Below are 128,290 nucleotides of genomic sequence, written 5' to 3'. Positions count from 1 at the left end.
CATTATTCGTTTCACGTTGTAGTTTGCATTAAAATAGAGGTTCCTCTGACTAAACAGGGTTGGGGGATTACAGGATACTATCATGTCCAGGATTTAAAAAAAAACTGAACAAGAGTTAGTTTGTGGCTGCACTATGGTTAAAAAAAAAAAAAGCTGTCTTAAAAGGGAGTCTAAAAACTTTTTGAGGCGACCGCAGAAGCTTGTCAGAGATGTTTTGTCATCAAAAAAGTTGTTTTTGTCTGGTTATTAACTTCACATCCTTTTAACACCAAAACATCCCCGGCGTCCATTAGAGAGGACATGTTATAAAATTATACATTAAAATAAAATGAACAAAAACTAAATGCTAAGGTGTTCATTTACCTCCAAGTAAAGAGAAAATCACAATATAAAAAAAAAAATATTGCAATACACTTTTTTTCTTCGGGTCCCAGGAGGATATAATGCACACGTATCAAAATCATTCAATAACATCCAATTATACAAATCCCTGCCATTTCTCTCAGAATATAAAAATATACATTTTTGTACACCAAGCACCCCTAGAAACTCTCCACTTCAAAGTTTCCACCTGGAACTAATAGAAGTCGTGCGAGGTTTGCCAGAGCGCTTTTGGCAGACACCACCTGGAAGACGCCGCCGCCAAAGCCACCCCGAGTCGCCCGCCGCCATCGGTAAGATATACACTTGTAGCTCCACATTTCTCTGTTTTTGGTATTCAAGACTTGCTCATTACCCACAGTCTGTGCTTTACAGTGTGACCGATCGACTCCAGCGTGGTGCTCCCAACCTCAGACAACCTACCACCAACCTCCCGACCCAAAACATTCGCCAACAAAATATAATAAAAATGTCCATACATATATATATATATATATATATATATATATATATATATATATATATATATATATATATACACACACATACAACTTTCACTTTACAAACAACTTTCACTTTAATGAAAGTTGTTTAAAATGACCTTGACAGGGATCCCACTGTCACACACGCTTACATCACAAATTAGGAAGACGTTTGGAAATGCAACAACAACTTCCGTCAAACTTTGCAGTAAGTCTGATAAAATCTAAGAAAAATTTGAAAATGTCCCAGTTTTCTTCATCTCCATTTCACTGTAGTGTTCCGATATGTTCGAATAATCAACAATTAAAACCATCCCTCAGTTTTCATCATTTCCCCACTGACGCACAACTCCGAGTGCACTGGGTACATGTGATTAGAAGAGATGAGGCACCAAACTCCAGATGATTCCAAACAGCACATACGTCTGCAGTCTTCATTTTACTATTGATCGCATTTACATCAGCGGGTTTGATCACAGTCGGTCGGTGAGCTCACTGTCGGAAATTCCACCGGAAGTCGTCATCGCATGTTTCCAAACGTCTTCCCGGTTTGTGACGTAAGCGTGAAGAGAGCCTACTGTCCCGTGGGAGCGTGGGTGATGCACAGAATCTTACAGTAAGGAGAGTTTGAATAGGCCCTGGGAGAAATCGCTAAATTACTGAAACCTCTTCAGGCATGTTTTTGATGCGGGAACAATGACATGGTAGAAAACTAAGCGATTTTGCATAATTAAAACGTCACAGGGGACTGGTAAAGGTTGCAGATTTCCTCAGAATCAATTAGTGACACACTCATCAGTCATTTTGTATGTAAATGATGGGTGAGTAATGAGCTCCTTGTTTCACATGCGTCACCAAAACAAACAAATCTGACTCACGATCATGTTTGGTTCTGATATCCCTCTGTACACAAGAAATCACAGAGAGAACATTCTGGATTTGCCAGGCACGTTGAGAATTATTATCAAAAATAAAAATGCAATGTCAGGATATTAATATAGACATACAAACTTTTCTATTAAGGGAACATGAGTAAAATACATTTTTATGAGCTTTTAACTACCGTATTTTTCGGAGGTTCATGAGATTATAATGCGCAATATCAATGTTGAATTCTCTCGTCTGTTTTCATACAAAAGGTGCACCGGATTAAAAGGCTCATTAAGCAAAACAAAACAGTCAGAGTCAAACTTTATTCAGCTCATTCACAATAACTCTCAGCATAAAATACGAAACTATACACTCACTTTTTCAGTTCGTTCCTCTTCCACAAATCCATCAAATTCTTCATCTTCAGTGTCTGAGTTTAACAGTTGGGCGATTTCGGTATCAAGCCTGAATCCTTCTCGTCATTATCAGAGTCAGACTCATCGCTGTTACTTAGCGGTTCTGTGATGATTCGGGCCTTCGTGAAAGCTCGGTCCACGATCCATCGGCAGATCGTGGAGTAACTCGCCCGGCATTGCCTCCCTGTCTTGGATCCTGACTACAGTAGCCGTAAAGCTTCGACAATCCAATAAGCGGTGCGGCTTCAAAGCTTACCAAAGTCGTACTAAAACATTTGGACAGATTTTTGAGCACCATGTACCACATAAAATTAGCCAGGCTGGCACCACTTAGTGCCTCCGCCCAATTTCATTTCTCTAGGTGAGGAATCAGAATACACTAGACCAGGGGTGTCCAAACTTTTTTCATCAAGGGTCACATATCTAAACACAGACGAAGCAGAGGACTGATCGAGGGTCGTAGACTGGAGCTCAGTACAGTGAATAATTGAAATATGTGCATGTTTAACACGTTAGAATGAACCATCAGTCTTTATTCATGCTAATACCATTAAAAGCCTGTCTGTGTCCCTTTTGTGGAACAGCACAACAGTAAACAAAGCGTCGAGATGGATGTAGACGAAGACAGACATTCTGTGTTGGCAACGATTCCCCAGATGGTAAATGGTCACATTTTTCTATAGCGCTTTTCTACCTTCAAGGCACTCAAAGCACTTTACAACAAGAAACCACTCACCTATTCATGCACACACTCACACACCAGTGTACGCAGACACTGGGGGCGAGGTGGGTTAAGTGTCTTGCCCAAGGACACGACAGCATTCATCTGTGGGCGCTGGTTTAGACTTGGTTTAGTCCTAGTTTAGTTCTGGTTAAGTCCGTATGTGGCGCAAAAGGCACCAAAATGGGAAACAACCGTTATCTGTATTTTCCATTATTTATTTTGGTTTGGAAGATAAATAATGAAGGAAAATTGTTGTTTTTTTGTTTTCTCATTTAATAATAAGCGCTTTGTGTTGCATTTTTTGTCTGAAAAGCGCTCTATAAATAAAGTTTGATTTGATTCGATTGATTTTGGTTCCGAAGTATAGTTTTATCTTTTTATTTGTAACTTCTGTTTAATTGGAGTTACATTTTGATGGATTCAAGTATGTTTGAGTGCTGTCCTGGAAGGGTTCAGAAATAGTTTTTTTTTCCACCCATCCCCCACAAGCTGAACACCGACTGCTCACTTTACAACAACAACACCTCCGTGCCCATCCTGACACTCAGTCCTGGTTCAGTTCTGGTTTAGTCCTGGTTTAGACCTGGTTTAGACCTGGTGTAGACTTGGTTTAGACTTGGTTTAGTCCTGGTTTAGTCCTGGTTTAGACTTGGTTTAATTTTGGTTTAGACTTGGTGAAGTCCTGGTTTAATCCTGTCTTAGCCCTGGTTTAGACTTGGTTTAATTTTGGTTTAGATTTAGTGAAGTCCTGGTTTAGTCCTGGTTTAGACTTAATTTAGTCCTGGTTTACTCTTGGTTCATTCCTGGTTTAGTCCGTTATCCGTTTTTTTCCAAGAAAATGAAAAAAAAAAAAAAGAATCTTTATTCATTTTTTTCATTTTGGTTTTGAAGATAAATAATGAAGGAAAATTGTTGTTTTTCATTTTCTCATTTATAATAAGCGCTTTGTGTTGCTTTTTTTTTTGTATGAAAAGCGCTATATAAGGTTTCAGAAAAAGATTTTTTTCCACTGCTCACTTTACAACAACAACAACATTATATCATAGATCGGACGTAGTGTAATATCAACCCCTTTTTTTTTTTTTTGTATTTCTTGTGGGTGTTGCTTTATGTTTTTGTCTTTGTTTTATGCTGAATATTGTAATTGTTAAATGCTGATTGTTGTTTTATTTTTTAAATAAAATAAATAAATAAAAAAAACACTTGTAATTGAATAAATGTAAAATCAACCTGTTTAATGTCATACTGTGGAACATTCCAGGCAGAGGAATGACATCTCCACCAGAAAAGCTACACAACGCACTTTTCTGAAAGAATAAAAGACCTATTTTTAACAAAAAAACAAAAAATATCGACCCTTTAAGTCATGTCCTCATTTTGTCAGTATCAGATTACGTTTGCGAGATGAAATCGGTTGAAGCACTCTCCGTATGCCGTCTTTACCAGGCACCTCCACGGGCGCTCGCATCGCCGCCGCCACACCAGACGACTTCATTTTATTCTCGCGTGAATGATACATCACACCGTTTTACCCCGTGTCCCTCTTCATCTGCTCTCTCCACCTGTTTGCGCTCTCACAGACACTTGTCCATTCTCCCCTCTCCACACGCGCCCTCCATGTTCGTTCATTAGCATATAAATAAGTCATCCAAACACCCAAACACACCGGCGGGCTGCGGCCTCGTAGCACCGCCGCTGCCTCCTCTGGCCTGGAAAGGTCTCCGGCGTCGGCACGGAACTGCATTAGCGAGCCGTGGTCCCGCATTGTCCGCGCAAGAATGCTTTTAGGCTAATTACACGCGACGCTGCTATCTATGACGCGGTGAATTCTAATCTACGCTGTCCGTTCTCATGCAGATTTTGACTCTGGCGGTGTTGTGTGGAGCGGTAGCTGTCGGGGGGAGATGGAAAAGAAAGATAGTGGAGGCTGAAATGAGAAGTCTATTTAAGAATTTCAGGGTACACGATGTTTTACGTTGCAAAATAATATTACGCAAGTGGAAGTATGAGACAATGGTCCAAGAAGTGACTCAAGTAAGAGTGAAAAAATATTTGGGAAAAGTAGTACCCACGTCAGTTCACCCAATGAGTTAAACCCTACTCTGTTCAATTTTGATGAAACTTGGTATATAGGTAAATCATAGCTGGAATAGACAAAATTTTAAACCGTTTTTTAAACCGAGATATCGCAATTTCATATTTTCACTTTTTTGCGTGGTCGCTGAATTTCAAATTTAATTTACTCAGCAACTACTGGTCCAATATCAAAAAACAAGGTGTCTGGGGAAAAGTGAAATCCTAACGAATCCAAATGGCATTGGCATTTATTTTTGCATTTATTTTGTAAATGCCATTTGAAATTCGGCGTCCATGCAAAAAAAGTGAAAAAATGAAATTGCGATATCTCAGCAAACGTTACTCCGATCATGCTAAGATTTGAGATTTTGGCTTTCTTGGCTATGGCTTACCCATACATCATTTTTCTTTGCAACTGGACAATGTGAAGGTTCAAATTGCAATTTTTTGGGGTGAATTGTGGTGGAATAATAGCCTGATTCATTAGTCGGTTTCACTTCGTAGAAACCGTCTGACCTCGCAGTGTTAGAATTCGTTCGCTCGTTGGTAGGTGGGTACTTTTTATCATGTAACCAGTTGCTGCTATTTGGTCGTTACGTATGTACGCTAACGGTGCTAACTGGTAAATTAAACTTTTCCCAAATCCTGTAGGAAGAAGGACAATAACGTCTTTCCCCTTGATAAAATTCACCAAACATTCTCTTTATTCCGGCTTTAAATCTTCGATCTCGGGAATCGTTGACAACACAGAATATATGGCTCTTCGCTGATTGGCTGGTGCTCAAACTTGCACTTCAGGGGATTTTGCGAACTGTCTAGTGTATTTTGATTCCTGACCTAGTCGCTGGAGAGAAATGAAATTGAGCTGAGACACTAGGTGGCGCCAGCCTGACTAGTGGAATGACCCGATAGAGCGTGGAAACCTGACCGAAGTCCGACAGGTTCAGATAAAGATTTAGAACTTATGTTTGGGCTCAGGTCAGACTCAGACACATCAGCGCGTCAACTGCTTCCTGTCTATAGTAAAACCAGTCACTTTGAGACTCTTAAGTGTTCAAAGATCAGAGCTCTGCACTTCTAGTTTAGATACAAGTAGGGATGGGCGACATCACGATATATTTAAATATATCTCGATTTAAAAAAACATTTTTTTTTAAAGTTTCTGTTAAACGTAAACACATGATGATCTTACATGGGCTGATGTGGCTCTAGAGTCATTATGGTTTAGATGTTGTAAAGTTTATTTATGCAGAAGATGTTAATGAATAATTTGCTGCAGTGTAACTTGTACAAAAGTGTTTGGAAACGTTGGGTTTGATCTGCAGTGGATTGTGGGAAACCTCAGAGCTCCTGATGCTGGTCAGGAACATGGATCTGTTAAAATAAGGAAACTCCCAATCTTCCTGTGCTGAAGGAGCTCATGGTTATAGTTATTGTGTGGATGACAGAGTTAATGCAAAGATGAGTTTGAGCAGAGTTGTTTTATTTATGAATAAAAAGAAGAAAATATGTATTATTTCTTTTATTTTACAGTTAAATTATTATTTATGTAATTAGGGATTTTTCATAATCTTAAAAGTGGCAGAAGCACTTTGTTCCTACATGAACTGCCGACCTCTTGCACTTCAATAAAAAAAGACATTGTGGAATTTGACATATTTGTTTTGGCAGTTTTCAGTTTTAGGGGGTTATTTATTCCTGTACAGATATCGAGATATATTTTTTCATCCATATCGCCCAGCCCTAGATACAAATCAAAACTGTGTTATTATTTCTGAAATGTGGTGCAAAACTTCAGAGACATGATTTTTAAAGCATAAAAGACTGGAAGAAAGTCCACAGGAAGTAGAGTCACTATTGCAACTCTGCAGTTTCATCTCGACCTGAGCGACGTGTGGATGTAAACACACACACACATGAACTACTTTTTACTTTTACCTTCCTAACGCCTTAAATTTTGTGGATTGTGTGTCATTATTTGCAGATGCTGCACTTTAAATTTACTTTATGACAGATGACGCGTCTCTGAGCAAGACACTTCCCCCAGCTTGATTGTATTGCACTAAATAGTACACAAATTATAATTTTTTTAAATTTTTTTTTATTCACTTTAATTCTAGTATTCTAGTTCTTGCGTGTGGCATGTCACTTTCATACGACGGAGTATAAGGGTCAGATAAAAAAAAAAAAAAAAAAAAAGATGCTGGTGCTACGAGAATAAAGTCATAACATTTTGACATTAAAGTTGTAATATTATGAGAATAAAGTCGAAGCCAGAAAAAGTCGGAATTTTACGAGAATAAAGTCATAATTTTACAGGAATAAAGTCGAAGTTAAAATAAAGTCGTAATATTATGAGAATAAAGTTATAATATTACGAGAATGAAGTTGTAATAAAATCAAAGTCAAAGTGAAAAATGCAGCAGAAGAAGAACCTTGTTTTTCAATATAAAACCAAAAATAAGAAAACGAACAACAATTTTCTTCATTATTTGCGCCTCCGGACTGAACCAGGACTGAACCAGGACTGAAACCAGGACTAAACCAGGACTAAACCAGGACTAAACCAGGACTAAACGAGGTCCGTGACCAGACCGGGACTGAGACCGGGATTGAGACCGGGACCAGACCAGGACCAAACCCTGATACCGGGACCAGACCGGAACTGAGACCGGGACCAGACCAGGACTGAAAACGGTTTAGTCCTGGTTTAGTCCTGATTCAGTCCTGGTTTAGTCCTGGTTCAGTCCTGGTTCAGTCCGTATGCGGCGCAATAGTCCCGCATCACATTTTAAAGTCACGGAAACGCCATTTCCCATTTTCGTGACTTAAACCAGGACTAAACTAGGACTAAACCGTTTTCAGTCCTGGTCTGGTCCCAGCCTCAGTCCTGGTCTGGTCCTGGTCTCAATCCTGGTCTTTCTGGTTTGGTTCCGGACCTGATTTAGTCCTGATTCAGTCCTTGTTCAGTCGAATGAACAAATGATACACGGATTCTTCTCCTTTACAAAATGCTCCAAATTCTCCTTTATTTTGACTACGACTTTATTCTCATAAAATTACGACTTTATTCTCATAGCTTTTTTATCTGACCCTTATACTCCGTCGTACTTTCACTTAGAATAACTGGACGAGAACAACTGCTAATTCCCTGTCCTTGGGCAAGACACTTCCCGATAGTACATAAATATAGCCTTTTTTTAAAAATTCACTTTAATTCTAGTATGTCATCAAAATCATTTAAATATTACACGTCTTCTTAAGTATCACTTGGTCTTTCACTTTCAGTTTCACTTGAACAACTGGATTAAACTTCTCCACCTGAACTCATATCGTGTCTTTTTTTTTTTTTTGTAGGGACACACCGATCGTCACTGATACTGTAAAATTTGCTCGATCAGATATCAGCTTCTACCGCATCCGCTTTTAGGCTAATTACACGCAATGCAGTTATCTACGTCGCAATGAATTCTAATCTACGCCGTCTTTTCTCATGCAGATTTTGACTCCGGCGGTGTTATACGGAGCACTTCAACGGGCTGCAGCTGTCGGGGGGAGATGGAAAAGAAAGATGGAGGATGCCGAAATGAGAAGTCTATTGAAGAATTTCGGGAGACAATAGGTACACGGTGTCTTGCGGGTGAATGGGCAGACTGCGGAGGCGCGTTTCAATAGGCCAGCGCTGATTTTCATTTGGTTCGAAATGAGCGACAGAAGTACACAGCCTCGACAGACACAGTATGTCAGCGGAAATGTGGCGTCTGTGTGGTTTTGCCTTATTGTTGCTCCTCCATACAAGCTTGTCTGATTGTATGTACGCAGGCGTCGCAAAACACTTCATCTACTTGTTACTCGACTCGGTTCGAAACTCGTCTGACTGTATACTGATGTTGTTGGGTCCCTGGGCAAGACACTTCACCCGTATGTATTGTGTTTGCTCCAAATTGTACATAAATATAGCAGTGCTGGGAGTAACAGATTACATGTACCGGAGTTATGTGATCAGAGTACAAATTATGAGTAGCTGTATTCGGTTACAGTTACTGTTTCCAAGAGTGGTAATTGGATTACAGTTACTTTGTTGAAATAAATAAATGGATTACACGGCGGTATTTTCCTGTTTTCCTTGTTTTCACATTTTGGGCTATATCCCTTTTTTTTTTTTTTTTTTTTTTTGGTAATTCCACTCATTGTCGGAAAATAAACCAGGTCTAAACTAGATCTAAACCAGGTCTAAACCAGGACTAAAACCAGGTCTAAACCAGGTCTAAACCAGGACTAAAACCAGGTCTAAACTAGATCTAAACCAGGTCTAAGTGAGGTCTAAAACCAGGTCTAAACTAGATCTAAACCAGGTCTAAATGAGGTCTAAACCAGGACTAAAACCAGGTCTAAACTAGATCTAAACTAGATCTAAACCAGGTCTAAATGAGGTCTAAGCCAGGACTAAAACCAGGTCTAAACTAGATCTAAACCAGGTCTAAGTGAGGTCTAAAACCAGGTCTAAACTAGATCTAAACCAGGTCTAAATGAGGTCTAAAACCAGGTCTAAACTAGATCTAAACCAGGTCTAATGAGGTCTAAAACCAGGACTAAAACAGGTCTAAACTAGATCTAAAACCAGGTCTAAATGAGGTAAACCAGGACTAAACCAGGACTAAAACCAGGTCTAAAACTAGATCTAAACTAAGATCTAAACTAGATCTAAACCAGGTCTAAACCAGGACTAAAACCGGGTCTAAACCAGGACTAAACCAGGACTAAAACCAGGTCTAAACTAGATCTAAACTAGATCTAAACCAGATCTAAACCAGGTCTAAAACCAGGACTAAACCAGGACTAAACCAGGTCTAAACCAGGTCTAAACCAGGACTAAACCAGGACTAAACCAGGACTAAACCAGGTCTAAACCAGGTCTAAACCAGGTCTAAAACATGATCTATCAGGACTAAATCATGCTGTGTGGACGTGTCTCCTCCTCTTCTATCAATAATATTTTTAATACGGTTAAGTAAAGTCTGGGCTTTTTATTTTCTTTACGTTACTCACCTTAAGTAACTTAATGGATTACGTTACAAACTACATTTTGGGGTATGTAATCTGTAATCTGTAGGGGAATACATTTTAAAAGTCCCCTTCCCAACACTACCTGTATATTTTTATAGTAGTCTGTAGAATAGTTTGCATGGAAACTGTGTTAAGTACCATTTGATCTTTCACGTCGAACAACTGGATTCGGTGTCAAAATCTGCGGACTCTATGATGGCTGTGTTTATATGACGATGGTCTGAACAAAAGACGCAAAAGTGATGTTACTTCTTCGCTTTTTATTCTGTGTTGAGAAAAGCGTTTTCGGGAAAAATCTACGTGCATACGGTGACGCAAAAGTGTGAGGAATTGGATTGTGTATGCATGCCAGGCGGCTCGGTGGTGACGCAAGGTGGTGATGTATGTGACGTAAACAGTTAAGATATTTACATCAAAACATTCTATAAAATACAAAAACAGTTTGACCATATTACAAAAAACATCTGTGAGTGAGGAGGAGCTAAAGTCTTGTTGTGAATCCAGAAATGTTCTCTTTTTCACAGGAGCATTTCTAGATTCCCGCCTTGAAATGCTGGCAATCATTTTGTGTACTGTGGTCCAAAGCAAGAAAAATATCTGATGAAAACTTTATTTTGAAAATAAAAAAGCTTTTGGACATCGGCCATCTGAGTGTGCTATACATTTTTTCACTTCTGTCTTGCTGCTCCTTGCATTTGCAGCTCTGCAGGAATTTTGGTGTGCGTTTTCTGTTTCTTTAGATATGCTTGTACTTAAGGCAACAAGGACATCTTTGGACATAGGGAAGTTTTCACGCCACTCATTTTCATCAGCTACTCCTTCTACAAAGTTGTCTCACCATCGACTGGTTCTCTGGCTCACCTGCGATGAACTGGTACATCCAGAATTTGACAGAGGTGATTGCAGATCCTTCTCTGGTCACTAATAGTATCCCCGCAGATTCTGAACATTTGCTGCCTCCTGTAAGTTTATTAGATCGAAGGTGTGACGCCTGGAAATGATCCGACATGTTTGCTTTTGTGTACTGTATGTATGTGACGTAAACGTGTATGCGACGTGAGCAGATCTGACCAGAGTTTTGCGTCTTGGACAGTGTAGACGGAAACGCTACAGTGGAGTGTATTCAACTTTTTTTTGCATTTTTAAGCCCCAAAAACGCCATCACCGCCTAAACGAAAGGCACTTCTGATAAAATATTTGATCATTTTTACCTGCAAACGTTCTCGTGTAAGTTTAAAAACACATTGGAGCACTGAACTGGACACTTAAAACTATAGTATCGAAAGTTATCCAAAGTGAAAAAGCTGGGTCGGAGCCTCCCTAGCATTTTGACGTGCCAAATTGATGCAAGTGAGTCTTTTTGTATGATTTAATTGTTACCTATTGTTATTAAAATATGGAAATTGGCTTCTTGAGTGGCATTTCCCCTCTTTAATTAGATTGGATGAGGTGGTTTGAACTTTACCTGATCGCTCGAGGCATACTGATGTTTCAATAAGTCATTTTCTCAGCATTCAGTTAAAAAACGGACAATGAAGCTTTTCCTGGTGAAGAGTCCTGTTTGTTTCGTGGAGATCTTCTTTCTTTGCCCTGAATGTTCCACAGTACGGCATTAAAAGTATATATTATCATGCTTTTCTTCGGTTACAGTATTTTCTCGTGCTCAAAAATGCCTCGATAAACGGATTAGTTCTGCGAGTGGGTTCCCCTCTCCAAAGATCTGACCTGTAAACTGGCCTGGTATCGCCGTTTTCTTTCGCTTCATGAGTTTGAACTCTTTCCCCCATGAAGACGACATTTGACGACCCCCTTGTTTCCTTAATGACGTGTTTTGACACCTCCGCTGTATCACTAAAGATGTGATTTGACGACCATTAGAAACGACTCGGTTTTTCACATGTAAACAGAGGCTGTGATAGGTGGGGGCCACTACAACCCACACTAGGCTGACCAATAGGATTCAAGGATGTGTTTTTGCAGATTTTTTCCAAAGTTAATCGAAGTAGTGACGATTGTAGCTTACGGAAAAACACAACACAAAACACATGCAATGGAAAGATTGCGGCACACAGTTTTAGAAATAATAAGGAGTGGATGTATTTTATGGATAAGTTTAGAGAAAGTGACTTTTATAGATTTCAAAGTGATGATGAAGTTGATTATAAAGTGGAAAACAGCGATAGCGACGGACTTTCAGAGAGTGAATCTTACGAAGGTGAGAATACTGCTGATGTGTCTGTGTGGAGTCCTGCGATATCCAAACAAACTATCGGGCTTTATACTCGATTATGAACCAAAATTGCCCCAAAATCTGGATGTTACTCAGACGAGTCCTTTGAAATATTTCCGTCTTTTTTTCCAAGATGCGATGTATGACAGAATTGCTACAGAAACAAACACTTATGTGGAGCTCTGCACAAGAGAAAGTAACCAAGATGACAAATACTGGACACACACTGACGGGGAAGAGTTTTATTATTATATTATTATATTATAATAAGATAAATGAGTTGAAATAAGTTAAGTGGAAAAAAAGAATTAGGTGCACACAGGTGAACAACAGGTAAAAACAGGTGCACACTTGGCTCTACTGTATCTGGTGATATGAAATCTGTTTAAATACTTTGACAAATATATATTTTTTTACATTTTTTTATGAATATAGTACTCAGAACATGCAGATATCAGATGCTGAATGTAGTTTTTTTGTTTTCGATTTTGCACCTGACCAGGTAAACTCTCATTTTCAGTGAGCTGTTATAAACCTGTAAATGAGTTGAATCACATTTAAACATCCATAAATGAAGAGTTCAGAGTCTAAAGTTTCCAGAGATACAAATATGTCTGTGTTTCAATTAAGTTCATGAGTGTGAAAATCATTTTATAATCACTTGTGGAAGTCTGTTTTCTTTTATGCAGTTATGCTCTATGGGCAGATCTAGTCATGTATGTACAGTGTTGGGAAGGTGACATTTAAAATGTATTCCCCTACAGATTACAGATTACATACCCCAAAATGTAGTTTGTAACGTAATCCATTAAATTATTTAAAGTGAGTAACGTAATCTGAATACTTTGGATTACTTGATATTGTCATGTTTTTTAAAACGACATGAATGAAACAACCATGTCCTGAAAATTCTTGTTTGTCTTCAAATTGTCTCCATGAATAAGCAACTGTTTGTTGTAGAGAAGCAAAGACCAGGAAATCTTAACATAAGAAGTTTTGTTTTATCTGCTAAAAGAAAATAAAAAGTGCAGTCTTTACTTAAGCATATACAAATATTATTGATAGAGAAATGATTTCTATATGAGACACTGCTGCCTTCAATTATGTCCATCTGCTGTTAGTGTCATAATGTTTAATCCTGCTTTTAGTCCTGGTTTTAGTCCTGGTTTACCCCAAAATGTGAAAACAGGAAAATACCGCCATGTAATCCATTTATTTCAACAAAGTAACTGTAATCCAATTACCACTCATGGAAACAGTAACTGTAACTGAATACAGTTACTCATAATTTGTACTCGGATTACGTAATCCCGGTACATGTAATCTGTTACTCCCCAACACTGTGGGTTGTTCCTAGTAGGAGTCCAAGGGGGAAAGAGTTAATGCCATACTGTGGAACATCTTGGGCAAATGCAAGAATCTATGATTGTTTTTTGATAACAGAACTTCATTAAAATAAAGAAAAATCAAACAAACCACATCAAAGTTGTTGTTTTTTGTAACAGAAGTCCACAAAAAAAAAAAAAAAAAAAAAAAAAAAAAGAATAAAGAACAAGACCACATGTCAGTTTATTTCATTTATTTAATATTTTGTCTAGTTTTTTCTCTTTCATTTTTGTAACCAAAGTAAAATGAATCTCATAATAATTGGTCTAATATTTATTTATTTTTATTTATTATTATTTTTTTTTTTTGTAACAGAAGTACATAAACAATAAAGAAAAATGACACAAACCACACACACAACAGTTTCTTTCAGGTCTAATATTATGTCATTTTGTTCTGTCTACCAGAGCATTTAATTGCATAGTTCCAGTATCTTTGAGTAAATGTTTCTAGCTCCCCTGGCCATATCGGTTAAACGTCTGTCCAATTGAATTAAATCTGCACCAATTTGTCCTGTCCCCTGGAAAATCAAGCTCCCATCGACAGCCCCACACTCACTCTTATGGGAAGAAATGACCTGCGCTAGAATATATATGACAGAGGAGAGCGCGGTGTTTGAGCTCCCCCATCAGGACAAACGCACAACTGCAAGAAGAGGAGGAGGCAGTTTTCTCACGCTGTTCATAGTCAGAGGTGGTAGAGAAGCCAAAAATTGTACTTGAGTATAAGTAACGTTGCTTTAAAATAATATTACTAAAGTAGAAGTACAAAGTAGAGATCTAAGAAATGAGTCAAGTAAGAGTAAAATCATGTTTGGGAAAAGTCTGATTTGTAATTTAAAGTTAAAAACATGACTTTTTTTTTTTAAAATATATTTTTACATTTATATACAATGGAACACACATAACATAAGTGAAATTATAATAGAAATGAAAATAACACAAAAAAATAACAACAAAAAAATTAACTATTATTATTACTATTTTGCCCAAAAAGGAGTGGGAAGAAGAAAATGTATTTAATCTCACCCCGACTCTTCATAATCTAACACAATGATCTTATTTTGTGTTTTTCAGACATTTTAAATTAAACTATATGAACTATTTACAAGTGCAGACAAAGAGTCACTGTTATAACATAAGTGAACCAACAGTGGTAAAGTTAAGGATACAGACAATGGTAAGAAACACCAGATACAAGTCGTGTAACAGACACCACGTACCAGCAATGGTAAGAAAACAACAAATATAAAGCAGCGCTACAGAGGTAGTGTTGTTCTAATATTATGACCCACTCTCCATATACTGTGACCAAACCATATGTTTATATAACAACTTGAATTTATGGATATTTTGGCCGTTGCTTGAGACGTGTATCCAGACTGTTCCAGAGTTTTACACCACATACAGACACACAGAAACTTTTACAGGTAAACATAATGAAGGATAGACACAAAAATGACTAAAACGACATGATTTCTGAAGGAGCGCTGCAAGAAACATAAATGTTTTAGGTCTAAACCAGGTCTAATCCAGGTCTAAACCAGGTCTAATCCAGGTCTAAACCAGGTCTAAACCAGGTCTAAACCAGGTCTAAAACAGGATCTAACAAGATTTAACAGGACTAAATCATGCTGCGTGGACGTGTGTCCTCGTCTTCTATCAATAATATTTTTAATACGGTTAAGTAAAGTCTTGGCTTTTTATTTTCTTTTATCAGACAAAACATCTTAAGTTATGATTTCCTCGTCTTTGTTTCTCTACAGCAAATCAAGTAATCCAAAGTATTCAGATTACGTTACTCACATTAATTAAGTTAATGGATTCCGTTACAAACTACATTTTGGTGTATGTAATCTGTAATCTGTAGGGGAATACATTTTAAAAGTCACCTTCCCAACACTACCTGTACATGTTTTATAGTAGTCTATAGAATAGTTTGCATGGAAAATGGGTGTCTGGGGTGAAGGAAGTCTGGGAGTCCCTGCTTAGGCTGCTGCCCCCGCGACCCAGCCCCAGATAAGCGGAAGAAAATGGATGGATGGAAAATGTGTTAAGTACCATTTGGTCTTTCACTTTGAACAACTGGATTAGGCGTCAAAATCTGCTGACTCAGGCTGCGTTTATATGACGATGGTCTGAACAGGAAAGACGCAAAAGTGGTGTTGCTTCTCCACTTTTTATTCTGTGTTGAGAAGAGCGTTTTATGTCACAGATGATGAGGACATCTACAGTGTGTCAGGATGTATGTTCACACTCACATGCTCATGTGCAGGTTTGGTGCCTGTACAGTGGAAGTGAAAAAGACACGTTTTAAAGTGTGCTGTAGTACATTATATACGGCCCACCTGTATACAGTCCCTGACAAAAGTCTTGTCTCTTATCCATTTTGTAGAAACAAAAGCTTATAACCTGACTTTAAATTAATCGATTGGTTTTAGAAATGTCTCATATGAAGCTAAAACCCTCCCAAATTATGCTCAATATACTAAAATAAATTTGCTTCACTGAAGAAAGATTGATCATTTAATGAACACAGAAAGGTCAGATTTAAATTGAAATAATTTACTTCAAATACAAAAATATGTTGCATAACGTCAGTGAATGAAGTAGTGGTGCTGTGAGATCCAGATTTAATATCTTGTATGACTCCATGAGCTTGAAGGACACATCCATGCGGTTAAACAATGATTCATACAATTTGTTGATGAAGTCATCAGGAATAGCAAAGAAAGCGTCTTACATGCCTCCCAGAGTTCATCAAGATTCTTTGGTTTTGCCTTCCATGCTTCCTCTTTCATTCTACCCCAGACATGCTCAATGATGTTCATGTCTGGTGACTGGGCTGGCCAGTCCTGGAGCACCTTGATCTTCTTCACCTTGACAAACTTTGATGTAGAGATAGAAGTATGCGATGGAGCACCATCCTGCTGCAAAATTTGACCCTTTTATGGTTGGGAATGTAAGAGGAGCTAATACTTCTTGATATTTTAGGTTATTGATATTTGCCTTCCACCCTGCAAATGTCTCACACACCCCCAGACTGGATGGAACCCCAGACCAAACTTAACTGTTTTCTGTATGAATCTTGGATCCATGCGGCTCCAGTAGGTCTCCTGTAATATTTGTGGCGGCTGTGATGTAATTCAACCGAGGATTCATCTGAGAAATCCACCTTCTGCCACTTTTCCAGTGTCCATCCTTTTATCAGGCTGTGGGCCTTGGCAAATGCCACATGGTTTTTAATTGCCTTTTGTTTAGTGCTGGTTTCTGTGCACTGATTCGACCCATGGAGGCCATTTCCGAGACAGAATTCTACAAACTGTTGTGGTTGACACAGGGACTTGAGGTGACCAGGCCTGGTGGAGTCTGCTGCAGTGGAAAAGGGGCCTTGGATTTTCGAATCAACAAACGGTCCTCCCGAGCAGTTGTCTTGCGGGCGTCTGCTGGACCTGGGCTTGTCAAAAACATCTCCAGTCATTTCAGATCTTTTTCTTATTCTTTGTACTTGACGCTGAGACACATTGAAGGTGTCACCACCTCAGCAGTGGATCTGGTCTTCAGCCTCTTGATAATTAACGCTTTGGTCTCAGGGTGGGATCTTAGGCATGTTGTCAGAGGTCAAGTTGCAGTTGATGTGAAGGTCTGGTGTGCTGGGTTCTTTTTATACACACCCACTAATTGATTGATCAGTAACTGATCACAGGTGAGGCTGTAATCTAGGATTGGGTGCATCATATGACAAGACGACAAAACTTTTGTCTTGCCAAAATCTGACCTTTCTGTGTTCATTAAATGATCAATCTTTCTTCAGTGAAGCTAATTTATATTGTATATTGTATATATTGTATATTGAGCATAATTTGGGAGGGTTTTAACTTTCATATGAGATATTTCTAAAAACCAATCGATTCATTTAAAGTCAGGTTATAAGCTTTTGTTTCTACAAAATGGATAAGCGACAAGACTTTTGTCAGGGACTGTAGAATGCAGATACACACTCACTGTGGTGTATAACGACTGCCTAAGGATTTTATTGAAAAGGTAAAGATGGGAAAGTGCATGTGACCTGTTTTTGTCAGCAGTAGGCCTGTAACGATAATCAATAAATCGATTAATCGTACGATAACTTTTAACGAGCTCGATAACTTTTCCAGCCACGATAAATTCTATTTGCAGCTCTCTCTCGCTCTCAAAGAGACTGAATGTTAGAAGGCTTCTCTCGCTCTCTGATTCCTCTCGTTTAACAAGTGTAATGACGCTTGAACCAGCATCCACTGTGTTTATCAACACACTTACATTGGAAGTGTTTATCAACACAGCGGATGCGTGCGTAGTCTGCGCCGCTGTCTGTGCGGTGCGCTAGCAACACAAGCTAGCGCCGCTGTCAGACTAACAAATCAGTTCATCGCCGAGCGCCAAAACAAGTCATGATTTCGCATCAACTCTGGTGAGCGGGACACGTCTCAACAGCCATGTGCGTCAAATGTAGCACAAACGGCGAGAAGAAATGTCTCAAACCCCAACAGCTGATATAAATATAAACCCAAACCCCATCGACAGAACTACCTAGTGCCCGGGAGAACCCGAAATCCCAAAACCGAACCGACACAATACCAGACAGAACAGTGACTCCCTCAAATAGTTAAATAGGATCCTGTGTCGCGGGTTCATACAAACACTTCAAGACCAAAATGACGAGTCTCACAGCAGCAGCCACAGAGAGACAAGACACAATATTCCAATGTAAGTCAGTGACTAAAATCACTTTTAAGGACAATTTTGTTACAGACACTTAATAATCCATTTTATTTTATGCTTTGGTTGTGTTTGGTTCAGCAGTGGTTTATTCAAGTGCATTTTTGTGAACAAGTCCTTGCTGTAAGTCAGACACTTTAGGCTGTTCCTGTGTTAAGTCTTTTTATTTAGGTCTATTGTTTTTGTTTGTCTTACAGTTCTTGTGTTAAATGTTCTTTACAAAGTCAAGTTTATTGATCTTTGAGACGATGTATTTGCATTTTTATTCCATGGTCATTATAATAGTTGAAACTCGTCTCAAAATGTCAATATTATCATTTATCGCAATAAATTCTTGGTCAATTAATCATCCAGCAAAATGTGTTATCGTTACAGGCCTAGTCAGCAGGCATCAGAACTTTTCAGGCAAATTAGCTCTGTTTACTGCACAGATTCATCTGTTGTCTTAATGACTGTGAGAACAGTTTTATCATGAGTCTGACTCATGACAAACTCAGTACCACGAGATACCAGTTTGATCTGTGGAGACATGGATACAGCAGTTTGCAGTGAATATTGTGTTTCTGAGTGTGTTTTTTGTTTGACCAAGAGTCCCATATGTTGAAAAAAATTGAAAAAAATATAAGAATTTACCAGTGTCTTTGTAGTAAATCTTTATATAAGGTTAATATTCAACTATTTTATGAAAAACTAGTAAAGATGAAGTGAACATTTTGCATGACATTTACAGGTAATGTGCATGATCAACTACATTTTCTTTGTATGTTCCATGTAATGTTTGTGTTCTTTAATTATATGTTGCAGTTAAAAAAATAAAAAATAAATCTGAGTCAGATGGGGGATTTGAACCCAGGTCACCCATATGAAAGTCCAGTGACTCACCAATTGAACTAACCAGCTGCGACATGCAAAGAGAACAATAGCACATGTTGAGGACAGTTACAAGTATCTTTGTATCCTACAAGTAAATGGTCGTCTCAAAGAGGCAACAAGGAAAACAGCTACAGGATTTTGTAGAGTAAAAGTCTTTTCACAGCCTGATGTTTGTTCACTGTGACATCAGTGGAAGAGTGTGTGTCTTATGTTCTTTAAGGTTGTAAAGCAATATTTACATTACTGTGTTTATTCCCATACTCCCACACACACACAACACACACACAAACACACACACACACACAAACACACACACACACACACACACACACACACACACACACACACACACACACACACACACAACAACACACACACACACAAAACACACACAAACACACACAAACACACAAACACACAAACACACACAACACACACACATACACACACACGCACAGACACACACACACACACACACAAACACACACAAACACACAAACACACACAGACACACACACATACACACACACACACACACAAAACACACACAAACACACACACACACACAGACACACACAGACACACACACACACATACACACACACACACACACACACACACACAGTGGAAGAGTGTGTGTCTTATGTTCTTTAAGGTTGTAAAGCAATATTTACATTACTGTGTTTATTCCCATACTGCCCAACACACACACACACACAACACACAAACACACACACGCACACACAAACACACATTCAAACACACATACAAACATACACACACACAAAACCACACACGCACGCACGCGCACACACCCCAACACATACAAATACACAAACACACACACACGCACACAAACACACACACACACACAAAAACACACACAAACACACACACACACAGACACACATACATACAAACACACACAAACACACATACACAAAAACACACACACAAAAACACACTCGCACGCTCACACACACACCCCAACACATACAAACACACATACACACACACATACACACACTTACAAACACACACACCTACAAACACACACACACAAACACACACACACACACACACATTCAAACACAAACACGCACAGACACGCACACACACACACATTGTGATAATTTTCTTTCTCACTCTCACACACACACAACACAGCACTTGAGTTTAAAGAAATAATCATCATTTCACTTGTTTTTCTCTGATTCTGTGGTAAAAATGACCTTTGTCCAACACTTGTGAGGACATTGTATGTGGGATCAGTGTCATATTCAGCCCTTGCAGGTTACAAAGTTTGATATGTTTCATGCTGCACATATTTACCAAAGATCTTGTAACTGTTTTCACTTCTGTTGTCATATACAAATCTTTTAGGATTCAGATAAAACATGTTCAAATGGTGTAGGATTTGTCTGTACCTTTTCCGTATGGGGTCTGTAATACAGTTTGATGATGATGATTTCATAGACTGGAAAAAAAACAAAACAATGTCTAACAAATTTAAAATGACTTAAATCAAGAACATTTTGCTTTATTTGAGTAGATTCAACTTGACAGTTAAAATGATCGACCAAAGGAATAGGAGTGTTTTTCTTAATTCAAGTAACAGTAGCTTTTGTTTCTTATTTTAACTGCAAAAAGTTGTTGTTTTTCTTATTTTAAAGACGTATTTAGATGCATTTTCTTACTTTAAGCATAAAAAGTCTTGTTCCACTGGCAGATATTTTTATTTTGTGAAATTGAAAGTGAAATTTACTCAAATCATAAAAAACTTTCTTAATTCAAGTCGTCTTAACTTGGCTAGATTTTGTGTTTTTGCAGTGTATTGTCAACATAAAGCTTTTGTCACTTGAAGACTTACTCACAGCTGAAAGAGTAACCACAACTTTTACTCAAGTAAGAGTACTGTGAGACTGTCAAAAAGTATGCTGCTAGAAAAGTACACTGAAGTTTACAGTTTCTTTAAAAAGAGTAGTACCCACCTCTGTTGATGGTGGACAAACAATAAATGTGTAAATGTTGTGGCTTACAAAACTTTCCAGTAACTTAACAGGAAATACTGTTCATTTATATAAATTATACATATGGCATTACCTGCTGCGAGACAAGGATGATGCCACTTTACAGGTCAAATCTGTGGAGAGGTGAACCAAGCACTAGTATTTTTATTTTTACCAATGGAAACACCTGTATTTGAATAAATGATGCATGAGTTCAGTCTAATGCCTTCGTGTGGTGAGTCAAAACCACCTCCACAGAGACAAGCAGCTGACAGACTAGGATTGTAAAAAACAATACTAAAACTAGAATTTAAACTAGGTATAAGTTTGAGCAGGTATCGATACTAAAAAAGTTACATTCACAGGACAGAAATGAACCTTTCCTGAATAATCTTGAGAGAATGATCTTGAGCTGTGTCAGAACAAGTATAAGACACATAGACTAGTATACAACATGGACCACTGGAACTATGTTTAAAGGCCCATCTCATGCACAATCAACTTTTCAGAGTTGTCTACCTTCTAAGAGTGATGAGGGGGCCTTGTATATGTCGCTGAAGTGGTTTTTTAATTGATTCTGATTAGTCCTGGTTCAGACCTGGTATAGTCCTGGTTCAGGCCTGGTTTAGTCCTGATTTAGTCCTGGTTTAGTTCTGGTTTAGTCCTGGTTTAGTTCTGGTTTAGTCCTGGTTTAGTTCTGGTTTAGTCCTGGTTTAGCCCTGGTTTAGTCCCGTTTTAGTCCCGGTTCAGACCTGGATTAGACCTGATTTAGTCCTGGTTCAGACCTGGTTTAGACCTGGTTTAGTCCTGGTTTAGTCCTGGTTCAGACCTGGTTTAGACCTGGTTTAGTCCTGGTTTAGTCCTGGTTCAGACCTGGTTTAGACCTGGTTTAGACCTGGTTTAGTCCTGGTTTAGTCCTGGTTCAGACCTGGTTTGGACCTGGTTTAGTCCTGGTTTAGTCCTGGTTTAGTCCTGGTTCAGTCCTGGTTCAGACCTGGTTTAGACCTGGTTTAGTCCTGGTTTAATCCTGGTTCAGACCTGGTTTAGACTTGGTTTAGTCCTGGTTTAATCCTGGTTTAGTCCCTGTTCAGACCTGGTTTAGTCCTGGTTTAGTCCTGGTTCAGTCCTGGTTCAGACCTGGTTTAGTCCTGGTTTAATCCTGGTTCAGTCCTGGTTCAGACCTGGATTAGTCCTGGTTTAGTCCTGGTTTAGACCTAGTTTAGTCCTGGTTTAGTTCTGGTTTAGTCCTGGTTCAGACCTGGTTTTATTTCTGTTTTAGACCTGGTTTAGTCCTGGTTTTTATTTTGCATGAGATGAGCCATTTAAAGAAAGAAGGTTTTTTGTCATGGTGGTATCGGTATCAAGTATCGAGTGAATATCTTAGTATTGTAATCAAGTTTGAAATTTGACAGTAGTTTCTCGACAACACTATGACTGAACCTGCCCTGGAAAGCTGCACCGTGCCCTTTTACGTTTTGCAACACGAAATAAGTCTTAAGATGTCCCCAAAGTGTGAATAATGCATAAAACTGGGCCTTTAAAAAAATATTCAAATCAAAATTCAGGTCTAGAGTTGGTCGGGGCTCCCCTGCTGCTCCACCCGCTTCAGAAGACAAACCATCGGGGAACGCTGCCTTCCTCATTTGCATACAAGTAAATACACTTTATTTTTATTTCCTCGCTCTCGTTCACGTACAGAAAAACTCTCTATTTCTTACCGTACCATCCCCCCAAAAACTGCCACACCGGAGTCGCCTATCTTTGGCTGTGCTTGCGTCTAATTACAGCTGTCCAGACTTCCCTCTCCCCAGACGCTTTGAGCTGCTCTCGGGTGAATGACCTGCAGGCTTACCCTATCTTCAAGCGCACAGGCCACACTGCAGAGGAGCAAAGACACGCAGTTAATTTAAAGCTTGTTCCATCAGTTTGTTACTCAAAAGAAGATACAGAGATACTCTCCCAGGCAATACCAAACTTAGTGAAGAGAATTAACATCATATTGTGCATTTGGTGTAAAATATAATTTGAAAGTTGAAACTTAAACAGGGATATTTTACTTCTTTGAGGTAGTGGCATAGACCGTTTTTACAGTCTTGGTCTCGTCTCAGACTCAGCCATGTTTGGATGGCACTTGATCTCGGTCTTGTCAGCAGTAAACTTCATACATGTGGTTGAAATTTGTCTAATAAAAGTGCATCTGTATTTGTCACGATGTGTGAGGCTCAATCCCAAAACCAGGAAGAAAATGTAACTCCAGTTAGGAACTTAACAAAACAGGTTAAAAAATCCTACCCACTTTCTTCACTTTCTGCAGTTTTCTGTAAAGTGCCAGTGGAAGAAGGGGTTCTCAAACTCCAAGTAAAGGCCAATTTACGGTCTAGCATCAAATGGTCTGCATTTGACGCATAGGTCTACACAGAGCCTCTGCGTCGACCGACGTGCACCTCTGAAATTTTCTAACCACGCATCGAAATGACGCAGACAGCAGGGGAAGTGACGCAGACGGTAAGGGCTGTGATTGGTCCTCCCTACCGCCGCACTACACACATTTCCTGTACTCGGCTTTCCTTTCTTTCAATATACATTGAGAAATAATGTGTTTAATGCAGCTTTGCACATGTGTTCATGTTTTACAGAAATGTAAACATTGTAAAAACAAGAAGAAAGACAAGAGATTAAAATCGTTTTAGTCGCGAGGAGGACGGACAGAGAGTGCGATCAGTTACAGCAGTCTCCACCCGCCCTGATGCACTCTCTGCGTCTCCTCTTTTTATTGTCATGAGAGGGTCCCTAGTTACAATGGGTGTTTCTCTAAAGGGGAGGGGTTGAAAACAGCAAAAAACAGTAGAAACACCAGACATGATTTCATTGTGCAAATATGTATATCAGCAGCAGGTGGCCGATAAGGTGTAGCATCTTTGTAGCATCTTTAGGAACAGTTCCTTCCTTGCAATTGGAAGCTGTCCTTTTTCCCAGCAGAGTGCTGAATCAGCCATTGTTTTCGCGTTGTGCAGAGTGGGTGACAGGTCACTGCATAGTTAAGCACAAACATTATTCACACATAAACAATACATAGAAAATATGGGATAACATATACAATTATTCTAACAGAAACTTAAAACCACATGGCTAACTTTCAAAAAACAGCTCGCTTTTTATGCCCTGAAGCGGTCAGTTTCTGTTGGACTTAAAAAGGACACGACTCAGTGGAATCTGTGTGTTCTTTCTGCGACAGAGGGACATACTCTGTCACAGGAACATATATTGTACTAATGGTACAATTGTCGGTTGTCTTTACCTGCTCTAAGGAGATGCTCACATTCACCCAAACCAGGTGTAGAACTCACTTCAGAGTGTTGTAAATGTCAATCAAGCTTGAGCCCCGACTCCCCGATCAGAGTGACATCACAAAATAAATCAGCATAACCCACAAGCCTATTGAATGACGTAGGCTTGTCAGCAGAGCACTGCACAGGATCTTTCAGCTAAGCTCAAGGAGAGTTTGAACTGGGCCTGGAAGAAATCACTAAATGACTCAAACACACATAGATGGCGTCTGAATCCTCTTCAGACAGATATGTTTCCAGGTACGTTTTGATGAAGGAGCAACAACATAACACAGTTACAAGGTCAAAAGTCCATTTTGTATTCTGTGTTGTTTAAAGAGTGACATTTGGAGCAGAGTTGAGTAGTTTAAATCAAATGAGAGCTTGTGATCTATTACTGGCAGACGAAGAATAAAATGTTCACAGTGGATTTAGTTGTTAATCAAAACAAGATTATGTCATAAAGGTCAAGTGTTATTCATTATGTTACTTTTACTTTCAGACTTGTTCACAGAAAACCAAAACGTCCCCAGATCAGATATGACTGATTTTTAAAAACGACAACATAAAGGTGCACAAAAAACTACTGCTGGAGAATACGGCCATCTGCTTGTAGAATGTTCCACAGGAGGGCATTAAACGTGTCTTACTTTCATGCAGATTAGCAAGTGGCCAATTTAATGGTTAGATCTTTGGAGAGGCTGCTCAGAATAAGATGTTTATAAGAAGTTTCTCAAGGTAATTGTAAAAAATATACTACACTAAACTTCTAAATGATATAATAGTTGGATACATTTGCAGTGACAATGTGCAGCAGTTGCCATGGAAACACTGTGCACATATTAGCAAACACTGCCCAAAAAGAACAGAAAAAAATAACACATTTGCTGGAGACATGAACGTCGATGGTCCTGTTTAGGAGTTTGGTTTGTAACAAAAGGGTGAGAATGACTCACTGAAAAACTGTTGGCTGATGCTGGCGAGTTTATGACATAATTTGATTTGTGAGAGACTTGTTTGACAGCACAAATCTGCTCACCTGTTCTAGTTTCAGTTGAGGGAGTTCTTTGTTGTCATACAGTGTTAACTCTTTCCCCCTCGGACGCCTACGAGGAACAACCCATACATATATGACTAGATCTGCCCATAGAGCATCACTGCATAAAAGAAAACAGACTTCCACAAGTGATTAAAAATGATTTTTACACTCATGAACTTAATTGAAACACAGACATATTTGTATCTCTGGAAACCTTAGACTCTGAACTCTTCATTTCTGGATGTTTAAATGAGATTGAACTCATTTACAGGTTTATAACAGCTCACTGAAAATGAGAGTTTACCTGGTCAGGTGCAAAATCGAAAACAAAAAACTACATTCAGCATCTGATATACACACATTTTTCTATAGCGCTTTTCCACCTTCAAGGCACTCAAAGCACTTTACAACAAGGAACCACTCACCCATTCACACACCAGTGTACGCAGACACTGTGGGTAAGGTGGGTTAAGTGCCTTGCCCGAGGACACAATGACAGCATTCATCTGTGGGAGCTGGAATCACACCAGCCAACCTGTGGGTCAGTGGATCTGACCACTCAACCTGTGATGTTTCTGTCAAGAGCTGGATTCGAACCACCAACCTTCAGATCATAGATCAGTGGGCGAATGCTCTACCAACTGAACTACTGCCACCCGTATGCATGATATTCTGCATGTTCTGAGTACTATATTCATAAAAAAATTTAAAATATATATTTGTCAAAGTATTTAAAAAGATTTCCTATCACCAGATACAGTATAACCAAGTGTACATCTTTTTACCTGTTATACACCTGTGTACACCTAATTTGTTTTTTTCCATTTAACTTATTCAACTCATTTAACTTATTATAATATAATAATATAAAAATCTTCCCCAGTCAGTGGGTGTTCAGTATTTGTCATCTTCTTTATTTTCTCGTGTGCAGAGCTCCACATAAGCATTTGTTTCTGTAGCAATTCTGTCAAACATCTCATCTTGAAAAAAAAGACTGAAATATTTCAAAGGACTCGCCTGAGCAACATCCAGATTTCAAGGTAATTTTGGTTCATAATCGAGTATAAAGTCCCTGATAGTTTGTTTGGATATCGCACGACTCCACACAGACGCATCAGCAGCATTCTCATCTTCGTAAGTTTCACTATGTTTCGTAAGTTTCACTAAGTTTCGTAAGTCCGTCACTATCACTGTTTTCCACTTTATAATCAACTTCATCACTTTGAAATCTATAAAAGTCACTTTCTCTAAACTTATCCATAAAATACATCCGCTCCTCATTATTTCTAAAATTGTGCACCCCAGCGCCGCAATCTTTCCATTGCACGTGTTTTGTGTTGTGTTTTTTCAGGAAGCTACATTTTTCACTACTTTGATTAACTTCGTAAAAAATTGGCAAAAACACATCCTTGAATCCTACTGGTCAGCCTAGTGTGAGTTGTAGTGCCTCCACCTATCGCAGCCTCTGTTTACATGTGAAAAATTGGAAACGTTTCTAATGGTCGTCAAATCACATCATTAAGGAAACAAGGGGGGTCGTCAAATGTCGTCTTCATGGGGGAAAGAGTTAAAACAAGATTAAAGTCTAACAAGTCTCAGACAGAACAGTGCCTACAGTTATCTCCCCCAGGAAATGTGGATGACATCAGCTGCAAAGTCAGTCAATCAATACCAAACATTACCCAACATTCCGGGCAAAGCCATTATATCTCTGTGGAAACAAGCAGGTGGCATACTCTGCACCTGAAAAGTTACACAATGCACCTTTAAATGGGGAGACCATGTAGTTGTCACATATTTTGGACACACAAACAGCTGTAGGCCGACAAGTACTGAAGTATGCATATAAAAATGTATTTTTAGAGCAAATAGGTACTGTTTTTTTGTAGTCGAGAAGACACAACTTTTTTTCTCACACTTTGAACCATGTGGCTTATACAACGATGGGGCTGATATATGGATGGATTTTTTATTTGGCACATTTTTTATTTGGTTTGATTACATTAGTGAGGGGGATACGTCTTACCCGTATGCGTTAAAGCAGACATGTCAAACTCAGGCCCGCAATACAATTATATTTGGCCCAAGAGATTATATCAAATATGTATGTCTAAACTTTTATTTTAATACGAAAAGGTTTGACATTACACATCTAGAAAGAAGAGAAAACATGCAGATGATGCTGAAATTTTTCATTAAATATTTAGTTTAGCCCACAACTTAGTCCCAGTTTTTAATTTCGGCCCTCTGTGAATTTAAGTTTGACACCCCTGCGTTAAAGGCAGGTGGGTGCGTAAATAACGAGAAGAAACGTCTCAAACTTCATCATCCACTCATACCTGATTGATACATCTATCCCCGCCCCTGGGAGAGTCTGAAATCTACTGAAATCCAACAAGACACAGACGTGATACCAGACAGGACAGAGACTCTTTTTGCAGGAGACAGAAAGCTGAGGAAGATTCTGTTTGATTGTATTTTGAACAGTTATTTTGCGCTTCATACACACACCCTCCTCATGGAAAACACACGAAGAAATGCAGATCATGCAACTTTTAAGGTGATTGAACTGACTGTGGAAGAAGGAATGGTCAGTGATGAGATGTTGGTGATGGTAGTGTGAGGAACTGACTCAGTGCAAAAAAACGACAAAAGCTTTCAGAGGCGATAAAAGCAGACGGCCTGAACTTGAAAAGGTTCTTGAAGACGTGGACACCTGCGGCTTATATTCAGGTGCGGTCTATATATGTACAATTTTAAAACTGTATTCAGATTTAGTTGATGTGGCGTATATTCAGATGCGCTCAATAGTCCGGAAATTATGGTAAAAGTATTTCACGCAGACTTGAACTCAACACCATTACACATGATCATTATGTAATTATGAACAAAATAACCCCTCAGCCTTTTCAGAAGTTACCAAAGAATAAAAACTTACTTTGTACTTTTAAATCCAAAATGCAGTACAATACAAGGTAAGGCAGGTAGGAAGGTAATATAAGGTACCTTCTCTAGTGATACAGTGCAGTAAAAGTAAAAAGATTAAACTGTAATAATGTGCTTGAAGGGTCACAAACAGAGCGGGAGTTGTGTTTGTTTCATTCTCACATGTTTAACACACAAACCCTGCACATTTAGGCAGAGTTCTTCTCTTAAACTGAAAATACTCTATTGCACCATGTGATGTCATATGAAAACAAAAAGCTCCACTATGTTTTTAACATAGACTGTATATATAAATGGACATGATTCTGGTTCCAATTGACTTACATTAGAAAATTGTGGTCCCTCTCTCTGTAACTGCTGCTGTGAGCTTTGTCATTTTGGTTTTAAAATATTTGTATTTTGTCTGTAAAAAAATTCCATTCATAACATAAAGCCTGGCTCCAGATTCGCTCCTGTAACCATGAGCAGCGCGAGCCTCATGTGAGCGGCTCTGAGCACTATGGGTGACGTCACACTCGCTTAGTCCACTTTTTTATACAGTCTGTGGTTTTTAAACATCAGTGTTCCCCGCAGCACTTTATAGTAAGAGTGGACGCCTTGACAACAATTGCCCACTGCCTTCACTACAGTATATCTGCCATCCCCCAGTCACTTGCCAGGCTGGTGCCACCTAGTGCCCTTCGCTCAATTTCATTTCTCTCCAGCGACTAAATCAGGAATCAGAATACGCTAGATTGGGAGTGTCAAACTCAAATTCACAGAGGCCAAAATTAAAAACTGGAAGTAAGTCGTGGACCAAACTAAATATTTACTGAAAAATTTCAACAACATCTGCGTGTTTTCTCTTCTTTCGAGATATGTAATGTTAAACCTTTTCTTATTACTAAAATAAATGTTTAATAATAGTTTTGCTTAAACACTGAATCCAGTACAAGCATAATATAAAATAATAACAACAATTTTAAATAAATAATGTCTCTATAGTCTATCTGTAGCCGGTGGGCAGCTCTAATACATAGTTGATATGATCTCGCAGGCCAGATATAATTATACCACGGGCCAAATTTGGCCCCCGGGCCTGAGTCTGACACTTCTGCACTAGACAGTTTGCAAAAACCCCGGAAGTGCGAGTTCAGGCACCAGCCAATCAGTGAAGAGCCAGATATTCAGTGTTGTCAACGATTCCCAAGATCGAGGATTTAAAGCCAGACCAAAGAGAATGTTTGGTGAATTTTATCAAGGGGAAAGACGTTATTGTCCTTCTGCCTATGGGATTTGGGAAAAGCTTAATATACCAGTTAGCCCTGTTAGCAGCACATTACATACGTCACGACCAAATAGCAGCGATTGGTTAAATAAAAAAAAGTACCTGCCTACTGTCGAGTGAACAAATTCTAACACTGCGAGGTCAAACGGTTTCTACAAAGTGAAACCGGCTGATGAATCAGGCTACCCAGTCACCACCTTGACTAACCAATTCCTGCAGGAAACACTAAACATACATCTTTACTATAATAATTTAGATATATTCAGCCCTGGAATTGCCGATCACCACTTAACAAAAACTGCTGCTAACTCCATGACATCACAAGGTGGAACAGAGCATTTTGAGCTTTGGAGATGTAGACAAACTAAATTTAAAGGTTACTCAAACATGTGAATGAAACAAAATACAACTCTGGGTATCTTTTTGAAGAGGTAACAAGATTCTAACATGGCTTATATACAGAAGCCGAGAGGGGTCACAACAAACGCAAACGCCGCAACAAATACAAATGTGACAACACAACAAAAAGCCACAACAAACCAAAAAAAGCCACAACACACCAAAAAAAGCCACAATGGAAATGACAGTGGGACTCTATTTTAATGCAAACGGCCGCAACAAATACAAACGCCACAACACAAACGCAAATGCCGCAACACATTAAAAAGCCACAACGGAAGTGACCGCGGGACTCTATTTTCCGACGGACCGATCAAGCGGCAAATGAAGAAGAAGAATTACAATTACAATAATGATAAAATAATAAATTCTCCGTTCTTTTACTTTTCACGTTGCAGTTCTTCTTCACTTGCCGCTTGATCGGTCCGTCGGAAAATAGAGTCCCGCGGTCACTTCTGTTGTGGCTTTTTGATGTGTTGTGGCTTTTTGATGTGTTGTGGCTTTTTAATGTGTTGCGGCATTTGTATTTGCTGCGCCATTTGCATTAAAATAGAGTCCCGCGGTCATTTCTGTTGTGGCTTTTTTTTGGTGTGTTGTGGCTTTTGCATTTGTTGCGGCATTTGCGTTTGTTGTGACCCCTCTCGGCTTCCGTACTTAAAGCTCACAAGAACCCATTTTGCGTTATAAAGGACCTTTGTGTAAAGTACAGGAACCCCCAAAATGTACATAGTTTGTACTTTGCTACTTTCCACAACCGAGTTCAGCATTAACTCAATATTGGAGCATCTCAATATACACTTTATTTTACAGAATGATCCGAACAGTCAAACAAATTACTTTTACTCGATCAATTTGAGTCTATTTGAGCTTGTTACTGCGTCTCTCTACGTCCCATTTTCTCCAGTCTGCAATGACCCCTCACTGGTCTACGGGGAGCTGATTTAAACTGATTTTATGAAGTTATGCCTGGCTTTTTCCATCACACATATTTGATTTCTGCACATAATGAGTGTAATAAATTAGCCTAGTTATAGATCTGTATCAGTTATAGAGCACTACCGGTCCTGGCCTTTTCCCAGAACGACGTTTTTTTTTCCCCCTCGATTTGAAAATGTGAAATAATATGCCATCAGCCACTGCTCCCGGCCACACTTTTGGATTAAGTTAATAAGCTGTTTGGAGGAGAGCGAAATTGTGCTGATGGGAAGTGACACAGCACAAGTGGAGAGGTCCTCAGAGGAGAAGTCATTTCAAATTCTAATCCAGTGCACTGTAAAAATGAAAAAGTCAATGCTGTAGGCTATAGTGAATGTGATTAGTCTTAACAGTGAAGGGTAATGCAAAATCAGTTACAGAAAAGTTGGGACACATAGTGCAACTAAAATAGAATCTTGTATGTATAAACTAAAACATCAAACTACTTTATGGAGAGTTGAACTTTGGTCTTTCATGTTTTATAACTTCAAATAACTTAAAGGAATTCACAATAAAACCATCAATCAATTCTGTAACACTTTATCATGGGCAGGGTCATGAAAAGAGACGGGTCACAACAAACGCAAACGCCGCAACAAATACAAATGCGACAACACAACAAAAAGCCACAACACATCAAAAAAAAGCCACAACAAACCAAAAAAAGCCACACCGGAAATGACCGCGGGACTCTATTTTAATGCAAACGCCGCAACAAATACAAAAGCCTCAACACAAACGCAAATGCCACAACACATTAAAAAGCCACAACACATCAAAAAGTCACAACGGAAGTGACCGCGGGACTCTATTTTCCGACGGACCGATCAAGCGTCAAGTGAAGAAGAAGAACTACAACGTGAAACGAATAATGATAAAACAATTAATTACTTTTACTTATGTTTCCAACTTCTCTGTTCCTTTACTTTTTGTGTTGTAGTTCTTCTTCTTCACTTGCCGCTTGATCATTCCGTCGGAAAATAGAGTCCCGCGGTCACTTCCGTTGTGACTTTTTGATGTGTTGTGGCTTTTTAATGTGTTGGGGCATTTTTGTTTGTGTTGTGGCGTTTGTATTTGTTGCAGCGTTTGCATTAAAATAGAGTCCCGCGGTCATTTTCGTTGTGGCTTTTTGTTAATGTATTTAAAATGATAAAAATTTGCTTGGAAGGACTGACATATTTTATAGAAATAGTTGCCTTTCATTTTGAAATATTAAAGTATTTCGGAAGAAAAAAGTTGACAAATTATGCAAAATCATGCACCTTCTACTTGTTTGCACAATTTTCCCTCCGTTACTTTTCCCTCCGTTACCATGACCTTTCTTAATAAAAAATCTCATGACTCAAAAAGTAAGAGGTTTTTCAACCTAATCTTGTACCATATGGTAGAAAACTATATGAAGCAAATATTCAAACCAGTTTGTTAAGGATATGTAAGTGAGAACCACTAGTTATCACTGTTTGGATTTATTGCCCAAAAAGTGCTGCATATTTCATTCCCTCCGTTATCGACATGAGTTTTAAAATTTTTTGTCAACAACTTGAAAGAATATCACAGGTTTAACTTTACCCTGTTGGAGTGTTAACTCTTTCCTACATTCTGATACTTTACTTATTTCAATAGTCCCTCTAGTTTCTGAATAAGGAACATTTGAATGTAAAAAATCTGCCTGACCGGACCCAAATGTAATGCTATACTGTGGGACATTCCTGACAAAGCAGTAACATCTGCAGAGACACAAGCAGAAATGATACAGTGGATCTTTATATGTGAATGAAATAATAACTCCAAACCATCCATCAGTGCAGCAGCTATGGATTCTCGTCAGGAGTACCTAGCTGGAGGATTAGCCTTGGAGCCACTCTGCCATCACGCCACATGCCTAGCAACCAGAGCGGCCAAATTCTCATACCGGCTGCCACTCCTCCTATAAGCGAGTGCCCAGCACAAACATTCCCTCTCCCCTCTCCCTCTGCCAGCCTCGTCCCAGGGCGCTCCCACAGCTCAGCGCCAGCCAGACGGGGCTCGTAAGAGTAATGACCCGTGCCTCGGACCGTTTCAGGCCCCCGCTCTCATTTGGAGGGCTGTCAGGTCGGCCCGTGCCAGCTGACTCCGATCCTCCGGCGAGTGTGCTCCGTGTGCCCACCAAATGTCCGCCGCCACTAACCCGAGCGGAGGCAGCCGGGCGCGGGCAGAGCGGGGCCAGCCGGAGGGGAGGGGGCGGGGGCGGGGACGGGGCCAGAGCATCGATGTCCGCCGTAAACAATCCAATTAGAGCCCTCAGCAGCATCTGCGAGAGAGAAGTAATTCCGGACATGGTCAGAGATATTAAACGGTAAATGGGAAGTGCACTGTAAAAAAAAAAAAAAGTCAATAATGTTTTATGAAATGTTAAATAAGCGCTCAGATTTTTATGTTCTCAAACTTTTACTGAGCTATAGTTTTATGACATTTCATTTGTGTTTAGGCCTTGATTGTTTGATTTTAAAGGTGCACCATATCGCCACCTGCTTGACTCCATGGCGATGACAACTTCCAGCGGGCCCTTGTTGGTAATAAGTCTGACAAAATCTAGGAAAAATTTGAAAATGTCCTAGTTTTTTCTTCATCTCCATGTCATTGTAGCGTTCCGTTATGTTCGTCTAATCAACAATTACAACCATATCTCAGACATCTTAGTTTGGGTTGGTTGGCAATAATACAATTTTGAAACGAGTGCGTAATAAAGAAAAATTGTTATACACTCTGCACAGTTAGCCAGTCTGGCGCCACCTAGTGCCTCTGCTCAATTTCATTTCTCTCCAGCGACTAGGTCAGGAATCAAAATACAGTAGATGGTTCGCAAAAACACCAGAAGTGTGAGTTCAGCGAAGAGCCATATATTCAGTGTTGTCAACGATTCCCGAGATCGAGGATTTAAAGCCGGAATAAAGAGAATGTTTGGTGAATTTTATCAAGGGGAAAGACGTTATTGTCCTTCTTCCTAAGGGATTTGGGAAAAGCTTAATATAGCAGTTATCCTCGTTAGCGACGCATTACATACGTCATGACCAAATAGTAGCGATTGGTTAAAAAGTACCCGCCTACCGCCAAGCGAACAAATTCTAACACTGCGAGGTCAGATACTTTCTATGAAGTGAAACCGGCTGATGAATCAGGCTACACTAATGTGAGTCAGTATAATCACATTTTCTTTGGGTTTTGGTCATTTTTAAAGCAGCTTTTCTGTATTTCACCTACACAATTGACAATTTATGCGTCTTTTTACTCTTGGTAGGTATCAAATTTGTCAAAATAGGGAAATTTCTTGTGTCAGACTGGGACAAATCACTGGTTTTGTATAAATCTGGGCTCAAAACTGTGCCTGTCCCTGATAAATAGGCACGCCTGGTCACCCAGATCTTAATCACAACTCGACCTGTGTTTAACAGGTCGAGTTGTGATTAAGATCTTGTGATTTTACTTGTATAGGGTGACCAGATTTTCAAAATAAACAACTTGGACATCCCTGGTTTGTGGTGGTTGGTAATAATAAAATTGTAAAAGGAGTGTGTAATTAAGGAGATTTGTTCTGCACGCTGCACTAATGTGAGTCAGTCTAGTCACATTTTCTTTGTGTTTAGGGCATTTTAAGCAGCTTTTCTGTATTTTAGCTACACAAGTGATAATTTATTAGGGGTGTGCATTGCTTTGAGTCAATGCATATCATGATTCACATGCCACGATTCAATATATCACGATATATCCCGATACTAAAACAATATTGCAGTTTATCAATAATTACTTGTAATAATACAGTCAACTACACCGTCAAGAGAACACAATTGTATGAAATATAATTTATAAACTTTTTTCAATCATGAGAAAACAGTGAATGTAACTAATTAATTTTTGTGAAAAATATTATTTGAAAAAAGCAATTCAGATCCATTTTGAATTGATTTGAGAATTGTGCAATGAAGTATCACGATATATCACTGAATCAGTTTTTTTCTTACACCCCTATAATTTATGCCTCTTTTTACTATTGGCAGGGGTCAAATTTGTCAAAAATAGGGACACCTGGGACATTTCTTGTATTAAACTGGGACAAATCACTGGTTTTGGATAAATTTGTTGGGACAGGGGACACAGGGCTCAAAGCTGGGACTGTCCCGGGTAAATAGGGACGTCTGGTCAGCCTAAACCAGGGGTCTCCAACCTGTAACTCGAGAGCTACTGGTAGCTCTCCACCCCCTTCCCAGTAGCTCGCCATGGGATTTCTAAATTACACGTATTGTGCTGAATAAGTAAAATTTGATTAATTAAATGCATTTTACCATTGTACATGTATCATTTTGATGCCTAACTTTGTACACTAATAAATGCATAATGGTTTATGTTTTATAGTAAGTAAGTAAGTAAACCTTTATTTATGTTGCACCTTTCACAGATAATTAAAAAAAATCACAAAGTGCTTTGAAGTGCAATGAACAACATGAACAAGAACACGGGAATTACACAGTCAACTAAAAGCATGTCTAAAAAGCAGTGTGGCTTTTTAAAAGAGTCTATAGACTCTTAAACCAGAATATAGAGCTAGGGGCAGGACATTCCATAATTTGGGAGCCACAGCCTAAAATGCACATGTCACCCTGAGTTTTAAAGCGGGTCTTTGGGATCATCAAAAGGCACTGACCTGAGGACCGGGGGGTGCAGCCTCAGGTGTAGGGGAGCAGTAAGTCAACATGGAACTTAACAGGAAGCCAGTGCAGTGAAGATAAAATTGGTATAGGTATTTATAGGAATCTAACTGTACCCAAAGGCTCACTGTGTGTCATGACTGGTGCTCCCCTCCCTCCTTTCCCCTGTGTGTGCCTGTGCGGGTGAGGGTGCGTGCGCGGGTGGGCGGAGTCTTCTGGGATCTCTAATTCTCCTCACTTGCGGGCAATCAAGATCCTGACTACTTGACACCTTCTCACCTGCGAGACTCTGCCAGATTGTTTTCGATCTACACACGGTGAATCTCTTGGCTCCTCACTGCCGAGTTTTTGCTACTTAACTTTTCATTGACATTTTTACTTACCTGCACTCTTTGCTCTCTGGTGATCCCTGCCATCTCCTGTCTGACACCTACTCGCTCCAGCCCTGCTCCAGCCCTGCTCCAGTCTGCATTCCACTTTTTGTAAAATAAATTCTCCTTTTCATTTTTGAATCTGGTCTGCTGTCCATTTTAGGTCCCTCCATTGTTGTGCCACAACACTGTGGCTCTTACATATACAGGGTTCCCACTATTTTTCATTGACAAAGTTTTCCATGATTTTTCATGACCTAAAGTGAATTTTCCATAAATTTACAGCACCTACATGTGGTGAATTGATCAGACTTTTAGGACCAAATATGAAATGTTAACCCTTTCCACTCACCATACGGCTTTATAATTTTGAAACATTCAAAATCCTGTCAGTGCATTTATTGTCGTCTCTTTTAAACAAAAGGTGCAGACGTTCAGAAAATAATCATAATAGCCTCATGAGAACTTAACAGAACGCTGTAGTTGCGTGAAAGAGACACTAAAAATGTGTGACTTTTTCCAAAACCTTTTCAGGCCTGGAAAATGACATGACTTTTCCAGGATTTCCATAACCGTGGGAACTCTGTATATACCAAATTACCCTAAACACGGGCTGAGTTGTGACTGAGCTCCTGTGATTTTCCTTACAGCCTGTGCGCTCCATCTAGCGGCCGTCCTGTCCTCCTCTCGGCCGGTGCTCTCTCCTCTATCACCGCCCGGAGGAGCTGCTGTCTGCCCCGCCGCTGCCGCCTCCACAAACCGCTGGCCGCGCACCGTCCTCGGTCACACACACACACGGCCCACGCACGGCGCTGCCTCCGGTCGGACTTCCTCGGGCTTGACTCCGGGCTACGTTTATTTTTATGGTGCACTACGACTTACGAGTGTCTTTTCGTGAACTTCGCTTAACTTTTACAGTTTTTCTTGGGAACATTTGCCCGACACCTCCTCCAACCTGAAACTTTTCCACATTGTTGTCTCATCTCTCCGGGGGGATATTGTTACTGGCGCGGTCAAACAAAGATGGACTCCCGGGAGATCAGCTAACCGGGCTAAATGTAGTTTTATGCCGTCGTTACAGGTGTTTTTAGACGAGGATTTCGCCTGATAGAACGCTGACAGAATGAACTAAACTTTCTCCGAACTTTCTTCCCCAAGACTCGCCTCGTCATGTCGGGAGTGGTCCGCAGTCTGAGCCGCTGCCTGCTCCCGGCCGAGGCGAGCCAGGAGCCGGGCAGCAGCAAGGAGAGGAGCCGGGAGAGGGACCGGGGGAAGGAGGCGGCCAAGAGGGAGCGGGAGGCGAAGCGGAGGAGCCGGGAGATCGACGCGATGATCGCCCGGGAGAGGAGAGCTGTGCGTCGGCTTGTGAAGATTCTCCTGCTGGGGGCCGGGGAGAGCGGAAAGTCGACTTTTCTCAAACAAATGCGGATCATAAACGGACAAGAGTTTGACCAAAAAGCACTGCTGGATTTCCGGGACACTATTTATGAAAATATACTCAAGGTAAGTTTGATGGTGCAGGCCGTGTTAAAGGGCCCATACTCTCACTCTGTTTGCTCATCTGTGTTACAATGTTTCCTCATCACAAACTGACCTGGACTCTTGTTTTGTTACATTCACACACTTGTAACACACAAAACCTTCACATTTAGGCCGAGTCCTTCTCTCAAACAGTATAAACAGTTCCACTTTGTGATGTCATGTGGCAATACAGGCCGTGCTCCAGTGTGTTTTTAAACTCTGCACAACTTCACTACAATTCCAGGTTTGGATGATTTCAGCCCCGGAACTGATAATCTTTTTTGAACAAAAGGTAAAAGATACCTGTTCATTTGAACTACTGCTTCATGACATCACAAGGTGGAACAGAGTATTTTGTGCTGTGGAGATATAAACAGACTAATAATAAAGAGTTACTCAAACGTGTGAATGAAACAAAACACAACTCCAGGTCTGTTTTTGAGGAGGCAACAACATTATAACATGACTTAAAGCTCACAAGAGTCAAATCATCTGAATGTTTCTAGTGTGTGGAGTTTAAAAACACACTGGAGCACTTCCTGTATTACCACATGACCTCACAATGTGATGTGTAATACAGGTAATACTGAAAAGTGTTTTCAGTTTGAGGGAAGAACTCAGGTTTGTGTGTTAAACATGTGTGAATGAAACAAAACACAACTTCAGATCTGTTTGTGATGAAGAAATACATTAGAACATAGATCTGAAAATAGTGTAATATGGACCCTTTTACAACACTAATATGTGCTGATACTCGTTGTGGACTTTCAGTGTTGTTATGTGGGGCTAGGCCAGTGCTTTATGAGGCTGTGCCCATAAGGACATTTCACTTCATCACACTTTTACTGTAGGCTTTGTCACACAGTTGAAGCTTAGTTCAGGCCTAATGTAACTGGTTTGATCATTTCTTTTTTGGTTTACATTCTTGTTGACCTTTGATGCTGCTGTTTATTGTTAAGTTCATCTCAGTTGTAGACAATGGTGTAATGGTTGCCATATAACTGGAGGGTTGTATGTTGTTACATGTGTTGGCCTCAGAGCAGCTCTGTGGCATCAATAGGAAACACAAAAGTGGACAGTATAATCACATTATAGAATCTGAAAACCACCAATAACCAGGTGTGAAAGGTTTCCTGACCAAAATACTACAGTCAGCCTTTATATGTCCATTAATTTGGATTGGAATACTGCAGTTGACAGGAGGGAAAATGTTTTATTTTATTTTTTAGTTTGCTTTGTTTTTTATTCTAGAATAAGCTTAGTAAGTCAGTATAATATTAAACTTGCATGTCTTTTACTAACAGGCCAAAGAAAAGGCCGTTAAAAATGAATGCATAAAGAAGGCTACAATAATGTTATCATTCATAATCGGCTAATTGGATTGTGATGATTGTATTGTTGTTGATCCAGTAGTGAGGCACAGACACAGAGCTGCTTGTTGACACAGGGCATATTTCTGTCCCAGCGCGTTTGCTCTGTCTTTGTTTTGTACCGTGGCAGGGCCTTCTTCACCAGCAACAATATCCCACTATTCCTGAGGGATGAGCACATCCGACTGAGTGCCAACAGCCCGACCAGGCTGATAAGACTGCTCTGCATACACCAGTGCCAAAACCAGTGCCAAAACCAGTGCCAAAACCAGTGCCAAAACCAGTGCCAAACCAAAACCAGTGCCAAACCAGTGCTACACCAGTACACTAGAACTGCTCCATTTTGGAAAAATAGCAAATTTAGATTTTTCTGACATTTCAAACATTTATTTTGTGATTAGATTTGGTATTTCTATGTTTTAATAATAGGATTCTGTTTAAGTTTTACATTTTAAAAGCATCCATGAGAATTGAAAAAAGTATAAACTATGACAAGAATTACATTTCAGAACAGATTTAAACTACAGGGTTTAGTAGTTTGTCAAAGCTTGTCAAAGCATTTCATCCAGATTGGCTAGTATGAAAGTGGTGTGTGTGTGAGTGTTGGTGGTCGTCAGAGGAGCTGATGGCGCAGACTGGCAGTCTCGCTTCTGTCAATCTGCCCCAGGGCTGCTGTGGCTACTATAGTACTATAGTAATAGTACTATCACCTCCACTGAGTGTGGAGTGGGTGAATAATGCTCTGTAAAGCACTGGGTGTCTTGAAAAGTTTTCTCTCTCTCTCTCACTCTCTCTCTCTCAAAATTTATTTTTGCTTCAAATTTTACAAAGTACTGAAAATGGTCAAAACAAAAATTGTTCTAGTTAAAGATGCAGTGCAGTAAATGTTCAGCACATGTAGGTTAAAGAGATCATTTTAGTTGTGAAGTGTGAAATTGAAGTGGCCTAAACACAGTATATGTACTGACAAGTGATCAGTGTGAGGGAAATAAAATCCATTTTCTTCCAGACAAATCAACATGAACTTAAAATTTGATTCATTGATCTAAATTATGATTTTTGTTTATGGAAGAAATTGTGGTACTAATTATGGTAAAAATGTCAGCCTTTGCATTTATTCAAATTATGATTTCAATTAGATTATAATCAATCTTACAAACCTAATTCAAACTGACTGTATTGCTTCTTGCCAGGCATACAATATTGTGACTCAAAACATCAACTCAAAAATGCATCAATCAGATTTGTTATTACATTTTGTACTTGGTTTAGTCTCGCAGGATAAGCCAAAACAAACTGTGGCAAATGATTTCTATAATTTAAAGCAGCTGAAAACATAAAAAAATAAATCGCACAAATGAATGTTTGAGGAAAATAATCATTACTAATTGAAAAACAAAACAAAATGGCATGCAGTTCATAATTCAACAAAGAAATAATTCCTTTAAAGTGTCACAACATTCAAGTTTTTATAGTTAGTTAATTTGGTCGTGACGGTCCAGGAGACAGATAGTAGTTTCATAGCCAGGCTGGCGATGATTTCATTTTTCTCCAGGGACGACAATTTGCAAGAACTCCGGAAGTTGTAGATCGTGCAGTGGCCAATCAGCGAAGAACTTTGAAGCCATGACGTCAAAATCAAGCGCCTGTCTGGGTCCCTTTTGTGGAACAGCACAACAGTAAACAAAGCGGTCGAGACGGATGTAGCTGAAGACAAACATTCAGTGTTGTCAACGATTCCCAAGATCGAGGATTTAAAGCCGAAACTAAGAGAATGTTTGGTGAATTTTATCAAAGGGAAAGACGTTATTGTCCTTCTTCCTACAGGATTTGGGAAAAGCTTAATACACCAGTTAGCCCCGTCAGTGGTGCATTACATACGTCACAACCAAATAGCAGAGATTGGTTAAATAAAAAAGTACCCACCTATCGTCCAGAGAACGAATCCTAATGCTGCGAGGTCAGACTGTTTCCACCAAGCTGATGAATCAAGCTACTAGTTTCCATCCATTGTCCCAGATTCACTCTTACAATGCAGGTGAAGTGTCTTGCCAAAGGACACAACAACAGCACACCTCCAAGCCTCGTCCTTCTCCCTTCCCAGTACCAAACAGGTCCGATCTTGCTTAGCTTGAAAAACATACTTTTTCAGTTTTTCTTTTTTTTCTTATTTACATTGTAGATTCGCAGTGAAAGCATCAAACTATGAATGGACAAGAGACAAAAAATAAACTCAAAATTCATATTTTTTAATGGTCACCCTTTGCTTTGATCAGTGCTTTGTACGCGCTGCGGTCCTTGACCCTGACACACCCATTTCAGGAGACTTTGCAGAGGTTTGTGGCGCTGTCAACAAAGCGAAGGGTGGATACTTTTGAATTGAAAATCTAAAAATATATATATTTAGTCAAGTTATTTAAAGGTGCACTATGTAACTTTTTGGTTAGGAGTCCGTCACCTGCTTGTTTCTGTACATATGTCATTGCTCTGCCTGGAATGTTCCACAGTGTGACATTAAACGGCTCTTCTTTAGGTGGGTTTATAGCTTAAAAATACCTCGAAAAACAACATTCTAACTGTGAGCGGGGTCGCCTCTCCACAGATCTGACCTGTCACTTGGTCTGGTTTGGTCTCCATGAAGACAAAAAGGTTAAATACCATGCTGAGAAACATTGAGATGAAGCAATAACACCTCCATGGAGAAAAGCGTTTTGACGGACCCTCAACCAGAGACGTTACACAATGCACCTTTAACGTTTTCTTCTCTACTTCTCTACATCTTGCATTGTATTTGACGTCTTCTGTGTCTGAAATGTAGAAAGTAGTAAACAAAGAAAAAAACTGAATGAGAAGACGTGTCCAAACTTTTGACTGGTAGAGTACACACACACGGGCTATAACATCACATCATATTAACCTTGTATTCTTCATCAGACGCACACAGTAAATATGTTTTCTTTCCCAAGGTCTGAAAGGAACATTACTGGCAACAAATGTCAAATTCCGATCTCCGTCCTGTGTATCACTTGTCAATGTGTAGAAAATGTACTACCAGCACAGTTCAAGGTAAAATACTTCGACCAGACATCTGATTTATTCTCCTTACTCTTACTGCCAGCACTTAGGGTGGTCAGAAGTATCGAAAAGTATCAGACACGAGTCAATGCTAAAACTAGTATCGAAACTAGATACTCATTTAAGTATCAAGTAGCAAGTATCAATACTGACAAAAAATCACATAACTGGATAAAATATGATCTTTCCGGAGCAGTTCCATCTTGAGTTTTATAAGGACTTTTTTAGGGATGGGACAAGAACTAATGCCACAAGATCTCGCAAGACAAAAATTGCCACGAGAAAATGATCTTGTGAGATTTTTTTTACAATTTGGATTGAATAAAAAAATGGAGATAAGTACTGGTGCAGACTTGCATGTTTTGAGAAGTTGTAGTCCCAAAAAGCACTGCTACAATGACCGCAAAAATATTAAATAAAGTCAATTGGGAACTGGATTGTGTAATTTATTGTCAAAATCTTGTGTTGTCTCGTTCTTGTAGTTCCAATCTTGTCTTGTCTCATATTGTGGAAACTGTATCTCGTCCCATTCCTATTATTTAGTTTTAAAAATTGCAATATTGTCTTAAAAAAGAGCTTTGAAAATGATAATTTCGGCAAAGTCTCTTGTTTAGTATGGAAATCAAGGTTGGAATTTTTGTATCGTGAGAACACTACTAGCACAGTTACAGCTTTTCATCTATGATTTCATCCATTCCGCCGCCATAGTCACACCATAACTTTGCTGCCAGGGATGTCTATGGAAGATCATTTGTTTCATCTGATTTTGAATTTTAAATGCTATTGAATTTCTAACTTTGAATTTTTTTACTCTGAAAAAACATGTTTAAATTATGTTTATTATGAATTGTAGTTGCTGAAATTTTAAGTGTAAATTTTCCAAGTGCATAAAATTCAATATAAAAAAAAAATCACCTTTTAAATATTCAGCACAAATATTTTCAAATCCTCAAATTCAACTGTCAAAATTCAGAGTGTAAAATCTGCAGTGATAAAAAATTCACAGTAAAGATCCAAGATGCCAAGGCCTAAGCAATCGATCCAAAGTGATCTGATCTAACTTAGTAACTGGTCAGAATTAGCCTCATCGTAACCTCATCTCTTGATTTTTAAGTGTAAACCCCGCCCACAGATGAGAACAGCCAATAGGAAACAGCCGCTGTTCTCATCGCTCACATGATCGATTGCTTCTGCCTTGGCATCTTGGATCTTTGCTGTCTAATTTTTCACTGCGAATTTTACACTCTGAATTTCGACTGTTGAATTTGAGGGGTTGAAAATATGGTGAGTTTTTTAAATTTTGAATTTAAAGCATAGTACACACAAGTAAACTTCAAATTCCAGCAACTAAAATTCAGAATAAAAGTCATTCAAACATCTTTTTTCAGAGTTAAAAAATTCAAAGTGAGAATTTCAGTGGTATTTAAAATTCAAAATCTGATGGGTAAAATTATCTTCCATAGATGTTACACATTTATATTTTTGCTTTATTATTTGCTTTCTGCTAGGGATATCATATCATCAGAGTTCTCACAATAATATCGTGGACCGTCACAATATATAGAATTCCAAGTCTCTTTGTTTAAATGAAGAGTTATGGTGCAGCAATGGCTAAAAAAAGACAGAGAACTACATAGACCATGATCCTTTGTTCCATTTCAGTGCAGACTACAAGAAAAAATAATAGTTCTAACACTTTTAAGTCTTAGTTCTTTGGATTAAGTCTTGTCAAGGCATTTTAAGAGGAAAAAAGTAGCATATTCACAGTTTTAGCTGTTCAGCCTCAAAATATCGCAGTTAATATCATACAGTGAGATGTATATCGTGAAAATATCGTACAGAAAGATTAGGATATTGTTACATTCTTAATTGTGAGCCTCCCCACTATATCGTGAGCTTTCCCACGATATTGCAATAAATATCGTACCAGGAGGTTCATACCGTGACAATATCGTATCGTGAGACTTGGATATCGTTACACCCAGAGACAAAAGAGACAACAATAAAACGTATAATGCAAAATTTTTTCTTATTAGTCCTTAAAGTTTGTATAGTGGATTTTCAAAGGAAAGAGAAATACAGCAACAGTTTGTCCTTTTTCAAATGTTGCGCATCCACATCCAGTAGAAACACCTCCTCCTGCCTTCTAGTTACGCTAGAAATCATGCTTGTTTACAGCCTGTGCGCGTGAACGAATTGCTTAACGAAATGTTGTTGAAATTCTTTGTTCTGTTCCTGCCATCGCTGGAAGGAATCTCCAAGAATCGCCTTAGTTTGGCTTCGCTACTTTTCCCATTCTCTTCTTCTTTCATCGACCTCAAAAACAAACTTTCTTGGATTCTTGTCCGCCATGGCAATGAACTTTGTGCAAACTGTGAAAAAGCTACAGTTCGAAAAAGCCGCTACGAAACGCTGCGTTTGTTGAGTAAACGGCGTCTTGCTTTTGTGGAATGCGCGAGAGGCGAATGTAAACCACGTAATCCCGACGGCGAGTCAGTTACGCTAGAAATGTAGGGAGTTTGATTGACAACCCAACAGCCAATAGATGACGAAGTATAATGTTTAGCTGGCCTCACTACATCCACAGTTGATGGATTTTCATTTTTTTTTTTTTTTGTTTGGTCTAGGGGTGGGCATGATTAGTTGATTAATTGATAATTGATCATTAAGAATTTCATCTATTACGTTCATTTAAATTGACAAACCGAATGTAGGTTGCTGTGTGTAGCGTAGGGTGACCAAACGGGGGTCTGGACATGTAGCTCTCTGCACTCAGAAGGAGAGAGACACAAACAGTCGGTCAGTCTGCAACGTGCCGAAACGCAAATGTGCATTTAACGATGACTTGTGCAAGAAATTCCACGCTTTCCATTGCGGATGGGACAAGAGTGAGGCCATGTGCACAGTGTACAAAGCAGCACATATGTTTCGGTGTCCAGTGGGAAAAAGTTCACCAGGACACCGAAAACATGAAAAAGCTTTGCCAGGTGAGAGTAGTGCAATGTCGATGATGAGTCCCCACCTCCCACCCCCCGTACGGTGTCCTGGTTTTGACAAACGCAAATATGGTCACATTAACCTGTGTTAAACACATTATAATGTCAAACGGGCTGATGTGGCTCTAGATTGATTATGGTTTATATGTCGTAAAGTTGAATTTATTTATGCAGATTAGTACTGCAGATAGTAATAATAATGATGATCATTTTAATATAAAAACATTAATGATTAATCGATAATCAATCGTTAATTCTCTCGACGATCGATTGAGAAAATTTAATCGAATGCCCATCCCTAGTTTGGTCATCGTAATTACAAGGCTGCTGTGTCTCTATAATACTATTTTGAACTTTCATTGACAATTTGAAACAAAAAAGAATCCTCCATACAAACTTTAAACGATAAAAACAGTAAAGGCAAAATCATAAAATGGCAATAATTAAGTAAAACTAAGTAGAATAAACTTTTACTAAAGACGGAATATTATGCAAAATCGATTTATTTAGTTATTTTTAGCTTTCTGCCTTTCGTTTCCTTGTCAAAAACACGCCTGAAGAAAAATCTGCGTACGTGTGAGCAATTTAGCAATCTCTCCGGGCTCGATTCAAACCCTCCTCACTCTGAGATCGCTCTAAGATTTTGCGCTCTGCCCACAAGCCTACCTCACAATTCTCCATAAATATACAAAAGCATGACACAAAACTGTACACAACAACTCGACAAAGCTGACGCAATGCTCAGTAGTTTCATTCGCGCGATGCATTCCGATTGTGTTGTGATAGCGCTCTGAAGGGGGAGTAGGGGAAGGGGAGCAAAAACAAATAGTAACTTCTAAAACATTAATACATTGTTTTCCGTAGAATACCCTCTGTAATATTGTTATAGATACATTTTCTCTTGTGTGTGACCACTTTTATGAAATCCGACCTTACGAAATAAAGCAACAGGAGTCATTCAAAACAAGCTCAGAATGTCCTGTTTTCACCCTTGTTTGTCATGCCTCAAGCGGGCAGAACATTTTCCCCACACAGTGCACTTCAGTCCCAGTGTGAGGCTGATTGCGACAGGAAGGACGCTCAGTACAAAACCTGACAAATCACAGTACAACCACTTTGTTGACCACACAAAAAGAGCGACTCAAAGTTTGTCAAAAAGGTGACATTCTTATTGCAGTAAGGCTCAACAATATTGGGAAAATATCTTCAAACAACCCAGAAATACACGTTTAAAGCTCCATGTTACGCCATTTTCTGATCTATGTTAGAATGTTTCCTCATCAGAAACAGACCTGGAGTTGTGTTTTCTTTCCTTCACATATTTTTAACACACAAACATATTTAGGAGTTCTTCTTTCAAACAGAAAACACTCTCTTCCACCTCGTGATGTCATGTGGTAATTAGGGGTGTGCAAAAATATCAAAATATCAGTATATCGTATCATTTAATGTGATGATACAATATTAATATCATAAGTTTCTGTCTCGATATATATTGATATTAGGGATGTAACGTTATCCAAGTCTCACGATACGATATCGTCACGGTATGAACCTCACGATACGATATTTATTGCGATATCGTGGGAAAGCTCACGATATGGCGGCGGGGCTCACAATTAGGGATGTAACATTATCCAAATCTCTCTGTACGATGTTTTCAGGATATACATCTCATGGTACGATATTTATTGGGTCATTCCACACCATTTCAACAAATGGCCCACACATTTCGATCTAAAAAATGTTTGAAAAAATGACCAAATAGTCCCTTACTATCATGTACTAAGCCTGTGAAGAAATTACCTGTGAAAATCGGACCATGTTACGTTTTCTTGTTTTTAACAGGACTCTCACACATAACCTATTTCAAATTTTCAACATTTGGTGATTTTTTTTTAACAGTCCTAGTACATATCTTCATTCTCAGAAAAAATTTAAGGGTCTCCAACATCTACAAGTAGGTTTAAAAATGGGCTAAAAATGTTACGCCACGGAAATGAACGAGTTTTTTTTTCATATTTAAGTTAATATAAAATGACGATGAGTTGAGATACCAAACTTTCGATAGATGTTATTTGAACACAGAGTAGAGGACTATGAGCTTACAAAATTTCAGCCCTGTATGTGTGATACTTATGGAGATATCGACGACCTGTGAAAACGGCAGAAAAAAAATGACGTGCATTTTGGGCCCATAAATTGACACATACTTCCTTCACTAAATGAGCTGTAACTTGAAAAGTATTGATCAAAAATGACTAAAATTTCACAGGGTTGGTACATGATAGTGAGGCACCAGCTGGTATTTTTTTCAAAATTTTTAAAAAACATGATACGTGAGATTTTCTGGAAATTTGATGAAATGGAGTGGAATGACCCATTATGATATTTTGTGTAGGCTAACAAAATTGTTAATATGCATCTTTTTCCTCTTGCCTTGACAAGACTTAATCCAAAGAACTAAAACTTATTTCTTCTTGTAGTCTGCACTGAAATGGAGCAAAGGACCATGGTCTATCTAGTTCCCTTTTTGTTATAGTTTACTCAATTATTTAGTTACAGCTACAGTTTTTTGCTTGTTTAGAGGAAGGAAACTTGTTCATGCGACACATTTTATATTTTCACAGTTTTGATGATTATAATATTTGTGTTCTATATGAACTTTGCACAAGAAGTGGTTTAACAAAGATTTAGTATCACAACCGTGATTTAGCCCTTATTTTTTACTGAACCGTTTCAAATCAATTTGAAATATATCACATCAAATTGAAAGCTCACTGTACTGAGCTACATATCATGGCCTATGTATCGAGATATGTATCGTATTGTGGCCTATGTATCATATCGGCAATTTCTTACCGATACTCTCCCCTAAAGCTAATACAAGAAGTGCTCCTTGTGTTTTTAAACTCCATACATCTTCACTAGAATTATTTTTGCCATTCTCAACTGAACAAAAGATAAAAGATAGCTAACTACCACTTCATGACATCACAAGGTGGAACAGAGCATTCTGAGCTTTGGAGATGTAGACAGATAATAAAAAATTGGTCAAACATGTGTGAATGAAATAAAACACAACTGAGGATATATTTTTGAGGAGATATATTATAACTAATCACTTAAAACTCAGATTCATCCATTTTCTGTAACATAGCACCTTTTAATTACGTAATAATGTTCAGTTCAACATCCACATTTTAACCATTTTAACGGAAGAACTGACATCGTATGTTCATCTGTGACGTTAACAGTCTGTTGTTCTCTGTTCTATTGTTATAAGATAAGATAATTCTTTATTGTTTTCCATGGGAGAAATTTGTCTTGGGACAGGGGATAAAACTTAAATAGGTACGAGACCAAGTATGACCACGAGTGAATCACCAACAGGACCTTTAAATCATTCTTTACAGGACAAGCCCTTTGCATTCTTGTATTCTATTAATAGTTGCACACTCCCTAAGCCTATGTGCAGTTTTGATTTGATTGATTAGCTATGATTATTACGAGAACTGGCCTAAATGTTGGTTCCTGGTCTCAGATTTTATAAAATACATTTCCCCAAAAAGTGCGACTTATAGTCCGGTGTGAGTTACCGTATTTTCCGGGCTATTAGGCGTTCTGGATTATAAGGCGCACTGTCATTAAATGCTCTATTTTTTGAACTTTTTTCACCAGACTTTAAAGGAAACAGTTGGATGGATCAGTGGGACTTTGTTTGTGGTGCGTTCACGGTGACTCTGGGCTTTGTTCAGTTGTGGCGTGTAGGGAGGGTGCTGTCTGGGACCGCTGGATTGTCGGCGTGTTCGCAGTGACTCAGTTGTTCAGTTGTGTCTAGAAGTGGCACATTGCACTCGCTCTTTCGGTTCATTCCTCCGTTCCGTTCCTCGTCGGCGTGGAGTGATGAGTGTGGCTGCGGGTGTTTTTCGTTGCGCGGTCGCTGGTGGTGGGTGGTGCAGATTTGTAGTTTACTGAAGTCTTGCTTGGATCCAAGTGGATTCGTGTATAGAGCGCTCTGGATTGTGGGGCACGCAGTCATTTTTTGATGGGGTTGGAGAATCTGTGTATCATTCGTTCATTCGTTTTTCAATATAAAACCAAAAATAAGAAAACGGAAAAAAAAAAACTGTTTCTTCATTATTTGTCTCCAAAACCAAAATGAAAAAATGGACAATGATTTGTTTTTTCATTTTTCGATTTTGTGTTTAAATGAAGAATGGAAAAACGGACTGGGACCAGACTGGGACCAGAGCGGACTCCAAGCTTCAAGCTCCAGCCCTGCCGTGGGCTCTGAGCCTCCGGTCTGATCTCGCCTGGTCCCGGCCTCAGTCTCGGTCTGGTCCTGGTCGTGGTCTGGTCTCGATCTCAGTCCTGCTCTGGTCTCGGTCTCAGTCCCGCTCTGGTCCTGGTCTGGTCCCGGTGTGGTCCTGGACTGGATCAGTCCTGGTTCAGTCCGTATGCAGTGCAAAAGTCCGGCATCGCAGTCACAGAAGTCACGTAAACGGGAAACGGTCGTTATCCATTTTTTCCATTTTTCATTTAAACACAAAATCGAAAACTGAAAAAACGAATCATTATCTGCTTTTTCATTTTGCTTTTGGAGACAAATAATGAAGAAAACTGTTGTTTTTTTGTTTTCTCATTTTTGTTTTTTGTTACGACCCAGCTCGTTTGGGGTGAGGGAAGTAACAAAAATAAAAACCAAGATGTAAAATGGAATAAATTAAATAATGTTTATTTAACAGGAATATAAAGGTAAATTAACAAAAGACTAAAAATATACAGAAAACAACCTAAACTAAGAAACAGAACAACAGAATAACCAGAGTTTTGTGCTAGAAAAGGGGTCACGCAGGCTTACAAAAAAACGAGTGGTAAAACTTAGGGACACACACTAAACTAAAACACAAGTTCCCCAAATTAAACCACATAAACCCACAAAGAGAATCGAGTGACCAAATCAAAAAAGGCACAAAACAGAACGAGACTAAACTACATACACAAAAACAAAATGGCAGACTGACCACCAAGGCCAGCAGCCCTGAACAGGTGCTGGCAATCTCCTTAAATAGGGGGAGGTGGCTGCAGGTGAGGTGGGCGTCGTCCTGCCCCACCAATCACGGACCAAGGCTCCTGCAGCAGGAATCCAGGTGTGTCAGACTTATAACACACAGAGCAAATTAGAACTAAGGCCTGGGGCCGTAACAGTTTTATATTGAATGAAGGAATGATACACGGATTTTGGAGGCTTAAGAGCGCGCCTAGTAGCCCGGAAAATACTGTATATGTTTTTTCCTTCTTCATGATTCATTTTTTGGCTGGTGTGACTTATACTCCGGAGCGACTTATAGTCTGAAAAATACGTTAGATTTATATAATTACACTTTATTTGACACCAGCCTATTTTTACAGGCTTTTTTTTTTAGAATGTTTTATTACCATTTATATCTTTGCTCTAATTATTATAATCCTTTGTGATGTGTGAGCTACTGTGTCCAGATCAGTAAAGTTTGTATAAGTCTACGTCTAAGTCTAAACAGTTCCACATTTACAGGCCTGCTATGAGAACCAGCAGGCGCGCTAACAGGAAGACAAGCAGACAACAACACTGGAATAGGAAACGCTCACAGTGACGCGCCGATAAGTTGTGTAAGAGTGTTCTGATTTGTCATGAGTCACAGTCAATTTAACCCAGCTCCAAGACTATACACACACTCGGACCATGTGCTGGATTATGAGCACAGGGGTCTTAATAAAACAGTGTGGAGCGTTCTACAGTGGAGTAGTGTGGAGCCACGATGACGGCTCTTACTAATGCAGATACAGTCATTTGATGTGAGCTGACTTGAGTGATAGAGAGTGGGATTTGAAGCGCAATGGAATGCTGACGGGTGAAGTGGCTCCTGCTCATGGGTTTTGTGAGTAAGCTGCTTTGAGGTTTACAAAAACACATGTGAAAAATTCCCCAATTGACTTAACCTATGTTTATTTTACTTTAAAGGGCCTATATTCCATTATTTTCTGATCTACGTAACAATGTTAATCAAAATCCTACATCAAAACAAACCGTATTTTTCAGACTATAAGTTGCTATAAGTCGCAGTTTTTTGGGGAAATTTATTTTGTAAAATCTGAGACCAGGAACCGATATTTCCTGTGTAAAGTCAAGTTCTATTAATAACAACAGAACAGAGAACAACAGACTGTTAACGTCACATATGAACAATTCTTCAGAAAAACTATAACATAAACAACAGAACAAGTTTACCAAACTCTCCATCTCACTTCAAATCACTAAATCCATTCAATTCTTCATCCTCGGTGTCACTTCTGAGTAACTCGGCCTCAAACTCTGGAGGTAAACAGAGCGCCGCTTCCTCTTCTGTGTAGCTGTCGTAAGACACGGCATCAGTTCCAGTTAGAATTATTCTGGCCTTTTAGAATCCCGACAGGATGGTTTCAGTGTCACTGAAGTCCAGACTTTGTCCATCCATCCAGTGACTTCAGGAAAGTTTCATGGTGCTTCCTCCCAGTGTCACAAGTTTCTCGTTCACTCCAAACTTTCTTTCTGCTGCTCGATTCTCGTTTTCAGCTGCAGATTTTCTTACATGCAGCTTGTAATCTGTAAAATATGATTTTCTTTTTGGGAGCATTTGTTCAGTCTTCTTTATAAATTTGTTTAAATGTTACATTTTCAGTGGTACAGAAGTAATGGTGCGATCGACTGACATGATACAGACAGGACAGAGGCTCTTTCTGCAGGAGACATGTGCAGTAGAGTAAAGTGACAGTGGTACAGGAGGAACAGGAGCAGCAGATACTGACACACAAGACTAGAGCCTCTCACGAGTGTCATTGTGAACATTTTAATATATAAGTCGCACTAGAGAATAAGTCGCAGGAAACACCCAAACCATGAAAAAAGTGTGACTTATAGTCAGAAAAATACATTACCCAGAATTGCTTTGTTTCATTCATGCATGTTTAATGCACAAAACCTGCATATTAAGTGTGTCATGTGATAATACAGGAAGTGCTCCATTGTGTTTTTAAACTCCATACACCTTCACTTGAACCATTTGGATCATTTCAGCCCTGGAATTGCCAAACTCTACTGAACAAAACATAAAAGTCAGCTGTTAAGGTGAAAACTACCACTACATGACATCACAAGGCGGAACAGGGTTACTCAAACACGTGTGAATGAAATAAAACACAACTCCAGGTATGTTTGTGATGAAGTAACAACATCCTAACATGGCTTAAATCTCACAAGAGTCATTGTTGCTCAATATAGGACCTTTAAATTGTGTTTATTTTATTATTATTCATTTATTCAATATTCATTAGTAGTGTTTTCATTTAGAGTTGCACGTGAAATCTATCTAATTGCTAATACCTCATTTTATTCGTACAAGCATTGCAATTAGATTTGGGATTTATGTTTTTAATAGTAGGATTAGTTTCAACGTCTGCATTCTGAACACATCCAGGGGCATTGACATTTTGAGAGAAGACTCAAATTAACTGCGAAACAAAATGAGATTAAATAACGTAGATCTTCGAAGCTGCGTAAGTGCATTTGCTGACAGCGGCCAATCAGTATTTTACATTTTGTGGCCCCAGAGTAGAAGGATTGAGGAGGAGAAGGGAGAAGTTACATAGTCAAGAAATGTCAAATTTGGCAAATCAATCAAATCATATTATAAGTGTGATTGAGATTCAGTAATATTCTAAGGCAAAGAGCTGTTTTTTGTGGTAATGACAGGTTGTTACGATACCAAAATTTCAAACGAAGGAATAGACTCAATTAGCTGATGCCACCTACTGTACAGCCTCCACTCAATTTCATTTCTCTCCAGCAACTAGGTCAGGAATCAGAATACAGTAGATGGTTTGCAAAAACCCCGGAAGTGCAAGTTTGGGCACCGGCCAATCAGCGAAGAGCCAGACATTCTGTGTTGGCAACGATTCCCAAGATCGAGGATTTAAAGCCGGAACAAAGAGAATGTTTGGTGAATTTTATCAAGGGAAAAGACGTAATTGTCCTTCTTCCTACGGGATTTGGGAAAATCTTATATACCAGTTTGCCCCGTTAGCGGTGCATTACATACATCACGACCAAATAGCAGCGATTGGTTAAATGAAAAAAGTACCCGCCTACCGTAGAGCGAACGAATTCTAATGCTACAAGGTCAGACGGTTTCCACAAAGTTAAAGGGCTAAGACTCAATATTCTATACCAATTCAGAAACCATATTGTTAAAACTATTTTTTATTCTCATGTATATCTGTGTAATCTCAGTTGTCCAGTAGGTTCCATAGTGTCCATGGGTGTCTACTAGTCTATGTGCTCTTATACTTGTCCTGATACAGCTCAAGATCATTCTAAAGGAAAGGTTAATTTGTATACTTTTCTGTATCAATGTTTGCTCATATGAGTATTGAGTTTTGAATCGATTAGGAGTATTTGATTTTAGATACTTTTGGTCACCATAATGGCAATGTTTTAAAAGTATGTATAGTTTTGTGAATAAATGGGTTTAAGTCAATACTGAAAGCCATTTTTATATGTTTTAAACAAAATAAATATAATAAAAAATCAAGGCAGAAAATCATTATATGTGGTTTCTGTCAGGATTGGATTATCAGACACCATAGTGACGACAAAACACGTAAGATTAATTGCAGTGGAATCGAATTTGCAGAGATTTTACTTATCACTTTTAAAGCTTGTTTAGGTTTTTGCACAGTTACATTTCAGAACTCTTAACCTCATATAAGCCTTAGATCCTCAGGCAGGTCCCTGTGGCTGTTCCGAAGTCCAGGCTGTGGACGAAGGCTGATGGAGCCTTTTCAGTCCGGGCGCCTCAGCTTTGGAACAACCTGCGTGAGGAGATAAGACTCGCACCATCAGTATCCTCTTTTAAATCATTTCTTCACTTTTCTTTAGCTGCTTTTAGCTTGGTTTTATTCCTTATTTATGTTTATTAGGGGCGTAACGATATCAAAGTCTCATGATACGATATCGTCACGGTATGAACCTCACAGTATGATATTTATTGTGATATCATGGGAAAGTTCACGATATGATGTGGAGGCTCACGATTAGGGATGTAACAATATCCAAATCTTTCTGTACAATATTTTCACGATATACATCTCACTGCACGATATTTATTGCGATATTTTGTGGAAGCAAACAAAACTATTAATACTTTTTCCTCTTAAAATGCCTTGACAAGACTTAATCTAAAGACCTAAGACTTAAAAGTGTTAGAACTGTTATTTCTTCTTGTAGTCTGCACTGAAATGGAGCAAAGGATCATGGTCTATGTAGTTCCCTCTGTCTTTTTATTAGCTGTTGCTGCACCAGAACTCTTCATTTAAGCAAAGAGACTTGTAATTCGATATATTGTGATGGTCCACGATATTATTGTGAGAACTTTGACGATAAGATATCATGATATTTCGTAAGTTATGTAAGTTATTGTTACATCCCTAATGTTTATTCTATATTATTAACTTATCAGAATTTTCTGCATCATTGTCTGTTTTTGTATGCTTACTGTCTTTATAAATATAGATGTATTCTTATTTATTAATTTCAATGAACACAAGTAGCAAAGCACAATTTTTGAACTACCACAGTTTCTTCTACAAACAAGAAAATCTCAAAAGTCGTTTCTTCTGGGTGCGTTTTCAAATGTTCAAATTCAAAACATAAACCATAAATCTAATCACAATGCTTGTCAGATATTTGTTTTTTTTTTCCCCGCAAATCTTTCCCCTCTAAAAGTAAATGTTAAAAAAGTGTCAGAAGTCACCATGTAAAACTACAGTCACTTCTACTGTTGACCAGATGTTAAGAGTTAATAACAAGAAATAATCAAATGTGGACAGACAGATGTGCCTGGTGTTGGTTTGTCTAATCAGTGCGAATCCGACCTCCCAGAGCGATCACTCCACATGTTTCCCTTCAAACAGGCCCATAAGCCCCTCTCCAAAGCCTCCAGTGTTTATAAGAGCGCACAGCGGTCGATGGTGTCGGCTAACACGCTACACTAAAGATTTACCTCAAAAAACACTTACCTTACTGCAAGTCTGTGAAACACGCACGGTCGTGGGTTATCAAGGAGCGTAGGTTCATTTTAACTTTTAATAGACACAGACCAAAGAATGAGGCTTGGTGGAGGATTAAACATTGGTTAGGAACTCAATGGGAGAAGATGACTGCTTTATTATTCACCTTAGCAATGAATCGATGAAGGTAGGGATGGATGATAAGTTTATAATGGTATCACACAGTAAACAGTGTTGGGGAGTAACAGATTACATGTACCGGAGTTATGTAATCACAGTACAAATTATGAGTAACTGTATTACAGTTACTGTTTCAGTGAGTGGTAATTGGATTACAGTTACTTTGTTGAAATAAATGGATTACACAGCGGTATTTTCCCATTTTCACAATTTGGGCTATATCCCTTTTTTTTTTTTTTCTTCTGTAATTCCACTCATTGCCGGACACTAAACCAGGACTTAAACCAGGACTTAAACCAGGTCTAAAACCAGGTCTAAAACCAGGTCCAAACCAGTTCTAAACCTGGTCTAAATTAGGTCTAAAACCAGGTCTAAACTAGGTCTAAACCAGGGCTAAACCAGGACTAAACCAGGTCTAAAGCAGGACTAAAACCAGGTCTAAGCCAGGTCCAAAACCAGGTCTAAACCAGGTCTAAACCAGGTCTAAACCAGGTCCAAACCAGGATTAAAACCAGGTCTAAACCAGGTCTAAACCAGGTCTAAACCAGGATTAAAACCTGGTCTAAACCAGGTCTAAAACCAGGTCTAAACTAGGGCTAAACCAGATTTAAAACAAGATTTAACAGGACTAAATCATGTTGCGTGGACGTGTCTCCTTCTATCAATAATATTTTTAATTTGGTTAAGTAAAGTCTGGTCTTTTTATTTTCTTTTATCAGACAAAACATCTTATGTGAAGATTCCCTAGTCTTTGCTTCTTTAAAGCAAATCAAGTAATCCAAAGTATTCAGATTACATTACTCACTTTAAGTAATTTAATGGATTATGTTGCAAACTACATTTTGGGGTATGTAATCTGTAATCTGTAGGGGAATACATTTTAAAAGTCACCTTCCCAACACTGACAGTATTGATATTTGATACTGATATTTATGTTGATATTTTTTCAGCACTACCCCATTCTTTGTGCATCTTTGTGCGAACAGATTTGCGTTACAGATGAGCGTACAGAAATAATAATCTGACAAATAAAAAAATGACAAACACATTTATTTAGTTACAATGTTTCAAATATCGGAAAAAAAAGTTTCTTCCAAGTAAATTGTGTCAAACTTTTATCATATTTTCCGGGCTATTAGGCACTCTTTTAAGCCTCTAACCCCATCAAAAAACGAACCCGCACCCCGCAATCCAGAGCGTCCTATACACGGATCCACTCAGGTGTCCCAGCACGACTTCAGTAAACTACAAATCCGCACCACCCTCAGAACACGCAAACACACACGGAGCAGACAACGACCGCACAGCGAAAAACACCCTCAGACACACTCATCACTCCACACCGACGAGGAACGGAACGGAGGATGTGCAATGTGCCACTTCTAGACACAACTGAACACTGCCGACAATCCGTTGGTCCCAGACAGCACCCTCCCTACACGCCACAACTGAACAAAGCCCAGAGTCACCATGAACGCACCAAACAAAGTCCCACTGAACCATCCAACTGTTGTGTTTCCTTTAAAGTCAGGTGCGATTTATTTGTGAAAAAAGTTCGAAAATAGACCATTTAATGACAGTGCGCCTTATAATCCAGAGCGCCTAATAGCCCGGAAAATACGGTAGACAGAATTTTACACAGACCAAACTTGGCCCTCAGGACATCTCTTTTGACCTGTGAGACATTGCTCAGATTTTCTGCTTTGATTAAATTTTGCACTGAAAAGACTGTCAAGAAATGAAAGGGAGCACATACCAGAGGATCCCACTAAAAAGAGAGTGTATATATGTGTATATATGTAGCCCTCAGACCACTGGTATATAATATTCATACATACGTATTCATTTTGGCCGGCTGAGGAAAAAAGTTTGGGTGCCCCTGCCCTAGTGTGATGTCAGTACTATTTTATAAAGAAAATCGATCTCTCTACTTTTCAACACATTTTTCAACTCTTCTTGGCAAATTGCTTCATGGTTGGCATAAAACTATCAGTTATATAATAGGTATCATCACACCAAATTCAGTCAAAATTTGAGAATCATCAGAACCGGGCTCAATCCTGTTCTGTTTAACTCTGCATATGACTGAAAAGTTTGATGAAGGAAGTCTGGGAGTCTCTGCTCAGACTGTTGCACCCGTGACCCGGCCCCGGATAGGCGGAAGAAGATGGATGGATGATTTTATTCTGCACTATTCTCTTTTAATCTTAATTTTATATGATATTTAGCTTTTGATTTATTTATATTGAGATTTTAATGTCTGTCTTATTCTGTAAAGCACTTGGAGTCACTTTGTGTATGATTTGTGTTAGACAAATAAACTCCTCGTCTTACCTTTGTTTTACCATAACAAAAGTGTGAAACCTGAAGCGTATGCTAACATTCCCCTCTCGGTGTCTCCCTCTCCAGGGCATGCGGGTGCTGGTGGACGCCCGTGACAAGCTGGGCATCAGTTGGCAGAGCTGTGAGAACGAGAAGCAGGGCATGCTGGTGATGTCGTGGGAAGGCCGGGTTGGCACGACGGGGGTGGAGCCCGGAGAGTTCCAGCTCTACGTGATGGCTCTAAGCACACTGTGGGCTGACACAGGGATACAGGAGGCCTACTGCAGACGCTCCGAGTTCCAACTGGTGAGTACAGCTATACATAAACTAGAGGTCGTTTACATTTATTTTATTAAAGAAAAGCCCCTTGAGGTGAGTCGCCTCATTTTCAAGGGGGATCTTTAGCATCCAAAGAATACAACAAGTTGCAAAAATACTAACAATCAAAACAAAAACAATACAAAAACAAAACAACATATCTAATAAACAGAAACGCAAAACGATAAGACAAAATACAAAGACACAAACAGACATTAAACATAAACATAGAGAAATGTCAATGTAACAACCAAACAGATTCCTCACTAAAAGCATCACATTGGGTTTTAAGATGAATGAATAAGTCTTTCTCAAAGATATGAATGATGAAGTGGAGCGCAGAGAGTTTGGCAAATTGTTCCAGTCTGATGGTGCTTTGAACTGGAATGCTCTTCATCCGATGACTGTGGTGGTCTTGGGTATTACAAAGGAAGGATGGTCTAATTGTCTGAGAGAGTACTGTGATGAAAATGGAACAAAGTATTGTTGGAGGTAAGATGGACAAAAAAGAAAAATGCATTTAAAGATGAACTGAAACCAATGAAAGAGCGTTCTTGCATCAGGAAGTAACCAATCCAGAGTTTCATACAGAATACAATGATGAGTGAGATATGGACATTGCAAGATGAATCTACACAAACTATTGAAGGTAACATACAGAGGACGTAGGTGAGAGTCAGATGTGTTTTGATAGGTAATATCAGCATAATCAATTATGGGTAATATTAGTTGCGTAATTATTCTTTTCCTAAGGTACAGTATATCGCCTCAATATCTGTACCGATATTCACATGATTGAGTAATGACGGTATCGGCCAAAATCACCAAAACCAGCTAGTTGATATTGTGTACTCTGGTAAGAGAAGTAGACTAAGGAACGCTGTGACGTCACCCACAGGAGTTGGAGTCTAGCAGTTACAGGAGCGAATTTGGAGCCAGTTCCATATTAGGAATAGAACTGCTTTATGGTCAAAACAGTGAAATAAAAACATCAGGATGATGAAAAGCGGGTTAATACATAATGGTTTTTCAGACATTATGTGATTAGTTTCCTTCCTAAATGATGAGTTTAGACATGTTCACTTAGTTTTAGTTGTTAAATGTGGAGAAGATGTGGTTCCTGTGAGCAAAGTGAAGAGGAGGAGGGACTGAACTATGGCTGCTGCTGCTACTACAAACGGAGGCAGAGTAATGCCATAAACACACACAGCCTGGACAAGTAGGGAGACTTTATTAAAGAAAACTAGAAATGCACAATAATATAGTATAGCTTATAGGCCTATCTCTAAACTGTGCTTAATACATTGTAAGCCTATCAAACTTTGCGTTTAAAAAACTTTTTTAAAAAAAAGTTTTTGTTTTTTAATCGGCTCAAGCTTTTCACAAAACATCTGTATGAGCCTAAAATCTCATGGGTGCATCCGTGACACAAACACTATAGCTGCTAAAATGGATTCATTTTGCAGTTATAGTGGGACTAAACATCTCAACTCCTCCCACAACCACATTTCAAATAGACCTGTTAAACTGAGTCAACTATGATTGGTCCAACAGGTATCCACACATCAAACTCCGCCCCTGCAGCCGACAGTAGCTCAGCTGGTAATATTTGTCCATTGATCTAAAGGTTAGTGGTTTGAATCCCCCTCTCGACATGAAACATACAATGTGAATAAATGTATGCGCTCTAATTAAAAATGTGACCATTTACCTGTTTATAAGCAGGGTAGTTCTTTGTGATGTTACCAGCTACTGGAAATTGCTGTGGTCACTGGAGGCAGCACACACTTTTAGATGTTTTACAGTTTTTAGTTTGTTTGTTTTTTTTACCAGAAAACTGCAAATGTACCTGTTGCCCTAAAAATGTCCAAAAATGAGTTGAAAGAGATAATAGATCATGTTATTAAGACACCATGCAGTTTAGTAGTTAAATAATTATACATGTCACATATAGAGCTACAAGACTGAATCAAAATAGTCACATTTAGAGCACTTGGTGACATATCGGTTATCGGTCTAAATCTTGCCGATCTGGACCGATAGTCCATGTTGGCATGTTATACTTCATTATAAAGCTTAGACTCTCTATATTATGTCCATTTAATCCAATTTACAGACAGATAAATGTCCTAATATGTGGCTCCGTGTCAGTATTGTCTGTGGAGTCATTTGTCTATGTGTGTGACGCCCCTGAACGCACCCCCAGAGTCAAGTCACTCATGTACGCTTGTTTACAAGATCCATGTGCACAACACTGAGGCGCTGCTTTAAACACTCGTGTCTGATCCACGATACTAACAGACTATAAATAAAAGTGAACTTCAGCACAGTTTAGGCCAGAAAAAAAAAAAACTACTGCTTGTTTTTATCAAAGTGCAAGTGCAGAGAAAAGAGGACTGTCCCCATAGACAACACTCGCAGCTGCTGTCAACATGCTGGATTATATTCTTTTTATGGACGATCGTTTTGAGTCAGGATTAAAAGGACTTTTATTAGTGCAGACTTGTGATCTGTGAGGAGCCTGTGTGAGCTTTGAGTATTGCAAATGTGTCGGTTTTGAAACTACTTTTGTTTCTTTCCCATTGTTTAGCTGTTAGTTGCTGTAGCTCCCGCACATAAACAGCCTGTTTTCTCTTACACTGGCCTAGTGTAAAATGACTATAGCGGCTGTACACACACTGAAATGTAAATGAGCTATAGAGGATTGGCATTTACGCATATAATTACCGCGGCGTCAACACATTTACCGCTAAAGGCTGATAGCGATAGTTTACTTACTTTTTTAACTGGCTAGAATGTCATGGAAAAATGCCATTAGGCCAATCAATTGTCTATAAATATGCCTGTAAAGAAGCAGAATACCAATAAATGTAGCCTAAACAAATTAAATTTAAAGACCTAAGTTTTAAAATCAATTGAAAATTTACATAGAATTTTTCCATCACTATATCGACTTTTTTTCGGCTATGTGCAGCTCCAGCTCCTATTTTATCAATATCAGAATCGGACGCACAAAAATCCATATTGGTCGGTTTCAGGGGCTCTTTGTACGTTTTGGGTAGGAGGAGTGTCATAACAGTAGAGCGTGAAACCCATCTAGCTTGCGTGTATTCAGTTGCAGGTGTTTTACTGCTCCAAAATATCTTGAAAAACATCCACTCTAACTGGGTCACCGCTCTACAGATCTGTTACTATGGCCTGGTAAGAGTTTACATGAAGATATATTTATGCCGTACTGTGGAACTTGTGAGGTAAAGTAATAACTTCTCCGTTCAGATTAGCTTTACCAGAAAAGTTCCAAGTAAAAAGAGTGCAACATTAAATAGAGGTATTACCGTATTTTCCACACTATAGGGCGCTCTGGATTATAAAGCGCACTGTCATTGAATAGTCTATTTTCAAACTTTTTTCACAAATAAACCGCACCGGACTATAAGGCGCATTAAACAAAACACAACAGTTAGATAAGTCAGTCAAACTTTATTTAACGCGTTCACAATAACTCAACTTTGTTCAATTGTAACGCGTCAAAAAAAGTACTGTCTGAGATGCAAAATTGTTTGTATTCACAATAACTCATAATTGTTCAAACAGTTGGGCGATTACGGCGTCATAGTCCCTCTCGTCATTATCCGAGTCAGTGTGGTTACTGTTACCTGTTACAGTTCAGTGATGATTCGGGTCTTGGTGAAAGCTCGGACCACAGTTGATACTGATCCTTAGCCCATGATCCATTGGCAGATCGTGGTGTAAGTGGCTCGGTGTTGTCTCTCTGTCTTGGTGAATGTGTTTTCTCCTTCTCTCATCCACTGCTCCCACACAGCTCGCACTTTCACTTTATAACAGCCTTGAGTTTAAAGTGGGTGTTGTGAGCGTGTCTCTTGACAGGTGTATTTTGATATTAAATGGAATCACAGTATGTATTACTCCGCGATGCTCCTGACTACGGGAGCCGTAATGCTGCAAGTGGAGTGGCTTTGTAGTTTACTAAAGTCGTACTAAGACTAGACCTGTAACGATAACAGATTTTGCTGGACGATTAATTGACCAAGAATTTATTGCGATAAACGATAACATTGACATTTTGAGACCAATTTCAACTATTATAATGACCATGGAATAAAAATGCAAATACACCCTTTCAAAGATCAATAAACTTTACTTTCTAAAGAACATTTAACACAGGAACTGTAAGACGACCAAAAACAACAGGCCTGAATAAAACAGACTTGTTAACACAGGACTAGCCTAATGTAATTGACTTACATTGGTGTATAGTGGTCACTCTCTCTGTGGCTGCTGCTGTGAGACTCGTCATTTTGGTCATTTAAATGTTCGTATTAACCAGCGACACAGGATGTTATTTCGCTATGAGGGAGCCTCTGTCCTGTCTGGTATTGTGTCGGTGTCTTGTGGGATCTCAGTGGATTTCGGGCTCTCCCGGGGGCGGGGCTAGTTGTGTCACTCAGGTTTGGGTGTATGTCAGCTGTTGGGGTTTGAGACATTTCTTCTCGTCATTTGCGCGTTCGCTGCATTTGACGCACGTGACTGTTGAGACGTGTCCCGCTCACTTCGGCATTGTGACTTCTTCTGGCACTCGGCGATGAACTGTTTTGTCACTCTGACAGCGGCTCTAGCTTGTGTTGCGGCTTCATGTTAGCCGCACAGACAGCGATGCTTTCTGCACTCAGGCTACGCGCACATCCACACAGCGCACGTTGGTTCAAGCCTCATTACACTTGTTAAACGAGACGAGTCAGAGAGCGATTGAAGCCTTCTAACATTCACCCTCTTTGGAAGAAAACAAACAAGCATGCAAATAGAATTTATCGCGGCCGGAAAAGTTATCGCGCTTGTTAAAAGTTATTGTACCATTAATTATCATACATTCATACATGAGGCGTTCTGGATTATAAGGCGCGCAGTTGTTTTTGGATGAAATTAAAGGCTTTTAAGTGCACCCTATAGTGTGGAAAATACGGTATATAAAATCAACTCTCTGAAGGTTTCTACCACAGCATAACGTTTATCCCTCATCAAAAACATTCCTGAAGTGGTTTTATGTCTCCTGTGCATGTTTAATAAGTAAGAGTAATGTAGTGATCTAATTCTGTACATGATCCTTTGGTAAACACGGGGTTAACATGAGCCCAAGTCTTCAAAACACCCCCACAGTAGCTATTGTAGTTAACCTCTAAACACACTTGTTCTCTGTAGACGTGTTTATATTAGCGACTAACCCTTGCTGGCAGGCAGGAGAAGTGGTCAGCAGACATTTGGTTCGCTTTAAGCCCTGAGTCACTTAGCATTAACCACAGCGCTGTGTCCTCTGCATATTGGCTGAGGCAGCTGTTTTATTTGGCTGTTAGAGGAAGTGAGGCAGCAGCAGCGGGAGTGTGTGCAGAGTTTAGTCCTGACCCCTGGCCCCTTCCGTGTATCTGTGACGTGTGTGCGCAGATACAGGGCCCTTCAGCGCGAGTGCACGTCTGATAAAGGCAGGCCAGAGCTGGAGCAGAATAAGGTATGGGACGGAGGAGAGCGAGGCACGGAGAAGCAATAACGTTACTACTTTGCAGAGACATCACGCTGGGGTGTATGGAGGAATGTTTAGCAGTTACCATGGTGACTTAATGCACACAATAGCAAACACTGTCAAAAAAGTTTTAACATTTCTGAAAATTCAACATACAAAATGGATTTCAACATTTTCAGAAGCCTGTGATCACCTGTTGTAGTTCTAACTAAAGCAGTTCTTTTTGGTCAGAAAGTTATAAGGGAATTATAACGGACAGTAAATTATCATGGAAAGCTCACATTATACATATTAAAACAAAAATCTCCAAAGTCTGGCTATAATACCATATTTTCCGGGCAATTAGATCTGCTCTTAAGCCTCCAATCCCATCAAAAAAAGACAGCGCCCCGCAGTCCAGAGCGTCCTATACAAAAATCCACTCGGGTGTCCCAGCACGACTTCAGTAAACTACAAAGCCGCACGCAAACACACACGGAGCAGACAGTGACCACATAGCGAAAAACACCCACAGACACACTCATCACTCCACAGCGGCGAAGAACGGAACGGAGGAACGGACCGAAAAAGCGAGTGCAATGTGCCACAACTGAACAACTGAGTCACTGTGAACACGCCGACAATCCGTTGGTCCCAGACAGCACCCTCCCTACACGCCACAACTGAACAAAGCCCAGAGTCACCGTGAACGCCACAAACAAAGTCCCACTGACCCATCCAACTGTTGTGTTTCATTTATAGTCCGGTGCGGTTTATTTGTGAAAAAAGTTCGAAAATAGACCATTTAATGACAGTGTGCCTTATAATCCAGAACACCTAATAGCGCGGAAAATACGGTAAACAAAGTGAAATATTACCTTCATCAAAATGCCCTTCGTACATTATATTGTTCATTGGTTCTTCCTTATTTCACATAATGGGAACTAGGGGTGTGCAAAAATATTGAAATATCGATATATCGTATCGTTTAATATGATGATACAGTATCGATATTGTGGGCTGCTGTATCGATATATCGCCAAGAGTATTTTTTTTCTATATTTAACTAAATAATTTTGTTACAGTGCCACAGTTTTGTTGCTTGTTTAGAGAAAGGAAACTCGTATATGCGACACATTTGACATTTTCACTGTTTTGATGATTAAAATGTTTGTGTTTCATATGAACTTTTTACAAGAAGTGGTTTAACAAAGACTTTTAGTGTCACAGCCACGATTTAGCCTTTATTTTTTATTAAACCATATTGATTCGATTTCAAAATTTCACTGTTTTGAGATATGTATTGTGGCCTATGTATCGAGATATGTATCGTATCGGCAACTTCTTAATGATTCCCAGCCCTAATGGGAACCAGCTGGAAAGTCCCACTGGCTGGAATGTTCCCTGAATTGTACCCTTTATGAAACTATAAAGTTAATCTATATACATATATTTTTTAAAAAGTCATTATATATTGTACACACACAAGTTATCATATATCTCAACAAATTTGTTCATACATACAAAATAAACATGCAAAAATGATGTGGTCTCAACTGTGCTGCAACTATTTCAGGATTTTATCTTAAGGAAATTCAGAAACACATTGTTAAGACTTTCCTAAAAGTGATTCTGAATGATTTTTGAAAAATTCTGTAGCTTTCTAAGTTTCTTGTGTTGCGAATGTTATATTTTCCATTGTAAAAGAATGTACATTTCTTACTTGCCCAAATAAATACATAATTAAAAAGTAATAAGACTGAGTTAAAACAAAGCTCAGATTAAAGTCCAGTTTGAGCAACAGCGCTACAGACAGAGCAGTGCCTTTACTTAGCACCACACTCTCAGGGAATGTTGATTCATAGTTGCAAAGTATCAATAAACAAAATCAGTTTAAGGCAATTGTTACAATATATACATAATTTGTTTAATCAGATTTTTAATGCAAACATTTTTATGATTTAAATGCAGCCAAAAAAACATGTTTTAATTGTGAATTTCAATTGAACTAAAAGGAAAAAATTAAATAAAAATAACCTTTTAAATAATCAGTAGATGTATTTTCCAGCCCTCAGATTGAACAGTCAAAATTCAGAGTGTGAATTTCATAGTGAAAAGGTGAATTTAGCTCCACTTTAATAAAATGAGTATAAAAGATAAAAAGGGCTACTTAAAAACAGCCTTGTCATAATATTTTAAAATAATGTCTAAAGCTTCTCCACAGTACAGTAGCTTCAGAATATGATGACATTAGTTGACATGTTGGCCTCAGTTTTTAAAGGCAGTGTGTTTTCATCGTATTATTTATGTGTGAGGCCCGTAAAAAGAGGAGAGTCCCGCCTGAAGCACGTGGCTATTCATGTAAACAAGTGAGCGTATTTGGCTCTGCTCCTCTGCCTGATTTGTCCAAAGTTTAGTTTTCACTCTTAAGGCTCAGTGAAGACAAACAGAGGTAAAACAAGCGCCATCCCTGTTGTTAGTCGTGGTTTTAGCTGGTTTCGAGCCTCCTCAGTCTCTGTTATGTTATCTGTTCTGGGCGTTAGCTGCAGCTGGAGGACACTGTCTATTTATATTCTCTCAAAAGCTGGTACGGCTGCACAGTATCGTATAATATCAAGAAAATATGGATAACGCAATATTTTTAAGTTCATTTTTTTTCTAGTGGAGTGTTTGTCAAATGCTTTTCTCCGTGGAGGTGTTATTGCTTTTTCTGGAACGTTTCACAGTATGGTATTAAACCTTTCTATCTTCATTGAGCCCAAACCAGACCAAGTTACAGGTCAGATCTGTGGAGAGGCAACCCCACGCACAGTCAGAATGTTGTTTCTTGAGGTATTTTTGAGCAATAAAACCACTTGTAATTGAATAAATGTAAGGTAGAGCTGTTTAATGTCACACTGTGGAACATTCCGGACAGAGCAATGACATATCCATAGAAACAAACAAGTGACGGACCCCCAACCAAAAGGTTACGCAGTGCACCTTTAAGGCAGATTTCATTTTATTTTGTGTTTTTAAAAGGGCCAGTAATGTAGAAGAATATAAACATTAGGGATGTAACAATAACCAAAATATCGTGATATCGTATCGTCAGAGTTCTCACAATAATATCGTGGACCATCACAATATATTGAATTACAAGTTTTTTTGCTTAAATTAAGAGTTATGGAGCAGCAATAGCAAAAAAGACTGAGGGAACTACATAGACCATGATCTTTTGCTCCATTTCAGTGCAGACTACAAGAAGAAATAACAGTTCTAACACTTTTAAATCTTAGTACTTTGGATTAAGTCTTGTCAAGGCATTTTAAGAGGAAAAAGTATTGTATTAACAGTTTTGTTTGCTTCCCCAAAATATCACAATAAATGTACCGTGAGATGTATAACGTGAAAATATCGTACTGAGAGATTTGGATATTGCTACATTCCTAATCATGAGCCTCCCCACCATATCATGAGCTTTCCCACGATATCGCAATAAATATCGTACTGTGAGGTTCATACCGTGATGATATCGTACATAAAACATGGTACGAAAATAGTAATTTACCTTTTCTCTTCCTATTGGTCAGCCTCGGTCATGCTCTTGACTGGGTGACAGGTGAATGTAGCCTATCACAATGAAGCAACCTTAACAAAATGTAGATTAGACTTATAATTGTAAAACTGGACATGCTTAGGGCTGGGTACCGAAACTTCCAAGTAGGAACTGACCAAAAAGGTTCGGTAAGTACCGGTACCGAAAAACATTGGCTTTACATGTCCGCGTCATTGAGCCAGTAAATACCGCATCAATTTATCAGTAGCGCTCATGCCTCATGACACGTGTCCAAACAGTGCAGTGTGTCATCTTACTGGTAAAACAGAAGAGCTGAAGAAACGACGTGCAGCGTAAAACTTATATCCACCTGAAAACACCCCTGCGAAGCCTTTACAGCGTCTCAAAGTCCAAGTGTTGTGCATAATAATAAATCCATATCCAGTCACAGCCCAGAATGTCTGCGTAAAGTTGAAGTCAAACAGATAACAGGAACTTGTGTATCCAGTGTGGAGCACATGTGCGTAAAGATGTATCCAACGAAACCGCGTAAAGTTCTCTATAATCCCCATCATCCGTCCAGGTAACTGTATAGTAAAAGGGTAAAGTTAGCAAAAACCACATTCTCAGAGTACTGCCTTTGATATAAAGTGTTGTATGTGATGAAAACAAAAGTGAAACTTAAAGCTGTGTGCTCTGGTTCATTTGCGCATTTGTTTTGAGTTATATCTGAACATAGTACAGCCTATAGTATGTTTTAAAATATGAATTAACATACCATATTTTTCGGACTGTAAGGCTCACTTAAAATCCTTTATGTATTAATTCTGGTTGTGCTTACTAACCTCGAACTGGTTTTATGTGGTACAAAGTGCTCAAAAGTCTGTCAAAATCGCAGTTTTTTCAGCGCCTATACTTTATGCAAATGAGCCATGTGGTTTTATGTTTTGTTTCTGTAAAATGTAAACAAATGTGCATAAAGCTGAATTAAACACATTATAATACACAAATATACTCAATGTATATTTGAGTTCTCCTTAAATAAAAAAACAAACTTAAATGACCCACCCACATTCACATTCATAATCCACATTCACCAAGACAGGGAGGCAACTCGGGCGAATTACGCCACGATCTACCGATGGATCGTGGACGCCTGGGCTAAGGATCAGTCTTAAGTGTCGTCCATTTGATTCACTTAATGCTCCTTATAATCCCGTGCACCTTATGTATGAAAATAGACGAGAGAATTCAACATTACCGATATTGTACCTTATAATCCGGTGTGCCTTAGTCTGAAAAATATGATTGTTATAACGTAATTCAAGGATTGAAAAGTATTTTCTTAATAATATTGGCCATAAATTCACATTTAAAAAATACAGGCACTGAAACAAGAACTGTTCAGGAACCTGTATCGAAAAACAGGTATTGTTAAAGTACTGTTAGAAAAAAAATCCAACAGTACTCAGCCCTAGACATGCTGCATTGTTAAACTCCGCCCTTTGGTTCGGTAATACAGTTTGGAGAAATGCATTATGGGCTTTCTCAGCTGACACATATATTAAATCTAAATTATTATCATGTCGAGATGGTTGATTCACAAGATGATGCAACTGCTACTACAGTATGCAAACTGAGTGCTATGGCGTAACCTCCTGCTGACATCTGCTAATGGTAAACAAAACAGCAGCCAGCGCACTTGAGTCCATCAGTGCAGTATTGATTGTGGTGAGCAGAGAAGCACACAACAAAACATGGGTCGAAGTTTCCAGAGCGAGCCTGTTCTAAATAATCCGGTTTCACTGATAAGAGATTTACTGAAAATGGTGGCCCGCGGCTTCTTCCTGGCACTCTATATAAGGCCTGTATCTGGATTTTAAGCAGCATAATTGTATGTCCCACTGGGTTACCACACTGTGTTCTTCTGCTCTTTTAATAGACACAGAGCTGAAAACGAAAATGAAAAGACTTTTTGGAAAGGCCTCATGAGGGCATTATATTTTATGCAGACTAAACCTGACAAAATCTTTGGCGTTTTTTGGATTTTACACTGATATTTTCATAAACGTACACGGCTTATTTACTTGATATATCTTATTTATTTGAACCTTCAATGCATATTTGTATTTTTGTGAGCTTTCTACCGTTTTATAATGTACCCTCATCAAAATCATGCCTGAAGCGTATTCAGATGTCATCCATGCATGTCTGTGTCATTTAGCAATCTCTCCTGAGCCCTATTTGAACCCTCTTATTTGTTATTCTGTGCAAGGCTCAGGCTAAACATAGAAAAACATGATACAAAACTGTACACAGCAACTTGACGAACCCGAAATAGCATCGTTAGTGGGATGCACGCTGACTGTGTTGTGGTAGTAGTTAGTACCCCACAGTAAAAAAAAAAAAAAAAAAAAAAAAGACAACATGTAGAATAACTAAGGCTGCGTATCATTAAGAAGTTGCCGATATGATGCATACCTCGATACATAGGCCACAATACGATACATACCTCGATACATAGGCCAAGATAGGGTACATACCTCAAAACATAGGCCACAATACGATACATACCTCGATACATAGGCCACAATACGATACATACCTCAAAACATAGGCCACAATACGATACATACCTCGATACATAGGCCACAATACGATACATACCTCGAAACATAGGCCACAATACGATACATACCTCGATACATAGGCCACAATACGATACATACCTCGATACATAGGCCACGATAGGGTACATACCTCGAAACATAGGCCGCGATACGATACATACCTCGATACATAGGCCACGATACGGTACATACCTCGATACATAGGCCACGATAGGATACATACCTCGAAACATAGGCCACGATACGATACATATCTCGATACATAGGCCACAATACGATACATACCTCGATACATAGGCCACAATACGATACATACCATACAGTGCATTAGGGCTGTTCAATTATGGAAAACATCATTGATTATTTGGGTCAATATTGAAATCATGATTATTCAAATGATTCAAACGAATATTTTTTAGTTACACGATGCATTTATTCAGCAATTCTCTCTTAAAAAAAACATATTGTTATTGATAATTTATGGAAAACGTTCTAATTGAAAATAAATATATGCTACACATATGAACCTTAGAGCACTTTTGTGACATATAAAACATAAAATAAATCAAATACACTTTGAACATGAAATAAGGTATACAAAAAATTTACCCAAAATAAACTATATATCCAGCTGTTCCACAATCTCTAATATTTAAATAAAATAAATATATCCCAAAATAAACTTTGTTAAGCTTTATCGCTTCAACTCCATTATATGAGTTTAGAGATCATTTGACACACAAGTCGAAATCGCAATCAAAATTCAATTAATTGCACAGCCTTACCGTGCACTTTCGGTTCGATACGATATATTTCAAATTGATACGATATGGTTCAATAAAAAATAAAGACTAAATCATGGCTGTGATGCTCAAAGTCTTTGTTAAACCACTTCTTGTGCAAAGTTCATATGAAACACAAACATTTTACTCATCAAAACTGTGAAAATGTCAAATGTGTTTCTGTCCTCTAAACGAGCAACAAAACTGTAGCGCTGTAACTAAATAATTGAGTAAAATATACCAAAAAATACTCTTACAGCAGCCCACAATATCGATACTGTATCATCACACTAAACAATACGATATATCGATATTTTGATATTTTTGGACCCCCCCAATAATACCCTCTCTTTAATTCTGCTTTAGATTTTCAATAAATGCTGGTCACATCATTCAAACATGGCTCACAAAAAAACAAAAAAAAAACAAAAAAAACGAATATTCACAACAAAATTACATGGTATATTCACTACCTGCATATTCTTTTCAATAAATATACTTAATTTTATATGACAAACAAGACAATAATTGATCCAAATCAGCTACAAAATTTAAGTTCTTCCACAACTTATTTTTGTGCATTAGAGTAGAAGAAATTAGAACAGGAAGATTTATACAGAAGTCCACGATATAAGGTTAAGACCTGTGTACTTAATTAATCCTTTGTGAGAGTAATTTATTCTCTATGCTTGACCCGTACTGACACAGGATATTTTCACGCCGTCCATATTTTAGCAGTTGAAGGTACTGTTCTTGATTTTTACTTAAAAACATGGTCCATTTTATAGTTTGCAATGATCCAACGTTTTCTCTTGTAGGGTCTGTTTACACGAGAATGCTTGCGGGTAAAAATGACAAAATATTTTATCGGAAGTACCTTTTGTTTAGACAGTGACGGCGTTTTTTGGGTTTAAAAATGCAAACGTCTGAAACCACCCTCCAGAGTAGAAAAGTTGAATACTTTCTGCTGTAGCGTTTCCGTCTACACTGCCCAAGACGCAAAACTCTGGTCAGATCTGCTCACGTCACGTAGGTATTTACATCACATAAATACAGAACACAGAAAACTGGCATGCATACCCAATCGAATTCTGCACACTTTTGCGTTACGATATGCATGCAGATTTCCTCCCTAAAGCGCTCATCTAAATGCAGAACAAAAACGCGGAAGTGAAAAAAGTGCATCTTCTGTTCAAACTGAAATCATATAAACGTAGCCTAAGACACCGGAGGGAAATTTTGCCATGAATCTAACAACAACTAGAATGCGTTTTTTCACACGTTTTTCACTGGCTTTTAACAATAGAGATGTAGATTTTCTTGTTTTTGAGTATCTTACCGTTTTCCATGTTTTTAGTAGCTGTATTATGTTTGTATTGTGCATTAGGGATGTTAGAATAACCGAAATATCGTGATATCGTATCGTCAATGTTCTCACAATAATACCGTGGACCATCACAATATATCGAATTACAAGTCTCTTTGCTTAAATGAAGAGTTATGGTGCAGCAATATTTAAAAAAAAGACAGAGAGAACTACATAGACCATGATCCTTTGCTCCATTTCAGTGCGGACTATAAGAAGAAATAACAGTTCTAACACTTTTAAGTCTTAGTTCTTTGGATTAAGTCTTGTCGAGGCATTTTAAGAGAAAGATGCACATCGTGAAAATATCCTACTGAGAGATTTGGATATTGTTACATCCCTAATTGTGAGCCTCCCCACCATATTTTGAGCTTTCCCATGATATCGCAATAAATATCATATCATGAGATTCATACCGTCACGATATCGTATCATGAGACTTGGATATCTTTACACCCCTAATGTTAATTGTGTTGTACTGTTATTGTCCTTGTCTCTGTGTTTGTGTACAGCACTTGGGCCAGCTGTAAAGTTTTTAAAGTGCTTTATAAATAAAGTTGGTATGCTATGGTAACACGCACTTCCTGATTACCGGACAATAAAACACTAAATAATTTGATGACAGCACGCAGAGAACATATTTTGACCTCGAGAGCTGCGTATACAATATAAATTGCACTGGGGTAAGATAGATCCTTTTGATATTGTTTGATTTATTTATTTCTTATCTATTTATTGCTTTTTCTACCAATAATCCCACTGCTTTTTAACAGTATATAAGCCCTTCTGTGGACTGGTGTTGTGAATTAACCCAGGCTACAAACACTGTGACACCTGCATCGGATTACTGAATTGTTAATCCGTTTATTGTATCCGTCTCTATTCAAATAAACAATACATAAAACAAATAAATCATTAATCTTTTGAATGCTTCTGTTGCAGCATTTGACGACAACAGTGAGCAGAAGTCTAAATAGCGTATCGCCAGAGCACGTGTGATTCATTTTGTTGATTTTTCAGTTCAACTTTGACCTTTTTATCATTAAGATTGCTCTTGTCATTTTTGTACACATCATCTCTACGTGTTTTATCCTGTTTACAGTCAACCAGAACTCCCAGCAGCTTGGTCTCATTTACTTGACATCTAATTTTAACTCCCTCAATCTTGAATTGCAATTCTGGACTTAATTTAATACCATGATAGACCCCACAACCAGTGCAACAGTTTTTGATGTTTTCTTGGACTATAAGTCACACCAGACTATAAGTTGCACTTTTTGGGGCAAATTTATTTTATAAAATCAAAGACCAGGAACCGACATTTCATCTTGAAAGTCAAGTTCTAGTAATAACAATAGAACAGAGAACAACAGACTGTTAACGTCACATATGAACAGTTCTTCAGATACTAACAACTATAGCATAAACAACAGAACAAGTTTACCAAACTCTCCATCTCACTCCAAATCACTAAATCCATTCAATTCTTCATCCTCGGTGTCACTTCTGAACAACTCCACGACCTCCGGAGGTAAACAGAGCGCTGCTTCCTCTTCTGTGTCGCTGTCGTCAGACTCAGCATCAGTTCCTGTTAGAATTATTCTGGCCTTTCTGAATCCCAACAGGATGGTTTCAGTGTCACTGAAGTCCAGGCTTTGTCCATCCATCCAGTGACTTCAGGAAAGTTTCATGGTGCATCCTCACAGTGTCACAAGTTTCTTGCTCACTCCAAACTTTCTTTCTGCTCGATTACCGTTTTCGACTGCGGATTTCACTGCTTGCAGCTTGTAATCTGCAAAATATGGATTTCTTTCTGGGGTCTTTTCAGTCGTCTCAGTTTTCTTTATAAGTTTGTTTAAATGTTACATTTTCAGTGGTGCAGAAGTAACGGTGCGATCGACTGATATGATACAGACAGGACAGAGGCTCTTTCTGCAGGAGACATGTGCAGTAGACCCAAGTGACAGTGGTACAGGAGGAACAGGAGAAGCAGATACTGACACACAAGCAGAGCGCCCACTTGTCAGTGTGAACATTTTCGCACCGGAGCATAAGTTGCACGACCACCCAAACCATGAAAAAAGTGCGACTTATAGTCCGAAAAATACGGTATTTAGTATAAACTGATTTTCATGTTTCCATCCATCACTTCCTTTAGTTCCTCATTTAACCAAATTAACAATTGCTTTTTTTTTTTTTTTTTTTTTTTTGGATGTTTCACTGTTTGTAGTATTAAACATTTCTATCTTCATGATGACCAAACCAGATGAAGTTACAGGTCAGATCTGCGGAGAGGCGACCCCACTCACAGTCAGTATGTCTGTTTTTATAGGTATTTTTGAGCTCTCTGTAACTGAATACACGTAAGATAGAGTTGTTTAAAGTCATACTGTGGAATATTCCAGGCAGAGCAATAACATCTCCATATAAAGAAGCAGGTGACAGACCCTCTAAACACCTTTAAGTTTTACTCAGTTTATGAAAACATAAAACCCTGGAGAGTGCTTAACTGCGTATCCTTTCACTCTCAAACCTCTGCAAGTAAAAGTGCTGAGCTGGAGCCTGCAGCTTGCGTTACTGTGCTCCCCAGATCCCAGACCACAGAGATCTTTCCCACTGCTAGTCTGGAGCGGAGCCACGGAGAGGGAGCCGAGTCCAGGAGGGGGGGGGATGGGAGGCCCCAGCACCACACAGCAGACACTGGGCCAAACAACCAGATAGGGAAAACAAGCCCCGGAGCAGGCACATAATATGCAGCGGGCCGGCCCTGTTTACCACCGAGCCTGTCCACGTTCCCACCACGCCCAGATAACGCGCTGTCTGATGGGCCGATAAACATGGAAGGTCCTCCCCAGAGTCTAAACAAGAGGAGGGCAGGGGGCAGGCGCACAGAGCGGAGGGGGCGAGTGGACGCAGGGGGTGGAAGAGGTGTGGAGAGCTGGGTTTTACTATTAAAGACGGGGGTGTTATGCAAAATCTTTAACCTTAATGCCATGTTACAATGTTTTCCTTCACCAAAAACATGCCCGAAGAGGTTTTAGACGTCATCCATGCGTGTTTGAGTAATTTAGCGATCTTTACCGGGTCATATTCAGACCCTCCGTGCGATCGGCTGTAAGATTCTGTGCAACACTCCTTCAGCAAGTTTACGTCACCTATGCTCCCACACGAGAATTCTCCCTAAATATACATGATAACGTATTAGTAGCGGGATGCACTCTGATTGTGTTGTGATAGCGCTCTGAAGGGGGAGTGATTTAACCCAGAGAGCAACAGGAGGGGGGACTGAGAGTGTTGTGCGTCAATATTCTGTCTATCAAGTCACTGTGGGTCAGTATTGCAATGAACAAAATGTAAAATCATGGTTTATGTATATTATAATTCAGAAAAATACTAGAAAAATACAGAGGAGCACTTCCTGCATGAAGTAAACCTGTGGAATTGAGAGTTCCATGAGTGAGTTTCTTTCGGGCTATTTTGAATAATCCTGCATCTTGGGCTGTGTCGGAAGGGCTCGGAACACTTACCTCGGTGAAGTTGGCCCCCATCAAACGCAAACCTACACAAAAACTCTGTCAGTCGTTTGTGCTGTTTTGTGCTGCAAAAAGTTTTGTTTGTGCTGCTTTAGTTTTGGAGATATTAACATTTCTTTTGTAGATCAAACTGGAGTCAGCCAGCCCCCAGGAAGCTTCAAAATGCTCTAAAACAACCCAAAATGGTGTCAATCGTTTGTGATTTTTTTCATGCTGTTTTGTGCTGCAGAAAGTTTTGTTTGTGCAATCATGGTTCTTAAGATATTAGCTGTTTTATTCTCAGCCAAAATGATAAATAGCCTCAGCAGACAGAAAATTATACGAAACATTTGTATTTTGTTTGTGCTGCTGTGTGTTGTGACGATTTTCATTTGTGCAAGTATATTTCAAAATTCATAAATTGTTATTTTTGCTGAATTTATGTGACATCATTTCCACTCAGCTGATGACAGCAAACTCCTCAAAACTAGTGAAGATAAACAATCTGAGGCTGTGGAAAAGTCTGTATTATTATATAAAATATGAATACAAAGCAAGTTACTAAAGACTGATACAGACTTTTCCACAGCCTCAGATTGTTTATCTTCACTACTTTTGTGGAGTTTTTTTAAAGCTTCTGCCATCAGCTGAGTGGAATATAATTTACGTATTTTGACATCATATAATTTATGTTATTAGGTTCTTTTTTCAGACCAAGACTTTGATTTTGTACCTGACAGTTTCGACTGCTCACTAGCGTACTAGGTCCTAGTTCACTAGGTACAAAAACAAACTCTTGGTCTGAAAAAAGAAACTAATAACATAAATGATCAGAAGACCAAATGAACCTCATTAGATGATGTCATATAATTTCCACAAAAATAATAATTTTAGAAATATACTCACACCAATGAAAACTGTCACAGCACAAAACAACACAAACAAAATACAAATGTTTCATATCATTTTCTGCCTGTTTTGAGGCTATTTAACATTTTGAGGGGCTAGATCAACCCAAAATAAAACTGCTTATATCTTAAGAACCATAATCGCACAAATGAAACTTTTTGCAGCACAAAACACAAACACAAATTAAGCTCAAAGGATTGACACCATTTTGGCCGTTTCAGAGTCTTTGGAAGCTTCCCAGGAGGCTGGCTGACCCCAATTTAATCTATAAAAGAATCGTTAATATCTCAAAAACTAAAGCAGCACAAACAAAACTTTTTGCACCACAAACGATTGACATAGTTTTTGTGTAGGTTTGCGTTTGATGGGGGGCCAACTTCACGCAGGTCTAAACAATATTGCAGATCTTAACTAATCGCTGTGTTTTTATTGTATTTTTTTTTCTTTTCAAAAACAAAATTAAACTCAGCATTAATTTTCTGAGCAATAAACAATATAGACTTTTAATCAATACCATTTAATAGAAAAAAAAGCCGATTTTTTTTCCTTTAAAGACTGAACTCTGCTCCAAACCACAGGACTGGCTGTAGACATCTCCATTAAAACCTCCAACCATATCAATCTCGATCTAGATTCAAATTCAAGAAGTGTTTCCCTGTGTTTTTAAAGTCCATTCACCTTCACCAGACTCATTTTTACATCATTAGGCTTCTCATTAATGAATTCACACATGCACAATTTTAGAACAGCTTTAAACAGACTGAAAAAGGAAGTAGGGGGAAACCAGGAACGCGCAGTCAGCTAAAATTAAATGTCTATTGTGTCATGCGGCTATATTGTCTTCTGATTTGAAGGAAGTAAGCACCAGAGCAGTGGGTGGATTCCGGTCGCGGTGAGAATGGGGACTGATGTCTTGTGTCTGTCTGTCTTGAAAATAAGCGATTTAAGATTACTCACACACGCACAAAGCAGTGTTGGGAAGGTTACTTTTAAAATGTATTCCCCTACAGATTACAGATTACATACCCCAGAATGTAGTTTGTAACAGAATCCATTAAATTACTTAAAGTGAGTAACGTAATCTGAATACTTTGGATTACTTGATTTGCTGTAGAGAAGCAAAGACTAGGATATCGTAACATAAGATGTTTTGTCTGATAAAAGAAAATAAAAAGCCAACACTTTACTTAACCATACTAAAAATATTATTGATAGAAGAGGAGGAGACACGACCACGCAGCATGGTTTAGTCTTGTTAAATCCTGTTAAATCCTGTTTTAGTCCTAGTTTAGACCTGGTTTAGACCTGGTTTAGATCTAGTTTAGACCTGTTTTTTGTCCTGGTTTAGACCTGGTTTTAGACCTGGTTTTAGACCTGGTTTAGACCTGGTTTAGATCTAGTTTAGACCTGGTTTTAGTCCTGGTTTAGACCTGGTCTAGTTTCCGGCAATGAGCGGAGTTACCGGGAAGAAAAGAAAAAAAAAAAGGGAATATAGAATATAAATGTGAAAAAAGGAAAATACCGCCGTGTAATCCATTTATTTCAACAAAGTAACTGTAATCCAATTACCACTCATGGAAATAGTTACTGTAACCAAATACAGTTACTCATAATTTGTACTCTGGTTACGTAACTCCAGTACATGTAATCCATTACTCCCCAACACTGCACACAAATCACTCCATATACAACTTCGAGAGTGAACATGTTGAGAGGAAACACATTTCCAAATAAGGTCCCTGGTTGCAGCTTAGTCACTGTAACAACTAGCCTCATGAGCTTGATTTGATTGCAACCGAACACGCTGACGTTACGCTCCCTTGGTCCACTTCAGTCTGGGCCCGAAGACAGCCATTTGTTTTGATACTGACCGACTATGCATGTCCCCGGTTGGTTAATCTGTCTGTTAATCATGAACATCTGAACTGTGGGAGATTCACCAGTGACCAGACTCGCATCTTGGTGAAGTTCTGAAGAAGTACCATATTTTTTGGACTATAAGTTGCACTTTTTTTCATTGTTTAGGTGTTTCCGGCGACTTATACTCCAGTATGACTTATTTATTAAAATTTTCACACTGACAGCCACGAGAGGCTCTAGTCTTGTGTATCAGTTTTCTGCACATGTCTCCTGATGAAAAAGCCACTGCCTGCCGCAAGTACTGAAATATGCAGCCGAAAACTGTAATCAAGCAGCAGAAAGAAAGTTTGGAGTGAGCGGGAAACTTGTGAGGGACTGGCAGAAAGTGGGAACGGAGCAACACAGCTTCATGGCAACTGGGAAGGTGCACCATGTAACTTTCCTGGACGTCACTGGATGGATGGATGGATGGATGGATGGATGGAATGGATTTAGTGATTTGGAGTGAGATGGAGAGTTTGGGAAACTTATGTTCTGTTGTTTATGTTATAGTTATCTTGAATAACTGTTAATAATTGTAACGCCTATTCTGCCTGTTGTTCTCTGTTCTATTGTTATCGCTTTAACTTGAATTTCAAGATGAAATGTCAGATCCTGGTCCCTGATTGTATAAAATAAATTTCTCCAAAAAAGTGCGATTTATAGTCCGGTGCATCTTCATTATGTTTTTTCTTCTTTATTACGCATTTTTTGGCTGGTGCGACTTATAGTCCAGAAAATACGGTATTCTGAATCCCAAGCAAGCAAATCTCTACTAAAATTGAAATGAAATTCCATTAGCAGAAAGTTCAGCCTTCTTGTAATTGTTTTTACATAATTGTTATTACATCAAAGAGACTAATTGATTTTCCTCTCTGGATTTCACCACATGCACATGAAATGATAACCACATGATTCTTTTACAAAACCTGAAAAAGATCCTATAACCTTGGACTCACATGCTTTAGAGATAAGTGTCTTCCTGCACTGCGTTCAAACCCTTATCTGCGTCCGGAGAATCCAGGTCAGGCCCACCACCGTCTTTCAGCTTCGTTCCTGTACCAAGAATGACCTTATTTTACCTTATGTTTGATAAAGCATACCAAATGTTCACTTTCCAGCATTTAACCTTGCTATTGTTGTTTCTCCTTCTAATTTACTCACCTGAAGTTGTATTTGAAGTGATTTGTGCCGACAGTTGTTGTGAAGCACTCTTGGGCACCATCATTTTCTAATGTGGATTTGTCAAACTTGTTTCTTTTAATGAGATGTTTTTGATTAATATTGTGATTAAAAATGTCAAAATTCGAACATGATGATGCGCGGGTGTCATGGATTAAAACTATATAGCAGACACAAGTAGAATATGTCTTCTTTGATTGATGGAAGCACTTTACTTGAGGGGTGTTCACACTTCATGCACGTCTCGGTTTGGGTCCATTTTAGTTCCGATGTAGTTTGGTCCTCTTACAGTCCTGATTTAGTCCAGGTTCAGTCCCATCATATCTTTTGTTCAAGTGCGTAGGCTTCTTTTTTGTATGAACCTTATTACTGTAGTATGTAAACAAATTATTATTGTTGCCATTATTAAACAGCCCATTTTTGGTGGTGGGAGATACACAGAGAAATGTTGCAGCTGCTTCTGACATAAGATAAAGTAGCATATTTATTTAAGTCTGTAATTAAAATTCAATACATTTGTAGTGTAACCTTTCAAATAAAGATAAAAGTTATTTCTGCATGAGGTTGAAGGATGGGTCAAATGCAAAGGACACTTTTCCAAACAATAAAGTTTATCTTACCTTAAAGGTTTTATATAGTGCAAAAATGACTCTTGAATGAATCATATGCTCCTTCCCTGTGTACAGGAGTTATTTGAGCAGATAGTCAGTATAACCTTAAAAGAACAGGCATCTTTTAAAAAATGAAGATAAGAACTAAGAAAAAAAGTGTATTTCTATTAGAGGGGTTAGAGTGTTCATCAGTGGAAACTGTCTGACCTCACAGCATTACGACGGTAGGAGGGTACTTTTATTTTAATTTAACCAATCGCTGCTATTTGGTCATGATATATGTAATGCGCCGCTAACGGGGCTAACTGGTATATTAAGCTTTTCCCAAATCCTGTAGGGCATAGGGGCAAATATGCATGCCAGGCCCGTCTTTCCCGTTGACAAACACAGAGCCAGTGCTGCGCGTGTACATCTTGCTGCAGCTGCCAGTGGAGCCGGCTTTGCGTTGAGGTAACGACACGGGCGCTTCCTCCATCTCTGGGTGTCCCTCTTCTCTCCTACTTGTCATTTCTACATGCGATGCGCAGCACCCAGCCTCAACATCTCTTCTTTTGCGCCAAAGCGAAACAGGTCACAAAGGGGCACAAGACTACTGCGCAAGCCAGGAACCATGGAAACCATGCTGTACGCACAAGTCCCGATTCGTGACAAGCAAACCGAATGGTTCAGGTTTTTTTCATAAACCGTGCCACCCCTAATATGTATGTATGTACATAATAACAACATTATAACAACATTATAACATAGTTCAGAAAACTGCATAATATGGGCCCTTTCACCTAAGCATTTGCAAGCAATAATACACACACAGACACACAGACACAAAGACACCTGTCCTCTCACACACAGGCTTCACAGTGACACTATAGAGGTCTTAGTCTTCATAAAGGCTCTAATCTGCTCTATACAGGCTGTGAATACTGGCATTCCTCCTGCCTTACTCACGCTCAGACCCCCGTCCCCCACTCGTGCACTCCTCAGCGCATTACCCGGGACGCTTCTGTGCCTTTTGTCCCGCAGAGCCACGGTCTAGTGCCTGTGCGGCCGGGTGCTCACATGTGTCTGCGGATAATGTGGGAATTCCCCTGTCCTCACGCTGCCCTTTTCCCTCGTTCTGTCTCGCCCAATCCGATCGCCAGCTTTGTGTGAGTTTTGCGACAGACGCTTCAGCCGTGAGATCAAGAGGTCGTGTTTCATCTGAACTAGGGGCTTTTTCCAGGTGAATGGCAGCTGGAAACTCATTTGTTTGTGACATCAACTTGCTGCTATTTTCTGTCTGTTTCATGGACTGTATAAAGAGTGTGCCGTCACCCGTAATGTTCTACACCAGGCAAATGAAGCTCTCTGAGGCAGCAGAGTTGGAGTTCCATATTAGGAATAGGAATTGCTTTACAGATAAAATAGAGAAATAAAAACACCAGGATCATATCGTGTAGAGTGGATTAATATGAAAATTTTAAGACCAAAATGAGGAACATGACAGCAGCAGCAGTTACAGAGAGAGAGGCAAGGTTTTTTTCAAGACAATTTGAACTGGGGTTGGAGCACAGACCGTATAAAGAAGTGGACTAAGCGAGTGTGACGTCGCCCATAGTGTTCGACTCTGCTCAAATGAAGCTCCTGATGCTGGCGGCTACAGGGGCGAATAGCAAAAATAAAAACACCAAGATCACGTAGAGCAGGTCATTTTAAGACCAAAATGACGAGGCAAAAATATTCCAGTGAATGGGAACCAGGGTCAGTAGGAGCCAGAATTTCGTCCATTTATATATACAGTCTGTGGGTAGGAGTCAAAGGAACCGGAAGGGCACATGCTCGCTTCCTATTTAGATTCACAACCGTAGACTGTGCTGCCTCCTTCCAAATAGGAAGTGAACAGTGAGTGAGTCTCATCATTTTGGTCTTTTAATTTTCAGATTAACCCTCTCTACATTATCCTTGGTTCATTTTGCTATTTTGTCTGTAAATAAAGTTTGATTCCTAATATGAAACTGGTTCCAGATTCGCTACTATAACTGCCAGCCTCTTTAGCTTCATTTGACTGGTGACGTCACTCTGCCTTAGTCTATGTTCACAATAATTGTATACATTAGCATCTTTCTGTATGTCTGCTTTTAGGGGATGGCCTGACAGTAGCTTCAGTTATGTTATGAAGTTCGTCATCAGAAACATAACTGGAGATGGATTTTGTTTCATTTGTGCTTGTTTCCTGTGACCCTGCCTTGCTCTGAGCCTCAGAAATCAGTACATTAAATTTTTTCCATAGGTAGAAATCCAGATCTGAACACTTGTGCCGTCAAATTGCGTTGATTTACATCTGCATGCTTATATTAGCATTTTGGTCACATTGCTTAAAGGGACAGTTCGGAATTTTGGACATACTGCCTCATTTCCAAGTTATTTTGAGTGTTGGAGACGTGTGGAGACACTTTATAAAATATTCCATCCAGTCCTTGTATTTGCAGAGGTCGCTGGTGCTAGGCTAGTGCATGTCAATGGCCATAGTTCTCCTGCCACTAAAAACAGTCTTACCCAGTCCACAAAACACCCAAAGCAAATCTATTATTACACCAGACTGTCCATGTGAATGTCTGTGTCGATAGAATAATGTCTGAAATAAAACTAACCTTGCATCGCATGAATCATTGCATGTTGAGGGACTATTTTCTCATATATCACTCCGCTCCAAACTTTCTATCAGGAAGTGCAACTCGCTGCTGCTGCTCAAATATAAATCCTTCAAACGCAAGGTTGTTTTTACTTCTAAAATGATTCTGTCGACACAGACATTCCCATGGACAGTCTTCGGGTGTTTTGTGGAGTAGGTAAGACTGTTTTTAGTGGGAGGATAACTATGGCCATTGACATGCACTAGCCTAGCAACAGCGACCTCTGCAAATACAAGGGCTGGATGGAATATTTCAAAAAGTGTCTGCACACATCTCCAACACTCTGGCTCACTAGGAAATGAGGCCCTATGTCCAAAATTCCAGACTGTCCCTGTAAAATGTTTTTCAAAACCTCATTGTTAGTTAGTGTAACATTATTGTTAGTTAAAAATCCTGCAATACCAACGTGCAGGTGCTCAGAGGCCTGTTTAACGCCGCAGTAATGCATGTCCTCATTATACATTTTTTGCAGACAGTTCAAAAATAAATAATAGTTATCATTTTAAAAGGAAGTTATGTTCTCGTTTTAATAAAGAAATATCCCATTTCTCATAAGCGCTCCTCTCCGGGCCCCTCCTGCCATTCTTCACAGCTGTTTCCTGTTGGACGGGAGTTTCTCTGCAGACTGGGAGGAAGACTCATTCAGCTCCATTTAGCTTTTGTCCTGAGCCGCTGGGATTAGAAAAGAAAAGATTTTATTTTGTAATGGCAAACATTTTATCCCAGTAAATAGCCCAATGCGTGCTAGTTTAATAGTTTGCTAGTGCCTATTGTGAGTTCTGTCATCCGTAGTGCGCTTTGCCATGGAGTTTGGAGATTGTTTCGTCTCCCGTAGGAATTTAATGTCTAAAGTCTAAAGTCTAAATGGCGCCTAGTAACACGGCAACAATAAATCAGCTAAATGTGACAAGTTGACTAATAGTATAAAGTAATTTAATAATAAATCATCCAAGTCGTATTGAAAATCATTGTTATTATCTGGACTCAGTTTACCCTTTTAAAGAAACTGCATACAGCATACTTTTACTCCTATTTGAGTAATGTTTTAATTGAAGTAACAGTACTCTTACTTGAGTAAAAGTCATGGTTCCTTGTCCCACTGTGAGTGACAAAAGCTTTATGTGGACAATATGAAATGATTTGAACCTTTGTGTTTCTTGCTTCACTCAAGATATAGTTTGTCTCATTTTTGTGTCTTTCCTTTGAAAATATCAGATTTTGTGGTTCATAAACATTTTCACTTTATGTGCATTGTTTATTTTACAAGTCAGACTCAAAAAGGAAAAGTTGACATGAGCAAAACAAAGATCAAACCAAGGCTCATTTTGGACTAAATCATAAATATCAGCAAATGTACTTTTTAAATTTAAAAACACATTTTTATTTAAAGAAGAAAACATATTGTGCTTGTGTCTGCTATATAGATAACAGAAGAGAACAAGTTTACCAAACTCTCCATCCCACTCCAAATCACTAAATCCACTGAATTCTTCATCCTCCGTGTCACTTCTGAGTAACTCCGGAGGTAAAAGGAGCATCGCTTCCTCTTCTGTGTCGCTGTCGTCAGACTCAGCATCAGTTCCAGTTAGAATTATTCGGGCCTTTCTGAATCCCGACAGGATGGTTTCGGTGTCATTGAAGTCCAGGCTTTGTCCATCCATCCAGTGACTTCAGGAAAGTTTCATGGTGCATCCTCCCAGTGTCACAAGTTTCTCACTCACTCCAAACTTTCTTTTTGCTGCTCAATTTCAGCTGCAGATTTTGCTCCTTGCAGCTTATAATATGATTTTCTTTTTGGGGACATTTGTATTCAGTCTTCTCAGTTGTCTTCATCATTTGTTTAAATTTTAAAGTTAGTTTGTTTATATGTTAAATCTTCTGGTACAGAAGTAATGGTGCGATCGACTGACATGATACAGACAGGACAGAGGCTCTTTCTGCAGGAGACATGTGCAGTAGAGCCAAGTGACAGTGGTACAGGAGGAACAGGAGCAGCAGATACTCACACACAAGACTAGAACCTCTCACAGCTTCAGTGTGAACATTTAAATATGTATGTCGCATCAGAGTATAAGTCGCAGGAAACACCCAAACCATGAAAAAGGTGTGACTTATAGTCTGAAAAATATGGTACACAATGACATCTGTGGGTCGTTGTTACAATTTGTCATAATCTAAAATGACCTCATAAAAGAAACAAGTCTGGCGTCATAAACGTCATCACAACAACGAGTCAGCACCTCTGATGAAGAGCTGCACATCACACTAGTGAGCAGTTTTGTTTTTTTTTTTTTTCCATTTGTACCAACTTGACTTTGCGATGCTGCTGAATCCTGCGTGAATCGTCTTGAAAACAAGTGATCAAAGATTCCTCAAATGTGCACAAATCACTCCACATCCAACTTTGGGTGAAGGTAAACAACTATAACATGGTTAAAAGCTCTGATGTGTTGATTTTGCGGAATAGGTCTGCTTTAAAAAAGACCCTGGTGTAGTTGCAATGTCTTTCATTTGGTGCCATATTGATATTGAATCAGACAATATTGAATTATATTGTGTAGCCCTCGTCCCTATTCATTTCAAAGGTTATGCAAGTGTCAACAAACTGGCTACTTTCTGGTACGTGCTAACTATCTCTCCATTTTTTCACTTTACAAGCTTAAATCTTTGCCAAAGCCCTCTTAAAACCTCTCCAGCTCCTCTGGTTCTCTTGATGCCTACTCAAATCCCCTTTTGCTCTTGGCAGTTTCTTCTCCGTAAGTCCTCCTTCATTGAACCTCTTATCTGCACTTCGACATTTTCAAAGCTGACAGCACGGAGCCAGTCTCTTCTCCACACTAACCTCAAAGCTCACCGCTGCCAACCGGGCCTCCTCATCCCACCTCCCCCCTCCTCGTCACCAGGACAAGCTGAAGACCAAATGGCCGCTGGTTTCCGCTCCTCCTAAACTATGAAATGCGATTACCCCGGCAGCTTTAAACCCCTCTCGAGCTGTGTAATCAATTGCGTTTTGCTCCTAAAACCACATTACCACTCTGCATGAGGGCAGCGTTCACTAAATTGGCCGCAGACTGGATGTCTACTGGAGTCGGCCAACGTAAGGAAATGTAAAGAAATTGGATGTAGCGTATGGGACTCAATCTGGTTATCAAACTACTGCATTAAAGCATTCAGCAGGCGTGTGGGGGGAGTGGGTGAGGAACCAGTGGAGCAGTGGAGGGAGTTGGGGGAAAAAAATCTATATTAAAGGGGCTGTGTACCCATTTTTCCATGTAGTTGAGCTGAATGTGTGTTGCCCCAGTACAGGTATACAATCCAAATGCTGTCAACATCTAATAGGCCCTTTTCTTGCAGCCACCTGGCTAGTTCCAGTTCTATCATAAGTTATTTTTATCTCATTAAAAAAAAAAAAAAATCTAATCTGTGTATTTTCATATAGAATAACTGAACCATCATGAATCAATAGTGCAATATAGGACCATAACATTATTAACTACAATATTTGATCGGCCTTGCATGATATACAGAGTTCCCGTGCATCCTAGGAATTCTGAAAATCCTGGAAAGTAATTGCCCATTTTTTCCAGACATGCATGATGGAAAATGAGAAAAAAGGCCAAATGTCCTGGGAAATATATTTCCTTGACCATTTCTCTATAATGTGATTTACTGGATTATTGGATATAAAAGACTTTCACTATCATCAGAGTATGTGTGTAAAATCCTTCAGTCGTCAAGGTAGAATCCATGGCAAAAGGACAAATTCAAGTTTGTCAACTGGACAAAAGTTTATTTGGTCAAATACATTTTGCAGCTCATCCAAACTGCTTCATACAGAACTGAAGAAGCAAAGCACTGAAAAAACTAAAAAATCCATCAAAATGCTGGAAATTACACCAATTTTGTTCAAAAGTCATTGAGGGAAAATGTAACTCCCCTACATATTTTTACCTTACCTTGGTGTCACATGGGTGTCCCATATTTTCTACTACAACACTCACACGCAGTGTTGGGAGTAATGTGTTATAAAAGTAACAAATTACTGTAATGCGTTGCTTTTTGCTGTAACACAGTAATGTTCGGCATTACAGGGAAAAGAAATAGTAATATTTTACTCAGTACAAAGATGCGCCCGATTGCGCCTTGCAGACATCCTGTTCCATGGACTCAGGGTTCTCTCAGGTGCAGTTCTAGATTCCAAGTTCTAGTCCAAGATTAGTTCTGGTTTAGACCTGGTTTAGACCTGGGCCAGTTCTGGTTTAGTCCTGGTTTAGTCCTGGTTCAGTCCTGGTTCAGCTCTGGTTCAGTTTTGGTTCAGTCCGGGTTCAGTCCTGGTTCAGTCCGGGTTCTGTCCTGGTTTAGTCCTGGTTTTGTCCTGGTTCAGTCCAGGTTCAGCTCTGGTTCAGTTTTGGTTTAGTCCTGGTTCAGTCCTGGTTCAGTCCGGGTTCTGTCCTGGTTCAGTCCTGGTTCAGTCCGGGTTTAGTCCGGGTTCTGTCCGGGTTCAGTCCTGGTTCAGTCCTGGTTCAGTCCTGGTTTAGTCCTGGTTCAGTCCTGGTTCAGTCCTGGTTTAGTCCTGGTTCAGTCCGGGTTCTGTCCGGGTTCTGTCCTGGTTCTGTCCTGGTTCAGTCCTGGTTTAGTCCTGGTTTAGTCCTGGTTCAGTCCATATACGGTGCAAAAGTTCAGCATCTTCACAGTTATTTTGGTGAGAGTAACTTAAAAGTGCTGCAATAGTCATATAATACCTTCCATTTTAAATACAGTAATATTGTAATGTAACTAATTACTTTGAAATGACATTAACAAGTCATAAATAACACATTACAGTTTAAAGTAACTTGCCCAACAGTGCACACACGTGCCATTCAAATGAGAATACGAGTGGTCAACACTGAATTATTTCCATGGCTAATGTAAGTCCGTATGATGTATGATTGGGTTCTGTGTCTGATTTGAGTTCCATCAGATTCTTTTTGGTGATCATAAATAATATATATGTGTATGTCATAGTGTATAATTCATTCGCAGTCTTTGTGGACTTCAGGTATAGACTACATTTTTTTGTAGCTGCTGTGATTATGTAACTTTTTTTGAGTCTGCTGGAGAAAATGTGAATGTGATTTGTCATTCTGTCCTTGTGCAGTATTACGTCACTGCTTATGTCACAAATGAGATTACAATACAAGTAGTTTGATACTGTTTTGGCAACTGCGGCTGCTTTGATACTTTGTGGTTTGTGATTACTGCGGAACATTTCAAAATTAGATTATCCATAATTCTAAAGCCCATGTAATCCATAATATTTTGAATAAATGGATTGTGTTCAAAGTTCACATTTTTTACGCTACCAGAACTGACAAACAAATTCAAGAACTCCATTTCAGAATTTGTACAGATCTAAACAACAACGTCAGCTGTTTTAAGAAGATTAAGATATTTTGTTGGTTGTGGAGGAAATTCTGGTACTTTCAGAAATTTAAATTGCAGTTTTTGCGATATACTAATTGTGTCCATTCCCAGTCCATCTATCTACAGTTTCATATTAAAGATTTTTATTTCATTTCACTTCCTGGTCAGCTTTCAGAGTGATTTGAGAACAACTGTAGATGAAATAAAATCTCTCTGTCTCAAAAATGTTATGTAACTGAGTGTAACATGTCCACCCTATGTTTTGTGTTTCGTGCAGAGTGAATCAGTCAAGTACTTCCTGGACAACTTGGACCGGATTGGACAGCTGGTGAGTGCTTTTTTTAGTATTTAGTACAAGTAGATATTAGCCAGAAATACACTGAAAACAATGGGGTTTACTGAAAATCATGCTCCTGTACAATTATATAGTTTAGGCAAGTTTAGAAGAGAGCGGGTATTATGCAGAGTCACGTTTTTTAGAGCTTTCTACCATGTTATGACATTGTTCTCACATCAAAAACGGGCCTGAAAAGGTTTTAGATGTCATTCATGCATGTTTGAGTGTCAAGTCTGCCTCCCCCCATGCTCCCACATGAGAGTTCTTCTTAAATGTACAAAAGCAGGATGCAAAACAATACACTTTAACTTCACAAACCTGAGGCGATGCGCAGTACTTTCAGTAACTGGAGGTACGCTGAGTGTGTTGTGATGGCGCTCTGAAGGGGGAGTGACTTAGCACGGAGAACAAAGGTAGCAGAGACTCAGAGCGTCAAAAGCGAAAGTTAAACTTATACAACATGTTAATACATTGTCTTTGACGCATACAGGATTTTCAAAACAGTATGTTATGTGTGAAATGCATGGGACTTGTTTTAGGTCAGGGGTGTCCAAACTTTTTTCATCAAGGGCCACATATCTAAACACAGATGAAGCAGAGGGCTGATCGAGGGCCGGAGACTGATGCTAGATTACAGTGAATAATTAAAATATGTGCATGTTTAACACATTAAAATGAGCCATCAGTCTTTTATTCATGCTAAGATCCCCAAAATCATACACTAAATATTAAATATTCGCTTTTTTTTTTTTTTTTTTTTTTTTTTGGATTTTTCATTGATGCAAGGTAATTTGGGCCAATTCACCTGGAAGCCTGAGGGCCAAGAAAAATTTGTCTGAGGGCCGCATTTGGCCCACGGGTTATAGTTTGGACATGCCTGTTTTAGGTAATAGTAATGTTATAATAATAGTAACTGTAACAGTACCTGCAATGCAGTTAGCTGTCATGTACTGAGGACACTTCATACCAAACAGCCTTTTTAGGTTTGGTGAAAGTAAGATGTGGCAGCCCAAAATGAGAAGCTCATTCTGCTCTCTGATTGTTGTACAGTGCAGCAATTAAAAATAATTGTTACTAGTAGACTAGTTACCCTAACCCTAACATGTTGTCATAAATATAGAAAATCAGATAACCGTATTTTTTGGACTATAAGTTGCTCCAGAGTCTTAAGTCGCACCAGCCGAAAAAATGTGTAATGAAGAAGAAAAAACATATATAAGTGGCACATTTTGGGGGAAATTTATTTTATAAAATCAGGGACTAGGAACCGACATTTCCTGTGTAAAGTCAAGTTGTAGTAATAACAAAAGAAGAGAGAAGATTTTTGCTACTTACATCTTGTAATCTGCAAAATATGATTTTCTTTTCTGGGGGGAATTTATGTTCAGTCTTCTGAGTCGACTTTATAAGTGTGTTTAAATGTTACATTTTCAGTGGTTCACAGAAGTAATGGTGCAATCGACTGACATGATACAGACAGGACAAAGGCTCTTTCTGCAGGAGACATGCGCAGCAGAGCCAAGTGACAGTGGTACAGGAGGAACAGGAGCAGCAGATACTGACACACAAGACTAGAGCCTTTCGCAGCTTCACTGTGAACACTTTAATATATAAGTCACACAGGAGTATAAAACCATGAAAAAAAAACATTACTAAAAAAATACAGTACTAACTGATACTAGACTTAGTGTCGAAACTAGATACTCATTTGAGCAGTTATATAAATTTTGATCGTGACAACACTACTGCCTACCAGAGTATGTGTCTTTCAAAGCCTTGTGCTCTTTCCAGAACTACGTGCCCAGTAAGCAGGACATCCTGTTTGCGAGGAAAGCCACCAAGGGCATCGTGGAGCATGACTTTTTCATCAAGAAGATTCCCTTCAAGATGGTGGACGTGGGGGGTCAGAGGTCGCAGAGACAGAAGTGGTTCCAGTGCTTCGACGGCATCACGTCTATCCTCTTCATGGTCTCATCGTCAGAATATGATCAGGTAACTGCTGGATTTCAGCTCACAACTTTCTATACACAAATAATATGTAAAGGTCCTATATTGACTTGATTCTTGTCAGATTTAAGCCATGTTAGAATGTTGTTACCTCATCAAAAACAGACCTGGAGCTGCGTTTTGTTTTATTCACACGTTTTTGAGTAACTCTTTATTATAAGTTTCTCCAGATCTCCAAAGCTCAAAATGCTCAGGCAATTCCAGGGTTGAAATCATCCAAATGATTCTAGTGAAGGTGTTTGGAGTTTAAAAACCCAGTGAAGCACTTCCTGTATTACCACATGACATCAGAATGTGGAAGTGATTTCTATTTGTGGGAAGAACTCATCCTAAATATGCAGAGTTTGTGTATTAAACATGTGTAAATGAAACAAAACACAACTCCAGGTCTGTTTTTGATGAGAAAACTTAACTTAAATATAACACAGATCAGAAAATGGCCTAATATGTGCCTTTTAATGCATAAGGGGTGAGCTAAAATACTGTTTTTGTTGAAATAGACAGTTCTAGTTTCTAGTCACTAAGTTGTAAAAAGTAGTGGTCCAAGAAATTGCTCAAGTAAGAGTAAAAATGTATTTGGGAAACATACTAAGAGTAACTAAAGAGTAACTGTCAGGACATAACATTAGGGGTGTAACAATATCCAAGTCTCACTAAACGATATCGTCACCGTATGAACCTCACAGTACGATATTTATTGTGATATCGTGGGAAAGTTCACGATATGGTGGGGAGGCTCACGATTAGGGATGTAACAATATCCAAATCTCTCTGTACGATATTTTCACGATATACATCTCACTGTTCGATATTTATTGCGATATTTTGTGGAGGCTGTGAACAAAACTGTGAATATGCAACTTTTTCCTCTTAAAATGCCTTGACAAGACTTAATCCAAAGAACTAAAACTTAAAAGTGTTAGAACTGTTATTTCTTCTTGTAGTTTACGCTGAAATGGAGCAAAGGATCATGGTCTATGCAGTTCTCCGTCTTTTTTAGCTATTGCTGCAATATAACTCTTCATTTAAGCAAAGAGACTTGTAATTCGATATATTGTGATGGTCCACGATATTACTGTGAGAACTTTGACGATACAATATCACGATATTTGGGTTATTGTTACATCCCTACATAACATCTTACTTATAACTTAAAGTTAATAGAATTGGAAGGGCAAATTATAAATAATGAAATAATGCACATGTCATTTTCTAGGGACACAAAATATACAGAAATTGAAAAACTGACTTCATATTTGAAGGAGAGGTGCAAGAAACCAAAGCTTTTATCACCTACAGTGGGAAGAGAAATCAAAACTTTTACTGAAATAAAAGTGACTTAAATGTAAATATTACTGAAACAGGAGTAAAAGAATGCTGCTAGAAAAGTACTCTGAAAAGTACAATTTCTTTTAAAGGTTACTGAATTAAATGTAATTGAGTACCTCCCACCTCTGTACCTTTGGATATTTTATAGGAAAATATAATGTTAATAGTAGGAAAAACTGACTCTTTCCCCCAAACTGCAGTTATGATATTATTACATTCTTGAATCTGAAAACCATCAGTGATAATGCTGTGTTTTTTTCTTTGGTGGTTTGTGTGTTTGTAAAGTGAAAATAAATATCCACGCTCAAAAAGTCATCAGTCAACTTATGATTATTGCCATATAACACAAAAATAGCCCAATTTATTCCTCCAAAGTTCAAACTCTGCTCCAAACCACATTTTTACAGACAGAGAACTGACTGTAGAGTTCTCCATTAAAAACACTCATGACGATCACTGACCATTACACATGACTGAAACGTGATACACATTCCAAATTCGATCAGTTGTCTACCTCTTGAATTAAAGGTTGTACAGAGGATTTTCCAAAGAAAGTGAAATACAGGGACTGTTTATCCTTTTTCAAATGGATACAGCTCCCTAAGTACAAAACACCTCCTCCTGCCTCCTCCTTACGCTAGAAATCATGCTTATTTACATCGGCTGCGCGTGAACGAATTGCCGAACGAATTGCTGTTTAAGTCACCTGTGCAGAAGTCATTTAGCAACCAACACCTTTCTTCAAGTCTTTAGACCCTTCGTCTGCTTCAGCGCACGCCATCGCTGGAAGGAATCTCCAAGAATCACCTTCGTTTGGCTTCGCTCCTTTACCTCTTCTCTTCTTCTTTAAGCAACCTCAAAAACTGACTTTCTTTTGTGGCGAACTGGTCGTGAATTCTTGTCCGACATCGCAACAAACTTTGTGCTAACAGCGAGGAAACTACAGTTCGAAAAAGCCGCTAAGAACCGTTGCGTCGGTCGAGTAAACGGCGTCTTGTGTATGTGGAATGCGTGAGATGCGAACGTAAACCACGTAATCCCAACCGGCAAGTCAGTTACGCTCGAAACTTAGGTACCCTCGTTATCTATTGGTTAATGTTTATCTGGTCCCACTCTGTCCCCATTTGATGGATTTTCATTCTTTATTTTTTTGGACATCATAATTGCAAGGCTGCTGCATCTCTGTAACGCTATTTTGAACTTTCGTTGACAATTTGAAACTATAAAAAAATCCTCCACACGACCTTTAAGCTAGGCCTGTCACAGCATTTATTATTATTGCTTTATTGTTCAAATGTGAGATGAGCAAGTCTATTTTTTGTATTATGTTCACATTTGAGCTAGGGGATGGGCATGATTATTCGATTAATCGATAATTGATCATAAAAAATTCATCGATTACGTTCATTTTAATCGATAAACCGAATGTAGGTTGCTGTGCATAGCGTAGGGTGACCAAATGTCTGTGTCCGGGGACAAACAGGGGTCCAGACATGTGTCTCTCTGCACTCAGAAGGAGCGAGACACAAACAGTGGGTCAGTCTGCAACGTACCGAAGAGCAATTGTGTATTTAACGATCATTTGTACAAGAAATTCCACGCTTTCCATTCCAGTCAGGACAAGTGTGAGTCCATGTGCACAGTGTACAAAGCAGCACATATGTTTCAGTGTCCAGTGGGAAAAAGTTTTGCCAGGTGAGAGTCGCTCAATGTCGATGTCGAGGCCCCACCTCCCTCCCCCCGTACGGTGTCCTGGTTTTGACAAACGCAAATATGGTCACACTAACCTGTGTTCACCTGAGTCGTGTCACATCAGCGCACAAGAGCTGTTTTTTTCCTTCGCTTAGTTTATGCAAATTAGTCATGCCGTTTTAAGTTTTGTTTCTGTGAGAGTTGCACAAAACTGAATTAAACACATTATAATGTCAAACGGGCTGATGTGGCTCTAGAGTGGTTATGGTTTATATGTCGTAAAGTTGAATTTATTTATGCAGATTAGTAGTGCAGATAGTAATAATAATGATGATCATTTTAATACAAAAACGTTAATGATTAATCGATAATCAATTGTTAATTCTACTGACGATCGATTAAGAAAATTTAATTGAATGCCCATCCCTAATTTGAGGACTTGCGAACATGCAAACTCTACACATTAATACACTGGTCCGGGCATAGAACCCATGACCTTGCTTGAGCTGTGTGTCTTAACCACCGCACCACTTCTTCAAAATGGAAAAAGTTTGTCAAATAAAGAACTGGTTTTCCCTCCAAAAATCTCATTCTTAGTCAAACAATGGTCAGACTCTTCCAGCGTCAACTGAAAATGGCAGGGGGAAAATGTAGAAAAATGTTTCATTTGCGTCATTGTGCCTCGGATTCGCTTTCCCTTCTCTGCTCTTCTTTTTTTTCTGCTAACCAAATTGTTAAATATGAGTTGGTTGAATTCCTTCGGTAAAACGCTTCACTCTATTGCCTCCTCCACAGTAACAGACAGTTATGACAGGAAGGGCATCTGACGTAAAGTTCTTCCAAACCACTTCACTGTGCAACTACTTAGAAATATGACACTGAAATTTTAAAATAATTTACAATAATCAGATCAATTCACAATTTTGGATCACAATGCTTTTTAGTTGTTTTAGTTTTTTTATATCTATATTTTATTCTGAATGTATTTTTATGTGTTGATATGAAGTTACAAAAATTAAGTCATCTGCATCATACGCTTTCAATAGCCTAAATGAATTAGACAAAGTTTAAAGAGTCTTTTATATTTAAACAAATCTTTAAAATACTACTGTAGTTTATCAAACAGTGTTGTAGAATATAAAAGGTCAAATATGCTTCGTTTCCTGCTCGGCAAAACATTGGACACGCCATTTAACCTTCACACAGGGCTGCCTTTGTGGTCAGAGGAGGAGGCCTGTCTCTGCTTCAATTTGTCCATCACATGATGCTGTAATTGGAGTGGGGTTGGCAAAAGTATCGAAAAGTCCAGACTCAAACTCGTATCGAAACAAGGTACTCATTTGAGCAGGGATCGATACTAAAAAAGTCACATTCACAGGACAGAAGAAAACTTTTCCTGAATGTCTTTAAAAAGATCTAGAGCACATAGACTAGTATACACCCATGGACCACTTTAGAACCTACATGGACCACTGTGGGATTATACAGGTATAAGACCACATGACCACAAGACCAGTCTGATACTGGTATCAGATATCAGCGATGATAAAGAAAAAAATTGCTGGATTTGTTATTGGCTTCCAAGGTTACACCCTTATCATCAGAAAGCCCACTAGTCAGAAGGCCCTGTAGTGTACACATTAGGGTTAGATTTGTCTGGCTTTTGAAGTTTGACCATGTGAAAATTGAAATGGCTGCTGTGACCTTGGAAAATGGATCAAGGTCAAATGGCTGGTATGGGACAAAGGTCATGGTAGGGATAATAATTTGGCATAGTGAAAAGGATCTTGTTGTAAAAATCCTTTATATTATAAGCAAATCTACTTCCCATTGAAATGCATTGGAAAAGTGAACTTTGCCCTATAAGATCCACAAAGTAGGTCACTGTGACATAATTCAAGAATTGGAAAGAGCAATTACCCTGAGGAATCTAAAGACATTCATATGGACTCTGTAAATCAAACAGTGTAGATTTGTCCAGCCATGGTTCACGGACAGACAGACAGACAGAACAGGAGCATTTTTATGACACGCCTAAATAGTACATATACTTCGAGCTGAGCTAAAAATATCAAGGCCTCTTATTTTCAATTTGTTCACAAAATTGGAAGTTCATATAAAAATTTATGTGTTTATGAACTTTGAGATGAAAATTTGGAAAATACCCTACAAGATCTGTGGTATACTGAAAATACTACCTGAACATGGATTTTCTGACTAGAGGGCCTTCTGACTAGAGGGCCTTCTGACTAGAGGGCCTTCTGACTAGAGGGCCTTCTGACTAGAGGGCCTTCTGATGATAAGGCTGACCCCGGCTCCCAAGTATCAGTTCAGCCAAGATCCTGGTTTATGTAATAAGACTCTTTACTGGTTGTAGTTGCCCATAAAGTCTCTTAATGTTTGAACTTTTATTCACACAAAGTTGATCTGTCATTACTCAAGATAAATCACAGCTCCATAACACATCTGGATCAGTTTTGTCTCACTGTACTTTTGTTTAGTTTCAGTCTCTCACTGGCATCTGTTGACATCAACATACTTAAAGCTGCAGAATCGAAATTGATTTTGGAGCTGAAAAGACTGGAATGGTAGTCAGGCTGGTACCACCTAGTGTCTCCGCTCAATTTCATTTCTCTCCAGCGACTAGATCAGGAATCAAAATACACTAGACGGTTTGCGAGAACCTCGGAAGTTGGAGACCTCTCACTGGCCAATCATAGAGCTGTGAAGCCATGATGTCAAACTCGACTCCCTTTTGTGGTCCAAAACAACAGTAAACAAAGCGGTCAAAATGGATGTAGATGAAGCTATACATTCTGTGTTGGTAACAATTCCCGAGATCGAGGATTTAAAGCTGGAATAAAGAGAATGTTTGGTGAATTTTATCAAGGAGAAAGACGTTATTGTCCTTCTTCCTACGGGATTTAGCGGATTACATACATCACGATCAAATAGCAGCGATTTGTTAAATAAAAAAAGTACCCACCTACCATCGAGCGAATTAATGCTAATGCTATTTTTTATTTATTAATTTTTTTAATTATTTTTTTTATGAGACAGGGACAGCACACAATTTTTACATTAACCTTAACAGGAGAGATGCATTGTACATGAGGTTGTAGTATCAGTGTTAATTTCCAGTCCCTGGGCAGATTCATTGATTGATTTTATTTAGCTGACCTTGGCTATCAACTGTTCTTCCTGGAGACCTGTAGCATGTTTTGCGTTGGGTTTTAATTATTAGATTTTTTTTCTTTTTTTTTTTTTACTCTGCACAGGTGTTGATGGAGGACCGGCGGACCAACCGGCTGGTGGAGAGCATGAACATCTTCGAGACCATCGTCAACAACAAGCTCTTCCTCAACGTGTCCATCATCCTCTTCCTCAACAAGACCGACCTGCTGCTGGAGAAGATCCGCACCGTGGACATCCGCAAGAACTTCCCTGAGTTCAGAGGAGACCCGCAGCGGCTGGAGGATGTGCAGGTGAGATAAAAAAATAGAACCAGTGTTTCCCATTAAAAGTTCTATATTACACAACATGGACTCCTGTGAGCTTTAAGTCATGTTATAATGTTGTTATCTTCTCAAAAACAGACCTGGAGCTGTGTTTTGTTTCATTCACACATGCTCAAGTAACCCTTTATTATTAGTCTGTCTATATCGAGAAAGCTCAAAATACTTTGCTCCACCTTGTGATTTCATTTAGCAGTGTTTTTCAAGTGTACAGCTGCCTTTTGCCTTTTGTTAAATAGAGACTGGCAATTCCAGGGCTGAAATCATCCAAATAATTATAATAAAGCGTCTATAGAGTTTAAAAACACAGTGGAGCACTTCCTGTATTACCACAAGATATCACAATGTGGACCAGGGTGTTTTCCATTTGAGAGAAGCAGCGTAAATATCCAGGGTTTGTGTGTTAAATGTGTTATGGAGTTTAAAAACACAGTGGAGCGCTCACCTCTGGGTATGTTTTTGATAAGGTAGCAACATTATAATATGGTTTAAAGCTCATAAGATTCCATTTGGTGTAATATAAGACCTTTAAAAGTGATTCAGGATTAGCCAGAAGCTTTGTAGAGGAGGAGTTTCATCTTTTCCAAACCAGACATCAGGTAGAGGCGCCAGGCATTTACAATGGACACATCCAATAAATGAAAAAATACTCAGATGTACCACCTCTTGTTACGTCGTCTGTGGGGGTACATTGCTAAACAAGATCAACCCCACCCATGTGTTGATTGTAAAGGGCCACAGAAAAGGGTTTTTTGACATTGTTTTTTTTTCTTCTTGACCCATCTGTTGGCAACATCTTCAGGGGACTGGCCAGCTCTGCAGGTACCTGTGCCATAGATGCTTTGGTCTTTCAAGGCCTCAATGAGTGGAAGAAGTTATCAAAAAACACCTTGTGATTTCTGTGTTTTATGTCATCACAAAGATGCATCACCACATCTCCAGCCTTTCCCAATCCACAGATGTGACCACTACTTACAGAGCCTTGGTACACTTCAAATCAATTCATATAGCCTGAGGTTCCTGCTGTTACTCACAATTTCACTCCCCAGGGTTTGGGCTTTTTTGGTATGTATTATTTGATGGACAGTAGGCCTTTGAAAGGAATGATCTGCTGCTTCAGGGTCTGCTGCTGCCTTGAACGTCTCCTGAAGTGCCCCAAACAGTGAAGCAATTATATGGCTTGTGTTACAAAAAATATACTCTGTGATGCATGATGTCCACTTCACTGGACACATGGTTAATTGTAATTTTCTACATATTGGACATAAAAATTTCATATTCCAAACAGATAATATCCTTCCCTAGATGTTACTGTATATCATCATATTTTTTTTACCTGTGGGGCTCTTCTAGTATAGAAGGATTGACATGATATACCAGCAGTGGTCAGTAGGGGTAGCTGTTTGTCGGCCATCTTGGATTCAGAGGAAATTTACTTGCAGTTACATCGACTAACCACTGAATTGAGCTCAATGGACAATGGCAGCAGAGGGCGCTCTAGAGGCTGATGTGTAGTTCCACCACAGAAACCAATGCATTAAAGAGAGAGTTACTTTTAAGTAGCTGTCCACTGTAGTGACCGCTATGCACCAGAGGGTTAATGAAGACATTAGTAAATACTTAATACCTGAACCCTAAGTCTGAATCACTCTTAATAACAGGGTTCCCACGGTCATGGAAATCCTGGAAAAGTCATGGAAATTGAAAATGTCATTTTCCAGGCCTGGAAAAGTCATGGAATTTGGAATTTCAATGAAAGTTTTGGAAAAGGCATTGAATTTTAGTATCTCTTTCACACAACTCCAGCGTTCGGTTAAGTTCTCATGAGGCTATTCTGATTATTTCTGAACGTCTGCACCATTTGTTTAAAAGAGACGACAATAAATGCACTGACAGGATTTTGAATGTTCAAAAACTTTAATCCCAAACCATAAGGTGAGTGGAAAGAGTTAACATTTCATATTTAGCCTAAAAGTAAAAGTCTAATGAATTCTACACATGTAGGTGCCGTAAAGTCATGGAAAATTCACTTTAGGTCATAAAGTGCCGTAAAGTCATGGAAAAGTTTTGAAATTTTGTCAGTGAAAAAGAGTGGGAACCCTGTAATAAACTCTCATTATAAATTTGGTATTATTAAGGCTAATTAAGGTTATTTATTATAATGTTTTGCCAAACGTATGTGTACGTGGCTGGCAGTGAGAGGGTAAACAAAAACATTGTCTTTTTAAAATTGTACAGATTTTCACATCCTTCTCCTTATGAGACTTTAATGTGATTGTTTACATGTCCAGTGCTGACTCATTGGCACGAGGCAATGTCACAGTTAGATTTTATATCATGATTAAATAACATTTTGTATTTTGTTTTGTTATGAAACATGCAAAGTGAATTATTCTTGGAAACCATATTTCCTGGCAGAACTCAGATACTTTTCCCATAAATGATGGAGCATCTCCTTTGCCCTCGGGTCAAAAGTGCATGGTCATGCCATCAGTTCATCAATTCTTAGGTTTTCCGAGAAAGTGCAACATTGACGTTAGCCAAACAAACAAGTCGAGTTGTTAAAAGTTTTGAAAATGAGATTCTAAACACTAAAAATAGTATCACAACTAGATTCTCATTTGAGCAGGTATCAGTACTAATACATAGATACATAGCACACAGACTAGTTTACACACAGACTAGTATACACACAGACTAGTATACACACAGACTAGTATACACGCAGACTAGTATACACACAGACTAGTATACACACAGACTAGTATACACACAGACTAGTATACACACAGACTAGTATACACACAGACTAGTATACACGCAGACTAGTATACACACACTAGCACACAGACTAGTATACACACAGACTAGTATACACACAGACTAGTATACACACAGACTAGTATACACACAGACTAGTATACACGCAGACTAGTATACACACAGACTAGTATACACACAGACTAGTATACACACAGACTAGTATACACATAGACTAGTATACACACAGACTAGTATACACACAGACTAGTATACACGCAGACTAGTATACACGCAGACTAGTATACACACAGACTAGTATACACATAGACTAGTATACACGCAGACTAGTATACACGCAGACTAGTATACACACAGACTAGTATACACATATACTAGTATACACACAGACTAGTATACACAGCACTAGTATACACACAGCACTAGTATACACGCAGACTAGTATACACGCAGACTAGTATACACGCAGACTAGTATACACTAGACACAGACTAGTATACACGCAGACAGACTAGTATACACGCAGACTAGTATACACGCAGACTATCAGACTAGTATACACACAGACTAGTATACACGCAGACTAGTATACACACAGACTAGTATACACGCAGACTAGTATACACGCAGACTAGTATACACACAGACTAGTATACACGCAGACTAGTATACACGCAGACTAGTATACACGCAGACTAGTATACACGCAGACTAGTATACACGCAGACTAGTATACACACGCAGACTAGTATACACGCAGACTAGTATACACGCAGACTAGTATACACGCAGACTAGTATACACGCAGACTAGTATACACACGCAGACTAGTATACACGCAGACTAGTATACACGCAGACTAGTATACACGCAGACTAGTATACACACAGACTAGTATACACACAGACTAGTATACACACAGACTAGTATACACGCAGGACTAGTATACACGCAGACTAGTATACACAGACTAGTATACGCAGACTAGTATACACGCAGACTAGTATACACGCAGACTAGTATACACGCAGACTAGTATACACGCAGACTAGTATACACACAGACTAGTATACACACAGACTAGTATACACACAGACTAGTATACACGCAGACTAGTATACACACAGACTAGTATAGACCCACGGACCACTGTGGAACCGACCTGGACCACTGATTACACACATATAAAACCACGTGGTTATATAAAAGTAAAACTACTATGGTTTAATGTTTAAAAAAAGGTGTTTTTAATAAGGGATGGGCATGATTACTCGATTAATCGATAATTGATCATTAAGAATTTTGTCAATTACGTTCATTTTTAATTGACAATCTGAATGTAGGTTACTGCGTAGTGTAGGGTGACCAAATGTCACTTTTTTCCCCGGAGATGTCCATTTTCCATGTCCTGTCCTGGCCATCTGGGTTTTTTTATAAAGTGATGCAAATGTCCAGGTTTTCATTATTTTTCATTGGGCCATTAAACTGAGCGTCTCTCGTAGCTCTCTGCACTCAGGAGCGAGCAGACACAAACAGTCGGTCAGTCTGCAACACGCTGAAGCACAAATGTGCATTTAACGATGACTTGGACAAGAAATTCCACACTTTCCGTCCCGGTCGAGACAAGTGTGAGGCCATGTGCACAGTGTAAAAAGCAGCACATATGTTTCGGTGTCCAGAGGGGGTGTCAGGGACCTCAAAGCACCAGGACACTGAAAAACATTAAAAAGCTTTACCAGGTGAGAATAACTCAATGTCGATGACGAGTCCCCACCTCCCTCCCCCCGTACGGTGTCCTGATTTTGATAAACACAAATATGGTCACACTAACCTGTATTCCACTGACTCGTGTCCTTTAGTCCGACAGAAGTTGAACCGCATCAGTGCACAGGAGCTGTTTTTTTTTTGCTTCTGTTTTCTTTGCTTAGTTTATGCAAATTAGGCATGCAGTTTTAAGTTTGGTTTCTGTGAGACTTGTGCAAAGCTGCATTAAACACATGATAATGTCAAACGTGCTGATGTGGCTCTAGAGTGGTGATGGTTTATATATGTCGTAAAGTTGAATTTATTTATGCAGATTAGCAGTAATAATAATGATGATCATTTTAATATAAAAACATTAATGATTAATCGATAATCGATCGTTAATTCTCCCAACGTTCGATTAATGAAATTTCATCGAATGCCCATCCCTATTTGTAATGATCATTGTGGTATCAGAATCTGTACTGAGAACTGAGTCTTTTCCTTAGTATTTAATCAAGTTTGGAATAGTAGTTTTATGACAACACTTGAAGTAAGATAAGAGTGAAGAATGACCAAATGAGAAATTAGAGCTGTTTCATTTAGAAATAAAGGAACAGGCTCATTTCATTTGAATTTAACTGGTCTCTGTGGTCTTGTGTCTGCAGGCGTTCTTGGTCCAGTCGTTCAGCCGGAAGAGGAGAAACCGAGGAAAGCCACTGTTCCACCACTTCACCACCGCAGTGGACACAGAGAACATCCGCTTTGTGTTCCACGCCGTCAAAGACACCATCCTCCAGGAGAACCTCAAAGACATCATGCTCCAGTGACACAAACATGAAGGGGCCGAGGACACACCCCAAAGGGACCCGTGCACATACACACCGCCTGTGGACACTCAAAAGAACTGCACTGTGGAATGAACTCTTAACCTGTGGAAATATGAGACTGGGGATGTCAGAAGTCCCGGTGGACAGCTGTGGTAAACACATGGGTCAATGAAATCCTGTGATGAACTTGTATAAATGTTGTTTTTCATGTGTTGCAAAGTGTGGAGCTTCCGTTCATACACATTACTGACAGACAAAATTGACTTTATCATTAAGTTCATTAGAGTTATTTTATTTGAAACAGTTGCCAAGTTTACATGAGAGCTTTAACGCCAAATAAAAAGTAATTCTGCTTTGAAAGGGCCATATAAACACTTAATTCCTAATGAAAATGATTATTCAGAATTAAACTTAATTCCGAAGTAAGTGGGTGGTTTATTCTGATTTTAAAGCCAAATTAATTTATTCCTCGATCATGTTTCACGTTTATTCTTCTTAAAAATAATTCAGGTTGTTCAGTCCATGCTCGTTGTGTCACCCTTTTAACGAGATCCGGCTCCACCAGTCCTGGCTTCGGACTTTTATCCACGTCTCTTTGGTTTTGTGAGCGGGATGTGGGAGTGGGCTGAGGTAGAGCAGCCGCTGACTCAGTTTGTCTTCTTCCTCCCTTCTCCTCCTCAGCTGACAGACGTAAAACATGATGATAAAATTCTCGAGCTGCTGCTTATTATCATCGGAACGACTGCGCAAAAAGTTTGGATCATGTTTGTTGTCCGTGGCGCAACGACAAACCGAGATGACAGAAAAGCCGGTAGCAGCTGAAGTGTGTGTTTTCTTCCGGTCGACGTAAATACATTTGTGCGCCCCCTGTCCAATCAGAACCCTTCCCCACCTCCAGACGCTGAGCGGAATTAAATAAAGACGATTTAACAAGTTTTCTATGTAAACCTCAATTCAGAATTATTATTTCCACGTAAACCTGAAGACTATTTGAATTCCGAACTATTTCATTCAGAATTAAAAGACATCATGTAAACGTGGCCAGTATAACATTTAAGAAAGCACAACATACTCTTACTCGTACATGGAAAGAACGTCAAAACATTTACGTTTAAGTGAAACTGCCTTTGGGCCGACTGACCAAAGAGTGACTGTCAATCCACACTCCTCAGACTATCATTCACTCCAGCACACAGTCAGTGTAGACCCTAACACCAAAGGAATGGATTCACTAAATGAACACTAAAATATATAGATGTAATCAGTGTTGGGATTAACGTGTTATAAAAGTAACAAATGACTGTAATGTGTTGCTTTTTGCTGTAACGCAGTAATGTTCGGCATTACAGGGGGGAAAAATTATAATATTTGACTCAGTACAAATGTCAGTAACATGTGTCACAATGCTTTTTTAACCTGGATTGAAGTGGTGGGTTTTTCTTCATACAAATTCACTAAAATCACCGCGATATCAGGTGAAACTTGCCTGCATAGACCATGGGGTAACCGCGAGCGAAAGGATTGGCACAGAACTCCGCGCTCCATGGGGCGAACCACAGCTGACGCCCGATCGCGCTCGGAGGTTCTCTCAAGGGCGATCCTAGATTCCAAGTTCTAGTCCAAGATTAGTCCTGGTTTAGAACTGGTTTAGACCTGGTTCAGTCCTGATTCAGTCCTGTTTTAGTTCTGGTTTAGTTCTGGTTCAGTTTTGGTTTAGTCCTAGTTTAGTCCTGCTTTAGACCTGGTCCTGGTTTAGATCTGGTTTAGTCCTGGTTTAGACTTGGTTTAGATTTGGTTTAGACATGGTTTAGTCCTGGTTTAGTCCTGGTTCAGTCCTGATTCAGTCCTGTTTTAGTTCTGGTTCACATCTGGTTCAGTTCTGGTTTAGTTCTGGTTCAGTTCTGGTTCATCTGTGGTTTAGTCCTAGTTTAGTCCTGGTTTAGACCTGGTTTAGTCTTGGTTTAGACCTGGTTTAGACCTGGTTTAGTCCTGGTTTAGACCTGGTTTAGACCTGGTTTAGTCCTGGTTTAGACCTGGTTTAGACTTGGTTTAGACTTGGTTTAGACTTGGTTTAGACCTGGTTTAGTTCTGATTTAGTTTTGGTTCAGTCCTGTTTCAGTCCTGTTTTAGTTCTGTGTCAGTTCTGGTTTAGTCCTGGTTTAGACCTGGTTTAGTCTTGGTTTAGACCTGGTTTAGACCTGGTTTAGTCCTGGTTTAGACTTGGTTTAGACCTGGTTTAGTTCTGATTTAGTTTTGGTTCAGTCCTGTTTTAGTTCTGTTCAGTTCTGGTTTAGTCCTGGTTTAGACCTGGTTTAGTCCTGGTTCACATCTGGTTCAGTTCTGGTTTAGTTCTGGTTCATCTGTGGTTTAGTCCTAGTTTAGTCCTGGTTTAGACCTGGTTTAGACCTGGTTTAGTCCTGGTTTAGTCTTGGTTTAGACCTGGTTTAGTCCTGGTTTAGTCCTGGTTTAGACTTGGTTTAGACATGGTTTAGTTCTGATTTAGTTTTGGTTCAGTCCTGGTTTAGTCCTGGTTCAGTCCTGATTCAGTCCTGTTTTAGTTCTGGTTCACATCTGGTTCAGTTCTGGTTTAGTTCTGGTTCAGTTCTGGTTCATCTGTGGTTTAGTCCTAGTTTAGTCCTGGTTTAGACCTGGTTTAGTCTTGGTTTAGACCTGGTTTAGTCTTGGTTTAGACCTGGTTTAGACCTGGTTTAGACCTGGTTTAGTCCTGGTTCAGTTTTGTTTAGTCCTGGTTTAGTCCTGGTTCAGTCCATATATGATGCAAAAGTTCAGCATCTTCACAGTTCTTTTGGTGAGAGTAACTTAAAAGTAATGTAATAGTAATGTAATACCTTCCATTTTAAACACAGTAATATTGTAATGTAACAAATTACTCTGAAACAACAGTAACAAGTCATAAATAAATCACACATGACACTTTTAAAGTAACTTGCCCAACAGTGGAGGTAAACACACACATAAATACATTTACTTTTAGACACGTCTGACTCCACTTCCGTCAGTATCGTGTGCGTCTGGCAGCTCCACACTGCTTTTCCCACTTGTGCACTCTGAGTGTTTTGTACAAATGACACTTGACTGTCACTAAACCTGTGCTTCTGCTGCTCACACACAGCAGCACACTAAACAGCAGACTGAACCATGTGGCCTTCAGAACACTGCATCTGAATTCATGTGAAGGCTCGTGTATCTACTTTATACTCATGTACTTGTTAGACGTGTATCATAGACCGGGACGACTTCTTTGTTTTTGTTTTTGTCTCTTTTTTTTTCTCCCTTTGTCCACATCTGTATACAGTCTATGAGTAACTCCAGTAATCCAGGGTGAAGACGGTAAATAAATATTCAAACTTGTCAAATAAAAATGACTCTTCCAGGTTTGTTTTCTGGTTGTGTGAATCAGAAAACGGCACGCAGCGTGACCAGTCTGAGGCCGCATGATGAACCGGATCGGGTCACGATGATGAGTGCTCTCTAGTCATCCACAAAAAAAAATAAAAAATCTTATCTTTTGTAATTAGTCATATTTGTAACAACTCCTTCCAATCCAGTATTTTGTGGTTTTTCTGTGAGTCATTTTTCAGCAATCATCAGAAGTAAAAAAGTCAAATCGTACTCATACATAAGACGTGATATACGGCAGTTGCACAATTTTGTAAGTCGTGTTTTTTTTTTTTTTATTTAGGTCATAATCTGGATTGAATTAACTCTTCATGTACTAAACTGAAATCATACGTGATCATTTTCAAGCTACTGGCAATTTAAAATGAATATAACTGTTAATAAAAGTCAATCACATGAAACTTGATTATGATCGAATTTCTTTTTTTTTTTTTTTTACAAAGTTTTTCTAAAATGCAGGAAAAAATTCTGCACAAAGGAGGCTGTTTAAACATTTCATAAAACAAAGGTGGTGTTATGAAATTTTATTAGTTGAATCATAATTATTGATCGATTTTTGTTTTATTTTTGTCAGTAATTTAATTATCTCTGCGTATGTCTGTTGCCCGTGTCCAACCAAGATGTACAATTATTAACTAAAAAGTCAGATTGTAAAACGTATAATGATTTAACTACTACTCTAAAAAAAAAAAAAAGTTCTACATAAAACTATGAAATGACTTAAAGAACACACTGTGATCTGTGACAGCTGTGGATCATTATGTTACAATTTGGACACATTTAAATCACAATATTCATTTCTAAAAACAACTTAACAGAGGTGGGGACGTGCAAGTCGTGACTTGAGTCAGACTTGAGTCACTATTTTTACGACTTGAGACTTGACTGGATAAAATGGAGTAAGACTTGGGACTGAACTTGTACTTGAGGCCTGTGACTTGAGAAACACTTTTAAATCTAAATTCTTTCTATTCTGACCGAAATGATTCACGCTAAGATCTTGTCAAGACATTTAAAAAGGAAAAATTAACTAAATTAATTTCTACAACTGTTATATAAACACTCATATATAAATGTACTATGATTTTTTAAGTACAATATAGTTTAAAATGTATATAAATTGCAGAAAATCTAAGCAATATTTGGTACTTTGGTTTAAAGACTTGAAATGACTTGAAGCTCAAAGCAGACGACATGGACTTGACTTGGAATTTTGGACCAGTGACTCGAGACTGGACTTGGACTTGCCTGTATTTGACTTGGGACTTGACTCGGACTTGAGGTGAAAGACTTGAGACTTACTTGAGACTTGCAAAACAAAGACTTGATATAAATTTATTCCGATATTTTTCCAAACTCAATAGTAGTAATTAAACACGTTTGAGTTCACATTTTGTTTATTAGATGTTCTGAGATGTATTCAGTGATATGACGACAGGGTTACACCTGCCGCTCTTTCATTGGCTGCAACAGAGTGATGTCATTAGTGGAGTCAGGAGCCTAAACTGGGGAAGCGACAGGACAGGGCCGCACCTGAAGATGTCGGCTTGAGCAGCGTGAGTGAAGACGCTGAACCAAACTTTGAAAAACTTTACAAAAGAAACTTACTTGGCTTCATCTTCAGTTAAACTTGTCTTAAAAGAGGGGCTATCACCACAAGTGCACCTCCCAAACGGAGCTCTACTCGTGCACTGTGAGACCCAGACTCTACTGACAATATTCCATGGAAAAATATACACACATGACCTCACAAATATCTACAGTAAGTACAAGTAATCAGATGGTTTCATGGGGAGGTTAGCTGATGATGTCCCAACCAAAGCTGAGGCCAAACCTACACCTTTGCTCCAAATAAAACTTCAGAAGGTAAATGAGAAGGGAGACAACTATAACCAGTGTTGGGGAGGAACAGATTACATGTACCAGAGTTACGTAATCAGAGTACAATTTATGAGTGGTAATTGGATTACAGTTACTTTGTTGAAATAAATGGATTACATGGCGGTATTTTCCTGTTTTCATTTTGGGCTTTATCTCCCCACCCTTTTTTTTTTCTTTCTAAACCAGGCAATTCCACTCTAAACATTAAACCAGGTCTAAACCAGGAAAACTAAAACCAGGATCTAAACTAGATCTAAAACCAGGTCTAAACCAGGAACTAAACCAGGAAAAACTAAAAACCAGGGACTAACTAAAACCAGGTCTAAACTAGATCTAAACCAGGTCTAAAACCAGGACTAAACCAGGACTAAACCAGGACTAAAAAACTAAACCAGACTAAAACCAGGTCTAAAACTAAAACCAGGACTAAACTAGATCTAAAATCTAAACCAGGTCTAAAACCAGGGACTAAAAACAGGACTAAAACAGGACTAAACAGGACTAAAACAGGATTTAACAGGACTTAATCATGCTGTGAGGACGTGTCTCCTCTTCTATCAATAATATTTTTAATACGTTTAAGGAAAGTCTGGGCTTTTTATTTTCTTTTATCAGACAAAACATCTTATGTTACGATATCCTCGTCTTTGTTCTCTACAGCAAATCAAGTAATCCAAAGTATTCAGATTACGTTACTCACCTTGAGTAATTTAAAGGATTCTGTTACAAACTACATTTTGGTGTATGTAATCTGTAATCTGTAGGGGGATACATTTTAAAAGTCACCTTCCCAACACTGACTATAACATGGACAAAAGCTCTGAAAAGTCTATTTTGGAGAATAGTTTATTGAATAATGGACAGAATTATTTGCTATGTTTAACTGTTATCATGAAGTGATTTAAACACTTGCATGACAACGCTGAGCCTGTGCGGTTTTGTCCTCACCAGCACAATCTGCTCACACATATTACACAGAGGTGGGCAGAGTGGCCAAACATTGTACTCAAGTAAAAGTAATTGTACTTTAAAATAATATTACTCAAGTAGAAGCAGTGGGTCCAAGGATTTAGGAAAACTACAACCCAAGTAATGTTGTTTCCTCATCAAAAAACAGGCCTGGAGTTGGGTTTATTTCATTCACACATGTTTAACACACAAACCTGCATTTAAGATGAGTTTTTCTCTTAAACAGAAATCACTCCGTTCCACCTTGTGATGTCATGTGGTAATATAAAAAGCACTCCACTGTGTTTTTAAACTCCATCCATTTTCACTAGAATAACTGTGATCATTTCAGCCGTGAAAATGTCAATCTCGACCGAACAAAAGGCAAAAGGTAGCCATTAACTTGAAAACTGCCACATCATGACATCACAAGGTGGAACAGAGCATTTTCAACTTTATTTATTTTTTTATTTTGGTATATTTTGACATTAATTCACAGACAGTCATATTTAACAGACCGAAAAGGTGTCAGCTGAAGCTTAAGCTTATTATACCTGCCCTTTATTCCTTTATCAGAGTATCATCTTGACACCAGTTCATCTTCATAAATACAGCAGGAGGAAACAAACAAATCAGTAACAGTACAACAAAGTACTACAGCACAAACTAAGTATCATATTTCATGTATCTGTCCAGAGTTAAACATTTAAACTTCTTTATAAAGTGAAAGACACTGGTGCACAATTTGAGGTTTTCTGTACAGTTGTTCCAGAGGCTCCACCCCTTTAACAGATTTACAAAATTTCATAATGTTAGTTCTGATTTTCTTTTTGATAAACATGGTCGTGCCTCTGAGTTCGTATCGGCTCTTTTGGATTTTGAACATGTTCTGTAAAGATTTTGACAGGAGATTGTTGTTTACTTTGAACATGATTTTCAGAGTATAAAGGTCGACTAAATCATAAAATTTCAGAGTTTGAAGGTTTTTAAATAACACATTGGTTGATTTGTTAAAAGCTGATCATGTGATTGCTCTTATTGCCTTATTTTGCAGGTAAAGACTGGATTTGTATTAGTCTTATATGTACTGCTCCAAATCTCAATACCATAGGTTATGTAGGGCATTACCAGCCAGTTATATATAATAAAAAGACTGTTTTTATCTAGGGTATATCTATATTTATATATAATTGCGATCACTTTGGATAACTTATTTTCTAATTGTATTTATGTGTGATTTCCAGTTTAAATTATTATCTATAGTTACTCCTAAAAAAATATTTTGAAAGACTCTTTCTAGTGGTGTATTATTGCATAATTTGTACATGATTTTGTACTTTTCGCTTTGCAAATATCATAAATTTAGATTTTTCTAACTTTGGAGATGTAGACGAACTCATAATAAAGGATTATTCAAGCATAGGTGTAGTAGAATGGAGTATTATTCTAACATGATTTAAAGCACATAACAGTCAATTTTGTGTTATGTAGGGCGTTTAAAGAGTAATTGTTGCTTTTGCTTTATAATTTGAAATCTGTGTAACTGGAACGACTAAATATTTAACAAAAATGGGACAGACTACATAAAGCAACAACATGAAGCTTTTGTCACTTGTAACCAAAATTCTTCCCATGTAAGAGTGCTGTTACTTCAAGAAAAATATGACTCTATAAGTACGAGTAAAGGTATGGTGGTAGAAAAGTACTCTGAAAAGTACAAAGTTCCTCAAGTGCCAGTTCCAGAGAAAGTAGAGTGAGTGTAAAGCGTGTTCTGGCCTGTGCCTCATCCTCTTGTGTGAATGTGCTGACAGCAGTGGAAACAGGAACTCAAAAATGAATACTTTCAACTGTACACTACTTTGGAAAATTGTGTCCTATGTACAACTGTTTGGCTTCACTGGTTTGGCTGAGGAGGAGTAGTAGTAGTAGCTGTAGTAATGGTAAAAGTAGTAGCAGAAGTAGTATTAGTAATAGTATGGGAGCTGTAATGGTATAGTATACAACCAGTAGTAGTAGAAGTAGCAGTAGTAGTAGTAGTAGTAACTGTAGTACTAGTGGTAGTAGTAATGGTAGTAGCATCTGTAGTAGTATCATCTGTATTAGTTGTAGCAGCAGCTGTAGTAAAAGTAGTAGTAGTAGTAGTAGTAGTAGTAGTAGTAGTAGTAGTAGTAGTAGCAGTAGTAGTAGTAGTAGCAGTAGTAGTAGTAGCAGCTGTAGTAGTAGTAGTAGTAGTAGTAGTAGTAGTAGTAGTAGTAGTAGTAGTAGTAGTAGCAGTAGTAGTAGTAGTAAGCAGCTAGTAGTAGTAGTAGTAGTAGTAGTAGTAGTAGTAGCAGTAGTAGTAGTAGTAGTAGTAGCAGCTGTAAGTAGTAGTAGTAGTAGTAGTAGCAGCAGCTGTAATAGTAGTAGTAGTAGTAGTAGCAGCTGTAATAGTAGTAGTAGTAGTAGTAGCAGCTGTAATAGTAGTAGTAGTAGTAGTAGCAGCTGTAATAGTAGTAGTAGTAGTAGCAGCAGCTGTAATAGTAGTAGTAGTAGTAGTAGTAGTAGCAGCTGTAGTAGTAGTAGTAGTAGTAGTAGTAGTAGTAGTAGCAGCTGTAATAGTAGTAGTAGTAGTAGCAGCTGTAATAGTAGTAGTAGTAGTAGTAGCAGTAATAGTAGTAGTAGTAGTAGTAGCAGCTGTAAGTAGTAGTAGTAGTAGTAGCAGCTGTAATAGTAGTAGTAGTAGTAGCAGCTGTAATAGTAGTAGTAGTAGTAGTAGCAGCTGTAATAGTAGTAGTAGTAGTAACAGCTGTAGTAGTAGTGTAGTAGTAGCAGCTGGAATAGTAGTAGTAGTAGTAGTAGCAGCTGGAATAGTAGTAGTAGTAGTAGCAGCTGTAAATAGTAGTAGTAGTAGTAGCAGCTAGTATAGTAGTAGTAGTAGTAGTAGCAGCTGTAATAGTAGTAGTAGTAGTAGTAGCAGCTGTAATAGTAGTAGTAGTAGTAGCAGCTGTAATAGTAGTAGTAGTAGTAGTAGCAGCTGTAATAGTAGTAGTAGTAGTAGTAGTAGCAGCTGTAATAGTAGTAGTAGTAGTAGTAGCAGTAATAGTAGTAGTAGCCCCCCTAATATAAGTGAATAGGAAGCCCGGGCCCCTAAAACCCTGGGGCCCAGGACAACAGACACCTTTGCCCCGTCCTAGTAGTAGTAGTAATAGTAGTAGTTGCAGCAGTAACATATTAGTAGTATCGGGTGTAGTGGGGGTAAGGACAAGCAAAAGTTCAAGAGCCCAGAGCCGCAAAGTGAAAACTGAAAGCTGAATGAGCGACGTTGTAAAAAACTCTCGTGTTTGGAGCGTGGATGGGCTGACAGTACGCGCCTTTCTCTTTATATTTCTTGCCGTTTCTCACGGTGACGTAAAAGCTGAAAACTAGCTCAGAGCTAATTAGCCATGAGTCATTTTGATGAATGTCAAGTGTAAAAAAAAAAAGTGTTTTCCGAGTAATTCTGCAAATGAACAAAGTGACAAATGGAACGCACTTGGCCATTTAGAAATTATATTAACAATACATCACTTGGGGAGTAGGAGTAGTACGCTTAGTAGGAGTAGTCGCAGCACAGTAGTAGTAGCAGTAGTAGAGCTGTGTAGTAGCTGTGTAGTAGTAGTTGCGGCAGCAGTGTACTGGTAGTAGCAGTGTAGAAGTAGTAGTCGTAGTAGTAGTAGTAGTAGTAGTAGTAGTAGTAGTAGTAGTAGCAGCAGCAGCAGCAGTGTAGTAGTAGTAGTAGTAGTAGTAGTAGTAGTAGTAGTGGTACTGGTAGTAGCAGCAGCAGTGTAGTAGTAGTAGTAGTAGTAGTAGTAGTAGTAGTAGTAGTACTGGTAGTAGCAGCAGTGTAGTAGTAGTAGTACTAGTAGTAGCAGCAGCAGTGTAGTAGTAGTAGTAGTAGTAGTAGTAGTAGTAGTAGTAGTAGTAGTAGTATTAAGAATAAGAAGTTAGCCTATTTTAAATTATTATCTGCTACCACAATATTTATTATGATACTGAGAGACCAAACTGTCCTAAAAATGTGAAAAATGACTTGACTGGAAGGGCATCTGACGTAAGACATATCACATTCACTGTACGAGGTGACGCACAAAACATTTATTGACGGTAATGAAAACCTCCGGCTCCGCTAACATGGCTAACCCCGCTAACACTGCGATCGCTAACATAGCCTCTGACACAAGACACTGTAATGGGACATGTGCAACTGGGATTTGTCCAGTCTGGTACTGCGGTCTGGTACTGCGGTCTAGTACTGCGGTCTGGTACTGCAGTAACATGAGACACCCCAACCCCTTCTTATATACACTGATATTACAGTGAAATGTATCAGGAAATGTTTGGACATAAAAAATGTATTTTTTCATAATATAAGAACTTAAATGTAAACAGAGAATGTCCTAACATGCTTAAGTTTCATTTTCAAGTGTTTTACTCTATGTATGAAAAAAAAAATAAGGTACCAGAGTTAAAGGGTCCATTTCATGCAAAATAACTCTTTTCACATTGTATCTTCTGCACATATAGGCGAGTTTCAGCTGACGTCATTGTTATTAAAAGCCCGCGTTGCATGCTGGGAAATATTTTCGTCAAAGGCAAGAAACACGATAGCAGTCAAACACAGTGCGTAACTTCGCTTATTTCTCCCCGATAATGGTAAATTCCTGCTGCATTATCAGATGCACAAATAGAAGCACGGAAGAAGGAAAATGTCTTTTTCGTATTCTGAGTGAAAAGAACCGCTAACGGTGAATTAAATGGTTTTCAAACATCCACAGAGCAAACGTAGAAGATCCTAACAAACCGTGGACTCCAACAAGTTCAACAACACATCGAGACTCTTGGAGGTTTTCATCTTTTCTGCTGTGAATGGCCCAGGAGTTTCCACCAAGTCATTGTGGATATCGCCCAAGTGAATATTTGTCCAGGTAGTTGGCGATTCTGACCAGAAGTTTGGTTTGGTCCACCTTTTGTCGGGGTTGAAAAGGGTGATTTGTCGTCCATCGATGCTTATGACCAATTTCTGGTCAATTGGTCTTGGGTCCTCTGCCGTTAGAGTGGATAAATAACCGGGATCAATACCCTTTACGTGCTTTCTCGCTCCGTCCGTCATGTTGAATTAGTGTTTCATGCCGCCGACCAAAATAATTCCCAGCATGCAACGCACGCTTTTGTCAACAATGAAACTCGCCTATACAAGCACAATTAGGGTTTTGGAACATCCATTACACAATAGTTATGAAATCTTACTGATTTCTTGGAGACAGTCACAGACCAGGAGCTATGAAAGGCCGACTATTGCTCCTCCCCCCGCCCGTCCTGAGAAAGCACAGGCTCCGCCTCCAAACGTGACATAGGCTCTAAGTGAGTCGCCCTTCCCCCGCCCATCTCAGGGAGGGACGGGGAGACAGACGTGTGCCCTGATATCAGGAGGAATTAACTTTTATTCATCATGGAGACACAGCGCGTTCAGCCACATGTGTTGGACCCGGAATCGGACGAGGACTTTGAGGAGCACGAAGCTCAAGCACCGCGTCCACATCAACTAAACATTACTGATTGGTAAAGTTTAAATAAACACTAGTAGATACTTATTATATCGTGTACACTGCAGTGTAGAACAATACACTGAGTGGGGGGCGGGTGCGAAGTGTTTTCTGCTACGTCAAACGCGTCATAGGTGTATCTGCCGCATCATCGTTGTAGCAGCTTTATTTCGTTGTCACGTGGGAGGGTGGCAGAAATATGCTGCAATTTGTTAACAAAAACGCAGAATCAATCTAAAAAACACTTTGACAACATATACAAGTGCAACTTATATATGTTTTTTTTCCTTCATTACACATTTTTTGGCTGGTGCGACTTATACTCCGAACCGACTTATGGTCCAAAAAATACGGTACTACTACACATGTCCATACACACACATAGTACAAGTAGTAGCAGTTGTAGTAGTAGCAGTTGTACTAGTAGCATAGTAGCTGCATAGTAGTAGAAGCAATAGTAGCAGCACAGTAGTAGTTGTACCAGTGTAGTAGTAGTATTGGTGATAATAACAAAGTAATAGCAGAAGTAGAAGTAGTCATAGTAGTAGCAGTTTAGTAACAGTAGCAGCATAGTAGTAGTAAAATTTTAGTAAAACTACTACTATGCAGCTTAGTAGCTGCATAGTAGTAGAATCAGTAGTAGCAGTAGTAGTAGTAGTAGCAATAGTAGTAGTAGAAATAGTAGTACTAGTACTGGTGGTAGTCACAGAGTAATAGCAGTAGTAGTACTGGTAATCATAGTAGTAGCAGTTTAGTAGTTGTAGCAGTGGCAGCATAGTAGTAGTAGTAATAGTAGTAGTAGTAACAGTGAAATAGTAGCACTAGTATTGGTGGTAATAACAGAGTAGTAGTAGTAGTAGTAGTAGTAGTAGTAGTAGTAGTAGTAATCATAGTAGTAGCAGTTTAATAACAGTAGCTGCATAGTAGTAGAGGCAGTAGTAGCAGCATAGTAGTAGTAGTAGTAGTAACAGCATGAACAGCATTAGTTGTAGTAGATTAGTAGTAGTAGCTTAGTACCTGCAGTTGTAGAAGTAGTAGAAGCAGTAGTAGCAAAATAGTAGTAGTAGTAGCAAGTAGTAGCAGCATATTAGCAGTTGTACCAGTGTAATAGTAGTAGAAGTAGTAGCAGCAGTGTAGTAGTAGTAATGGTCTGTGCCTCTATTCTGGTACTGCACACACCCCTTCACATATACACATACTAGTACTACTACTACTACTACTACGCATATACATACACACACATAACCCCCCAGAATGACCTTTACTGTGGTTTTTAATCTGGGCCAAACCAATACGTATCCCAGGAGACCAGTACCACTACTACTGCTACCACTACTACTAATACTGCAGGCATCTCAGGTTTCACTGCTCTGGGAAAGTACTTAGGGTTGGATGTGAACAGACTTTTTAAATTTATGGTAGATTATTTTTATTAACTAGAAGGACAAATGTGGTATTTTTAAAACAAAGACACAAAAAAGTGAAAAAATAAATCATATCTGAAGAAGCAGTGCAAGAAATGTTCCAGTGTTGTCAAAATAAAGTTCACAGGAAGCGTCGCCAAAACTTTTATTCCAGTAAGAGTACTTTTACACTGTACAATATAGAGTATGATTCAAGTTGTGAAACTATGGTGTCCGAAAACTACAGAGTACAAGTTTAGTAGTATTCATATGAGCATAGTAGTAGTAGTAGTAGTAGTAGTAGTAGTAGTAGTAGTAGTAGTAGTAGTAACAGCAGCAAAGTAGTAATAGTATTAGAAGAACCCTAGTAACCTACTAGCCATAGTACAAAACTTAGTAGTACAGTAGTTGATGAGATCTCCATGGAAACACAGATTGTGGACCCAGAAATGTTCCATTGTTTTTTTCTGTTTAATGTGCAGTTATAAGCAGTAGTAATAGTAGTAGTAGCAGGGTAATAGTAGTGGTAGGATTGGTAGTAGTAGTAGTAGTAGTAGTAGAAGAAGAAATTGTTGTGGTAATAGTAGTAAGAATGATAGTGTAGTAGTAGTAGTAGTAGTAGTAGAAATGGCAGTAGTAGTAGTAGGAATGATAGAGGTAGTAGTAGTAGTAGTAGGAATGGTAATAGTAGTAGTAGTAAGAATGATAGCGGTAGTCTGTTGTCTGTTTAATGTGCAGTTATAAACAATAGTGATATTAGTAGTAGTAGTAGCAGTAGTAATTGTAGAAGTAGCAGGGTAATATTAGTAGGAATGATAATAGTAGTAGGAATGATAGTGGTAGTAGTAGTAATAGTTGTAGGAATGGTAGTAGTAGTAGGATTGGTAATAATACTGGTAGTAGGAATGGAAGTTGTAATAGTAGTAGTAGAAATGGCAGTAGTAGTAGTAATGATAGTGGTGGTAGTAGTAGTAGAAGTAGTAATAGTAGTAGTAGCAGGGTAATAGTAGTAGTAAGAATGATAGTTGTAGTAGGAGTAATGATAGTGGTGGTAGTAGTAGTAGTAATAGTAGGATTGATAGTGGTAGTAGTAGTAGTAGTAGTAGTAGTAGTAGTAGTAGTAGTAGGAATGATAGTGGTGGTAGTACTAATAGTTGTAGGAATGGTGGTAGTAGTTGGAATGGTAGTAATACTGGTAGTAGGAATGGAAGTTGTAGTAGTAGTAGTAGGAATGGTAGTATTAGTAGGGATGTTAATGTAGTAGTAGGAGTACTAGTAGAAATGGTAGTAGTAATAGTAGTAACAATGGTGGTGGTTGTAGTAATAGTGGTAGGAATGGTAGTAGTAGTATTGCAGTAGTAGTAGTAGTACTGCATTAGTACAATTTGCAGTAAGTCTTGCAATGCCAAACAACAGGGAGAGATAATAGTCATGCGGGCAGCTTGGGACAGTACACCAGAACTCACTAAGATGAGTAGTCATAGTAATAGTAGTAATAGTAGTAGTAGTAGTAGTAGTAGTTGTGTGGGCAGCTTGGGACAGCACATCGGGACTCACAAAAAGACGAGAAGCAGAAGGAGGAGGGAGGGGGGGTCATGTTTCCTTTGCGGAGCCCACTTCCTGTCCCGCTCCCAAAATGGAGAAAGGGGCTGGAAGTACACCCCCACACTCCCGTAAACACACACACACACAACTAAGCAACAAGGTCTATTAATGTCATGAAATATTAAAAAGTTTTTTTGGTTTTTTTTTTTTATGCACTTTGCGGTGAATTGTGAATTACTTTGCAAATTTTGTGGTGCGGTTCATGTTATTACACTGGAATTATTTCTTTTAATTCATTTTAATCTTTCTGTCTGTCTGTGTCTTCTATTTGCCTATAGATCGGTCTATCTTGTTTTTGAAAATACAGTCATAAATGTAATTATTATTATCATTATTATTATTATTCGTAGTAGTTTTAGTAGTAGCAGTATTTGTATTATTATTATTTGTATATAATAATAAAGTAAATGTGTCCTACTGTAAAAAACACTTGGTCATTTGTCTCCCTCTGGTGGTTCGTGATGGTATTGCATTGTGTAATTTGATGATAGAACAGACAGTTAAAGGGAGACATTGCAAATTGATACTGATATATTGATAATAAAAAAGTAATAATAATGCACACACATACGCACGCAAACAAAAAACAAACAAAAATCTGAGCATAGGCCTCTAGTTGCAATGCTTTTTAATACATTTTTAAATCATCCATGCAGCAAGTAGGGCAGATGCTTGGCACAGAGACGATCAGTCCAGCATAGAGTTTCTATAAGAGACAAGACACATGGAATCAACAGCAAGTCACTGCATTGGCTCTGGACTGTGATTCTATTTACGTGGTCATTCTCACAAACACAGTCTTATACATACCAAGTGTACCAAGTGAAGTGTTTTGCCCAAGGACAGTATGAACTAGCACAAAGTTTGAAACCTTCAGGTCAACCTTCAGGTTAGTGGGTTTTGCAGCACATCTTCTGTTTGCATGTTTGGGGAAGGTTTTCTTGGACACCAGTTTGTGTATCCCACAGCGTCACTGTTGATCCAAAAACATCACACAAGCGGCCAGAAAACAATAAATTACTTTTACTTACGTTTCCAACTTCTTTCACTTCTCCGTTCCTTTACTTTTCACATTCTTGTTCGCTTCGCTTGGTCTGGCGGAAAACAGAGTCCCGCGGTCACTTCCATTGTGGCTTTTTTTGATGTGCTGTGGCTTTTTGTTGTGTTGTGGCGTTTGTATTTGTTGCGGCGTTTGCATTTGTTATGAGCCCTCCCACCTTCTGTAAATAAATGATACTTGGACATAATCTCTAGTGAAAAACATGTGTTGCCGCTTTGCTTCGACCATAGACAGTTTAGACTTTTGCCAAGAAGAAGCAAAAAAGCGGAAGAGTGCAAAACTCTTTCTGATTGATTGATTGATTTCACACTACAGGAATGCTCATTAGGGAGTTTCTGTTGCACGTCTGGAACGCCCATGCTGCAGACCGACCCTCCTCCCTGCACCTAGAGATGCAGTGAGACACGGAGAGCATGTGAACAACATACACACTGAGTCATACAGTCTGAAAAGTGTAAAACATGTACTTTAAACAAGTTCTAACTTAAGGTTATGTACTTTACAGAGCCTTTAGAGCAGGGGTGTCCAAACTTTTTTTATCAAGGGCCACAAATCTAAACACAGACAAAGCAGAGGGCTGATCCAGGGCCGTAGACTGATGCTCAATACAGTGAATAATTGAAATATGCACCTGTTTAACACGTTAGAATGACCTTTTATTCATGCTAAGATCCTTCAAACCACACACTAAATATTAAATATTGGCTTTATCAAGGTAGATTTTCAAAAAACTTGCAGTAAAAAGTAATTTTTTATGTTATTAGGTTATTTTTTCAGACCTAGAGTTTAGTTTCATACCTGACAGTTTGGACTGCTCACTAGTGCTCTTCCTCAGAGTGGTCACGTGATGTTGCTGTGACGTGTCAACTCTCCATGCTCTTGTTAATATGCTTATAAATAATGAAAATACTACTGATCCCAATGTTACTGCAAATGCCTTCAGTCAGCATTCTTCACAAACGCCTCCTGTGCAGTCTCTCTCCTCATTTTGTATTTTTTAACACTGTTGGGCAACTGTAAAACTGTAAAGCGTTAATTACGACTTATTACTGTCATTTCAAAGTAATTAGTTACATTACAATATTACTGCATTTAAAATGGAAGGCATTACATTACTATTGTATTACTTTAAGTTACTCTTACCAAAATAACTGCGAAGATGCTTTTTGGTCCTTCCTGTTGATCAATCCTGCCCATCATCTTTGCCTTTCACTATTTTTCAATTCCTTTGGGAACGGAAACAGTTTGAATGGAGGTTTGCAGTCACACACATCTGATTCCCTTTTGAATTTATGGAGTTCGCAAACAAATTTCTCAAGCCGTTTTCTGCTGTTAGGATCCAACAACCACACAATTATGATGTCCAAATCCCAAAACTAAAATATGACAATATCAGAACCAGAAACAAAAGTGATATGGTTCAAAAGACTAGAAAAAATCGGCTTTCTCAATAGACGCATCCCACTGGGAAAACAAACATGGTGGTTTGATGCTCACTTTTTCGGGAAATCCTTCCCAGTATGGATTGAGCAATGACCGAAAGTCCGACATTCTTGATGTGTCTATTATGGCTACAGTCTAACAAACTGCTACTTAAAAAATCCAAATCATACTTTGTTGCTTCACAAACGAATCTGTCCTTTTTCTGTTAATGTTGTAAATCTGACATTTACCGATTCATCACCAATTAAAGCAGTTGAAAAATATAAATATCTTGGTTTATGGCTCGACCCGTCGCTCTCATTCAGTGCTCATATACAAATAATTACAAACTAAATTTGATACTGCTTAAAAGGACTTTATCAGTCCATCGATTGTTTTAGTTTTTCTGTCAGGAAAAAGATTATCTCAGTTAATTCTTCATATTTTAGATATTGATACTGTGATATTATTTATCTAAATACCACAACTTCCATCCTCCAACCACTCAGTGTGATCTAGAACAGTGTTTATTCTCCTCTGTCCCTTCAGAACTCACCACTGTGTGATGTTCCTCCAACTGTCCTGCTCACTCTGTCCTCCCGACGTCAACTTCACTGCTTATTATTTCTCTTTAAATGCTTCATCTCATTTCTCCTGAATATCTCAAACAGTATTTAATTCCATTCAGATCCTCTTACAGTTTACGTCAGATCAGATATTTTTTTGTTGTCCCAAGAGTCAAAAAACAAATAGGAAAACACTCATTCTTCATCTCCATCTTCCCTCATTGATCTGTGCATTAACTTCTGTCTCTTCATTTAAAAATGCTCTGGTTGAATATTTATATATATATAATATTTATAAAACCCGTGTAATAGTTTTTGGTCATTTTGTTGAATTTTGTTGTTCATCTTGTTGTATTTTGTAATTATCTCTGAACTCTATTTTAGTTTTTTGCTCAGATTTGATTCAAACATTCAGTCAAGTGTGAGTGAGTGTGTGTGGTTGTGTTGATTTAGTTGTTCTGATGTTTATTTGAATTTATGTCTCCTGTGTCTGTCCTACTGTATCTGTCTTTTGTTGTTGTAACGATGAGGACCCCATCGAAAACGAGATGCCGAGACATTTCAAGGGACTTATCCTCCAAACAAATAAATTCAAATTCATAGATTTGATGCCTTCAGTGAGAATCTACAATGGAAATAATCATCATAAACATTTTAGATAACTGTAATATCATTTATCAAAATACTACAACTTCCATCCTCCAACCACTCAGTGTGATCTAGAACAGTGTTTATTCTCCTCTGTCCCTTCAGAACTCACCACTGTGTGATGTTCCTCCAACTGTCCTGCTCACTCTGTCCTCCCGACGTCAACTTCACTGCTTATTATTTCTCTTTAAATGCTTCATCTCAGTTCTCCTGAATATCTCAAACAGTATTTAATTCCATTCACATCCTCTTACAGTTCACGTCAGACCAGATATTTTTTGTTGTCCCAAGAGTCAAAAAACAAATAGGAAAACACTCATTTAAATATAAAGCTCCTTCTGATTGGAACAATATTCTCTCATCAATTCACACATTAACTTCTGTCTCTTCATTTAAAAATGCTCTGGTTGAATATTTACAAAACTCGTGTAATTGCTTTTGATCATTTTGTTGTATTTTGTGACTATATTTGAACTCTGTTTTAGTTTTTGTTCAGATTTGATTTTTTTATGTGTCTAACAGTCAAGTGTGTGTGCATGTCTGTGTGCATGTGTGTGTGTGTGCGCATGTGTATGTGCGTATGTGTGTGCGTGTGCTTGTGTGCATGTGTGTGTGCGTGCGTGTGTGTGTGTGTGCGTGTGTGTGTGGGTGTATGTGCATGTGTGGGTGTGCGTGTGTGTGGGTGTATGTGCATGTGTGGGTGTGTGTTGCTGGCTACTAGTTCTACTTCGTTGTTCACAAAATCTGTCAAATAAAAGTCTCAAAACGAGGAAGGTTTGAGGCTGAATGTTTATTCATATTTGATCAGCGAATGAAGCTGGAGCTTTAGGCCGGAGCCAGATTCACTGGTGGCCCTCAGACCTGGTCCTTTTGGGAGAGCTCCGAGAAGTCAGGTTAATCCGGTCCTCCTGAGCTCTCTTTCCTGTGGATACAGGCTGATGATGGGGCCCCTGGAGAGTGGGGAATCTGGTGCCGGTGGCCCTGGTGGCCCTGGTGGAAGTGGGGAATCTGGTGCCGTTGTTGAGCCTGTCGCCATTGTTGAGCTCGGTGGCCCTGGTGGGTGCTGGTCTTGGGATTGGTCTGGGTGCTGGTCTTGGGGCTGGTGTTGTTTCTGGTCTTGGGACTGGAGCTCCTGTGTTTTTTGCTCACAGACGTCTGCTCCTCGTGTTTGCGTTTTAAGACCAGAAGTTCGTTCTTGTGAGGGCCGGTGGCCCTGGAGAGTCTGTTGGCGTTGATGAGCTCGATGGCCCTGGTAGGTGTTGGTTTTGCGGCTGGTCTTGGGACTGGAGCTCCTGTGTTTTTTGCTCACAGATGCCTGCTGCTCGCATTTGCGTTTTAGCCCAAGAAGTTTGTCCTCTTGAGGCCACCATAGTGGGAGGAGCCTTAGAGGGCGGGGCGGGGTCTTGAGCACTTTGACTCACTTTGGACAGAAGCCAGTGGCTCTGCATCACACTGAAAGACAAGACACAAACACAGTTAGTGATTTAAAGGAGAAATGCTGCCCCTGTGTCTGTGTACACTGGTGTATGTAGTATGTAGTATGTAGTATGTAGTATTTCTGTGGTGTAAAGTGCTTTGAGCACCTGGAAGATAAAAATATGACCATTTAATAGTCTTTACGCCACTGCTGCTCAGGTTTTGGAGGTAATGCATGTCTCCTCTCTTCTTTCTGCAGTGTGAGGTTTGAAACAGACATCTTCTGGTTGGTGGGCGACCACTCAACCTACTGCACCGCTGCCTCCACCCTTCTAAAGTTCTTCTGCTCATTCGTTTCCATTGACATATAGTGACGTGTGTGTGAGGGGACAGTGGGTACTCACTAGGTGCCGCTGAGGTGGCTCATGGTGAGGAAGGGGTGCTCGAGCACCTCCTTGGGGCTGATCCTCGTCTCTGGGTTGAGGTCCAGCATACGTATGAGCAGGTTGACAAAGACGGCCCGGTCGTGCTTCTCTGTGGGGGTACAGGAGGCCAGAGGGCCCCGGGGGTCTCTCTGAAACACACACACACACACACAAAGGGTCACATCTGCACCTGTGGCTCTACTTTACAATGTCACAATCACAAGTGTGACATCAACTGCCCCAACCGTATGTGAGGTGAATCTATCAACACAACTGTGGCTGGAGGTGGGGATGTGCCTTGCTCAAGAGCACTACAACACTAGTGTGAAGCAGCAGCACTTGAGTCGGTGGCCAACACCTGTTTTGTTTTTTTAAAACCCTAACACACGACTTTGAGACAGTTTAGGACTCAACCTGTGCCCTGAGTAAAAATGAGGTGTGCTCTCACCTGGTGGATGTTCTCCAGACGTGTGACCCTGCGAGTGGACAACAAACCACTCTGAAGCAAGAGCACACAATTACATACATATATATACATATCACACACACACACACACACAGAGTGATGACACGTATAGCAGTGAACAGAAGGAGCTGGACGTACCTTATATGTCCACTTGTCTCTGTCCTGGGAGCGGCTGTAGAACATTTTGGTCCGGAGACCCTGGTCCAGACAGGACTTGTGAGGGTGTCCCACAGTCTCCACAATGAGCCTCATCATGTCCTGCTTGTCTCCAGGCTGAAACAGAGGAACTCCCAAGAACATCTCAGCAGCAATGCAGCCCACGGACCACATGTCTATGGCCTCATTGACGGGGGCCAGGAGGAGGCTCTCTGGAGCTCTGCACACACACATTATTGACAAATGAACAAATGATTTCAAACCACAGTTTTAAAACATACAGGAGTATGCTACTACATTATAGGATTTATTCTGAACTGTGTACTGTCGTACTGTCGTACCTGTACAGCAGAGTCTGTCTCTCCTTTGTCAGATCGGCCTCTCTCACTAAACACGCCAGGCCAAAGTCAATGATTTTGATGGACAGCGGCTTCTCCACGTGTTCCTCCATCATGATGTTCTCTGGTTTCAGATCAGTGTGCATGATGCCCTCACGCTGAAGGAACAGGAGAGCTCGGGCCATCTGCAAACACACGTTACACACAGGACACGTTAGTACAATATCACGCTTGATAACACGCTTGATTATTTTGTCAAAGTGTGCTGCAGGGGCGTGTGTCTGTACCTGCCAGATGATCGGGCGAATCTCCATGAGGCTCAGACTCTTATAGGGCCTCTGGCTGAGAAACTGGGCCAGGCTGATGTCCAGCTTCTCAAACTCGTGGAAGCATCTTCCAGAAGACTGAAAGGAGCCGAGCCAGTGCACCATGTGGACGTGGTGTGCGCCGTGTGCAGAGAGGACCTGGAGGATCTTCAGCTGTGGGGACAAAATATCAGTCATTCACAAGCTACACTTAAAGGAGATGTCTTATGTCCCTTTAACCTGTTGTTGTGTTTCTCTCAACATCAACTGTCAGTCTACACCTATCTCTTGTCCCCGCCCATAATAATGTTTGTGTGACGTTTCAAGATAGACAAAACTAATGTGTTATTTTAAAATGTATTGTACTTAAAACAGTTCCTCTAAAAATCCACTCTCACCAGGTGTTTGTGAGAATTTTGTGTTGTAAACACACGCCAAAATCAGATCTATTCACTGGGTTATCTGATTCTGAGTGATCTGATTCTGAGTGATCACATTTGTACTGGCCATGTGAGTGTGCCCTCATGTAGATGTGAGAAGAACCTGTGCAAACTGACCTCTTGAAAACATGCTCTCAGGGCACATTTGCCTTTCAGGATCTTGAGCGCCACCGTCCGGTTGGTGGTGCGATTGTGACAGAGAGCGACGTCTCCGTACACCCCTGAGCCCAGCAGACTCTGCAGCTCGTACACGGTGGAGCTCGTCTCGATCAGGTCTCCAGACTTCAGTGTGGACGCCATTATATGTGGAGGGTTACAACTGTGTGCAAGTACAAATACTGACACAGGACACAAGTACAAGCACAGGTAGTAAACCAGTCGGAGGTGTGTACAAGTGCAAGTACAGGTGTTGTAAAGGTAGTTGTACAGGTACAGGTATCCTAAGTGCAGGAGTACAAGTACAAGTATCTAGAAACAGGAGCTGTGTAAATGTGTCTTCACTCTTCAGAGAAACAAATACAAGTGAGTGGAGAACGTTGAGAACCAAACTTATAGAACAGCTTATATAACACGGAGTGACCACGGCAACCGGCTGCGCCTCTCTCTGATTGGCTGCTGGGGATTTGGTCACATGGCAGCGGAATGTTCTAATGTCCATGTTATGTTTTAAATATAGAATAATATATATTAATAATATATATATATCAAATTTACATGTTACACAGCTATGCCCTGCCAGTGATCAGATACACTGCTGGTATCATAAGCTAATGTCCATGTTATGTTTTAAATATAAAATAAATAAATACACTGTTAAAAAAAAAAGCTGACTCAACTTAAAATAGTGTGTGCAGTTGCTGTGAAGCTTTTTTGAGTTGACGGTGCCAACAGGAGATAATAAATTCATGGTGCCAACAAGTTGATAAGTTAATAATTTCTTGGGGTCAACTAATTTGTCTTTGTTTACAAACTATGTGATTAGTAGTTCATACAAATATATATTTCAAGTCCAGTAAGCATTTTATTCGATGTTTGATGAAGTCATTAATACTAGTTGACCCAAGGTTATTTTTTGGATACAAGTTATTATAATTTTTATTTAATTATTATTTTTTATCAAATCGAACAATTATACAAAAATAATATTACACACAGACTGTGTGGATATAACACACTAGCCGCCGGGTTCCAAATAGGAAGTTCGTATGTGGGCTCTTCCGGCTCCTTCTCTGGCTCCCATGGACTTACACTGGAATATTGTGGCCCCTCTCTAACTGCTGCTGTGATTCTCATAATTTTGGTCTTAAAATGTTCGTATTAACCTGCTCTACACTATCCTATTTCATATTATAGAGCCTGGCTATATCTGACTGGAGGTGAACGCTGTGGGTGATAACACACTCGCTTAGTCCACTTTATAGTCTATGATTACGCATGTATAACAAATATTGAAAAATAAAATGCATAATATAATTATACGATGTATACATTTATCTATTATAATAAACAATGGAAAAAAACAAAAGTTATTCATTATAATAAATGATTGTATAATTATAAACCAAATTTTTATAATATTTTTAATTGAATATATTAACTTTTAATATCACGTTTTAGTAGTACTTATATTATATAGTTATTATATAGTTATATTATAATTAACGTATACATACATACTTTTATTTTATTTTCTAGATTAGAACTCAGCATTTGGTTCCATATCTCAAAATATTTGGGTCCAGATTTTATGCAGATTAATTAATATTTAGAGGTTGCTCAAGACACTTGAAAATTGCCCTATACTTTAACATAGTGAACTAAATAAGTCGCATTCAAATAATTTGGCATTTTATTCAGCAAACAAGCTGAAACATGCATAAAAATAATTTAGAAAGTCCATAAAAAGTTACTTGAAAATGCAAAATTTGTCAATTTCAGGGAAACTTCATGCAGCTTGAGCAACCTCTAAAACATCTTTTTCCTAAACCATCTTTTGGATGCTCAAACCTAATGTAGGGTTCTAAATGAGGGTATCTGAAACTTTTTTTTTACCATGCTTTGAGATATATATACACGTGCACATACACACATATTTACTATAATAGTTATATTAAAATATGTTATAATTGTATCATAAAATTAATATCAATTCTCACCAGACATGTCTTCAGGAAGTCCCCAGGTTTTTCTTTCATGATCAAGGGCAAACCTCGAAGGGCTGCAGCTTTCCTGAAGGCGAGCACTCCAGTGAGCTGGAAGACAGGCCAGAGATTTTAAAAATGAAAATACATCTGAATACATTAACATTATTAACAAAATAAAGATACTTACTTGATCATCAACTTCTTCTAATAGTTTCTTCATAGCTGCTCCACATACCCCAGCATGTGCTCTGTATAACTTAATCATTTTTGGAGCATATTCATCCAAGGCGGTAAAAAATCTGCTCATCAGATTTGTTTGAGTGATCCTGAAAAACTCTGCACTGATCTAAAAGAGGAGAAAAACACATTAATTAACTAATAGCTCAAAGTAAACTTCACACCAACCCAGAAGAAAAAAAACCTTACCTGCTCAGGCAAAAACAAAGACGGCCACTGTAGAAGGATGTCAGCTACGAGAGGTTGCTCCATGACTATCTCTTTTCTTCTCAGAGAAAATGTTAGCTCCATCTTCATCTGAATGAGGTCCATTTTTTTGTTTTTTTCTTCATTTCTTCCTTGAGGGCATCTTTTTCATTTTCCAGAGAAGTATCTGAATGCCCACTTGGGTTGTCTGGCAAAAAATTAACCTCACATCTTTCTGCTTTCTTTATACGTCTACAATCAGTATTATTTTGTCTTTTTCGATTCACAAGCACTTCGGAACATCCAGCTGAACTGAGTTTTTGGTGATAGTTCCCCTTCTTGTATCTTAGACTCACTATCCAGCTACAATGGCCTTTTCCTGGTCCTGGATCCCTGAGACATGGGTGCTTCTTAACAAGCGCAATAGCCACATTCTCAAGCTCCTCTGCCGTTGGATAGGCCTTGAATGTGAATATTGCCTGAGCTAATTCATCCAGGATGTCAATCTTCATGTCCCTAGGAATCATTAGTAGTAGTTTTCCATTATCTGTGAAGTCTTTGTTTGCCTTTTCAAGGCGTAGTTCCACATCATATGAAAACTGTGAAATCACAAATACAGATGGCCACTGTAAACTTTCACGCTGTCTGTTTGCCATGAGCTCTCTGACAATATACTTGCTGTGTCCAATGACGACACATCTGAATCAGCTGACTTCTGAATTATGTGCAACACCACTTTGTCAGATGGAAGTTCAGTTATTGAAGTTAAATTGCAAGGTTCATTCCCAAATTCGGGATCTTCAAACTGAACAAGAAAATCATTTTTGATATCCAGCTTTTCTTTAAGTATTTTTTTTAACTGTTCTTCTGAAGTGAGAAATTCCGAGATGTCCAATTTCCTGATGTTATCAGGGGCCAATATGACATGGAGCTGCATGATCTAAAACAAAGAAGAAAAAAAAAAAAAAAAAAAGTAGATAAAAGTTAAAATTAGGAACTAATGCAGAAGACACCTTTTCACTGCAACCATGTTCTTTCCCCCAACTACATAAAGTTATGTGGACCTGTGCTCTTTTATGTCATTTATTTAAGCTTTATTCCTGATACACAACCCTATTACAATTGGTATTACACATATCCTAATCTATATTTTTCAATAATGATGGTGCATTTAGGTCTCAGTGCTTGAAGGTTATTGCAGATTAAAAAGATTATATATGTGAATTTGCCGGGAGTGATCAGTTGTTTAATGGGGTAAAATAACCGGTG

General features: G+C 39.0%; 1 protein-coding gene and 1 pseudogene across 1 annotated transcript; both read left to right on the top strand.

The window, feature by feature from the left end:
• The first annotated feature begins 37,016 nt into the window (after nt 1-37,016).
• On the top strand, nt 37,017-104,505 carry gna12a (guanine nucleotide binding protein (G protein) alpha 12a). Its single transcript, XM_020917417.2, has 6 exons — nt 37,017-37,779; nt 57,914-58,132; nt 88,438-88,488; nt 90,289-90,489; nt 96,804-97,010; nt 102,233-104,505. Exons 1-6 carry the CDS (start codon nt 37,447-37,449, stop codon nt 102,392-102,394), a joined length of 1,173 nt encoding a protein of 390 aa, XP_020773076.2. The 5' UTR covers nt 37,017-37,446; the 3' UTR covers nt 102,395-104,505.
• Nucleotides 104,506-110,331: 5,826 nt separating this feature from the next.
• LOC129410302 (uncharacterized protein DDB_G0271670-like) lies at nt 110,332-115,128 on the top strand (annotated as a pseudogene).
• The last annotated feature ends 13,162 nt before the right edge of the window (nt 115,129-128,290 follow it).

The sequence above is a fragment of the Boleophthalmus pectinirostris genome, unplaced genomic scaffold, assembly GCF_026225935.1.
Source record: "Boleophthalmus pectinirostris isolate CB_2022bp ecotype Guang Dong unplaced genomic scaffold, ASM2622593v1 HiC_scaffold_22, whole genome shotgun sequence".
NCBI classification, from domain to species: Eukaryota; Metazoa; Chordata; class Actinopteri; order Gobiiformes; family Gobiidae; genus Boleophthalmus; species Boleophthalmus pectinirostris.
This window is presented reverse-complemented; position numbering and strand designations above follow the sequence as displayed.

What these genes read in the sequence shown, in the direction of transcription:
- gna12a (XM_020917417.2), top strand. Translation starts at nt 37,447, where the DNA reads ATGTCGGGAGTGGTCCGCAGTCTGAGCCGCTGCCTGCTCCCGGCCGAG. An exon ending in CATCGTCAGAATATGATCAG is followed by an intron (nt 90,490 to 96,803) that starts GTAACTGCTGGA and finishes TACTCTGCACAG; the next exon opens with GTGTTGATGGAGGACCGGCG. An exon ending in AGCGGCTGGAGGATGTGCAG is followed by an intron (nt 97,011 to 102,232) that starts GTGAGATAAAAA and finishes TTGTGTCTGCAG; the next exon opens with GCGTTCTTGGTCCAGTCGTT.